This window comes from Lepidochelys kempii, chromosome 13, assembly GCF_965140265.1.
Source record: "Lepidochelys kempii isolate rLepKem1 chromosome 13, rLepKem1.hap2, whole genome shotgun sequence".
Taxonomy (NCBI): domain Eukaryota; kingdom Metazoa; phylum Chordata; order Testudines; family Cheloniidae; genus Lepidochelys; species Lepidochelys kempii.
The window spans coordinates 4,437,788-4,580,502 of record NC_133268.1 but is presented as its reverse complement, the minus strand read 5'-3'; the positions used below and the strand labels follow the sequence as shown (position 1 = coordinate 4,580,502).

Sequence of the window (142,715 nt, the reverse complement as noted above, 5' to 3'; positions counted from 1 at the left end):
AGACACGCGGGCATTTCTGTAAACGCTCTGATTGGTGTCTCATAAGGATTTGGAAGAGGAAATGGGCAGGATCTGCTGGGCTTCATTATAATCTCAAGAAATCTCCTTTACCCCTGAATTGTCTGGGGATAGGAGGGCGTGGATGGAATTTTATCAAAGATCTCCAGGGGATGGATTGACCACTCCATAACACCAGTCTCACTCTATGGAGGCAATTGGCCAGATACTCAGCTCTCATAAACTGGCAAACTGTAGCATTGTTGAAGTCAGTGGAACGACCCCAATTTACAGCATTTGAGGACGCGGCCCAGTGGATTCACACTGGCATAAAACTGGTGTAGCAAATTGGTGAATCAGATCCTGTGTGTCTCGCTGGCTGGAATATTGGTGTCAAAGCGAGATTCGCAGGTGCTAGCACTGTGTGGGCAAATGTCTCGGGCAGCTCTGTTCATTTCATCAGAGCAAGCTGGCCTAAGAAATTGTCGTTGCGGGCTGTTCACGTCTCTTTGAAAAGAAAACAGGAGAATGGTGAGGGCAGGAAGACATTTAAACAGCATTCAGGGTATGACCCAGCCTGGGAATGGGTCATTGCTATCCCCAGAGTCTCCTGGTGTTGTTAACAAGAGCACGGGTTAGGGGCTGAGCCAAGAAGAAGAGTAATGTTTGTCACTTCTCTAGCGCCATCGGCCAAGAATTTCAAAGTGCCTCAGTTGAGGAATCACCTCACTGACTGCTGAAATGCAGCCACCTCAGAGGTCGCATGGACGCTGAAATGTTGCACAACAGCTTAGGGCAGGGAGCACAAAAGGATCCTGTAGTCACTTGAAATTGCAGTCGGGGGAGGTGTTTCAGGGAAGTAGAATATAAAAATCCGTGTTGGCATTTGGCCAAAGGATCGTGCTTTATGTCCCTACTCCTAACAACCAGTGCCAAGGGATCACGAGAGGCCATGCGGCGTCACTCAGGCCCATGGCTTTAACCTCATCCTGAAGGCTGTGCCTTTGCAGTTTGTATCGCGACCTTCGGCTATGATAATCTCTATGCTTCAGGCAAATCCACCATGCACCCAGAGTCGGGGTACGTACAGCCCCATGCATGAGCACCCTCAGACGATACATCCCTAAAGCCTGTGCCCAGGTACCCAGAGCCAGCGCACTCTCAGACCGCACCTGCCATTCCTTCAGGTCAAGGGGCTTCAGCCTGCTGCTCACAGCCTTTCGCTGGCTCACCAGTGATGAGAAGCTTGAGGCCTCCCATCATAGCCAAAATCTCTGCACAGGTTCCTCCATCAGGTGTTTTCCTTTGAAGGGAAGGGAGGGGCTGTGGGGACTGGCATCAAGTGGTTGGGGTCCGGGGGGGGACGGGGGGTTCGCAGCAGGACTGGGGTAGTGCCGGGAATGCCCACAGCGCAGACCCACTGTTACTCAGGTCGCAGAATCTGTTGCCATGGTAACAGCAGCCATCTGAGCAGACAGGATGGTTTCACAGGCACGAGGTGGCAAGAGGCAGCTCCCCCGTCACTCGCGAGCCTCCATCGAGCCAGACAACACAGGCTCGTCCTGCTCTACCCACCAGGCCCCCAGCCCTCCTCAAGTCCGGCTCTGGGAACGGTCATAGCACTGAGCATTGGATCCTGGGTTACACAGACCCTGTCTGGCAGTTTCGGGAGCAGAGGTGTACGGCTGTTGGACACCCCCCCCCGACACCTCCCTCTTTCCGTCCTCCTATTTTTACTTTCTGCCCCTCTGAACTGGAGTGTGGTTTCCACGGCTCACGAGCCCAGCACGCAGCCCCTGGGATGTTGCCTCCTCAGCATTTTTGGTGCTGAAATGCCCCTGGAAAAGGCGCCAGGATTGCCCAGCAACGGTCCGAGACACTGAGCCTGCCCCGCTCCGAGCCCTGGCATGTGGGCTTCTCACTGCAGAGCTCTCGGGCATTTCTTCATGGTAGGGTACGTCTTTGCTGGCAGTGCCCAGACTGGAGAAGTGTTCGGGGAGCCATACGGCAAAAAGGCACTCGGTCCCCTCCCCCCACACAGGAGAGGGGCAGGCCTGGCCAGCCTAAAGCTCAAGCCACAGCCAGAGGGTCCTGTGCACACTCAGAGCTCCCCACTGCACCTCCCCCAGGACTGGCAAGGGAAGCAGCTCTTTGTTCAACCTCCTCTTTGCACCTCCCATCACAGTATGGAGCCCCACGGACCAGAAGGCCAGTGCCAGGAGTTTAAGGCCCTGTTGCCTCTAAAGGGTTAACGGGTCCTAGCGGGTCACATGGCTGCTTGAGGCAAACTCCCCTCCAATAAGCCTTCATTTGCTGGGACACTAAATGTAATTGTATTGCCTGTGTGTGGCGGTTTCAGGCCCAGGGGACCCAGTTAGCCAGCCCTAGGCTGCGGGGGGGGGGGGGGGGGGCTCTATGTCAAAGCCTCCAGAATCAGCGCCAATGCAGCACCTGTGTCCACACCAAGCGCAGCTGAGTGAGGGGCTTAGCATCCCACATGCCAGTGGGAGACGGGCTCCAGAGCCAGCCCATTTCCGAACAGAACTGGGATTTGCGGTCGGAGCTCCTGCAGCCCGGGTGCGTGGGTCCTCGTCAGCGGCTGTGGCCCCATAGGGTGTCATTGTGCATTTAAGTGCCTGCGACCAGCCAAAGCTGGTCACTGAGAACTGGGGCTGATTTCCTGCTCCTTCAGAAGACATGGGATTGCTGACATGCTGCAGCTGCTCCCTGGGCAGCCCACAGACAAGCTTCCTTCCTTTATAATGGCCTCACCTGCTTCTTATTGGAAAATACCCCCTGTCCTCCCAGCAAGCCCTTCTCCTGGCCGCAAGCGCTGCCATAGCAACAGCCCTCTACTGCATGGTAGCTCAATGGAGTTTTGCCTCTGTGATGTGTAGAACAGACTTCTGCCACGTCAGCTAAGAGCAGGTAGCAGTAGTAGGCTGTTGTCCTCTAGTGGACCAGCCACCAGAGGGGAAAGCAACACAGGCTTTGCCAATGTGGTGCACTTCCCCATCCTTCCCAGATCCTTCGGCCTCAGGGGCAAAGAAGAAGACTGGAGGACGTGGACTCAGTCCTGTCTCTTGAGCAGCAGCGCATAGTGCAATCTGGGCAGCTGTGGGAGGACTCTGGCGCATGGGGTATGTTTGTTGTCTTTCTGATATAATCGTTCTCCTCCCCAGCCGCAGCCGCGCACTTCAGTTTCTGCCGGAACCTCCTGGAGCACACGGTGTCAGCCGAAAACCTCAACTACCGTCTGCAGCGGAACACGGGCAGCAGCCTCACCTGGCACGACGGGCGGAGTCAGAGGTCAGCAGGAGGCAGGACCGTCAAGCTCCTACAGCAGCCGGGAACCGAAGGCTCACAGGTACCCGCCTGTCAGGAGTGTACGTTCCTCGCCTCTTATGGGACGCTAGCCATGTCTATGTGCACTGCTGAATGGCCCTTTGTGTTAGAGGGAGCCATTCCAGCATATTTCCAGCATGCTGTCCCCCTAACCCCCACCCTCTGGCAGTGCATGAGGTGTCAGAGTCATAGGCTCTGACTTGCTCTGATCTCCGACCTCACGCTCCTTTTGCCTGCCTAGCAGGGAAAGAGAAGGCCTGTTCTCCCAGACTGGTCCTGTAATGTGGTGAGCACCCTCCAAACTGACTGATTTTAAGGGGAGTGTCTCTCCCGCAGAGCTCAGAACCTCGCAAGAGCAGGCTCTTGGTTTTGCTTTACGTTCTCATGATGACTTCATAACCTGCAGAATTTAAGAGATGATTATTGAAAGGAGATTTAAAAAAAACCCACCTTGTGGAAGGAGTAGGAGTGGGGAGTGGAACTTGTCTCCCCTTTCCCCCGCAAGCATTGTTAATTCTCTTTTTTTGCAGGGCTTTGAAGCTGAAAAGAGAAGAGGTACTTTGATTAGTCAGGCTGCACCTGCCACTGGAGTTCAGTGGCACGTGGGTGCATCAGCAGAGTGCATGCTGGTGTCCTGCACTGAGCAGACGTGGTGACCTGGAGTGAGCATGGGCTCTCTGTTGTACAGACCGTGCCGCAGCGTCCCCTTTGGGTATGTCGATAGTGCAATTGGAGGTGTGATTGCCGCTCAGGTAGACATACCCGCCCTAGCTTCAGTCTAAGTGGGATGGATACAATAGCCGTGAAGACACAGCCACCCAAGCTAGGAATGCAAGTATGTCCCCAGGGTTCCAGGCCGGCTTGGACGGCCTGAGCTGCCATGTCTTCGCTGCTATTAGTACCCGTGCTAACTAGATTAAAAGTAGTGCAGGAGAGAGCTGCAATCACACACCTCCAACTGCAGTCTAGACTGGCCCTAAAGCCTGCTTTGTGCACGGCATTCAGTACCTGCCACTGAAGCCGAGGGGGTGTAATGCTAGATCTCTGCAGCAGAGATGAGCCTGAGCTACAGAGTCTGGACCGAACTCCCCCAAAGTCCGGGGGTTTGGTTCTGGCCCCATCTCTGCAGTGACTGCCCCGGCGTTCTTTCTCCACAAAGCTGCCATGGGACAGCTCACTGCATTTTGCTCCAGCCAGGACTGGGGCACCTGCTGTTCTTTCATCGTCAAAGGTCTCACTACAGTCCTGATTGGCCTGTTGTGGCAGGAAGTCGGCAGGTGAACCCACAGGGACATTGTATTTGTTATTACAAGCTATTAACGATAAGGCACTAGTCAGTGCTGCCTCGTCACTGGAGTATTTCCAGGGAGGGAGGCAAAAGGTGCTGACATCAGCAATTCTGCATCATCGGTTCTTTCATTTCCAGTGCAAACTCCTGTTCATCAGAGGCTGAGTTAAGGGTGCCAGAAGCATTTCGCTTTGTGTCTCCAGCTCAGCGTCTCTCTGTGCAGAGACGAGGACCGTGTCTCTCTCTGGGCTGAATGTCTCGGCCTCTGATTTAATTCTGCAGCATTAGAAACCAACCCCACCAACTACAACCGGGCTTCAGAGTAATAGCCGTGTTAGTCTGTATTCGCAAAAAGAAAAGGAGTACTTGTGGCACCTTAGAGACTAACATTTATTTGAGCATAAGCTTTCGTGAGCTACAGCTCACTTCATCGGATGCATACTGTGGAAAGTACAGAAGATCTTTTTATACACACAAACCATGAAAAAATGGGTGGTTACCACTACAAAAGGTTGGTGCTTGAGGACCATTGAAGAGCTGGGGAGCCTTGCCATTGACTTTGAATCAGACCCTAAGAGAATATGCAGTGCGCGCATCTGGCTTTAAACTTGCAATATCTCATTCCAGCTGCGTGTTCATCCTGCCTTCTCCTGGCCAGGGTGCCGCTGAAGTTTAATTTCCTTTCCCCGGTGTTCAGTACGCACTGTGAGTGCAGGGGGGACAGTTCAGTGGCTCCCTCCCCTTTGTGACATGAGTTTGGTGGGTTTCAGTCAAGTGCCCACAATCCAGTTTGTACTAACAGGGCCCACTTCCACTTGGCAGTGTTGGCAGAGAAGTCAAGGGCTAAAGACTTGTCCATAAGGCGGCTTAGTGCCTGGGAAGCAGGGGTGTGGATCTCCAGCACGCTAACTGGCTGCGCGGACCCTACTGCCATGCACTGAAAGGTCCCTAGGGCACTTTGACCCGCTGCTGCTTGACGTGGGAGTTGGTGAATGTGTGCTAGGGGACTTTTAGTGCCCAAGAGCAGGGACCACCTGGCCGGTCAGTGCGCAGCAAATTCACACAGCCTCAGCTTGCCACGCACTAAGTCTCTGTGTCCATAAACCCTAGGTGACCCATGGAGCTTAAACTCCCGTTTCAGCCTCCCAGGCAGCAGGGCTGAGTCTCCACGGACGGGCAGGCCAGCCTGAGGAAGCTGCCCTGCTGCAGTCTATGCTGAGCCCATTCTGTGGACAAAGAGAATCCACGCAGGTAGCTGACCCATCCTGCCCAACAGTGACCACTCTGCTCAGGACCCACGGCTGCATCCATGGACTGGCAGGCTCCTTTCCCCTGATGGAAATGTAATTTGTTCATAGGGGACAGGCAAAGGTCTCAAGCATTGGGTGAGTTTAACAGGGTCTTGATGAGAAAATCTCCAGCCCATCCAGCTGGAGCTCTGCAGTGACCGAGCTAGAGACGGGTCTGATGGCTGCAGCATGGGTGGTTTTATTTTAGTCCCTGCAGTGAACCCAGGGTGGCCTCCGGAGATGCTCCCTGGAGGGCATTTTTCTCTGGGATTAGAAAAACAAAGTAGATCTCACTCTCTCCCTGTGGTGATCCACCTCTGGGTCCCTGAGTAGTGGTGACCCACAGACTGTCAGCTGGGGCAGTGGGTCAGTGGAGAAATGCAGCTGTGGTCAGCAAGGTCTCTTGCTAGGAGAGAGGAAAATTTAAGTGACTTACCATCAGAAAAGGACCAGGCAGCAGCTAGGGCTGCAGCCCTGCCCTATGAGCCCTGGGTGCATCCCCTGACTTTCCCAACTCTGTCCCAAGCAGCCATTCTTGTACCCCTTTCCTTGAGCACCTGTGCAAAGTGATGGGGAAGTGGAGCTGGGATTGAGTCCTGGTTCACTGGGGACTAGGAAGCAAAGCTGCTGCCCCTGTCACACAGTCCCATCAGAAATGGGTCAGGGCATCCACTTGGTTTTTAATACTAACTGCTTTGAAGCTTGTCTTCTCTCCCTGCTGGCTGACTCCAAGTCCCCAAAGCAGGGATTCAAGGTGAGAGAGGTTTCAACTTTTGCTGTCCCTGCAAGCAAGAGAAGCTAATGAAGAAAAGCCTGGTGAATTAATGCAAAGCGATTTCACTGTATTCAAAACCCTTGCCTCGTAGCCCTTTCACATGTGACCCATAGAAGGAGGACATTAAAAGGCATCATACCTTGCAGATGGTTCCTTGGTCTCTTCCCAGTAGAACAGCCTTTAAGGCAGCCTCTACCTCGGTCCCTGAAACACTAGTGTTTGATATTCATGGCTGTGAGTTTATCAGAGAGACAGTTTAGTTCAGCCAGCTGGAAGAGGAGCCATTGATTCATTCCACTTCCCCATTTACCACCTTCAGGAGCCCAGGGACTCATGCTGAGCTTCCAGCTGAGCAGGAATAACAAGAGAGAGAACCTGCAGATGAGTATGGTTCAGGGTGTGCTGTTCCCACCCTTAGAGCCTGGTTCTCTGGACCCCAACTATAGCTTGAGGAAGTCCCACTGTGACTTTACTGCTCAGAACTGCAGCTGCCCAGGCCAGCAGAGAGAGTCTGAAGATCACTGGGGTGGGGAAAGGAGATTTGAAAGATTCTGATCTGGAGCGAGCAAAGGAAATATTTTATTATATGCTCTGAAAGAGTTTCCAGGTGCAAGGCTGCATCTGTTTGGCTTAGCGGTCACGTTCAAGGCAACGAGGTGTAATCTCAGCCAATTAGGGGGAGAGGTGATTTCAGACAGCTTGCCAATTTGTGAAAACGTGCTCAACCACCAAGAGTTTTGCATGGCTCACTCCTGTCTGGGGAAATTACGGGTTCCTAAGTGCCTATTACCCCGTGGGTGGGTTATTTGGATAAGTGGTGCTGTGGTCTCAGCATTGTTTCTTTGTTTGGTTTTAAAGAGCCATTGTTATGCTCGGGCACTTTGTTTTCCTTTTACCATCATTGCTTGTTACTTTGATATCTGTGGGCAAATAGTGGTGTTCTGCATTAGAACCAGCCCCTGGTGTTCCATGGTGCATGAATGGGAATGAACTGTGGGGACTCAGGCTGATTTTGGCCATAATGAGGAAAGGCTCCATACAGGCACGTAACAATCTCCTTCCTGCCCATGGTGCCGTTGAGCTCACTGGAAGATTTGCCCATGTAAGATCATAATCTTGTGAGTCCTCCACGATGGGGAAGAGACATGCAAAGATGTGCGTGGCACTTAAATGAGCAACTTGCTTAACACATGGAACCGAATCCTGGGTGTTTTGCATCTTTGCTAATTCCTACCCCCAGTGAATTCATTCTCCCAACACCCCTTTGAGGGAGTAAGGGTTGTGACCATTGTTGTCACCAAGACACAGAGAAGTTAAGTGATTTGCTCAACAGCAGGAATCCAAATCAGAGTCAGGATTAGGACTCTGAATTCTCTGGCTCCCACTCCTGTGCTCAAACCACTAGGTCAGGCCTTCATCAGAAAACATATCGGGTGTTGGAGAGAAAATGTTAAAGCCCAAAGTCCTTCCCCTCCTTACTCACCTCCCCGGAATATGAACCTTTTGAATATGTCTTGTTGCATTAGTTTCCGTGAGTCATGGGATATCCAACAGAAACTCTTTGTGACTCCTGGGCCAGATTTCTGAAGGGTCTCAAAGCGTACGTCTATGTTATGCGTGCCGTTAATGTAACCTCATGCAAAGTGGGTAACTGCATGTGCAAATGCCAGTTCTGGTAACTAGTGTGTGCAGTTCCCCAATTTGTGCTCACAAAAATCATGGTAACAGTGCACACAAATGGAGTGTGTATTTAGGCTATTCAGTTGCTATTCAGATTCTTGGAAAATCTTTCCCTCCTGTACACACAGCACCAACACTCATGCATGTGCCCACACACATCTGAGCTATTTTCCCAAAATTCCCCCAAAAGATCTCGGGAGGGATTCTCCCGCGCCTTATAGCCCCTGTATGATGTAGTGGTGTACTGAGGCCTTAAACACTTCTAAGATGGCCAGGGGGAAATTCTCCTGGTACAGGCACTGTTGGCAGCTGATGGCTGCTCTACACAGACCCCCCTGAAGTGCTGATGGGCACGGCTCAGGATAGAAAGGGTCATGTCGGACCCACGGCTGTAATGCTGGGGGGATTCTGGAGCAGCGCTGTGTTGCAGAGCTGTAATTTAGCCCAGCTCTCTCCGGGGTCATTTTTGCCTTTGACTAATCCAAAATCAGGAGGAAGGAAAGGTGGCTTCCCCCACCTGCCCCTGGGCTGTACCAGTGTGCGTTATGCCACCTGGAGGCACAACACATGATCCTGCCCACCAGGGCAAAGCTGCCGTTCAGCCTCATCCATCCTTGGATGCAAAATTTGCTCGAGAAAAAGCTCCACCCATCTGAGCACTCCTTGTGCATCCAATTGCCAATGTGTGAAGGGGGTGGATTTGGGGCATTCCTACCCTTGTTATCTCCAAGACGAAAAGTTGGCCGCACTCCAACACCTGCGGCTGCATAGAGGGGAGTCACAAAGGAGAACATTTAAGGTCATGGCTGATAAAAGGTACCAGATTGTCAGCAGGGACGGGGCAGCAAGTTCGTGTCACAGCTGCCCGTGGCTGGCTGGTGTTTGCCATTGCAGGGACATGGGACTAGTTTTAGTAATCCTGGAATGCCCAACTTCCTGGGCACTAATTGTCTCTCTTTGCCTGCTTAATTAGTCAGTGTTCACACAAGGAAGTTGATACTGCACATTGCAGTACAAACGCAACTGACCTTCTGAATCCTGGCATATTGCTTCTAGCCACTTCCAAACACCACCCCCTACTTCTTGCTTGCCTCGAATATGCCCCAGCCATATTCAGCATGTTTTGGCCCTTTCCTGAGCCGCAGTGGGCATTGGGGAATTCAGCTTCCTTCTGTCTCAGAAAAGCTGAATCTCAACAAAGACTCGGAAAAGAAAGCTCTTCCTTTCAAGGAGATGAGGACACGCAAAGGAGGAGGTTCCCTGTACAGAATCCAAACCAACTGGAAGAAGGGTGTGGGGTGGATAAGATCCTGCTTATCTAGGAGCAGGAGAGCAGTTCTATGGTCCTTCTCCCAGCTGCCCCCCCGACCCGCATGTCATCCAATGTGCTGTGACACATGGAGGGGCCGAGAAGTTAAATAACTCGTCCAAGGGCAGGTGGTAAGTGTGTGGCAGAGTCGAAAGCACAATCCTGATTCCCAATTCCCTGCTCTAACTACTGGCCCACCCTACCTCCCTAACACAGTGGCTAATAAGAAACATGTAAAAAATTCAGCCCTGGGCCATATGGGCAGTGACTGGGACCTGTGATCATTGGTGGAAGCTGTTTCTGAGCACGGTTTGACTCAGTGCTTCTGTGCAGAAAGGGGTCTTCTTATGGCCCCCAGCCCAGGTAGTTCCTGCAATGAGCTCTCCCAGAGCCCCATTGCTGTACTTGTGGGCTGTGCCAGCCTCCAGCCAAGGCTATTATTACCTTCCTTTTCAGAAGCACTAAAAAGTAACTGTGGACTTTGGTCTCCCAGGCCTATTTCCCCACCTAATTCGGCTGACTCCTGACAGGTCGAGAACTCCTGCTGGCCAGAAACATTCTCCGTGAAGGATTGGAATAGTCAGCTCCCTGATACTGCTGCTCATGACATGTTATTTGCTTTGTACTGAGCTTAATCCAGGTTGCAATGGCCTTGCAACGCTGAAGTTTCTGTAAAAATCAAATGGGAAGAAGAAAACTTTACCACAACTCCAGAGCCATCTGCAGGCTTCAGAACTTGGCCAGGGCAACGAAGACACATAATGTACACCCAGGGCCAATGCTCCAGTCCCTGATGGGACATTCTGGTCTGCATGACATAGCGCTGTTCAGAATCAGAGTGCATGGGCCAGCTGCAGGAGGCAGCTTCTTCGGTGGGAGAGGGGAGACCATTTCCCAGGTGGGTGAAGGCGAAGGCAGGAATTTGGTGCCACAGGAACCCCAGTGAGGAACATATTTCTGACACAGGCTGGGAGGCAGGTTTAACCTTATCACATTGCCAACAGGATGAGTTTGAATCTTGGATTTTGTTTGCTGTCGAGAGCCCGCTAGAGTCAATGAAAGCGGGGATGCGCCACATTCCTCTGGCTGCACTGAAGCCATTGACAAGCCAGGTTCTACTGAATGTTGGCTGGAACACCATGAGAGTAAGGCCCAAAACTACTTGGGATTCTGGGTAAGGGAAGGGATGTGCCTTTCTGTCCCCCCATGGGGCTCTACAATCTGACTGCTTTTCAACGAGGCCTCTTCCCATATTGACCACTAAGAGAAAAGCTTCGAGCAAGGTTGACAATGACTAAGGCTGACAGGTAGGCCTTTGCTCTGGCGTGGCACCGAGGGTCACTGAGTGCTGAGCCCCGTGTTTCTCCATAAGGAATCCCATTTAACAGCTGAGGAAAGCAAGGCACACAGCGGATGAGAGACAAACACCTGTCAGGGATTGTCTAGACAATACTTAGTCCTGCTATGAGTGCAGGGGACTGGACTAGATGACCTCTCGAGGTCCTTCCACTCCTATGATTCTGTGACTTGCCCAGGGTGGCATGGTCATGCCAAGATTCCAATCCAGGCTCCTGGCCTGATGCTCTTAACTACTAGACATGCAGCCTCTAAAGAGGGGGGAAAGAAAGTGGATGCTCTACGGTTCTCTGCCTCCTAAGGTAGGGAGTTTATTGATAAAGGGTTTCTGTGGGGATATTTAGGGGATCCACAACTGGGGTGGGGTAGAGGGTGAGTGGTCCCCTGGAGTCCCTGTTTTGGTGGGTTTCCAGTTGTTAGCAGCCTGACTACAGAAAAACTCTTCTTACCAGCAAGCCGGCAGGTCCACCAGGACCAGAAGAGCCTTTGCTGAATCTCAAGCTGTTCTTGTACTCTTTCCATCCTCTTTAGAACAACAGGGTCCAGGTGTAAGTGATGCCATTGCACCAGCCCAGGCCATGTGCTCCTAGCGCCATCAACAGGATTTTTGCATTTTGCTGGCGGTAACTTGCTGGTGCCTGGTTGACTAGCGTGGACCCTAGACAGGTCTATTAGCCCACTCATTTGCAGGAGCTGTGAGCTGCAGATGCAGTTCCGGCCCCTTTCTTTCCGTCACATAATGTGCAATGCATCTGTCCCTTCACCTCCCATTATTGGCGGCTGCTTCTTTCGACACTGAGCAGTTTAAATCAGACCAGTCCCTGCAATCTGTGAGGGTGGCCCCCTTGCTCTGGAGAGACTAGCAAGGAGCTAGTCACATGTTCCCTCACTCTGACTCTTTGTGAGTGTCCGAAGCCTGGGATGACTTCACTCCCAGTGCAAGCGGGATAAAGAATTTGGGGATGAGATGGAGACCGAGAGATTCTTGAAGCCAAAGGGGGACAGCAAGGGCCGGATGGCAAAGGACGGTGGGCTGCAGCTTCCGTACCCATCTCATGAGCATTGCAAAGCACAAGGCGGTTTTATGTGGCGGGAGGGGGTTTCTAGGTAGCTTTAATGTCTCAAATGTTGGGCTTAAATTCTGGGAGGACCATCCATGGAGCGGGCTGTGAAATGTCGCTCAAACTCCCCATTTGAATGCCTTGGCAGTATTTGGACCTCCCAGTCCGGTGCTGGGTATGTGCACTAAAACCATGGGACTGAGCACCGGGGCGGGGGGCAAGTCCCAGCCTGTTGTTATTGTTTCCAGGTCACACGTGGTGCCGCACACTCAGCCCTGCTGCTTTAGGACAGCAACTGGGGAGTCTTGCGCCCTGGCTTCGGGAGCCAGACCCTCTCTCAGAGAAGGGGTGAGTGTGAGGGCTCCTGGAGGTCTTGCTACCTGCTGGGTGGAGCTGCACTCTGCTGAAAAGTTTATGGAAAATACATAAGAGAGACTCTTTCCTGCATCAGGGGATGAGCCAACCTCTAATTGCCAGGGCAGGGAAGTGACTTCCCCATGAGCAAGCAGCCCCCATGGATGGGGTTTGCACCTTCCTCTGATTCATCTGGCACTGGCAGCTCTCAGAGATGGGATGTGAAACTCGGTGCATGACTGCTCTGCTCCGGCAATTCCTACGGGGACAGCAAGGCACCAGGCACTGCTGGGAAATGCCCTGGCTTGCTCAGTGGGGCATGTAAGCATTCAGGTCCCCTTTGGTCAGGGCTAACATCTAGTGATTTGGAGATTAACCCTGTCCCCTAAATGATCCTGCCACTACAGTGACCCTGCACCACTGCTTTTCCTCCCCACTGGACCTAGGGAACACACTGGAGAGGGCGGCTGATTTTGCAGCTGATCCCCTGGGTGGGTGCAGAAGGTCCTGGATGAGCCCTGTAACAGCTAGACCTGGGAGCTCATTGCTACTTGCCTTTGGGTGCAACCCTCCCCGGGAAGGGAGCTGAGGAAGGAGCTATCATCTCCTAGTACTATGTGTGACTGAGGCTTTCAGGGCAGGTGGAGGCAGGGGGAAGGAATAAATAAGTGCTTTCTGGCCTGTGCATTAGTGTGTAACGGCCCTGAGCATTCGTTGTAATTGGATTCCTAACTAGCAAAGTCACGGCTGGCTGGGGCATCTTCACAGAACGGTTCCCGGGAACGTCACATACGCTCTTCTGTGAAAGGGAAGGAAATAGCCCGTGACAGACCCCCCCCTTCCATCCCCCGCACCCCCATCAAGCCCCCGTCACAGAGATGAAATGAGAATTCAAAAAGATGGAGCTCTCCTGTTTATCCAGGGGAAGATGCAGCAGCCATGCCGGCATTAAATCACACACAGCAGGGGAGTGGGTGGTGTGACATCCTGGCACCCCCTTATTCACCATTGTCAGGTAATTAGGATATGTTTTGTACGAAGTATGCCTTGTGAGGTATCATTCTCAAAGTCTTGTCTGCTGGACAGTGATATCTCATTGGATTGTATGTGTTATCATCATATGTGAAGTTATGGAGTTTGGCTATGTGTGTGTTACCAAAATATGTTGGAGGTTGAAAACACCCACAAGCAGCCTTTCACGTACAACAATAAAAAGGCCAAACAATGTTAATGGCTTATTGAGGAAATGCACACAAGGAGTACCCCAGAAACTGGGCACAATAGAAACCTCTCAGAGATAGCACTACCCAATGGGAACTGTCTGACCCAGGTCACAGCAAAAAAGCTTTCCAGCAAGGGGAAGAAGATATAAAAAGGGGGAAATGACATTGTGATGGTATCTCACTCTCCCTACAACAACACACCTGGAAACACCTGAGGAACAAAGACTGAACTGGGGGAAGTGAGGTCCCAGGCTAAAGGGATTTCTAGCCTATGTATGAAAACCTGGGAAACCCAGCCAGCAAAGCCAAGGCAGCTTGTGCCTTAAGAATCTGCCAACCTGTTTATCACTCAGGGTGAAAATTTGCTAATTCATATCCTACCTATCTAGTATGTTAAACCCAGTTTGTGGTTTTGTTTATTTACTAGGTAATCTGCTTTGATCTGTTGGCTATCACTTAAAATCTATCCTTTTGTAGTTAATAAACTTATTTTGTGGTTTAATCCAAACCAGTTTGCATTTGACTAAGGTATCTGGGAAAAATCTCCGTTTGGTTACCAAAAGTGTGCACGGTCTTCTTCACGTTGAGGGCGAGGCGGACCGGGTATTAAACCAGATTTGGCCAGGTTTGACCAAGGCAGGACGGTACTGCTCTGAGTCCTAGGCGGGCAAGCTGGTAGTTAGAGAGCCTGCATGTGACTGCAGCTGGGCATGTCCCTACCTGTGTAAATACTGGTGAAAGTGCAAAGCTTGGAGGGCTTTGCAATTTGTCACAGCAGCACAGTGTGAGAGGAAGCCCAGGCTGGTGGGTCAGAGGGCTCAGTAGTACTCCAGTTCCAGATAGCATCCCAGGGGAAACCCGTCACAGGTGGCTCAAGGACCGGCAATTGGAGAGATCGCCTTTAGGCCCTGGGTTGCTGGTTCTCATCCACCAGAGGGCGATGCTGATAATAAACTGTCTGCACCCTGTGTCAGGAGTTGGGCGGGTCTCAGCCCCATCCTCTCTGGACAGGTGCCTCCCGCAAACAATCCTCACCACTGATAGTGATTGGCAGCCTGCAGGGGAAGGTGCTGGGACTGGTGGATATGGAGGGAAGAGAGATGACAGAGTTATTTGTTTGGGGGAGGTCAGAGTATTGGCTTGATAGGCTTTGTGGGGCTCAGGTTGCAGTTACTCTTGGGAGCCTGCCTGCGCTTTTCTCTCCTCTCGGAGGCTCTTGTTCAAGAAACGCTCTGGCGAAAGAGCCTCCGTGATTATGGGTGCAAATCGGACGAGTGCACCTCCGAGGGCTAACGAGGCTGGGTCACGCCTCACTCGCCACGTGCAGGTGCATTTACCCCGTTTGCCCATGCAGCTCCGAGCACGTTGCTGGAGTGCTCTTGCAAAGACTTTTTTTTAAATATAGGTGCAGCTGGGCCTTGACTGTTTGAAAAGCAGCAGTAAGTTGTGAAGGTGCTTACTGGCGAGCAGCTGAGCACAGGTGCTATCTGCCTGTGCACTGAACGAAGACAAGCGGTGTTTGCATTGCTCCTGGCAGTACCTCTCAGTCAGGGCAGTACCATGAGCGACAATGCTTCTGAGACAAATGTTGCCATATTGTTAGTATTAGTCTGTATGTAGGCAACCTAGGAGCCCTGTTCTGCACCCCGTTGTGCTAGCCACTGTGCATACAAAGAGGGAAAGATGGTCCCTGTCCCACACAGCTTACAGTCTAAACACAGGATGAGGTAATGGGTGGAGAGAGCAGATGTGGGGAGGACAGACTGACAGGGAAATTATCCTGATTAGTACAGTAAGCAGCAGTCATAGCATGCCCATGCAATGCAGCATCCTTCCTGAATGCCTGCTTTCTGGGAAAGACAGGACAATGCAGGAGTAGAATATGCAGCTGGGGTGTGGTCAACAGGCTTGCCATGGATCCAAGTTCTCCTCTCTCCCTTCTGCAGTTGGTTTGTTAGCTTCCGTCCATGCATGGTTTCCTACAACTCGCCTGTGGCTGCTTCTGGACACGCCAATAAGAAAAAGACCATTAGGAGGGTTAGGATGATCTTACAAAGTATCTTGGGCAATGTTATGCAGGCATTCCTGCTACCGACTGTGGGGTTCTCCCTTCCAGACTATCCAAGCACCTCTCTTCTCCAGAGATGTTTCAGCCTGGCCTCTGTTCATCCCATGGCTGAGTTTTTTCTTCCTGGTGGTACTGAAGTCCATTAACACCCTCCCCTTTCTCTGTTTCCTGCTTCCAAACCTCTGTAGAGTCGTCCCTGTGATCACTATGGCATTTACCATACCAGCCCCACGCTAGGCAGCCTTACCAAGCCGGTGGTGTTATGGACCCAACAGGATGTGTGCAGATGGCTAAAGAAACACTGTCCCCATAACTATCTCATCTATGTGGAGGCCTTTTCCCATCACGCTATCACAGGTACAGTAGATGCTCCCTCTCCAGCTGGTACTAATTGAAAAATGCTGATGATGAGTAAAGACTTTCGGTGGTTGTTGCGTACAGGTGGTTTGGTTTATTAACAGAACTAGCCGAATGTGATTCACGTTTCCCCAACACCTCTCCCTCAAGACAGCTCAGTCCTCACCTGTAGCTAACACCACACTCAGAGCTAGAGGGGAGCCTTCAGCCAAACCCCTTGATCCAAATACCATTTCAGGGCCCAGGGGTTTGGAATCAACCCCCAGATCCGAACTCTGCACGAGACCCCTACCTCTATGAATCAAGCCAGAGTCATGCCTCTGTAGGGTAGGGTGCTGGGCCCAGCTCTGATCTGTCTGCACCCAAAGCCCAGGCCATTTAAAACCCTAGCTTACACTGCAGGGGGACTGTCTTTTGACAGGCAAAGTTGGTCTTTGGGTCCCATGAGGGCTTTGACATCCCTGATTTAAAGGGAAATTTCAGCTACTTTTCTTTCTTTAAGTAAGTTTCTCTCCCATTTCCCTGCTCAGGCAGCCATGGGGAGCATGAGAAGAGGCAGCAGCAAAAACTGCTTCACACTCCCACCCCAGAATGCTAAAACCGGCTCTAATCAGCCGACTTTCTTCCTGGCCCTCTGCTAATCAACACCTGGGAGGAGCTCCTTAGCCACAATCTCTTTAAGCTGACGGGTTCTGAGAAGGGCTAGGGGCTTTGTCAGGATGTCACAGCAGTCTTTTAAAATAAACTGTAAGGCAAGATCTTATGTTCAAGTATCTGTCTAGGCACCTGAAGGTGACATCGTGGAAGACGGATCTTCCATTGTTGTTTGCAGTGTAGCTGTGGCCGTGTTGGTCCCAGGATATCAGAGAGACAAGGCGGGTGAGGGAATATCTTTTATTGGACCAACTTCTGTTGGAGAAAGAGACAAGCTTTCAAGCTCCACAGAGCTTTTCTTCAGGTCTGGGAAAGGTGCACACTCCATATCTGATCTCCTTCCTCATCCTCAAAGGAAACCTGCACAACACCTTCAAAAGACAAGCCTGGGAGCTTACATTCATAACTGTGCTAGACATTAAAAATCATGGACTCAGTAACAGACACTGGATTTATGGCTCATTATAACAATCTGTATAACACACTAACCCTCTTTGTCCTGCATCTGCAGAGGTGTTAGCTGCCCACTTCACCTTGAATGGTCTCTTGCAACATGTGTTAACTCCTTAAGTTTAACAATCTGTTCCACTGTGACCCTCTGAGTACCTTTCCCAGACCTGAGGAATTGCTCTGTGTAAGATCAAAAGCTTGCCTTTTCAATCAACAGAAGTCAGTCCAATCAAAGCTATCACCTCCCCCACCTTATTTCTTTAATAAACAAGAGTCAGGGCTTACTATTTTAACAGCACAATTTAACCATTTCCAGTTTCTTTCCCAGTTCAGAATTTAGGCGGCTGTGGGTTTTGTGTGAAAAGAGGAAACGAGTGAACAGAAGGCTGTCCTCTTTAGAATCCTGTCACTCCAGAGTCTGAGTAGCTAGGTTCTCCACTGTTGTATCTGAGCACCTGGTAATGAGTCAGAGACTTTTATCCCCCACACCACCCCTGAGAGGTAGGAAAATATTAATCCCAGTCTATAGAAGTGGGACTGAGGCTAGGTTCAATTAAATGACTGGCCCAAGAGTCAGGCATTGAACCCAGGTCCTCTGAGTCCTTATCTTGTTCCCTAGTTACTAAGCCATTCTTCCTATCTGCCTTGCTGTTTATTGCTCTGCTCAATGCAGCAAGTAGACTCATCATCTCATATAATATTAATAAGGAGCCTGATGTGACCAAAAAAAAATGGAAGTGACTGGAAAAGTCAGTAGAAATGCAGAGATGATTGAGGATTAAATATTAAACAAATTTCCTGTTCCTCATAATATCCATTTCCTACCTCATCATTTGTTGCTGATTGCATTGCATGCCAAAAGCTGCAGGGTTAGACATGGGAACTTGTTCACCTTTTCATTCTGCAGCAGCCAAGGAAGAGGCTGAAAATGCCATCAAAAGCCTTTAACCCAATGATACACCAGAAAGTGGGCCCTCTGCACCTCAAATATGAGCAAAACGTGGAACTAAAGCTAAGGAACATTTTGCAGAATGTACATAATGTGTGAATGGGACAGTTTGCTCTGTTCTATATATTCAAATTCAGTTTACTTAGGTTTAGGTTGAGTTCAGATGCATCTACAAGGCAAATCATGCCTAGGTGGTGTATTAGAAATCAACAGTTGCAAAATCTCATAAGCTGTTCTTGCAAGAACGTTGACCCAAACTATCGACTATGATAATATCAGCTGGATAAAAATCTTAACAAATTGTTTTTTGCAAACAATTTCAAAATGTCTAAGTTGTTTCTGTTTTGCAGCATTCAAAACAGACCTATTTTTTTCATTGTCTGGGATTTTTAAAATGTATTTTGTTTTGTTTTTGCAAAACATTTTAATCTATTTTCATCAAAACCAGTTTTCAATACATAAAAATATTTGGATAATGCTTTTGATAAAGTGTTGTGAAAAAATTTGCAAAAGAAGACAAGCTTAAAAAAGTCACCAGCTTTTTGTGAATTTCTTTGTTTTCTAAAAAGGGCCATTTTTTGTTTTAAGAAAAATAAATGAAGCCAGCTCTGCTGATATCCTGATATTTTGCCCATCTCGGAAGACGTAAATCTAGTGAGATCAGCAGTTGTAGTAACACTTCCACCATCTTCAGCCAAAATCTCATCAGCGACTGTTCTCGCAAGATTTTGCTACATCCAAACAGAAACCAGAAAATACCAGAGACCTCTCCCAGTTCTGGATCCAACCTAGAACCAAAGCCCTAGGCAGTGGGTTAATATGTGAGGATCCACCCACTTCTCCCTCAAACTCTCAAAGGCTTCAGATCTGAGATTCTGCTACTGTCCTATGTCCCACACACACATACTATAGACAAAGTTCTGCCCTGGAATGCGTACACATGAATCCCTTTCATTTCAATGGATGGCTAAATTAGCATTACCAAAGGAGGACTCTAATCAGCTGATGAAGGTTGTAGCCAAGCTGTCACTGGGAATAACCACAAAGGCCAGGGCTCATTAGTTTGTTACAGAAAGGTAGTCAACACCAGCTCTTTCCCTGCTCCAGAAATAACAACAAAGCAAAGCAATAACCTAGTTCAAGAAGTTTCATTATAGTAAATACCTGCCGTTCTCAAGCGGTTAAAGGGTCTTTGATCTTCAGCCTCATATTGCACAATCTACCCACATTATGCAGGTATTGGTAACACTGCACATCTGGCCAGGTGTTATTGCTTACATATGTATTTAATATCGAGGTACCTGATAAGGTCACATAAATTACACTTTTTTCAGGTGTTAGACTGCAGCAGGGTATCCTAAAATAGTAAATCAGGGGCTGTTTGATCTGAAGAACAAAGGGATGTTTGTAGAAGAACATCAAGAAAGACAGTAAGCGAAGCTGCAGAATTAATATTTTAAAGTTTTCAATTAGCCAGCTGGGTGTTGGTAGTCAAAGTAGTGTCCGCTCCACGGGTGTGTCTCTCTGAGAGGACACCCAGAAAATGAATCAAGTCCCCACAAAGCAAACATAATTGACTCAGTCCCGGCCTCTTTTTTCTCCCTCTCTACCTCACACAGAACCACTAGTCTGCAGCCTGCTTTGTGAGGCAGAGATGGATAATACCATGCTTTGCCAGGAGAAGGCAGCGGGGAAGGGAGCGAGTGAGATGGGAAGCTGTATGCCTTTGTCTCATGCCCTAGAGGAATGATACGGCTCTAATGTAACAGCTCACCCAAGTCCTTGCATCGGAAATAAAGGAAGAATTAGCAAATGTACTCTGGGAGGCAGGGACAAAAGCTGGCTGTAAAACCCCTCTTCTGATAGCCCCTGGACTGGAGGAGAATGGCTGTGACTAAAAGCGCTGATGAGAACGTTAATGTGTTCTGATGGGTACTTCTAATTTAACTCCTCACATTGCCAGTATACCAGAGAAGAGCGGAGCCGGGGCATTCCAAACAATATGTCCTAATGCAGGAGATGGAGCTGACAAATAGAAAGCTCCTGCCTTTAGGGATTACGTGATCTGAGGGGCAAGCCCTTGACCCAAACTTTAAGATTAGGGCTCCCACCATGCCACTGTCTGACAACTGAGAGTTGTCCTTTTCAGGAATGCCAGAGGATGGTGAAGGGTGCCCAGTGACTGTTAGGTTCTGTTTGATTTAGCCCAGCCCTTAACAAGCAGGGTGAGTGACTAGATCTTTTGCTGAGACAGAAGATGGTCCTAGCCTTGTGTGAGTACTCGCACAGCCCTTGCAGCTGTGTCGTGGGAGAGCCCCGCGGGTTACCCTCTAGGGCAGGCTCACTGAACCCACAAATGGAATGTTTACACTGAGTGGCAATACACACTGGCAGTTGTGCATTCAACAGTAAACCCCCTGCTGGGAACAAGCGTGCCAGCATGGCTTTATTTGCAGAAAAACACCTCCCCCCGTTCCTGATTTTACTTTCCATGACCACCTGGAATAGGCCCTAGGTACAGCCCAGGCTCCTGTACTCCTTGCACGAGGCTCTGAGCAATAGAGCACTTACTGCCGGCCACAGAAGTCATTTTGACAGAGACATAAATCTTGTCAGTGCCGGACTGAGACTCTCCCCATGAAGGGAGCTGGGGAGAGTCATCAATATACAATTCAATTTCCGAACAGTCTTACTGGAGGTGCATTACGATTCAGCCTAAGAACATGATAAGGCAGCAGCTAACACTACATGTGTGCATCTCTGGTATAATTCTTTTGTATTGTAGGGTTGCTGCTGAGGCTGTTGCGTAGCTGTGTTAGGTGATCACTGCTGGAGGGGGCTGCATTTGTCACCATTTCTTCCCCTCCGCCCTTCTTGCCTTTCTGATTAACGGAATTCAGGTTCTTATTTGTTCTGCATTTGGGGGATGAATTTTCAACATGCCCCTCCCCATTAGCAGATACAAATGCCAAGTTATATGTGTGGATGTTTGATGTTTTCAGCTTGATCATGTGGCCGTTACTCATGGGGCACTTTTGAAGCCTGTTTGGGTACCTGGCCTCACTGTGCTAGGACTCTTCCTGATGGCTGCCTGTTGGAAGCATGCACCTTTTGACCCAAGTGGTTAGCCAAAAATTCAAGGTCTTGTGGGCTGTTCCAGTTAGGAGGAGAAATTGGTGATGGAATCAGGTGATTCTCTGATGCAGTCCTGTTGATTTGCATAGAATGTACAAAGTCCTGTTTCCCTAAACCAGCAGGAATCAAATAACAAGAGATGGCGTCTTTGTTCTGAGCCCCTTTTCCAGCCACCGCTTAGCCCAAAAGCTCTCTCTTAGCTTTTCTCAGGGCCACGTTGCTAGTGCTTTTTCTGACAGCGTCCTTGGCTTTCTGCTGCTTCTCACCCTGCTTCTCTGGTCTACTTCCTGTGTCTCTGAGACACCCAGACACCCACAGCTCCACCAATCAATGCCCCAGCCCCTGTGTTTGCCATGACAGTTCCCAGGGAAACCCCTTGGGCCTCAGACTTCAATTTTTACTCAAGCCTTGCCAAATGCCTGTTTTTGGTGGTGGCTCCTATTGTTTCAGCTATCTGGTTATAGGAAGGAGTTTAGTGGCTTTTTTACATCCATCCTGGCAGCTGCTACACCCACCAACTCCAACAGTGGTTAACCCAGCGCCTGCCTATGGAATCTGGCCGGTGTTCCCAGCGCCTGGCTTTCCTAAGCACTCACCATTTCACCGCTGATGCGAGTCAGAGCTATCTTGCTCCGTCATTCTGAATGAGCGCTGTCTCTTCGCTTGCATTCGGCAGGTCGGGCACTGTTGCGGCTGAACGCAGAGAAGCTGCAGCGTATGGGCATTATTCACGAGTCTCAGCGGCAGGAGGTCCTCCAGCAAGTCCTGCAACTCCAGGTGCGGGAGGAGGTCCGGAACCTACAGCTGCTCAGCCAAGGTACTTGGGAGGGCGAGGAGGGGCTGTGAAGCAGCAGCCATGAATCCTTTGGTGACTGCAGTGGTACGTGCCTTGCTCTGCCGTCATTGGGTAAATGCCAACATTCTTGGGGCCTGAAAGGGGAAAAGGGTCAGATGGCTTGGGCTAGGTAATGGATTGTGGCATGTTTCGTCTGTAGGTCACCAGTTCGAATCCAGCCCGGGTCGGCTCTGACTGACAGTTGTTGTGGCCAATGGCTATGTGGTGGCCTGCATGCAATCGGTTTGATGATGTCAGTTCCCTGGGGATAGGTGACCTCCTCCCAAAAGCAACCCCCATTAAGTACTACCTAGGATCCCAGGCATGAGAACCATTCTTCTGCCCTTGGCATCGTCACTACAGAACAGGGCTCAGCTACACTGTGGAGCTTCTGCTTTCTTGGAGATTAGCAGAAAGCATCAGTCAGCTCCTTCCGCTGACACAGGCAATGCCATTGTTCCTTTTGCAACACTGTCTTAGACCCAAGCCACAGCCGGGGACCCTCCATGGTGCCTTAGCCTGCTCTCCCAGGATTTCTCAAGGCTCAAGCCCAAAATGAGGACTGCAAGGGAATAGAGGAGGAAACTTGGAACAATACAGGACTGAATTCTCTGACGCTGCTTCCTTTAGGGCCATATTCCCGACGTAAGTCATAGCAAAGCTGAGTCTAAGCCAAGGGCCCCTTCCATTAGTAGTGAGGGACAGCTGGCTCTCTGGGGTGCAGCACAGCATTTGTGATAGCTGTAAAGAGGCAGCGAAGTTCTCTGTGCTTTGCAGTGGGCACGGTCTCTAAGGCCTGGTCTGCACTCAAAAATTAGGTCAGCCCAGCAACATCGCTCAGGGGTGTGAAAAATCATAGTTAAGCCGACCTAGCCCATGGTGTAGATGGGGTAGAAGAATTCTTCCGTTGATCTAGCTACTGCCTCTGAGGGGGTGGATTACCTACTCCGATGGGCTCTTGGCATAGGTGGTGTTTACACAGGAGCACGATAGTGGTGCTGCTGTAGCCATTCCGCAGTAGAGTTTCAGGTGTAGACAAGCCCTAAGCTATTGCACTGCAGGCTTGGCGTTCATCCTCTTCTCTCTTTCCTCCTTATTCCAGCTTCTTTTGGAAACGTCTCCTAGCCGAGCCGTCTGTTCGGCAGATTGTTCCAACACTGTGAACCGAGCACCTCTGGGATGGACTGTGGACCACAGATATGAAAACCTGAATCGCATGCTTGGAATATAAAGAGACAGTTTCCAAACTGCTCATGGGTCTTCTCTCCCTCCCTTCTCTCTCTCTCTCTCTCTCTCGGTCTCTCTTTTATTAATATTTTCCTGTGCAGAGTTCAGACATTTTCTCCAGCAGACATGGCTGACAATTAGAGGCAAACTAGGAAAATGGTCACCAGGACATGTGACATGCTCCCCTCTGGGATCCAGTCAATCACAGGGGGAAAGACCTCAAGATGAATGTGGTAGCTGGAGACAGTTCATTTTAAGGTCATTCTTAGGACTAATGACATGGTCATTCTTGGGACTAATCAAAACCATGCACCGTGAAACCACATGTGCCCCAATGACATGCTTTAACCAGGAGGGCCTCTGGGCCCAGCGGAGGCTGCAGATGTCCCCAGACTCTGCTAGTGTCAATGCCTCAGAGCTTACTGGGGAAGCTTTAGTTCTCTCTTCAGACTGGGCTGTCTTCCAGTGTCCTAGGAGATAACGTTAGCAGCAGCAAATAAGATGACTGGACAAGCCAGAAAAACTAACGGCAGAGCCAAACCCCCGGAGATTGGCTTCGCTTTGTGAATTAAAGAGCTGAGTCACTGAAGCCAGAACGCTTACCCATAAAAGAGAACATGCAGGATCCACACACTCGATAAGGTCACTGTGACCTCTGAGAAGCAGCACCAAGAAACATTCATTGGGCTGGCCTTGTCCTCATTTATGGGAATATGGAGGAACCCTGATTAGTTGGTCTGCTTTGGCTCCACCCACCTCTGTGACTGGTTTCTGCACTGCCGATGCAGTCAGAGCCGAGGGAGAACAGGCAGTCCTCTTTGTAAAGCTCAGAAATGTTGGCTGAGGGAAACTATGCCGTGGCCAAAGGCCTTGCCTGACTGTCAGCCTACAAAACGGCAAGCTCCTAACAGTTCATGAAGCTCACACTGGCTGTATTTATAATGCGGTGGAGCCTCCGGGGTAGTTTGGTGCAACAGGATGTGGTGGCAGGACTGGGCAGGAGACTGGCTTAAGGGCTGAGAATCAAGAGTTCTTTGATGCAATATTCCATTGCTTTTGTGTCCTCTCATACCCTTCATCTAGAGAACTCCTTATAAAACCTCCATGTTTGTTTATATTTTTTTCCCCTGGTTCATTTGCATTTCGAGCTTTCACCCAGGGTTCTGTTCTGAATTCTGATTCTCCACCGCACACAATAATCCAGGTCTGAAGCCTGAACTGCTAACCAGGAGCATCCTGGCATTGCTGCTGCTTGCCCTGGCTCATGAAATGCAGGCGCCTTTCTGGCCTCCGTGACATGATTAGTACCAGCAGCACTCCTTTACCATCACATCTGGCCCCCTCCTTGCACACCCCACCCTGGTAAGGCAGGCATTGCTTCTGCAACAGTTGGCTGATATATCACATTTCACAAACTAGCAGGCAGGTAAGAAACTGTGAAACAAACCCTGGAATTTTCATCTGTGGGGTGTCTCTCTGGTATGTCTCAGACTTTCCATTCTTTTGTAACTTTCGGTGAATAGGGCAAACCTATGCACCCAGAAAGCAGTCAGAAGTGTCATCAGTCCTAAGTATCTGGGCCCAGGGCTTCTCCACCCACATTTGCTGTACACCCTCAAATTTCTCAGGCCAGAAACAAAAACCAAACAAGGCTCGTCTTATCTGCCCATTGTCTTATCTAGAGCTGGGCAAACTATTTGCAGTGAAAAATTTATCCTATGAATCTAGCTGTTTTTTCGGTTAACAAAGGAATAGGCTTTGCTTTTTTGTATGGATTTGCCCATTATTTGATATTACTCAGCAGGTGATTTTGTAAACATTTCAGGTTACGCAGAGCAAGAACCAATAGTTGGAAGCAGAAGGTAGATAAAATTAAAACTGGAAACAAAATGAAAAATGTTAATAGCAAGGGTAATTGACTTCTGAAATGGCTTACCAAGGGCTGTGGTAAGTTCTCTGTCTTTTGAAGTATTTAAATCAGAATTGGATGCCTTTCTAAACAAGATGCTCTAGTTTAACCACAAGTTATTAAACTAGATGGGTGAAATATTGTGGTCTGTGTTATGCAAGAGGGCAGACTGGATGACTGTAGTATAATAGCCTCTTCTGGTCTTCAAACATATGAATCAGTCAGAAACAATTACTTTGAGTATTCACATAGCAATATCTGTGTGATTGGTCACTTAAGTCACATGGTATTCTTGCTGCATCCTGATTGGATGACTCATGAGCAGGTATCCTAGTTTTTGGTGATTGAAAAACAAAACAAAATTCTCTGATGAAAAAAACCATAAAAATCCACATTTTTCTGCGATTAAAATGAAAAGTTGAACTTTAGTTTCCCTAGCCACAATATATAGAGCTATCAGTTAAACACAATATTTTATTGATATATTTACAATTTTTAAGCCGACAGGGCCGGGCCCTGCCCATTCTCCTGATTATCTGAATTTTTGATTATCCGGTCTGGCTCCTGTTCCAATTAGATGAGATAATAGGGGTTCCACTGTTTATGTTTTTATTTGTTCACAAAATATAAAAACTAAAGATTCTCTGTAAAAATGCAAATTCCACATTTTTCCATGGCAGATGGTTTTCTAGGATCCCTGCTCATGCGTAGCTTTCAAGCTGGTTGCGTGAACTCTCCTGATCCAAATGCTACGGAAAGTACTCCTTCATAGGCGTATCCACAATTACTCTTTCCATGAACATCCTTGGGAATGAAATAGGCTTGCACACATCATCCCACAAAGGGCTAAAATAAGGTGTGAGTACCTTCAAAGGAAATTTGTGGGATTTATACCTAGATAACGCTTATGCCTCATTCACCCAGCTCTGGCCCTGTCTCTGTGCAAAGCAAACAGACTTGCACTTGAGCCCTGTTGACTCAATGCAATCAGAGTTTGCTAAGAGGCTATTTTTTCTTTTAAACAGCCCAGCACAAAATACTCAGAACGTCTGCAGCTTAAAAATAGACTGGACCAGCCTGTTGACTCTGTAGTGATGCAGAGGGCACCTGTATAGATGACATCCAGAAAAGCAGCACACTTCAGAAGTGTCACGCGGGGGGAGATGCAGACGGGAGGGACTTACAACTGTCTCAGAGTGCCCCACGTGATGGGCAGGGGTGGCTGTGGGCATCTCAAAAGAAAGACTTGTCCTTTTAATTTTTGACTGTTTAAAATCCAAAACAATTCCACAGAAATGCTACAGAAAGGAGAATCAAGGAGCCTGTAATCTTTGCCCCTGTGGGAGTGTGGGGTTTATGTTTGCTCATAGTTTAACAGTTCAGTACAGCTAACAACACATGGGAAATGAAAGGCCGCCAACTTGAGTGGAAGCTGCATTTCCAAAGTTAATGTGTTGTGGTAAGCAGAGTAGGAGAACCCAGTGCTGCACCCACTGATTAACACATCCAACAGTGCGGGCTGCTAGTTGGCAGGGAGCTGGCACGGACATGATCCCCTGAGTGTCACTAAAGAGGAGAATGTGATGCATTGAAAACTGTGTTAAAATTATAAACAATCACTCTAAATTCTGAGGGGGCTTCTTGGTCTTGCTTGCAGGCTAGGGGGCTCTGTAGGGAAGCGTGTGATCTGGATCTTCACTCTTCAGAGTCAGTCTGCAAAGAGCCAGGCTAAAGCAAGATGGGTTGAGTTGTGCCTTGCCATAGGGAGCAGCCTGCTTTGTCTCTTTCTGTTTTTGGTTCTTAGAATATCATAGAATATCAGGGTTGGAAGGGACCTCAGGAGGTCATCTAGTCCAATCCTCTGCTCAAAGCAGAACCAATCCCATAAGAACATAAGAATGGCCTTACTGGGTCAGACCAAAGGTCCATCCAGCCCAGTATCCTGTCTGCTGACAGTGGCCAATGCCAGGTGCCCCAGAGGGAGTGAACCTAACAGGTAATGATCAAGTGATCTCTCTCCTGCCATCCTTCTCCACTCTCTGACAAACAGAGGCTAGGGACACCATTCCTTACCCATCCTGACTAATAGCCATTAATGGACTTAACCTCCATGAATCCCCATCTAAATTATCCCAGCCAGGGCTTTGTCAAGCCTGATCTTAAAAACCTCTAAGGAAGGAGATTCCACCACCTCCCTAGGTAACCCATTCCAGTGCTTCACCACCCTCCTAGTGAAAAAGTTTTTCCTAATATCCACCCTAAACATCCCCCACTGCAACTTGAGACCATTACTCTTGTGTGTTAGGTTCTGAATAAAGTAGTGTTCCAGCAAGAGTATATTATGTTTTTAATCTAATTTCTCTCTGTGTATGTTATGAACATAACAGAGACCATTTAAGTGTCACTGGAAGGGAGCTGGAGATTCTCATGTGTAAGGAATTGGAAAAATTAAACTAGGTTTTGATGTTTTAGCCCAATATGGTGCCTACACCGCAGAGGTGCACCCTGCAAGCCATCACAGCACTGCAGCTGGCAATATCAAGGGTATCACAGAGGTGCAGCTAGCAGCTGAGAATGTGTGCAAATACCCAACACCCATCTGCCACTCCTGCACTCTCCCCAGAGCAGAAAGATCATTGCAGACTATAGCATTGCAACAGCTGGGCAAATACTGCAATTTTAATTTCCGCTTGTTAAAATGTTTAAATGAATTTGCTTTGGCTGCATGTGCCCCTTTTGTGTCTGCTCCCCGTGGATAGTCTAGCAAATGAGTTTACTGGCAGGAATGTTTGGGAATTTCAGCAAATGTTGTTGATTATTCAGAGATCATGAGTTTCAGACTCCTATTTACACCAGAAACTTGACCTTTCATTTATCCAGTCAGGGACCAGAAACATACCATGTGACCTGTGCCCAATCAAAACCACTCGATCACTAGTACTCTCTGTTAACTGCTCAGGGGGCGCTAGAGACAAAGAATTATTAGTGGAAATTCAGTGACTAATTCTGATTAACAAATAAGCTTGGGAAAATCACAATCTGTTTGTGGACAATTTGCAATGAGAAAAAGATGTGGAATTAATTATTTGTTATGAATTATTTGCCCAGTCCTAGTAACGACTGTGATCACTTACAGAGCTAGTGTTTTGCACTCACTGAAGTCAATGATAAAGCTCCCATTGACTCACTCTGGTTTCTCTTCAGATCGTATAAATCTTTAGAGGTGCAGTATCAGGGCCTGTGAACATGGAGGTCTAGCAGTGTGGTGTTAAAATACCATATGAAGTTGTCCCCAGTCAATGATGATGACACTCCGTGAAGCTATATGGCCCATCAAAGTTGGCCAAGAGAGCTGTCTTATTTGCTAAAGTAATAGCAACAGCTCACAGAAATCAAAAGAGTCGAACAGCCTTTGAAGTCCCCATTACTCCATACCTACTAGCCATCGGTCAGAAAGGGGACTAACCCAGTGATGGGTCCGGTAGGAGTGAGGCACATTAATGTCCCCAAAATCCCAGCCAATTTTCAGTTTTACATCTATGTGCCATAGAATCCACCTTTTCCCCCCTGCGTCTGGGGGAAAATCCATTCCTCACAATGCAATGAAGCCATGAAAAGTGGACTGCTTTGTATGCTCATAGTCATTCTATGAATGTTCACCAAACCTCTTGCAATGTGCAGCAAGGAGCAATCCAGTGTTGGCCAACAGATGGATTAGACGATCCGACAGCTCCTTTACAACCTCTAATTTCTGTGACGCTCTGCAGGGCTGTTAAAGAGGAACGCCAGTCAAAGGGCCTGATTCTCTTCTCACACTGGTGTAAATCAGGAATAGCTCCATTGCAGCCCAATGGAAAGTGCTCAGATACTATGGTGATGGGCAGCAATATAAAACCTTCAGATAAGTTCCATGAGAGGAAAATTGGGCCCTGTCCCTACCCTACTGAACAGGTGAGCTCCCTCCAAAAAGACATGTAAGATCTCCAAGCCCTGCATCTTCCCTGAGGCCTTCAGCATATGAACAGTCAGATCTGTCTGTGCTTCTGCGTCTCTTTGCGTCAGTCACGGCACTGCTGCCCTGCGCAAGGCCAAGCGGAGGATGAAGGGTCTCGTGGAGGGAAAGGGCTTGGAAGCTGTAAGCTCTTTGGGGATATTGTCCATGCAATTTTAATCAAAACGTAGTATTTTTATGTTAATTTGTTAATTCTGTTCTACTCTTGGCTAACCCCAGCTCAAGTACATTGGCCGGCCTGCCTGGCAGGAAATGGACTGAGGCTTGGGACTTGGGATTTTGACAGGAACTCATGTGTGTGTGTGGGTGGGGAGAGGGCTGCAGGGGTTGATTAGGATCAAGAAGGGAAGCTGTGTGGGGCCGGGATGTGTGTCTCTAGTCGGAAGTATTGCAGGCCCCAGGCTCTTATTAATAATGCACAGAGCAGGATGGCTGGAGCTTCTTGCAGGTCCCAGGCTGATTTGCTTCAATTGCCTGGTTTACTTAGTCATATTAATATTAGCAGCTTCAACAGAATCTTTGTGGGGGGCTCGGCCCCCTCTCGGCCCCCCACAGCCACCTGCCGCTGTCTCAGGTCATCCTTGGGGGACGGCAGCCCCCCCCCGGAGCAGCCGATGACTGCCATGGCTTAGAGATCCAGTACAGGGCATTTTGGTCTCCGCAGTGGACTCCGTACCCCTGCAGCTCAGGACGGAAAATCTGAGCATGGAAGCTGGGTGCCACTGCTGAGTCACAGCGCCCAAGCATTCAAAGCCCAGAACGGGGAACCGGGCTCCAGCAAGGACTCGAGGTGCTGGGGGTGCTCAGTGACCATAGTAAGGGCTCTTCTGGGTCAGCTGGCTGAGAGCCCACATTCGTGGTGTCAGCTGAGATCTAGCAATGCTCCTCAGCACAGTGCAGGTAAAATGGCCAATGAGCTGTTGGGCCAGAGGGGCTCCCCAGCTGCATGCATGGCCGGTCTCCTCTGCAGGCAGGTCTCTCTCTCCCTGCCTGTATGGAAGAGATGGAGTGACCCTTCTGGAGCACTATAACCCCTCCCTTGCATGCCCCTCTTGAACCCCCGTCTGCCGGAGTTGGGGGATGGGAGCCAGGACTCCTGGGTTCTATTCCTGAGGCTGCCACCAGCTCGCTGTGTGGCTGTGAGCCAGTCCCATTAACTTCTCTGCACCCTTTTGTCCAGATGGGCACTGGAGGGGTGCGTGGTGCTACTTTGGGGGTTTAGGAGAGGTGTGCCCCATGCAGAGCATTGGTGATGGGGTATGATCATGTTCGGTACTAAGCGAAAACCAGAAATTTCAACATACTGTACCAACAACTGCTCCAAATGTTGGGCCCAGTCCTGCCCTCCGTGTGCAGCTCCATTAACTGCACGAGGCGCGTGCATGGCTGGCTGAGAACCCATCTGGCTCAGGGGTCTTACAGTGCTGCCAACCATTGCAGTTTTATCACAAGTATCATGATAGGTTGTGGGCAGGGATGGTGTCCCTAGCCTCAGTTTGCCAGAAGCTGGGAATGGGCAACAGGGGATGGATCACTTGATGATGACCTGTTCTGTTCATTCCCTCTGGGGCACCTGGCATTGGCCACTGTCAGAAGACAAGATCCTGTGCTAAATGGACCTTTGGTCTGACCCACTATGGCCGTTCTTATGCATTTATTTAAGTCCCTGCTCCTAGAGGCAAGTGGCGGTGTGAGAATTCCCCTGAGTTTCTAGCCTTCAGGGTTGCCTTGAAAATGTTGAAAAGATGACCGGAGTGTCCCCTAAAGGTTAAAAAAGCAGAAGGCAAATAGAAAGATCCCAAATTTATGATTTAAACAAAATCTCATGACTTTTAAGTTGATCTCATGATGTTAGAGGGGGACAGGTTCATGGGTGTTAATGTCTGAGTTTGGCAAGGCTGGTATTAGTCGTTCTGTTTCCATCCATCTGAAACCTCTCCTCTCCCCTCCAACTCCGTGGGAGAATCCAAGAGCTCAGCTCCCAAGCCCTGCAGATCACTCCATCTGCATGGGGGCCTGGTGCCATCCCACCTGCTCTGGGGACCCCTACGGGTTTTCCCCCGGCTCCCGGGTGGCCCTTCGTCACTGGAGCTGAGCCCCTGTGTCAGGCAGCCCAGGGAACCCCTTGGGGTTGGGTGCACAGACCAAGCTGTGCCGCTCAGGCCCAACTATTCGACATTGGTGAGGCCTCATCTGGAGTACTGTGTCCAGTTTTGGGCCCCACACTTCAAGAAGGATGTGGATAAATTGGAGAGAGTCCAGCGAAGGGCAACAAAAATGATTAGGGGACTGGAACACATGAGTTATGAGGAGAGGCTGAGGGAGCTGGGATTGTTTAGCCTGCAGAAGAGAAGAATGAGGGGGGATTTGATAGCTGCTTTCAACTACCTGAAAGGGGGTTCCAAAGAGGATGGCTCTAGACTGTTCTCAATGGTAGCAGATGACAGAACGAGGAGTAATGGTCTCAAGTTGCAGTGGGGGAGGTTTAGATTGGATATTAGGAAAAACTTTTTCACTAAGAGGGTGGTGAAACACTGGAATGCGTTACCTAGGGAGGTGGTAGAATCTCCTTCCTTAGAGGTTTTTAAGGTCAGGCTTGAGAAAGCCCTGGCTGGGATGATTTAACTGGGAATTGGTCCTGCTTTGAGCAGGGGGTTGGACTAGATGACCTTCTGGGGTCCCTTCCAACCCTGATATTCTATGATTCTATGATTCTATGATTCTAACTCTAGCATTCTGCTTTAGGGTGGGAGGAGGCAAGACCCTGCCCAAGTCTAATCCCCTAATCGCTAATGGCTGGACCATGGGTGCACGCGGCGGAGAGACTAGGGTGTTCCAGGCTGCAGGGATCTTTTCTCCAGGTGGATCTGGCTCTCCCCAGCTACCACCCTTTTATGCTCTTACCCACATTGTCCTCAAGGCCTGGCACATAACCACACGCTGTCCAAATAAGACAGGGTCCTTCCAGGGTATGTCTGCACCGCAGACATCTCTGGAACCAGCGCTTGTGGACTCAGTGTTTCCAAGCCCGTGCTTGAGCATCCTCACTGCATGGTAAACTTGGGCTTACAATTGCTGGACCTGCGGGTCACAGCCGTGCCTATGCATCCGTACGGCGCTACGCAGACCTCGGACTCAGGTCTTGGGCTTGTGCTGCGTCCACACTGCAAAATGATTGGACCTGGACGTGAGTCACGATGGGATTCAAGCTCTGACCCACCCCCTGAGCAGGGTGGTAGGCTCCGGGTCCTGGGTTCTTGCTGACCCAAGTCGGACCCAGGGGGCCTGGGCCTGGCCCTGGGTCACAGCCCAGGTTTCGTGTGCAGTGTAGACATACGGTTCCTTCATGCTTCCCAGCCCCTCACTCTTCTGCAGAGGCCACTAAGCGCATCCCTCTCAGAAAGGGGTTCGGCAGAGCTCCCAGCCCCAGCACCCAGTGACTGGATGGTACGCTGGGCTTGCTCACCTCCCGGTGACGTGCAGCGCCCTGGGAACACCAGCCTGGCTAGCCAGCCATGAAGAAATGCTTCTAATGAGCTCTCCGGCAATCCTTGTACAGCAGCTTCGTCTTCCACAATAACTATCCATTTCAAGCGTCCACAGTGGTTTCCCTTCTCCCCTAAATCTCCCTAGGATTCCATATCAGCAATAGGGCAGCTTAAGAGAGGACAGCAGAGCCCCCTGGGAGGCTAGCCACCTTCATTAATCGGCCTTGTCGCGCATGCCACCAAGAAGGGGGATTAGATCTGCACAGGGGGCTCTCCCAGGCACCCAGATCCTGTTACGCTCGCCAACAGCTTTGCTACATGCTTTTCTGGCGTGGGCCAGTTTGGTTCTTCCAACGTGGTGTTTTAATGAGGACACCGGTTTTGCAAGAGTCACTGAGTCCTGCAGGACTTTTGAAGGAAAGCTGTGTCCTTTGGTGTGATTGGCCAGCAAAAGGCTTTTACCCAAGTCTAACCGCATTTTCCTCTTCGTCATCAGTGTCTGGTCTATCAGGAGGAAGAGGCAGAAGTCAAGGAGTCAACGGCACTGGCAGCAAAGGGCCAAAACCCCAGTGCTTCTGCAGTAAGTTGTGCCTATTGTGGCACCTCCCAGCCTGCTATGGTATTTCAAACTCGACAAGGGAACTAACTGCCCATCCCTGCGCCCATGGAAGTCACTGGGGAGTTCTGCCATTGACTTCCAAGGGAGATGGGGCATATCCTAAAAGAATAAAAGTTACGGGGAGACCTCTTGGGCTTTCCTATTTGAATGCCATTTCCCACTCTGTAAGTGAATGGAGGAGGCCTCCTGCTGCAGTTTGAGTCCAACATCACAGGGACAAGAGAGGTTCACACTGAGAGAGCCAGATGTAGGGAGTGCATCTCTCATGTGACCTTTGTCCTGCCGCATGGCCCTACTCTTGCTGTCTCCTAAGCAATGCTGCACGTGATGTAATGGCAATCATGGTCTTGGCTGAATGTACTTAAGAGAATGTGATGAGAAGCAAGGTGTCTGCGAGTTTTCTCTCTTGCTTTGTGGTACCCAATCCTTTTCCTGGGCTTTGAATGTTGTGTGTAGGGTTTGTTAATTTGGTTTTGGTTTCAGCAGGGTGTTGGATTAAGAGATGGACAATAGCTGGAATGCTTCTTTTTATACCTGACACAGAGATCAGGAATAAAAACTGGTTCTTACATTGAACAGCTTTGGTTTGGTTAATTGCTTTGCCAGATGGTGCTTCGATCTCAGAGGCCAAATTCTGCTCTCAGTTCCTCCAGGGTGACTCCAGTGATTTCTGTGTTACTCTGCTGTCACCAAGAGGCGTTTATCATCCTTCAGCTTGGAGTCGAAGGTCTGATGCTGCTCTGGAGGCAACTCAAGGCTCAGATCAAACACTGCTCTGCCAATGCGGGGAAATTTGGATGCTGGTCCAAACCAAAACACCACATCCAGGCTCCCCTCTTTCTCAAACGTTGGTTGGGTCCTGATCCCACCCCAGGGGCTCAGTTAATTTCTATTTGTGTTTGATCACCTGCAGCGGGTTGATTGGAAGAAAACCGCCAGCCTCCATTTGTAGAGAGTGGCTTTTCTGCTTAGTTGCTGGCAAAAACAATCTGCAATCTGAATTTCCTTCTCTGCTTACTTTTGACCTTTTCAGAAATGCAGCTGATATTGGCTCCTGCCACCTCTCTAGCACTCCCCAAGGCAACAAGGCTGACTGGGTTGTATTTATTTATTTATTTATTGGTATTCAGCTTCACTCTGTGCAGCCTGAAGATCTCAGCAGGACTTCTCACAGCTGCGGAAACTGAGTTTATTAACAAGCTGCTGGGCAGACACCACCTGAACAGCCCACATGTTGCTCTGAAGTGCGTCAGGACCTAGCAGTCAGCAGCCAGCAACATGCCCTTAGTCATCCCAAGAGACGTCAGTATTTCCTCACCGTGATCCTCATTTTACAGAGATGAAATTGAGGTGCCTTGGTTCATGCAGGGAGTCAGTTCCCTGTTGCCTCTCTTTCTTCCCACACTGTAATTTATAAAAACCCAATGAAGCTTTTAAACTGAAGATCAAAGCTAAATAAAAACCAAAGCACTGAAATTCTGTGGACAAATGCCCCGGCTCCATTCCCTGTCCACTGGCTTTTTCTCATTCTAAATTTAGCCTTCAGCCCCCCAGAAAGCCTCTGGCGGAGGGGGCAGTTCTTTCCTCAAAGCACAGACTCAGAGAGAGTGGGTTTCTAAGCTGCTCCAAAACAGACCGTGGCCAAGCCAGCATCTGAAAGAGAGAAGCATAAAATTGCAGCTTCAGTGTGTGGATAAAGAGCTAACAAAACAAGCTAGAGCTCTGTGAAGTTAGAAAAACACCTCTGTGCTGGGTGCAATAAGCTGCAATGGAAGGTGCGGAGAGGAAGAGTGTGAAAACTTTTCAGCTAAAGAAGTGCAGGGTGGGTGGTGGCAGCCCAGGGAGAGTTCAGAATGCAATTCCTTCTTGAGAACAGAATGGTTTTCCAGACAGAGAGCGTGAGTGATGGAGTTCATGGGGGAGATAAGTGCATAAAAGATTTCAAGTACGTAAAAGGGTGTTACAAGGAGGAGGGAGAAGAATTGTTCTTCTTAACCTCTGAGGACAGGACAAGAAGCAATGGGCTTAAATTGCAGCAAGGGAGGTTTAGGTTGGACATTAGGAAAAACTTCCTAACTGTCAGAGTGGTTAAGCACTGGAATAAATTGCCTAGAGAGATTGTGGAATCTCCATCATTGGAGATTTTTAAGAGCAGGGTAGACAAACACCTGTAAGGGATGGTCTAGATCAGGGGCAGGCAAACTTTTTGGCCTGAGGGCCACATCAGGTTTCAGAAATTGTATGGAGGGCCGGTTAGGGAGGCTGTGCCTCCCCAAACAGCCAGGCGTGGCCTGGCCCCTGCCCCCTATCTCCTCCCCCCACTTCTCGCCCCCTGACGCCCCCCCCCCCAGACTATTGCCCCATCCAACCCCCCCTGTTCCCTGACGGCCCCACCGGGACCCCTACCCCATCCACACACCCTGTCCCCTGACTGCCCCCAATCAACCCCCCTGTTCCCCGCCCTCTGACTGCTGACCCCTATCCACACTTCCACCCCCTGACCACCACCCCAAACTCCCCTGTCCTCTATTCAACGCTCCCTGCCCCCTTACCGCGCTGCCTGGAGCACTGGCGGCTGGCGGCACAGACAGGCCAGGCTGTGCAGCTGCACTGCCCAGGAGCTCGCTGCCCACAGCATTGCGTACGGTGAGCTGCGGCTGCGGGGGAGGGGGAACAGCAGGGGAGGGGCGGGGGGCTAGCCTCCTGGGCCAGGAGCTCAGGGCCGGGCAGGAGGGTCCCGCAAGCCATAGTTTGCCCACCTCTGGTCTAGATAATACTTGGTCCTGCCATGAGTGCAGGGGACTGGACGAGATGACCTCTCGAGGTCCCGTCCAGTCCTATGATTCTGTGATAACTGCCGTTCTTGGGCATGCAAGTAGATTTGCTGGACGATGGCCCGCATTCTGGAAGAGAGGCCGTCGAGGTCAATGTCGGGTGCTGTGTCTGTGCATCTGTGCATGTTTGCATGCACGCGCCTGGGCAGCAATCAGCAAAAGCAAAGCAAGCAGCTTCCTGGGCTCCTAATCTTTGGGAAAACCTGACTCCATGTGAAAGCTCCGCAACACACAGGTAGTCTTATTTCTGTGCCTGGTTGCCACGGTGATGGGCAACTTTATATCAATACCTAAAATAGATGGATTGATCAGATCTCCCTCTCCAGCAGCGGAAGCAGATAAAAGGAAGCAACTTGCCAGCAGAGCACAAACACATACATACACAGAGCAAAGGAGTGGAAGCAGGAAACAATTCATGGGCTGAGTTTTCAATCCTGCTGGTATTTAAGGAACTTTGAACATTGTAAGGCTGACTGTATACACATGGGCACACAGGTATGTATCCTCACAGTCCAGGCACCCTGAACTCCACGCAGATCCATGTTTTCCCCATGGTATTTAGCAGAAAAGTTCCCTGGGAAAACAATCACATTCCCCAACTGCAAAGTGAATTAAATATACACGTTGAATAAAGAAACAGGCCTGCTCTGTCAGGGGTCCGAGTGATTTCTGATCCCTTCCACAGCATCTCACTCATTCATTTTGAACTCTCTTGCACCCCATGTGTGCGCATGTACACCCATACCCAGCCAGCCTACTGTCATCTAGCCCCGCACCCCCCTCTGGGTATTGCAGACAGACACTGGGAGCCTGGATTTGTCTTAGACACAGTAAACTCAGACACTTCTACACAAGCACCATTTTCTAAGTCACATCACTTGAGCAATGTGACCATTATCCTTGTTTGTTTGATGGCTAACGCTACGCTTAGTGCTGTATGAGACAAAAATAAAAAGGATGTCTGCCCAAAGAGGCTACGCCAGGAAATCCAGAGCGTAAGTGACTTCAGGTTCTTTTCTTTTTGTGACCGTTACTGTTATTATGAACATGCAACTGGTGGGCGTGGCAGAAGAAATGAGTTATTAACAGGGACCTGAATAAGAAGAGGGTGGCGTTTTTGTGAACCAGGCCTGGGAGGTCATTCTCTACCTTGGGGACAACATGGAGAGGGGAATGGAAGAGGGAAGTCCAGGCTGGCATCGTTGGAAGAGCGTGGTGGGAAGGCAAATTGAAAAAAACCATACAACAGGAGGATAGCATGAGTGGATAGAATCATAAGACTATAAGGGACCTCGAGAGGTCATCTCATCCGGTCCCCTGCACTCATGGCAGGACTAAGTATCTTCACAGCTGGAGCTGTGAACATCAGTCGTGGCTCAGTATTTCCAGCAGCCTGAGGGACGTAGATCTAGGGGTTTGGGCTCATTACAGAGGTCGCTGGCCTATCAGAACACCGCTCCATTCCTGAAATGGAGTAGGGCTGCTCGGCGGGCTGGGGGCTGGGATCTTGCACTGAGAGAACAACCAAACATTCCGGCAGAGGGAATGGCCAGGGTAGCCTCATGGGGCCTTCCCACACCCACCTGGGGAGTCCCCCGGTTCTGCAGACAGAAACAGCAGTTGCGACCAGGTAGTTGTAGTGCTCGGGTCAGCCTGCACTGTTTCTGTGATCTCTTGTAACTCTGGCTCAGACTCTTACCTACCCTCCTCCCCAGGGTAACTCCGCTGTGTTTTAATGCCCTGGGTCTCCCCGTGACCGCTGCCCTGGGTTTTTGGACAGTGACATTACCGCTGTGTCTGGCCCGTCTCTCGCTGTCGGTGAGCATTGCATCATTAGCGGGAGATGCTGCGCCTTGATTTGAGAGCCCCGCCGACAGAAAGAGGAGTGACTGCATCGTTGCTGGGTTTGGCTTCAGGCCGCGCTACCAGCTAATCTCAGTCGGTTACCCTCCAAACACAACCTGGACAGGTGGCTGCTTGTTTCAAAATGATGCTTTCCCCGTGCGGCCTCTGTGCCTGTGTTGTTTCAGTTTGTGACCCTGGGACAAAGAGCCCGTGGTCAGCACCAGCCAGCCGGAAACTGGTAGGGAGCAGCAGGGAGACCAGCATGCCCTCCGCTTCACGGCACATTGAAAGCTAAGGGCCCAGCCCCACTAGGGGTCATTTGGAGACCAGCGTGTCTGTTCTATCCCGTAGGTGGCAGCAGTGCGCTTCTATTCCAGCCGTCAGCCTCCGCACCCGCTGCCCGGTGCCGCGTATTGCCCCGTGGCAAAGTAGGGTGACTAGATAGCAAGTGTGAAAACCAGGGATTGGGGGGTAATAGGGTCCTATGTAAGACAAAGCCCCTAATGTCGGGACTCACCCTATGGCAAAGGGCTAGGGGCTTTCACTTCCCCAATCAGTGAACACGGGGGGGTGTGAGGGAGTTCGTTTTATCTGCTCTTCTCTTGCCTGTAATTTCTTCCCATCCCACACCTGGCTGGGTGCTTGGTGAGCGCTGTCTGCGTGTGCAGGGGGCGGGCCAGGAGTGCGACACTGGAAGCCACGCTGGGGCGGGTAGACGCTCACCACGCCCTTAACATGTTCAGCCCTGCTGCACCTGGCGGAAAGGTCCCAGCACTGAGGATCCAGGAGGAGCGCGCGGGAGCTAGTGTCTGGGACAGGGCAACTCTTCCCTGGGGCCAGGGGAAGCCAGGCTGCCTCCAAACAAACATTGAATCCACTCTGCTGTCCAGGCAGATCGCAGCTGGATCAGCCTGGCTGGGGATGTGGGGACAGCTGGCTGGGTTGTTGTGGGTCCATGCTGGCGTATAGTGGCCTGGGTCACCCCGGGTCACTGATCCAGCCAAAAACCAGAGAGATGCAAGGTGGACCTAACATGACCCAGTCACTGCTGAGGGGCAGGCATGTGGCCTTGCAGGACACAGCACTTCCTGACAGGCAGAGAGCCTGACACCAGCCATTTCCCTGCCCTTTCTGGCCTTGATCTTCTAGCGCTGGTGCCCTCAGGGCTGGGGTCCCCCCAGTGGAAATAAATCCCAGGGGTTTATGCTGGGTCAGCTTCCAAGCTGGCAAACGGTGGCCCTGAGGGAGTGCGGGCGTAGCAGGCCCTGTAGGCTCTGCCTCCCGCCATGGCCAGCCTGCAAAGGGGCTGATACCCTTCCCCAGCTGGCCAGCTCAGGCCATTGCCCCGGGACCCGCTCTGCTGTCCGGAATTAAAACACGCTGCCCCCAGGCCCTTTGAAGGCCGTGGCCAGGTTATAAAGCTGTGTCCCAACAAGCCAGCCGATTACCGGTCCCAAGCAATGAAATGCCATTGCAGGTAAAGCACGGGCCGAGCCTCTACCTGAGCCCTCGTCGGGCTCTCTCTGCTCCTAAGGAAGAGTCTCAATACCGGCCCGCCCCAAAGGAGTAGCTGGCAGGTCCCCAGTGAGGAAATCCTGCCTCAGTGCTGGGGGCAGGCACCCCCATTAGCAGCCAGGCTCCTTCCTTTTCTGGAGAAGGTGATTGTGGTTGGAACAGCTCTGGCGCCATCTAGAGTCCCCTGGTTTCTATGGCCCCTTGCCGGCTGCTTTCAGGCGTGGATACGGTGAATGGCTCCTCTGGTCCCTCTGGCGGACCATTTTCTAGCAACTGCCGGAGGTCGGGGGCCCATCATGACCCTATAGCACTACCAGCCACCTTTGAAACTGCTGACCACGAGGTGTGGGTCAGTTGACAGCAGATGCTGGCAGGGTGCCACCCAGTGGCTTCATTCTTGGCTCTCTGGGGACCGCAATGGGTGATGCTGGGCGATTGCCTGGCCACCGCATGAGGTCGGCGCGTGGAGCCCTGCAGGGTTCTGATCTGTCCCACTCCCCATGCCCCCCAGGCACCGTGTGTGCGTGGCCATGCAGGGAGACTGCCAGGTATTCTGCCAGGCCCAACGGTATGTCTTCTCTTCGGGCACAGTCTGTGCCACCTTGCTTCTGCCCCAGTGCCTGACTGAGAAGTGGAGATGAGCCTCTGGAGGATTTGCTAGGGGCTGTGTCTGTCTGTCCTCTCTACTGAGGGTATTTGACCATCCTTGTTAAAGAAGGTCTCCAGTTAGGGCGCCTCTGTGTCCACACTTGTGGCTGGATTCCCAGGTGGAATCCGCACCCAGACATCTTTTTCTCTGTCTGTCTGGCCCAGAGCTTGTGACCTTCCCTCTCAGACGTGGATTGAAGCAGTTACTCATGGCTGTCACCTCAACATTGAAGCGCTGCTCTGCCCTGTGCCTGATGCTACTAGAGATCTTGCATCAGGACTGCTCAACCCACACCCTAGATCCTCCCAGAAAACCTCTCCCCCTCTCTTATCTCCTGAGGGGGTAACAAGTCAGCAGAGCCCTCCTAATCCTCTCCCAGTAGGGATCAATGCCTGATAACACAGTGGGCTGTTTCAGGCAAACACTGCCCACCTTGATGCCTGTTTCAAAGCTTCAGAGATACCACCATAGGGTCCTAAGGAGCAATTAGAAATATAACCCCTCACCAGCTATGGCAACTACTGTAACAGCATCATGAACTCACATTTGTAGAGACACATTTTGCCCTGTTGAATGGCAAGTATATCAGCACAGCCCCAGGCATAGACATGTATTCCCAAGGTCATGAATCCCCTTTGTGCAAATACTATGTGAATGGAGAGCATGTGCGCACTCACACACCCTCCTTCCTCCCACCCCCAACTCCTCAAACCCTTCTATATTCTTTTATTTTATATTTTTGGCATGATGCCTCTGCCATTGCTCAGCTTTCCCAGAGCAATAATAATGACTTATATTTATCTAGCGCTTATCTGCCAATAGCATTACAGGCCCTGCACCAAAACCAACACACAAGCCAATGAAAGGCAGATTAATAGGGCTCGAATTCATGCAAGATTAAAAACAGACAACAATTAAAATAAACATAAAGCACCAAAAATCAAATCAAATCAATGCCGTGCGAAGAAAGACTTTGGCAACAGAAAGGCTTTTTTGAAAACAGAACATTTAAAGCTTAGCCTAAAACAAACAGAACTGGAAATGGTAGATATTGGGGGCTGTTTGACTTTGCATTATATCTGATTGACTTTTTCTGCTTTCGGCTATTTTTTGTAATAAGCTGAAAAATGCACCATTGCATCAAATATAACGGCTATCATTTTCTTTTCCCTAAACAATAACAGTCTCGGTGACAACGCTCAGTTATAAATTGTAAAGCTATCATGCTGGGTTTTTGAGCAAGTAAAGCAGTGCAATTACATGTGCAAAATAAATGCCTAATTTGCACACATAGTTACCAAGATTGCCTGGGCAAATTGGGTATCTGCATGCCTTACTTGCCTGCAGATCTGGTTGATTATGTTTCAAATTCAGCAAACACTCACTCGCCAGCAAAACACTTAAGTACCTGCTTAACTTTAGGCACGTGCTTTGGTTCCAGTCACTTCAGTGGAGTTTAAGCATGCTGAACGATTTGCTGAATAGGGATGGACATAAGTGTGTACTTAAGGGCTTTGTTGGATCAAGGTCTGTTGGTACCTGGAAGACATTCCCCAGCAGATTAGACACCAGATCAAATTTAAGGTTTGAATACCTAGACTTAAATTAAACAGGTCTCCACAGGAAATGACAATTCCATACTTTACCTAAACAAAACCACTTTCTTTTCATCTGTATTATCCTTCTTGTAAAGGAATTTGTACACATGCAAAAGCAGTGGGGAATGCAAGGCAGCAGGAAATAATATAACAAACTGACAGGTAAGAAACAATAAAGTCAATATTACAGTATCACATGACAGAACAGGAGAGCCCTCCAATCCCCGCAATGCATAGCATGCATCTGTACCAGACAGGTAATTCTCTTTGGTGGTAAACATTTATATATAAGGAGAATCTCCTCTGGGGAAAAAGCCAATCCCTACTCGCAATCATTTTAAGGTATTTCTTATCAGATGGTGCACACACTGGAAAACCCAAAAGGCAGAAGCACGCATGAAGCATGTGCAAATCCACCGTCACCAACAAAAATACTAAATGCAGATCCTAAATGCAGATATTGATTTTCTTTAGAGTTCTTGAATACAAGGACAGCTGCAGTTGTGTATCTAAATAACCAGAGCGTGGGGCAGGCTTTAATGCTTTTCACCCATAAGCAGATCTCAAAGCCCTTTACAAAGTGAGTGAGCAACATTCTCACCATCTCACAGATGGGGGAACTGACAGGCCAGAGCTAGAGTTTGTGTGGAAAAGCTCCAGCTGCACTTTAATGATCCGATCCAAGTTACACCGTGAAGCACTCATTCCCCTGAAAGACAAAATGTATTCACAGAAGGGCAGCGGAAGGGCTGGCTTCCCCCACATCACTTGCCAACCGATCTGAAACACAGGAGTATCCTCTACACTGATGACTGAAAATGAACATGTGCAGGGTCAACCAAATTCACCAGCCATCGTAGCAGAGCGTAGTCAAGTGGAGAGTCGAACACATTTTGCTACCATACAGCCAAACCTCAGTGGCGCCAGCCATAACAATGACAGAACCATATTAAAACATGAGCTTGGAGACAGTCCCCTGAGAACCCTGGGCTCAGGTCTTCAGAATTGCTCATGCCCCTTTCATGCACACCACATCTGAGACATGTGAGCAACTGTGGGGGTTGTGCTCCAATAACCACCCATGAGCTGTCAGCAAGGTCGGAATGTGGAATTTACTGCTTGAGCTAAAGGAATAATTCTGTTACCCAGTAGCAGTAGTAGGCTGTCATCCTCCAGTACTGTAGCCACTGGAGAGAGAAGTAGCACACATTTTGCTAATGCAATACACACTCACTCTTAAGCATGTGCATGCAGAAACTTTGGCTTTGATGTGCCTGGCATCCAGTGCTCCTGGGCACGTCGGGTGCACACAGAAGTGCCTATTCATGCTTTCATGCACATTATTTTTATTTTATTTATCTATTTGCATCATGGTAGCACTGAGTGGCCTCAGTCCGGGAGTGGGTCTCACTGTGTGAGGTCTCCACATACAGATACCTAGAGGGCTTGCAGTCACTTTCTGATGGCCAACACAGCCATTTCTGTAATGCAGCCACAGCCTGACAGTGAATCCACTGAATGATTCCGATGAAGTGAGCTGTAGTTCACGAAAGCTTATGCTCAAATAAATTTGTTAGTCTCTAAGGTGCCACAAGTCCTCCTGTTCTTTTTAGTGAGTCTCAGTCTCTCTTTTCTCTTCTTTCAGGGCTGTGACTCTGGTGGTTCCATCCTAGTCCTGAGTAGGCTTTTCTCCACATCACAGAACTGCAACCCGATTCTGCATACCCGGGGCCCTTCCCCTAGATCCAGACTGGAGCATTACAACACTGGAGTGAGGGCATTGCTGCTGGAACTGCGGCAGGGCACCTCGCATGGCTGCAGCTCACGCTGTGCTGGGATCCTGTCAGTTGCATCTGTTCATCAGCAACAACCTTCCAAAGGATCAAGCTGCACCATCCTCCACTTCAGCAATGGGAGCAGTCACGCCGGTTCAGTGCTGATAGGATGGCTCCATTCTCCTTTATTCACGGCACAATGGAAAGAGGCTTGATAGACATCCATAATGGAGACTAGCCTCCCCAGGGGATTTTACTGGCCTATCTGTCTTAGGGACATGAAACTCCTTGGAATGGATTTCACCGGAAGCCTTACAAGTTATAATGTCCTTGCTGGTATTTCCAGGCCTAATCAATCTCGATTCCTTGCTAATGAACTCAGAATGGTGCCGGGATGGATCAGATGCCATTCAGGACGAGATTGATAATATCATTAAGACTTCCTCAAAGGTCCTTTCTTTTTTACCTTGTTAATGAAGCTGGTGCAGGGGAGTCCACCACGCAGAATGCATAATGAGGCTTGGCCTGCTGAAGAGGGACCCTGCTGTTAATGGGACACAGAGTGGTTTCAGACTCATCAACCTGTCTGCGTGGCAGGGATAACGGGCAAGCCTTGCCCGGGTGGCTGAACGGAATAGTTTTTTCACAGGGGTGGAGTGGAGCAGGATCTGAAAGGGGAAGTGGCTGAATCTTTTGCTCTGTACACAATACAGCAACATGAAGCAGCCACACGACACAGAACTGCATTTACTAAACAGATACAAACCTGGAAGGCCAGGTTAGGTACGCACTGTTCTCTGGCTGCTTTCTGGAGGCCTCTAAAACCACAGAACCTGGTGAACTCCACTGGATGGCTCACAAACTATTTAAAACAATACTACCCTATTCCTAGTCGCTACAGAGGCACCCATAGGCATCTTACTGTTCTGCTTACAGACCTTAGGCCAGGAGGAATCTTGCTTATCAATGGGGATTTCTCTCAGCCAGGATTAAATTATGCCTCACCCTGTGTGGTGGTGTAAGGATGGAAGTGGGTAAAGGAAGTTTGGCTCTTTGCTTTGCAGCGTTCTGGTTGGACCCTACAGAATCTTGGCTCTTGCACTCCTGATGCACAAAACCACAGGGAATGAGGCCCTGATCCTGCGACGGGATGCAGGCAGCCAGAGCCCTGTGGCAAAGCAGGACCCCCTGAATCATGATGACAGCCAGCGAAGAATGCAGTGTTGACTGCCCCTCACATGGCAGAGAGAGGACTGGCTGTAATAAACAAAAAGAGGATTCTTTATTGAGGTCACTGACCATGGGCAGGGCCCTCTAGTTCCTTCTAGCTAGATTCCCCAAAGAGAAGGGTGGGAGCAGGGACAAAGTGTTCACCCCCCCTCCAACTCCCATGCACACCTTCACCAGCCAGTGTGGAAGGGTGGGCAATGGACTGCTAGCCCCTCAAGTCTTCCTTGGCTGCCATGCCTCTGGGAGCAGCAGCCAGCATACAGAGTAGCCTGATCCCCAACATGAACAAGTCCTAAACCCAGAGGTCTGAATCCTCTGTTGTACTGAGCCAATGCACAGTGCAATTTAGTGGGTGAGAAATGGTGGTTTTGCTTCCTGTGCAGGCTACAAAACAGCCCACGCAAATCAGAGCTGCCTCAGGGCTGCTCCAGCTAAAGCCAGCAGGAACAATCCCTAGGATTGTTTTGCTGGTCCAGGATCACTGGAGCTACACAATGGCTCCACCTCCTCCCATCCCGATGCACTTCCTTCCCACCCTCCCAACATGTGCCTACGGGAGTGCGGAGAGGACGTGACATGAAATATTCCAAATTAGGATTCTCCCCCCCACCAGTAGAATCTCAGCCACCTATTTAAGAATCTCTTTGCACTGCTCAAGTAGCCAAGGAACCAGCCCACAGTCTTGTTTTCGGAAGGGGTGTGGGCAAAATGGAGGAGCTCATAGAAATTAGGGACCAAGTGTTTGGGAGGTTTTAAGCTATCTTGATAGTTTGGGAATAAAAATTCCAGTAGATGTGGATGGTGAATTAATGGGCACTAAGTAAGGGGGAAAGTTTCCTTAATTGGAATGCATCGAAGCAGGGATAATTGTTTCATCGAGGTTGGGAGTTTTTTTTTAAAGGAGTTCCTTCAATTTTAGACTCTCATTTTCAGCTCCTAATTGACCATGCTGAGAGATTTCTCCTTTGAACCATTCTAATGAGACTCCCAGAAAGTTAGCAGGTTTGAAGAATGAAGTCGCATGAATAGGAATGAGAGGGGGTCAGGACCGGGAGAGCTCAGCATTCTAGCTAGAGATTTCCATCCAGGTAAACTATAATCAATACACACAGATCAAAACAGGCATCTTTGGGGAGATCTTGATTTTACTGGGACTGCTCTCAGGGCAACATAGGACTTACAGTGAGTCCGGGGGAAACTGAGGGGAATCTGGCATTTCATCTTTACCACCTGCCCTGAGAAATTTCACAGTCACTTAAAAAATGTAAAATAGGATCTGGAAGTCCAGTGGGAAGTATTTGAAATAAGTAATTCAACTGGGTGGCCATTTATGGGGAGCGTGGTCTCAGCCCCGCCTGTGACATGCCTAATTTGCCTTCCCAGATGGGGAAAATGGGTCATGTAGCTCTATCAGACATCTGGGATAACTGCTCGAGAAAGCTGTCAGAAGCAGAAGGCTCCTGCAGGACACCCCTGAGACCCTGGGGGAGCAAAGACTTCAGCAGGTAGGACTGGCAGTAGCTTGAAAGACTCCAGGCAGGAGGTCATGGGAGGGGCTTGGTGAAGAGTGGGATGGGATGAATATATAAACTTTGAGGACTTTATTATGAATGGTCTGTGATAATAAACCAGGGTATTATTGGCCAAGGGAAAAGCCTGTGTGGAGTTCTTAAGGAGGCCTGGGGAGAGGGAAACTGAGGCAGGGATGCCTCAGGCTACAAGGGAGTACTCTGGCAGCAGGGATCCTGTTACATCAGTCTAGGAAAGACTTTTGTTTGGGGCAAATTCACCCTGTGCAGAGGGCCAACAGAAGGCCTCTTCATCAGTTAAGTTCCAGTTAAGCCCTCATGATAGCATGTATTTTGCCTGTTAAAAGACTTAATCCTAGTTCTCCAGGAAAGAATCAAAGACATCCAGCCTCGTGAGGCTTTACTTATTTGGGGGGGAGGGGGGAGCAGAAATTTAATTCACATAATTCCTCTCATTCTGGAGACAGGAATACTCCTGAATCAGTAATCAGTGAGCCCTGGATCTGGCCCACAGGGCAGGAACAAACAGGGGCCTCTGATGATGAGAGAGAGAAAGCAACTCCATTTTACCTAGACTAATTCTAAACCTGGCTAAGAAGTCAGAGGTTCCATGTGCCCTTATGATGCCTGGCCGAGATAAGGGGACTGTGGTGAATGTGTCATCACAGTGCTGTGCTATTTCAAGAGCTATCTGTGATTTACAGTAAAACCTGAAATTTTCCTGGTGTAACTAGGTCAATGGCTCTCAAGTAAGGGTAAAGAAAAGGTAAAAGAGGGGAACCCTATCTAGCACTTCCAACTAGCACAAGCCACTTGACTAGCACCCATTGATATTTATATTGCTTTTCGGTTTGTGATATATAATCCACTGAATAAATTGTGGGCCCAGGCTTGTATCCTTAACTGCCATAAAGAGGTATGACCACTTCATCCTGCTTCCAGAAGAGGAGCTCTTTGTGGGAGGAGCTGGTTAATCTGGATACACTAGCCCCAAGAGAGGGTAAATATTGTTCTTTAAGATGCTGGATGTAAGTGGTCTATTCTTGGAGTTCAGAGGGAATCTGAGGCCAGGGGCCGGCAGGGCCATCTTAGGCCATAAGGGGCCACACTGGGACAATAGCTGCCTACACCCACATTCTCAGAATTGTGCCCAGCTGTATGTGCAAACATACACATGAATCTGCAGGCCAATGTTTATATTCAGTTACTGATTTGCATACAACTGTAGCAAAGTTTTGCCTGAATAAATAGACACTGAGTTTAAGTCCCACTGAAAATGTGGCCCCTTTACGATTAATCTAAATGTTTTTTTGTGGAGTTCTGTGAAAAAGCAAATCCGTTGGTTGAGATGCAGCACCGTTGCCAGTGGTCCGAGAGGCTGTCGTATGCCGGAGGCATGCACTGCGGTGGTGCGATGGGTGTGTATGTGAATGTGTGTATGTACCCTGATTCATGGTGTATATACCCAGTAAATAACACCCAGAGCTGTTTCAGAAATGCAGAGAGCGGCTTCTCCCATTCAGTCCCAGTCTCTGGGGCTTACAGCCTCCCGTGAGCTCCTGCTGGCATTTTACTCTGTGAAAAAATTAGCTTTGCCTACCGGCCTGGGTGCTCCTGCTCCCTGCCCCCGTGACTAACCAGAGCTCCAGAGGAGCAGCTGCTCCCAGTGTTCGGTTGCTGGCAGGAACTCTTGGTGCATGCCACAGGACCTCCCAACTGTCACCAAAGATAATGGAGCGCTCGCCATGCAATTCCACTACGGACCTGCACCCTGCTGTTACTGCGTGGATTCATGCCAGGGCAGGGCCAAGGCAGGCAGCAGACAGAGTGACGGAACTGCCTCCAACCTGTGAACCCTCCCTTCTCTAACCTGCCTGTAAGTTGTCATTCTAGCTACATAACAGCACACATCTTCTCAGCTGAACCACCATACCTGGAAGTGATCTTTTCAGCCAAGAGTGCCAGCAGCCAGACACCGGAGGGTGAAGTCTCAGTGGGAATCCCTGGGTGTTCTACACAGTTTCCGGGGAAGGGGGGTGGGGGTGCAGCATGGGGCCACTTGCTGAAGTCAAGGGGAGATTTATTATTGGGAGGCAATGTGACCTAGTGCCTAGAGCACTGAGACTTAGAAAACCTGGGTTCTTTCTATGCCTGGGTCTGCCACTGGTCTGCTGGATGATCTTGGGCAAGTCACTTCCCTGCCCTGTGCCTCAGTTTCCCATCTGTAAAATGTGGGGGGAGATAAATAATTTTGTTCAAATGTTTCTATGACGTATTTACCTATTGTACTTGAGACAACATTTCTCGAGGAAATATTTTCAAAATATTTCATTTTATTTCAGTAGAGAAAAATAAACTCTGCTCACTTTCACTTTTTTTTAAAAACTTTCTTCCCCTGGAAAAGGGGGAAGGGAAGTCTAGAAGTGAGGTAAAGGGGGATGTTTGTTTTGTTTCCCTCACCCAAGCCAAACAATTGTTCAGGGCCAGGGAGGGGAATCCAAATTTTTCTTTTTGAAAGATTGTCCAAAATTAAAAATAACTTCAAAGTGATTTTTTGGGTGTGTGAAAATGTTCATTTTGGTCAAAAAGACATTTTCCATTGGAAGACAAAAGTTTTTTGGAGCGCTTTTGACCAGCGGTGGTAAAAACTTTCCCACCACTAAGAGAGAGAACTGCTTCCCCAGGGTAAGGGTGGAACCCTCTTGCTTGGGACCTTCATAATTCAACTGGATGAAGCACCAGGAAACATACGGGACAAACCTGGAGTATCAGGCTGCTGGACAAGGTGTGGCAGAGCAGATCAGTGCATTTCCATCTCCAAGCTCTGTGGCATGCACAGACAGAAGAGAGTTTCTGGATGCCTTTGACACAGGGCTAAGTGTATTATGCGTTTAATGAGCACCGGGCAAAGATCACTGCATCATAAATCTTGATTAAACAACCGCACTTCCACCCACCCCCCTTGGAACAGTCAGCACTTGATTTACCGAGGCTGCCGGGAAGCTGTTGAAGGAAGCTCAACAGCACGAGCTTGGCAAACATAATTTATCCTAACAGCTTTGGCTTGATTCATTTGTAGGAGAGAGACGGGGCCGTTCGTTTCCAAACAATTATCCAAGCAAAGGGCAGGACCAGCTAACCTTCCCACCAGCCCTCCATAAGTCAGCCCTCCCCGACCTGCATATCCACGCACGCTGATGCTCGGGTAGGCCAAAGACTCCTGGCCTGCAAGGTGGGCAGAACCCACTAGGTCACGAGCCCGGAGACACAGACAGACATTATGTGGCTGACCGAGAGGCCGAGTTTTGTGAGCAGAATCACAATCCTGGCTCCCCATGGTCTATGAGGATGGAGCCCCTTGCAGACATGAATTTTCTCAGGGAAGAGGTGTTTGTTGTTTTTTGGGAGGGGCAGGGAGAAGCTGAGGAAAAACGAGTAGCATCTTCAGCATCCCCTGTTGGGATGATGTTTCGTACGTGAGTGTGTAAAAGTAAAGCTTAGAGCATCTGCCCCATTTGATAGAGGTGCCTGTGTGCTAACTATAGGGAATTCCAGATCTCTGCATTCTGGCTCTGCTTCCACTGCCCACTCTCTTTATGCCTTTTGCTGCCAACTGTAGACTTCAGGTGATATTTTAAACAAGTTGTGGCGTGCACTTACCTGGCTTGTGTGGGTAACTGAGTATGCAGTCCCAGCAATTGTGCATGTCAGGTGGGTAACTGTGAGCAGAAACTCAGGAACTGCATATGCAAATCAGATAGCTGTGCATACTATCCCAGCAATGATGTGAGTAAAACTGGTGGGCAATTGCATACTATCTTATTTGGAATTCTGTCCCTTTATCGTCTTTCATGCTCCCCATAAGCATAGAGCAGCCTCTCATTTCATATTCATCAAGCTCCATCACTTCCTAGCTTTGTAAAAATGCCTCTAACCACATCTGTCCCACAAAGCATTCCAACTGTAATGCCATGTCCCCCCTTGGGTTCTGCATTGCACCTTATCATACCAGCTTTTAGACTGTAGTTTCTTCAGGGCAAGGGTCTCTATGGATGGTCTATCTCACCTATCATACAGTGCACTGATAATGCCACATAAAGAATAAATAACACGGTGTTTTGATTTCTGGGGCCTCATTTCTCTCTTCAGGGAGGAACATTCTCCATTAACCTTCCCCTCTTTTCACTTCTCTGTTTGCATCACAGCCATTTTGCCTCCTCGCTCTATCTAAAATTAAATCTGCTCGGGTTTGGGGTTGGGTTTTTTGGTTTTTTTTTTTTTTTGCTTATATTTGCTGAGTGCATGCAAGCACAGGAAAACATCAGCATAATTCATACCACACACAATCGTCTTGGCCTCGGTTTGCAATCAAAGGCACATGCTGAGATATAAGTGCCTTTCATAAGGAGGTCTGAAGATAGCCCAGGTGCTGTTTCACAAACCATTAGTGATTCTCTCTTTGTTCTGATATCGCACTGCCTCAGCCTAAACCATGAGCAACCTCAAAGGTTTCTGAGCTGCAGCTACGACATTGCCAAGCTGCACTATGTTGATTTTTTTTTTCTTAAGGGTGATAGCAAAAAGTGACTGTGGTTGCTCCATTTGATCACTTGCTACCAGTCTCTCTAATCCCTGTGAACTGGGCCGTTGTGGTGAACAAAAACTATCGTGAGGTCTGTTGCGTGCAGGAAACACAAACTCCCTATAGCAAGAAAGTCTGATGTGAGGGACGTGGCTATATGCTTTATGATTGTGACTGCGCTGCATGGGAGTCAATGCGTGGCCAATGAAATACCCCAACGTCCTGGCCTGGGGCAGGCAGCTACCATTAGCACTGGCCTTCTGGCCTGGATGACGGAGAGAGACTTGGAAGCAGCCTGACCCTGCAGCATCACACAAAATCCGTTACGCTGTTAGCGGCGCCATTCCTTGAATGACCCATTTGTGGCTGTACAGCCAGACGTTCACTGCTCTGTTACTATTCCCACAGCAGCCACCAAGTACTGACATTCCAGTGACGTGCTTTAACCTGCAGGCAGGACCTGCCCCGGTTCCCATGAGCCCAACGGGAGTTTTGTCATTGACTAAAACTGGAAGTAGGATCAGGGCCATCCTGGTACATGGGCAGCACTGGAGGAGTTGTTGCCTTGTTACGTAGCACTGAAGCAGCTAAAGGTCCCTTTGCACGGAGGAGAACAGATGGCCACCTGCCCTTATCAATGGTGTGTACGTCTGTGTGCGCTCTTCACGGCCACTTCATTGCCTGTCCAGTCCCTGCGCTCCTAGGAGTTATTGTTACTTTGTAAAGTGCCTTGAGAGTGCTGGGGTATGAAAGATGCTCTATAAATCTAAATTCTATTCGATTCCAACAGATTTAATGGGTCTGAAAGAAGCTGTTACAGCCTATTGGGTATTAACGTGTGTTTTAAAATTATTCACTGTGTAACAACCTACTTACAGGATAGTTTGGGGGAGGTGGGGGGGGGGAAGGGGGAGAGGAACCGTTCCAGTTTAATGAAGAAATAATACACGTTCCAAAACTGGCTTAACACCTACTTGTGCGTGTGAGTAGATTCTGAATTTTCAAAGATTCATCTATGTATGTTATGAAATAATTGTTCTGGGCTATTGGGGCATGTTTCAGACTCCAATATGGAAGATATTTCATTTGTTTTTAACTCTCACCCAAGTGTCTTGCCAAGTCAGTCTTGAACTAACTAGAGAAATCTGGAGTTACGGTAAAGACTTGGGGTGTTACTTTGTCCTTAATTCACCCTGTTGTGGAGGGTTGTGTCTTTCAACTGATATTGAGGGCCCAATGTTGTGAGTCATTAGAAGTGGAGGGTGCTTAGCAGCTGGCAGGAGGGGGCCCTAAGAATGGAATTTAATTTAGGGTGATATAGCTCTTACTCTTTGCACAACAAAACGATATGAATAAACCACAGTGGCACAGCTGAGTCCCAGATAACCATGTTTAGTAAGTGCACACAAACATCGGAGGCCTCGCTACATCTGTGCTGCTGCTCTGACTGATTTCTAGTGGCTTCTTGAACACAGTGAGTATCGCAAGAGGGCTCATAAACTTTTTAAAGAGCTACTACCCTAATCCAGTTGGGGAGAGGGTGGAGTGAGAGAGCTGGACAGGAGAAAACAAAGAACAGTGAAGTTCGGAGGAAGTTAGGAAGTTAGGCCATTAAATATGGAATTCATCCGATCCATGTATTGTCTACAATCTGCTATTGGGCTTGTTTTGTTGTGCGCACTTTGAGTTTAAGTAATACTAAATATTTTTTGCTATGAAAAAATAAAAATATAAATTATTTTCAAGATGCGTAAAGCACCAGCACAGAGTTCGCGACACATTTTCCAAAAGCTCCAGCAGGAATTGAGCGCACCTGTGCAAAACCACCACATTCGTGATGCTGATCTAAAACTGTGCATGCAAATTGGGTGCTTCTGGCTTTCTGCAAATTCAGCTACTTCCCTGTTGGCATGTCCAGTTCTCCAGTTTGCTTGGGCAGACACGGGCACTTATGAATTCTGCTTTCAGAGTTTGTGACCCTTTGTCCAGACCCTCACCTGCTGCACACCGGTTTCGCTCCATTTAAGTCAACACAGCGGCACCAGCTTTCTCCAACTGAGGAGCTAGAGTCTGAACCCCGAAGTTATTTGTTACTTAAACAAGCGAAATCAATCGCTCTTTACAAAATAAATAAAATAGGGCCAGATCCTCAGCTGGTGTAAATCAGCATAGCTTCTTTATTGACTCACTGGAGCTGCAAAAACAGGGTTTCAATGGTGAGTACGCCCTCTAGTGGTGCGCACTATGTTCTGTGTTTTTTTCAGACGCTGCTAGAAATCCCTTGAGGATTTGGCCCGTATTTTTATAAATAGCTTGAATCAACTGCTGGCCAAAGATGCCAGCTTGACAATCCTGGAGACTGGAGTCCTCTCTGTATCCAGAGAATAGCCGGGCAGTAGCGGGGCAAGCTTCCAGAGACTGCCCTGCCAGTGCGTCTCACTCCAGACCCAGCTTGGAGAGGGGAGTTCAGTCTCAGTGCTCCATTCAGTCCTTGGCCTCTCTGCAACTGCCAACAAGGGAGCAAATTAGTGCCAATGGCAGCGGTGTTCTTGTGAAGTGGATCTGAGACCCCCTGAGCCATCCGCACAGGCCACCAGATGGTCAATGGACAGGCCACCAGATGGGGACAGTTTGTGGTCAATGCCATGGCAGGCTGCACTGTGCCAAATCTTGCGGGTGGTTTTGTGATATGAAGCAGAAAAGGCTGGTCTGAGATCACCAAACTTCTTGACACTTGAGAGCTAGAAAGGAATCTCAACTCGTCTCCAGCGCTGGCAGAAGAGTAGGACTTGAATCAGGGAGGTACTGAGCATTTTATGGGGGGTAATGAGCACTCTCCACTCCCACTGAGTGCTCAACACCTTGCAAGACTGAGTCTGTAGGGCACTGTCCTTCTGAGCCATGGAGATCCCTCCACTGGGACAGGAGTGAGAAAAGCATTCAGAGACATGGGTGTGAAGAGGCATTTGTCCCATATGATGCCTTTTCAGGTCACATAGTTTTAGCTCTCAGCAAAATCCTCCCTTGCCAATAGTTAATAAATGATGAGCCGAATGCCCGTGGAACAGCAGGGTTACTAGCTGTCAACAAAGGCTATCTTTAATATCACTTTAATTTTCCTTTGCCTCTTGAGATGATAGTGGCTGTTTGTTTTGCCCCTCTCTGACTAATGCCCTTTTCCCTCTTCAAGATCCTCAGCATCACTTCTCCCTCCCGCCTGGAAATGCAGGAGAGCCACTGCAAGAGGAAGGGAAGGAGCCACAGATGTATTTTAGGATAGAAGAGGATGTGTAAAAATGAAAAGACTTAAACAGAGCATGGTAAGACGGTCTCTGTGCAAATATTTATCTGATCCTGGCCACGTAATTGCTTTCCTCTTTCCTCGTTGCAGGGTCTGCAAATCAATTTAATTTACATCCTTTGACTGCTTCATCCTCCACTGCCTTGCACCTTCTGTAGTCATCTCCTTCTGCCTGAAAAAATGGGTGCAAATTGCCACCATTCTAAATTGGCTGCGTTTCACACCCAATTTTCATGCAGTGTAAATGGTGATAAAGGTGCAAAGCACTGGAGAATCAGACCCTCTATGTTATGGGCCAGATTTCCCCACTCCAGTTTTATGCAAAAGTAAATCAGGCATGAACCTAGAGTAAGAGGGACTGACTTTTTCTTCTTCTTTTTCTGTAGAATAATATAAATAATAAGAAGAGGCCGAACTCTGATCTTAATCACACAGTGTAAATCCAGAGTAGCTGTTGATTTCAGTGGCGTCACCTCAAACTTACACTCATGGAATGGATCAGAATCTGGGTTGCAGCTCTCACAGCTGATCTCTAACAATGAAGCTGCAAAGCGCCTTCTCCTCCCCCTGGCTGTGCAGGGTGATTTGCCTCGATGAAATCCCCCACGCTGTGTGGCTCTGTTTTTATGTGCATAGGTTATATGCCAATACTCTTTTTTACAAATCCAAGGAGAGGGGGAAGCTAAGCAGTTCCTCGTGGCTCATTCCCCCTTGCAGACCTCTCGCGCTCCTCCAGCACCACCTAATTGCTCTATACAGGACCTCCGAGGTTTCCTTCCTTATGGCTCCTGCCGCCCCTCCTGGAAGGCTATTGCACCTGGTTACAATTCTCTGCCTGCACACAGCTTCCCGACATCTGTTCTAAATTTGCTGGGGGGATTTCCAAGTTAATTTCTTGCCCTGCTTCCCCTTGTCCCAGCATGGTCTGAAAATAGTATAATATAAAGTCCATCAGGGTTACTATTTAAGAGTTAGGTGCCTCAGTCAAACCTGCTGTTCGCTGCTATCATGCTGTTCTAGGTGGTTGGGCTACCTTGTGCTTATCGCTCAGACGTAGAAAATGCGGAGAGCAAACTTCACAGCACTGAGCAAGGGCTCCCCTACATCATGTCTGTAAGGCAATGACAAGGAAGGAGAGCCCATTCCAGGTGGGAGGGTACATTCTGTTTCCCTTAGACCTCCAGGCTCCTGCTCTGCAGGCCAGTCGGCGGGTGCGTATTTCTCAGGACGGGTGCGCATGGTAGGCCTAGCCAGCAGTGGAGGAACGGGTGGCATAGGAGCGTTTAAGGAGGCAATCTGCACTCGGTTTGCGACCTTGTCCTGAGGAGGAGTCTTTGAACGTGCTCAAGATGATCCACAGTCCCACTGGGAGCATGAAACTGTCTGACAGTAACAGCTTTCCCGGCTTCCCTGACTGAGGCAGCTTCATGCCTCTCTTCACATCCGGCTGCTTGGCTGGGAAGTAAGCTGCCCAAGATATGCCTCATATTATAGCAAGAAGGTGAGCTGGTCCTTCACTTATCGCCCTCTGCTCTAATTATTAGGTATTATTATTATTATACACTTATATGCTCTGCACAGATGTTAATTAAGCTCTTTCATTGGGATGGAGACAAGAAGGGAACCCACTAGCAAATTCCTGACATGGGATTCCTTAGGTGGGACTCTCCTCTGCACTTTCTCCCTGAAAATGGTGGAAGCCCGCCTACTGTGGCCTTGCCCAAAATGAGAAAGAAAAATTAACAAATTAAAAGTTGTTTTGGTGCCCTTTAAGGGACTATTCACTATGCTGACATCTGTGTTTTACTGTGTTCTTGATGGCCGGCTCCAAGCCAGTTTCAATGCATTATGAGTGGGGCCCTACCAAATTCACGGCCACGAAAAACGCGTCATGGACTGTGAAATCTGGTCTTCCCCTGTGAAATTTGGTCTTTTGTGTGGTTTAACCCTATGCTATACAGATTTCAAAGGGGAGACCAGTGTTTCTCAAACTGGGGGTCCTGCCCCAAAAGGGAGTTGCAGGGAAGTCCCAAGGTTATTTTAGGGGGCGATCGCGGTATTACCACCTTTACTTCTGCGCTGCCTTCAGAGCTGGAGTGCGGCAGCTGCTGGCCAGGCACAGAGCTCGGAAGGCAGAGCCCTGCCAGCAGCAGCACAGAAGTAAGGGTGGCAATGCCACAACCCCCCCCCAAACACCTTGCAACCCCCCCACAGCTCCTTTTTGGGTCAGGACCCCTACCCCACAACACCGTGACAGTTCAGATTTAAATAGCTGAAATCATTACATTTAATGATGTTTAAACTCCTATGACCGTGAAATTGAACAAAATGGACTGTGAATTTGGTAGGGCCCTAATTATGCGAGGTTCTGTTACCTTGCTCAGAAAGTTGCAAGGGCTCGGCTCGTACATCTAATTTCCCCACTAACTGGGTTAGTAAAGCAGCTCTTGTTTTAGCATTCATGTCATTAACACCCCACTGGCCCATTTCATCTCTGCCATAACTCCACTGGCATCCGTGAAGTAGATGCTGGGGATGACTCTGGCTCTAAGTTTTAACACACAGCTGCAGAGTATCTTCTGAGATCTCAGAAGGCTCTTCCTACTCGCGGTTGTTAATTTCCACTGCCACCATCAAAAGGCAGTGTTGGGGGGGGAGTTAGATATTCATCTGCACGCCACATTGTGCCAACTTCCCCCAGCAAACGAAAATCCCTCCCTGTTCTCCCCCCCCCCCGCCCCCGCTGTAAGCTGAGCCTGAGCGATCTTGTCAGGGCCATGAACCATGCAGGAACTTTTCTGAGGCTTTTTTACTTCCAAGGCTTTTTGCAGCAGAAATTGCAAAATTTGGATCCCCTTCCCCATGTGTGCTGTTTGCAGCAAGAGGTGGTGGAAGAGTCTTTATAGAGCCCATGGCTGGGGTAGGTTAGTGTTAGGACATAGGACTCAGACACCTGGGTTCTGTTACTGGCTTTGCTAACCTGGGGTTGGGGCAGTCCTTATGAGCATGCGCACACATATGACTTTACTCACGTGAGTAGTTCCTGTAAGTATTTTCAGGATTGGGCCCTATTTTAATCACACGGCGCTGTGCCTCAGTTTCCCCATCTGTAAAACGGGGGTAATAATACTTCTCTCCCTCAGATGGGTGGCATGTGGCTTAATCCACAAATGTACCTAAATCATGTTGAGAGCCAGGCATGAAGGTTCAGGTATAAATGCAAGGTGTGTGTGGTACTACATGGACTGTGACAAAAGGTACTTAAAGGATGGGGTCTGGGACACTGAATGCCTGGGGAAAATCTACCAACCCTTCTGCCAGTCTGTGAGAGTGCTCTTGTCTTAAATGCCAGCCACGAAAGCCAATGGCATTTGTCCTAAGGAGGAACGAGACTGGAGATTCCCAACATGACAGCTCTCAGTTTCTGGGTACCGCTGTAATTTCTATTATCTTTACAGTAACAATCTTCGGCACTTATACAGCACCTGGTATTATCCTCAGTGTACAGATGGGGAAATCAAGGTACACTATACTGATGGGGAAATCAAGGTAACACATGCTCAAGGTCTGAGGTTTCTTAACTCCCCCTTCCCTGCACCCTAATCACTTGACATCCCGATATGCACAGAGGGTCATGGGCCTCACCTTCCGACCTACCTTCTGACTCCCTTCTAATTAACCCCATCTGAGGGTGACTCTCTCTTTTCAGTACTTGACACTTGGTGAGAAGGAGGACTTTTTTTTCGTCCCCGGAAAATAATCTCAGTTTTGGATGCCAACAGCTGAGCTTGATTTAGCCCTTGCGTGCATTTGCACTAGCAATAATAATCATTGATACCAGCACAGTGCTGGCTTGGTTCCACCTTCTTCTGTTCAGAGTTTCACTGCACTCTTTTCCCACCCCCGCCTCGGGTCAGCTCATGAAGATCTGCTTGCAAGTAATCTGCTCCTGGAGGGCATGATCCTGCAAAACCCTCCCTGCTGTCCTACTCCAACTGAAGTCAATGAGGCCCTTGGACTTTGAACTCTGGAAGAGTGGGCTTGATTCTCCACTGCTGAGCACCTGGCCTATTGACAGCTGGGCAAGGCGGCTGTGAAGCGTTACCCTTCTGATGTGGTGGTATCAGTGGGCACTCCCTTTCCATAGGGTTGTATGAGGCCACAAGCTACCTGATAGAGAACAATCCAGACCATTGTCTTATACGCTTGCAAAGCACTCTGCACACACAGGCCCTCCTCCTGCAAATTCTTATCCATGTGCTTAACTTCCCTCCTTGGGTGCCAGAGAAATACTTGGGACATTATGGCCAGGGGTTGTTTCTCTTTTATTCCTGATATAGAAATTGCCCTTTCATATCTTGCTTATTTAATCCAGATTCCTGGGAGCATATCCCCTGATTGCTAGGCCTACGTAACGGGTGTGTATGTACCAGGGAGTCGACTTCTGCTGAGGTGGGACCATAGGTGCTGGAACTGGGGGTGCTGTTGCACCCCCTGGCTTGAAGTGGTTTTCATTAAATACAGGGTTTACAGTTTGGTTCAGTGGCTCTCAGCACCCCTGCTATAAAAATTATTTCCGCCCCCCTGGGAGGGACATCCTTAGAATTAACCAGGGTCGGGCACAGCCCCTCTGGGTCTAGCCTCACTGAGGGAAAAACTATGGGGAGCCAGGGTCTGTTTGCAGGTTTCAGAGTAACAGCCCTGTTAGTCTGTATTCGCAAAAAGAAAAGAAGGACTTGTGGCACCTTAGAGACTAACCAATTTATTTGAGCATGAGCTTTCCTGAGCTACAGCTCACTTCATCCGATGCATCAAAAGCTTATGCTCAAATAAATTGGTCTGTTTGCACACACACAAGACACACCCCCATTGTAAATTAAACCCCGAGTCTGGGAGGACCAGCGTCCCCTTTGCTCCGGGTGAGGGCTGGACTATCCCCTTGATCCAAGGGGGCCTGGGCAGAGCCACCCTCTGCCAGCCAGCACCAGTCCCCTGCGCCCTCGGGCGCCCAGGCAGCGGGTGCCTTGCACCTCTGCCCCCACGTTTGCAAGAAGAGGGCCCCGAGCGCTGGCCACTTCCCACCTTTGGCCGTTTCCAAGCGCGCTGCTCCGGGGCGCACCTGCCTCCTGCGCCCTGGGCGCGTCGCAGGGTGCCCGCGCTCGCCTCTCCAAGCCCCCCGGTCTCCACCCAGGCGCCCGGGGTGGAGCGGCGGGGGGGGGGGGGGACGAGCCCACTGTCTCCGAGCGGAGGCTCCTTGCAGTATTAAAATAATAACGCGAGAGTTGCAAGTTGCTTCCCTCTTCCCCGACCGTAAAACTGTCAAAGGTAGCCGGGAAGGGGGGCGCGGGGGATCGCGCATGAGCCAGCGCCGCCTCGCCCGCTCCAAGCACGCGTGTGTGTGTGCGTGCGGGGCCCTGGAGAGCTCGCCACAAACACCGAGGTAAGGAGGCCCCCCCCGGCCCCCCTCCTCCGCCCTCCCCCGGCCCTTTTCCACCCTTGGCCCTGCTTTTACTCCGCCCGGTCGCCCCCTCCCCGGGCCCGATCGCCCCCTCCCGAGGATTTTGCTGCTTCCTTTCGCGGCGCGCCTGGGATGCCTCCCCCCCCACTTCTCTCTCCCTCTCCCTCTCTCCTCCTTCTACATAAAAAAGTCGCCATTTTGCTTCACTGCCTTTTCCTCCTCCCCTTAATTATTTTTCCCATGCACAAGAAATAAAAATAGTTTTTCGCCCCCTCCCTTTTGCCAAAAACAAACAAAAAAAAACAACAACCCCACCCCACCCCACCTCCCTTTTTTAATGGAGGGTAGACAATACGCCCAGGGGGCGGAGGAGGCGATCTGGAGGGGCTGGGGGGGGGACTGGGAGTTGCAAGGGGGTATTTATTTCTTTATTTATTTGCAGCGTTGGCACTTTAAGGAAGGGGTTTTGGAAGTTGCTCCTCTGCGTCTGTCTGCAGCCTCCCCCAACGGGGCTGCGCTCTCCTTGCCCCAGGCGGTGACAGGTGACATTCACATGGGGCTGCCCACACCTTTGCCTGGGGGAGGGGCCTGCGGCCAGCTAAGCTTCGAAGAATGGGGGGAGTACAGGCAGGTGAGCTCAGCTCACACCTGGGCAGGTCACGTGGCAGCCAGGTGGGCAATGGGAGGGACAGGGCAAGGACACTAAGGGCAGGTGGGCACAGCCGGGGAAAGGCAGGCAAAGGTCATGTGAGCCATGTGGCCGCTAGATGGCAGAGCCCAGGGGGATGACAGCCAGGTGGGCACTGGGAGGAGTAGGTCATGCAAAGGGCAAAGCATGCAGGCAGGTAATGACATGAACAGACAGGGACATGACAGCTAGCTGGGCTCCCATAAGGATGGAGCAGATCAGAGACCGTACATCCAGGTGGGCACTCCCATGGGCCAGACCAGGGATGTTATATTCACGTGGACATTGACATGGGCTGGGCAAGGCAGGGGCGGAGCACTCCCAGCAGGGACATGGCAGCTGGTTGGATGTTTTCATAGGACGGGCTAGGTCAGAGACATTACAGCTAAATTGTCTCTTCTATAAAGCCAGCCCAAAGACGTTCTCTCCAGGTTGTCGTGGGCAGGCTAGGTCAGATCTGGGATGTTACAGCTGCGTGAGCACTCACAGAGGCTGGGGCATAGACTTCTATGCCAGGTGGGCAGTTGGCTAGGGAGGCCAGACAGGGCTGTGAATCCCATAAATCAGTTTAGGTTAATTCTGTTTAATGTCTTTTAGGTTTCATGCTTTGCCATCAGCTTTGGTGCCAGGGGGCAGGAAGCAAATATGTTTGAAACAGAAACTTTAAACCTTCAGAAGCTTTTTGTGTGCGTGCTTGTGCACACATACTCATTGTGATGAACGATGGGCACATTTATACCCATTTTAACCTGGTTTTAGGTCTGTCCTTTCAAACTGCAGTACCGAATGGTACAAATGTAAAAACTACCAGCCCTTAATTCCAGTGCAGCTTTTGTGTGGCTGTGTTTTTCCTCCACTGCTCGAGAAAGAAGGGAATTAGTCTGTTAAGTGCCGTGTGCCTATAGAAAGCGTAGGGATGTCTGTGTAATACACAGAACGTTTCTGTAAGAAAGTTACCAAATAGCGGATCAGCACGTGATTTGGAGAGAGACTAACAGAAATTGCTGTGGAACTAGGGAACTGCTCAGTTCATTCATCAGAGTGTTGCCCTGGTTCCCGTCTAAAGTCAGAAGAAACGATAATCAATACTGAGTGAAAGTGAATTGTCAGAAACTCACAAGAACAACAAACATCAGTTTCGCCCATTGGTTTCAGCTAGCTATTGTTTCTGACTCTCTCCTCGTGCCTTTAGCTTCTATGTTCTCCAGGGCAGGGATCTGTGACCTTTTCAGCACTGTCCTACCCCTGAGCAACGCCATGAACATTTGCAGCAGTTTATAAATTATTAATAATAAGTAAAGCAAGTGGATATCAGCCTGCTGCACATCAGGCATCTTCTTTGTACCATGGTTAGCACTTTACCTGAGAAGGTTACGCTGGTATGTCAGGGGAGAGGATTTATTAAAGACCTACAGGCCATTAGCATGTGGACTTACTGGGGACTGTTAGATCGTGGCAGTTAGTAGTTAGTGGGGATCAAGCCAGGAAATGCTGGGTTAGATAGTAAGGGCCAAATTCAGGTAGCAGTGGACGTAGCTTGACCCAGCGTATTTAGTGATGAGCAGAAACTGATGGGTTTTTAGGCACGACGCTCTTTTCCCTCTTATAGTTAGTGTCAAATAAATTCAAATAGCCATAGATTTCCAGGGAGCAACATGCCAACTTCCTAATTGCTACCTTAAAATGCCAATATCTATGTGTCAACACTGGTCCCCCTGGACGCAGTGACCTCTACGTCCCCCTACACCAGATCATTTCACAAGACAGAGAAAAAATTGCCTGAAAAAGTTAAGTAACTGTGGGAACAGATTTACCTGTGTAAAACACGACAGACTTTAATAGGGCTTGTGCCAGCTTATGCCAGGGCTGAATATGTCCTGCATTAGAGTGAGAGATGCTCTCCAAGCCCCACTTCATGCTGTTGAGAGGGGCTATGGAAGCAATTCATGCTAGCCAGATACTTTTGCATGAAAGCAAGTTTGAAAAATATATGTAGATTTTGTCACCTTGTACGATTAGATTTTTCAGAGCCCTCTTGTCAATAGTATCTCCCTCATTTGCTTTCTCCTCACTCCCATCCTTGGTCTCTGCATTATCTGAACTCCCCATCCTGCTGAGCTTTTTGAATCTTTGCTCCCCTCTTGTTCCACCTCATCTGGCCATTTATGTTGGTGAGCGATGGTTCGGTTTTGGAGTAAAGTGCGTTGCTTTCTCCAGGGTAGAATATGCTGCTTTAAAAGCCTTGCTGGCAACTCCTGGCCCAAGCTGCTCAGGAGAGAGCTGGAAACTTGAACTCGGATTCCCTGTGTAGCAGTCCCCTGTGATATCTCTAAATCACAAAGCTGGTCCATCTCTTCTACGCTGCAGGGAGTCCGCGGGATCCATTTCTTTGCTCCAACGTCATAAACATAACTCCTAGCGCTGCTATATTTAAGATGTCGATTTTCTCCCCTTCCCCCCTCCCCCATTGTGAATCACAACAGGGTTTCAGCCAAAAGTTAAGGAAAGGATGGAAAGAGGTTGGAAGTAATTGATCACCTGGTTCCAGCATGTGTCATAAAAGAGCGAGAAGTTTGGTTAAAATATGATGGGTTGATTTCTGCTCTGTTACCCTGGTGCGACTCCACTAAATCCATCAAGTTGTACCAGATTTGGCCCCCACGAATATACAATAAATTGATTGTTATTATTGTAGGCTAAATTAAAAGGAGGAGGAAAGGTTTCAGAAAGCCATTAGGTGAAACATAAAATATGCTGGAGAGTTTCTAAGATCCCCCCCAACCCCTAAGCAAGAAAAGTTTGTTTTAAGAGAGCGTGTACATTAAATGGAGGGAACAAAGTTTCCCTGGTTTGGTGTACGGGTTAATTTTTTGTTTAAAACCTGTGATTTAATTATTGGAAGTGAAGTTTTTCGTGGCATCAATACCCAAACTTCCCCAGGCTCTCATAGTTTCCTTGATATTATTATAATTTTCAAAGGTGCCAAGGACCCACAATTCCTATTGAAGTCAATGGGAGTTTTCAGGTGCTCTTCATCTAAGACCCCCCCAATTGCCTGGGGGTTGCCCTTGTGTGTTCGTAGCTGCTTCATGTGTCTGGGGGTGAAGCGCCCACTCTGGCATTCACACCTCACATCTGCAGCCTGACAGGAGACCAGGTGGTTGCAACCTTGGTCCATCGGAGGCTGATGCCTAGAGAATCTTTCATGGGTCCTCCATTCCTTGGGTGAGTTTCACTATATGTGCATGATGGGGCAAAGGGTAGAACCAAGGGAGTTCCTGAGTCCTGGACATAGGCTCAGCCCAAATTTTCTTTACCCCTCTCTTGCGTCTGTGTCCTTACATAGCATGCGTCATTCGAGGCAACAAAGTTCACACAGTGAGAGAACAGAGAAAAGAACCCAGGAGTCCTGACTCCCAGTCTCCCAATCTAACCACCAGATCACGCTGTCTGCTTTGTAATGGTTTCAAAGGAAATGTTGCTGTCTATCAAGTAAATAATAGACTCTTCATTAAAAATTGTCTAAGTATGTACTCGATTTATGCGACAAACACAGGTATTGCATGTCTCATTAAAATACTATAAATATGCAATACTGTGGTATACCTGAGCTATCCTAGTCTGGTAAGGAATGTGCAGTTTTATGGTTTATTGTGTTAGCAGGCTGAGCATAGCCATGTCAGGTTGTCTTCTGCTGGATCTTTGTCGGTACAGTTATTAATAGTAGTATTTAGTCTTGCACCTCTGCCCCCACGTTCGCAAGAAGAGGACTCTGAGCGCTGGCCACTTAGTCGTGATCCGGGACCCCATTGTGTTAGGGGTTGTTCAAATAGAACATACTATTCTGTGTATGTGTAGCCAAATCAATTCAATCACAAAGCAGTTATATATAGACGATGTTCTGGGTTTGATCTGAACCTGCACTGGGTGAATATCTCCACATTCTCTCTTCGTATTTCAAATTTTCTTCCTTTTGGTGTTTGCGTTTCTGCGCATGAATTTACTGGAAGGAATTTTCAAGGGAATAGCAGATATTAGAAAATATTTGTGGAATGGGAACTTTTAAATTATTAACATGAGCATTTGCTCTAGAAATGGGATTCTAGCTGTTATGTTCATCGGGTCAAGGAACGGGAACAATACCATATAACCTATGGGCCCAATCAAAGCTAATCAACATGGCCTGAAAGTAGAATATTGAATGCATTGCGTGCAGGAAGTCACAGGCATACTTTGTGGATCAAATATTTAGTAAATCTCTGTGAATAATTATCTCTAATAACCAATACATTTCAGAATAGCAAGCTGCTCACAGACAAGGATGCTCTTTGGTTAAGGCACTGGACTTGGGATCTCTGGTAAATTCCCAGCTCTGCCACAGTCATTCCCCGTTCCTCAGTTTCTCCTCTGTAACATGAAGATAACAAGGCTTCCTTTCTCCCACCGTTTCAGTCCCGTCTGCTTGGACTGTAAGATCTTTGCTCCAAGGACTGCCTCAGGCTGTGTGTGCAGTGCCTAGCACCATAAGGCCCTGATGTGGGTTGGGGCCTCCGGACACTGCTGGGCTACAAATAATAACAATTAAGAAATACATCTCAAACAGACAAAGAGGCTAAGTGAGCTGAACAAATGATTCCTTCTGTTCAGCTCCAAATGCCAGAGACTTCAGAGTCAAGGCTGTAATTCCTCCTTTTATCTGGAGACTGATTAACCCTGGTGTCTGTGCTCCCGATCAAGCTTTCATCACCAAACACCACACGCTGGAGAGTCTCGGCATGTTACCACATCTCCCAGAACAAACCACATGTGCTGCCCTGACCCACACCGGGAATCCCATGAAAGTCACATCGCAGCCTCTTAAAATTCTGTATGACCCTGCACGACGTCTCTGTGCCTGGGAGTTCTTGCCTCGACTTCAACGGCAATTCCATACGTGGAGAGCTTGCAGGAGCAGGTTGCTTTGCAGTATCTTTTTGCTCCCAGCATCTTTGGAGGCAGAACTCCTGAAATGTCTCCTGCTTTCCAAAATGACACTGCAGTAGAATGTCATGCTGTATCTGGTACATTGGGCAGCGCTGCGGGAATGTTTTCTGGTATAATGCGCATGGCACAATATGATGATAATAATCCCTAGTTCTTCCATAGTGCTTTTTACTGGTAGATCTCAAAGTCCTGGATAAAGAAGGCCATTATCATTGTCATCTTTGGAGAAACAGACACACAATGAGGAAAAGTGACTTGCCCAGAGTCACCCAGCAGGCCAATAGCAGAGTTGGGAATAGACCTCGTGAATCCCAGTCTCATGCTCTTGCCATGGGGCCATGCAGCAGCAAGGTCAGGTGCCTATGCGCCAGCTGAATTCCAAATGATTCTGTTCCCTAGACTTTTGCCGTTACTTGGGATGGGACTTGGGTTGAGTCCCTACCACATGATGAGCAGTCCAATGAAAATTCTTTTTGCGTAACTGTGGGGGAGTTGTGGCACCTCAGATGGGCCAGTTGCTGAGCTGGGTGTCTATTGGTGTCTGTTTAGGGACAGTGCTGTGTAGATTCTTGTTAATTGAGTTAAGGCAAACAGATACAAAAAAAGGAATTTTGTAGGAAGTTCTAAGTGAAACATCTGATCTGTGGTTTTTAAAGTTAAATGGTTTGGGGTTTAACTGGAGAACAAACCAGAACTGATTTTGCAGTTCCTTAGCTGTGCCACTGGCCAGAATGGATGAGCATAATTAGTTGCACCTTCAACACATGCATGGTCATAGATTCATGGATCTTAAGGCCACGGGAGACCATTATGGTCATCTAGTCTGACCTCCTGCAGGCTTCAGGCCAGGCTGTTGCATCCGGGGCTCCAGGAACGACACGCTGGGGTGAAAGAGCTGTCCACGGCTTTTCAGCTCAGCGAAGCTGCAGGGTTGTCTGGGCCGAGGAGGGGAAGCGGTATCTTTTGGGGAGTCTAGTGCTGATAAAGACGTGGGATTCGGTCCTAACTCAAGGCCACGTCCTGCTCGGAGAGGAATCCTGCAGAGGATGGGAAACTGAGCATCGCTGCTACATGGGAACGCTTTGTCAGAGGGAATTATGGGGCACTTGAGTCTACCCAGCAGCCTCCCTCCCTCCCTCCCCCTCCTGCAGGTGTGTGGAGCTCCGAGGCTGTGTGGGGACATGGCTAGGTGGGCTCAGGGAGATGGCTGCTGTCCTCGGCATCTGGCCCCCTTCATAGCCAGGGGGTTTCCCCACATCAGGTAACGCTGAGCCTGTGACCTTCTCCTCCCTGCTCTGAACCTCTCCCTCCCACCAGAAGGGGGCCACTCAGAAAGGGACCCTGGGAGCCAGGCTCTGATGGGAGCCCTGCTGCTACAGAATAAGGGGGAATGTGGCACCTCCCCACAAATGCCCCACTCCTCACAGGTGCCCCAGCTTCTACAGGCTGGTTGGGGGCCAGAGCAGGCAGAAGCTAGGCATGGAGGGGTGTTGAGTATTTAGAGATGGAGGTGGAAGACTGATGTCAGGGGGCAAGACACATGGGTGCTGCGGTGTTTGGGGATCACTGAGCATTCCTTCCTCTCCTGAACATGCGCCCCATCTTTGGCTTGGCCTGTTTGGACTGTAAGCTCTGGGGGGCAGGGAGCATGTGTTCTGTAAAGGACCATGTGCATTTACAGGGCTATACAGATGTTTAATTTAACAGCAACTCAGACTTTCAGAGTATGAATAATAACTGCAAAGAGCATGTCTGAATTTTTAGGTGCTTGTAGTTAAAGGTCTCTCGGCAAGAGTGTGGCCTAGTGGATAGAACACTGGACTGAGACTCAGGAGCGATGTGCGTTCTAGTCCTGCATCTGGCCTGCTGGGTGACCTTAGGCAAATCACGTCACCCCTCTGTGCCTCAGTTTCCCCATCTGTAAAATGGGGCTAATGATGCCTCCTTTGTAAAGATCTTTGAAATCTACTGAAGATAAGAGCTAGGTGTTGTTTACAAAACTGCAGCATGCACAGTGGGTCTGATTCTGGTATCACTCCAGTGACTTCAGTGGACTCCTGATGTAGATGTGTGTAACCAAGGGCAGAGTTGGGCCCAGTAAGTACAAAGGGGCCGCTTGCCCAAATAAACCCAAGAGCAAAACAAACACCTAAGCATAAGTAAATACAAACAAGCAACCCTACAATAAACACCACAAACCAGGAAACATTTGAAGCGTGATGTCCATCCAGAGAACAAAATATTTGCCCACTAGCTGACGGCCCAGAATCACAGTGTCCATTCATTGTGCCTTGCCTCAGTGTCTGTTAATTGTTTGGCAGCATGGCTCTTATGGGCTAGCTGAGAGTGTCTGTATCTAGGTGTGTGTGTGGTGGGATAACGTTATATCTGCCTTAAAAATGGCAAAGCCGTTGTGATCCGTGCGTGTCAGCTCTGTGGGACATCAAAAGAACCCAACACGCACCCCCCGAGGGAGAAAAGTAAAAAGCTGCTGATGTTTATATTCCATTAACTTTTATGTGCACTGAAGGATCTGTGCTCATGTGAAGACCCCTGTTAGAGGCGCAGTAGCTTTTGGTAGAGGTTCCTGGACCTGGGCTATTTCTTCTCCTACTTTCAAACACACACACACACTCAAACACACACACCCCTTCATCAGAGCACTCAACAAACATTCGCTAATCAATCCTCCCCCTGCCCCTGGATAGTGGGTAAATATTATCATCCTTGTCTTGTGACTTGGGAAATTGAAAGGTTAAATTACTTTCCCGTGGCCACACAGTAAGGGTGAGTCGGCCACAGGGCCAGGCAGGTTGGTCTGTGTCCATAGGAATGTTTTGCCCCTATGTATAAATGTTCATCCTGCAGCCAAGAAAAATAACTAGCGGGGACTCTTCAGAGCCCCTCCTGCCGTTTCTGTGCTGTTCCCATTGAAGTCAATGGTGAAAACTTCCCTGTAGGGCTTAAACTGGGACACGAGGCATCCCTCGCACACTGAGTGTGCTCCCTCTGCAGTATTGTGAGCCAGGGAGCGACTGGCCCAGGACAGGGAATTGAACCAGGATCTGAGGACAATATTGGAAGATACTGCTCAAATCAGATATTTTAAACCTGGGGTTTCTGGAGTCTATCTGTATTACCCATAGCCAGCCTTTTAAAAACTCTTTGTAGCTATGAATTGTCCTGCACTGTGTATTCAAAAAGGTGACATGGGGAGGTTTATTGTACTCGGCAAATTTGGCCTTATTTTGGAGTGGAGGCCTGCAAATCTGCATCAGGGCTTCTTGAGGTGCTGGACTGCGTCTGCTTCTGCTGTTCCCTCTTGTTCATTCGCTGCACGTATTGTTAATCTTTTACCCGCAATAAAAAGTGAAAATCTGCAAGACGTTCATGCAGACTACAGAGTTGTCCTAGTAGTCAGAGAAGTGGATTGGGAACTGGATGCTAATCCCAGATCTGACTCTGATTCACTGTGGGATCAGGGCCAAGTCAATCACTTTGTGCCTCAGTTTCTCCCATTTGCAAAATGGATATAGTGACCTCCCTGGTTAATGAGTGTAGGCTCACAACTGTGCAATGTCGGTCGAGTGTGTAGCGATCCTCAAGTGACAGGACTAGGGAAATGCAAAGTGCACAATGTATATAGGTGATTTGGGTAATAGGAAGGGAGAAGGAGACAACCATACACACTGAAGTGCTCTATTGACCCTGCAAGGCATTGTGTCTGGATGCCTGTTCCTCCAGGGGTGTGAGTTACAGCAGTGGTTCTCAGCCAGGGGTACATGTACCCCAGGGGGACGCAGAGGTCTCCTAGGAGGTATATCAATTAATCTAGATATTTGCCTAGTTTTAAAACAGGCTACATAAAAAACACTAGTGAAGTCAGTACAAACTAAAATTTCATACAGACAGTGACTTGTTTATACTGCTTTATATATGATACACTGAAATGTAAGTACAATGTTTGTATTCCAGTCGATTTATTTATAATTATATGGTAAAAAAGAAAAAGTCAGCAATTGTTCACTACTAGTGTGGCTGTGACACTTTTGTATTTTTATGTCTGGTTTTGTAAGCAAGTAGTTTTAAAATGAGGTGAAACTTGGGGGTACGCAAGACAGATCAGACTCCTGGAAAGGGGACCGGAATCTGGAAAGGTTGAGAGCCCCTGAGTTACTGCACTTGGCCATGTCCGGGTGTTATGGAATTGCCGTTTCAACCCTGCACAGCCCATTTATTTGAACTGAGGACCAACCATGCAACCTTTATTCACCTGAGTAAAAGAGGTAGGGTCAAGCCCTCGGGTCCGAGAGATTAATCAGGCCTTCTCTCTTAGATCCCAATTGGAAATTGACTTGTGCCTCAGAGGAACAAACTGCCAATGTAAACAGATGAACCAAATTCATCCCTCATTCAGCCCCATTGATTTCAGCTGAATGACATCAGGGATGGGTTTGGCATAGTCTGTTTAATCATCCTTTACAAGAGAGGCCGGGCTAATGGGAAAGAGCTATGCTTCAATTGACTCCCATCTACTTTGTCTCCACAATGCAGCTAATTATAGAGACATTGCTTGCCTCTCCAGTCCAGCCTTTAGAGACACCTGCCCCATGCTGCCCTAAAATCACCAGTTACTCAACACTAGCAGATTCATTACATACCTTAAGAGGCTTCCAAGCTATAAAAGCAATAAGGACCTCTGCAGCTAATGACTTCTGGAGGACCCCGTCATCTCTGCTGCGTGGGTGGCCTAGTACACCATGCGTTCCTGCCACTTGTTTTAACCCCTCCCTCCCTCCATTTCATTTTATTGTGATGATTTTACAGTGTGTTTGAAAATGCTCCCACTCGGGCTGGAATTGTAAGAGCCAGCAATTCCAAGGACTCATCCTGCTGCCATTGAAGTTGATAGAGTTTCGCTGTCGGCTTCTATGGAAGCGAGATCGGGCTTCTCGTGATCATTTTTGATGTTCATTATTTACAGAGAAGCCAACCTGAATTATTAATCCGGGGGATCTAAATAACATTCACAATTCTCAGTTTAGACGGGTTTGCCATTCATAACAAAAATTGGAAATTTATCGTGGGATCTGTTCATTAAAATTCACCTTTTTTTCCTTTTGTTATCTTCTAATGAAAGCAGAGAAATAAAGAAGAAAAGCCGTTTGTTCGTTGTTTCTTTGTATGAATCCAGCCCGTCACTTCTAATAAAGTCTTTGCTCTTGTATGCTTAGAGGAAACAGGTTTATAATGAAAGCAGCTCCTCAACCATGTCTATAGTATCCCTCAACCATAAAACAAATATTTGCAAATGCACCCCGCTTCTTTTTTTAAATGAGAACATTTAGTCCTGTTTAATATTTTTTCCACTGTAGATGCCATTCTTGCTTGCAGTGTATGCTTTCTCTGTGGCAGAGGATTTTTGTATTTTTAACATGTGTCTTCTGCTCGTTCTAGAGATGGCGGATTCGTATTCCTTCAGAGGTGGAAGGAGAGCTGCAGGGTCCAGCAAAACCAGTGCAAGCAAAGAAGGCAGCAGGACAGAGATGAGGGTAAATCCGACCCCTGAGCCCCCCAAGCTGGGTAAGGAATTGGGTTTTCTTTTCTCAAAACTAAGGGGGTGGCGGAGACGGGGCATGCAGTAGGTCTTGGAACTGCCACTTTCCAAACCAACGGGAAGGGGACTTGCCTCTCAGCATTGCAAAACCTGCATGTGAGGCAAAGATCCAGACTGAGGGACACACATTTTATATGCAGACCTGGGAAAATGCTGGAGGATTCGGTTAGGTAGCGTGATGCTTTCTGCTGCCTCAGTTTCATTTCTATTGCTGATGTAAATGTTTTTCCACAGTAAAAGCGAGGGGTCCCTAGATCTGTATAGAACGTAGGGAAATTGGGGACGGAAGTGAATGACGTTGCTTGAAATGAGGGACAGCTGAGAGGTAGAAAAGGAGACCTCCTGCTTGTTGTCTAACTAGTCTATTGTGCCTGAGGTCTCATTTGTCACACGCACACAGCCCAGAATGCTGGGTTTGGGAATATGTGAGGCCAGTGGGATTTGTTTGCTAAAGGTTGTCATTCCAGTGAAAGCTGGTTTTTTTCTATCCAGGGATCTATAAACCTGCCATAAGTTTGAGTTACTGTCCTGCAGCTTGCCGTCTTGGGGCAAATGCCCTGGCTGTGCAAGAGCCAGTCAGGAAGCTCAGCCTCCCCATTAAGTGACCTTTCATCAGCACTGCGTGACTCACATGGCCTCTGCCATCCATCACCATAAGGGAAGTCTCTGTCATCCCCACAGTGCAGCTCATTCAGACAGCCAGGACGGTGCCCCTAGGCTGTCTGGATACAGCACTCTCGTTTATGTGAATTCTTGGTCCTGATGGCGTGTAATTCTTTTTATGATTATTTATTTATTTGTAATGAGATTTGTCACATGGATAGTTTGTGCCAGTCCACGGAAGAGCCTGAAACTCTCCTCCCGCAGCTGGCAGAATGGAGTGGTGCATTCACTGATGTCCCCGTCTCTTTCCAGGAAAGGCTATTAAAAAGTTCAGCCAACTAGGTGATCTACTGGGCTGAAGTTTGTTGGTGCTTTCACTCCTTGTTTAGAATGCAGGCACTCGAAGATAGCTTTTTTCCAAGCGGAAGTCGTTGTTGGCTAATCCAACTTTGGCCCGTGGGCCACAATTGCAATGCACAGAACGGGGACTTTGCCTATGCTGATGGCTGGTGGAGGCGACATGAATCATGTGGCTGTGATGAACAGTTACTCACTGAGGAAGTTCCCTCTGGGGCACCTGGCATTGGCCACTGTCGGAAGACAGGATGCTAGATAGACCTTTGGTCTGACCCAGGATGGCCATTTTTATATTGTAAAACTAGCTGCTTACATGGAGCTGGGTCTTTCCAGTGATTTTAGGTGCCCAATTTGAGACACTTTAAAGGGCCCTAGGATGGGTACTCAGCACATTATGAAAATCAGGCCCCTTTAAGATGTCTCAAGTTGGGCGCCCAAAATCAATGGTCACTTGGTAAAATCTCGGCCTAAGTGTTACTTTTCCTTGTAGGCAATTGCCATAGTTGCTACAGGGACGTTATTCAATCGCCGGTGGGACGGGAGGTGACTCCCCTGACTGTACACATGCAGGGGAGTGTTCGCGAGACACGCTCTGGATTAAACAGTGGTCCAGGCGCTGAAAAAGTTTGAGAACTCTTCTCAAACTGAGATGAAAGTCACCCTTGGGGTAAAGAATGAGACATTCCATTCCACAGGTCAGCATCCATCCCACCCCAAAACTAGGTGTCAGAGACGCTCCGACGGGCAGCCCAGTTGTCTGAGCACTCACAAGTGCAAGTAGCTGCAGTGAGGGAGAAAATAATTAATTGTGGACATATAATTGCTATCTGAGTGGTGTTACTCAGAGCTAAGTAGAGTGAACTAAATCTGTCTGAAGGCCTTTTTTTGGTTTTTGCTGTATCAGCTCTTGTCAATGTCTTTAAAATAAAATAAAAACACCCTCCATTTTTGATTCCTCCACTTCCTGGTTTAAATGTATGTGATGGAGTGAAAACTTGTAATTATTCCTGCTGTGGGAGAGTTCTGTGGGGTGTTAGCTCCTAACAAGGTTAACTTCACAGGTGTGAAATTAAGCTTTGTGCAGATCCAGGGAGAAGCTGCCTCCGCAGTAGCAGCTTTGCCGGCCCTCTCTGGCTTGCTGTCTTTCCAAAGCCCTGTGCCCAGCTTGTCTGTTCTGTGATCCATTTCAAGGAGAGCATGGTTTTCATGCTGTGGATTTGATCTTGACCATGAGGGGCTTTGGATACCTAGAGAATCTGCACAGAATGCCATGTGCCTTAAAGGTACAGGGTTTGACCCTGCCTTTCAACTTCTTTTAGAAGATATACACGGCATTTCTCTTCACAGCTGCGGGAATGGAAGAGCAAGGCACTTGCCACAACCCAGATCAGGCAGGCTTGTTATAGCAGCCTCCCTTGTACAGGACTATAAACAACCTGGGTTTAACACCCGCAGCGTTGTGCTGCACACTGTGTGCCAATAGAGTACCTCATCCCAGCACACTAACCACAGCTGGCTTCCCTGCAGCTGTGCTGTGGAGCTGGCAGGTGGTGCAGATGGGTAGCTGTGAGCCCAGATGTTGGCGAAATAAGCGATATATTTTCTATTCCTCTGGAATAGGCCTCCGGTTGCTCCCTCTTCTTGACGAAGAAGCAGTTTGCATCTCTGCCCGTGCTGGAAATGGATGAACAAGGATTTAAATAAATAAAATCGTTTTTAATGTCTTTAAAAGTTTTTTAAAAAATAGAGAAGATGAAGTGTCACCAGCCATTCCAAACATGCCAGGCCCCCAACTGGCGTGCTTCTTTTCTTGGGAAACTTCATAGAAAAATGGGGGGGCATGCTGTTCTAACTGCTTTGGAATATTTTGAACTGGCAGAGTGTTTTGGAAAAGTAACAGATATTTTTCAAAAAGCACTATCCCTCCTGACAGGGGAGAACAGTGAAGTTGCAGGGTTGCCAGCTCTTGCTGTTTTACAGTGAGTCTTGCAATATTGGGTGTTAGTCTTAAAGTCCCAGCTCCTGGAGTCATGTGATTATGTGAGAATCTCAGCTTTCACTTACAATAAAGTTTCTAGCCCTCATGGTTGCATAGAAAAGCTTGAAAATATTACCTGTGTGCACCTTACAGTCTCAGAATCCAGGAGGCAAAGAAAAACATGTAACCAACAAACAGAATTTCTAGTAAGTGGAAAACTCTTAACAGAACTTTGGTAAGGGTTTTGAAAGGGGACCTGCAAACCTTACTCCAGAACTAAGAGGATTTCAAAGCAACCATGCAAAATTCTATTAACCCACTTAATCAGGGCTAGTAATTGTTTTTGATGGGCAAGTGCATAACATTCATTTTTTTTTCATCATTCTCAATCATCCTGGCAGGGGAAGGGCAGGCAGAGTTTCCATCTGCATGGGTGTGTTTTCATGACAGTTTTGCGAGGCTGTTTGTAAAGTTTGGGCCTGAATGGGATGAACAGCAGCAAATACATGGTTGTGAAGTAACCTGGTTTAATGGACTCCGGTCCCTACTGTCACAGCAGCTGGCTCCTGATTGCTCTGACCACTAGACTGCATCATTCTGTTATATTGTAGCTATGGGAGCTGTGCTGGAGCAATGAGGTTACCTTATGGGAGGGGCGGGGGGTCAGATCTGTGGCTTTATAAGGCAGAGAGCTCAGCTTTCGGCAGTTATTTTATATTCTGTTATAACTGTGCCAGAGACTAAAAGCCACATATTATACACACACATCGTTAGGGATCAGCGGAACGATGGGTACATGGCTATCAATGCCAAGCAGAACAGCTGGTATGACTTTAAGGAACTAGAACTAAAATACTAAACAGTCTTATTTTCTAGATGCCTCTTTGCCCCGGGGTATTTGGGGCATACAGCATAAAACTTGAGAGTTAGCTTATTCTGGGGAAAAGTTTTGTAAACTTTTGTAAACAGGTAGCTTTTCATTTAACTTGTAACAGTTGTTCAAAAAAAGGGGAAAAAAACCCACAACCCACTGATCTAGCTTCTAAATTAGAGCCAGATTTTGAGTCGGAATCTTTGAATTCTCTGGCAGCGTAGCATGTGAGTTTGCAGAGTTTATTCTTGGGTTGTTTTCTGTAGATTTAAATTGTTCTCCACAAGCTGTTTTTGTTTACCCTTCAGATGGAGCATTTACTAGCAGGGGTTTTTTTCCCCTCCTTTAATTAAACCCTCTGCATCTAAGCCTGAATCCTCATTTTACTGCTTCTGCTGGCCTATTCTGGATATTGCAGAGGGACATCTTTTAGAATAGAAGCCCATAGAATCTCAGGGTTGGAAGGGACCTCAGGAGGTCATCTAGTCCGACCCCCTGCTCAAAGCAGGACCAATCCCCAATTTTTGGCCCAGATCCCTAAATGGCTCCCTCAAGGATTGAACTCACTACCCTGGGTTTAGCAGGCCAGTGCTCAAACCACTGAGCTATCCCTCCCCCTTTTCAACCTGCCTTTGGGTTAAATTCACTCTGTGCACCACTTAAGTTGCAATTAAGCCCTCAAGGAAGTGCTTAAATGGGACAGGCTTTGTCCTGGCCCTCTGGAGCGGGGATGGTTTCACTTCTGGGGCACGTACACTTTTTTGCACACTCCCACTAGCTGATGCAAATGATAAGATTGACATGCTCAAAACCCATTTGCGTTTGGCTTGGAGTTGGTATGCGTCAGTGTTCTTAGGTTAGCAGCAGCGTGCCAAAAATTGTGCATGCAAGTGGTTGTTCCGGCAGAGTTGCGCACGCACACAAAAAAGCCCGGTTTTGACAATTTGGTCCCAAAGTCTTTCGAAGTTTTTATATCATGATTGCAGATATTTGTACCTTTACAGTACAGCTGCAAATAAGGTCTAATTTAGTTATGGAAAGCGTTAAGAATTTGTTTCCACTCTTCATGTTTTTTCTGCTATACACTGGGGCCTGCATTTTCAAAAGTGGCTTCTAATTTTGGATGTTTCCATTGTGGTTGCCAAATTTTTAACAACCTGGTGGCTGGCTTTTCAGAAGTGCTGAGCACCCTCATCTCAGAATGAAATCCGTATATAAGCATGTGCCAAGCAATATGGATCATATCTAGTATCATATTTTTAGCACAACTCTCACAGTATTTTTCTTAGAGCCCCAGCTCCTGGAGTCATGTTATTAAATGAGAATTGCATTTAAAAATCAAAAGTAGGATTTAGACTTCATGGTTATGGACAAACATGACTCTTTAAGGCTCAGACACCAGAAAGCAAATAACCCCCACTCCCAGCCCCCAAATGTATTATTTTTAAAGTCAGTCTCATGACTTTGGGGGCCCTGACTTATGATTTTTGAATGCTTGCCTTAAACTATACCCTGAGTAGATGGAGGAAGCAGCAACAGAGGGAGAATGCTAGCAGTCAAAGAAATGGGCACATGGAAAATGTAATAAAAATCACTAAAATGTCCTTTAATATAACAGAAAAACAGGCATTTGCTATTTTTTGTCACTCTTAGTTGCTTCTGCCATCTTGCACTAGACCAGTGGTTCCCAAACTGGGGTTCGCGAACCCCTGGGGGTTTGCAGAATGTTACAGGGGGGTCGCCAGAAAAATTTCACTCATGGCAACCCGAGGACCCCGGGCATTGGAGGCAGCAGGTAGGACCCGGATGCATGGCAGACAGGCCGAGCCCCAGGGAGAGCGGGGCCGGGCAGTCGGGGCTGGCAGCCCGAGCCCCAGGGAGAGCGGGGCCGGGCAGTCGGGGCTGGCAGCCCGAGCCCCAGGGAGAGCGGGGCCGGGCAGTCGGGGCTGGCAGCCCGAGCCCCAGGGAGAGCGGGGCCGGGCAGTCGGGGCTGGCAACCCGAGGACCCCGGGCATTGGAGGCAGCAGGTAGGACCCGGATGCATGGCAGACAGGCCGAGCCCCAGGGAGAGCGGGGCCGGGCAGTCGGGGCTGGCAGCCCGAGCCCCAGGGAGAGCGGGGCCGGGCAGTCGGGGCTGGCAGCCCGAGCCCCAGGGAGAGCGGGGCCGGGCAGTCGGGGCTGGCAGCCCGAGCCCCAGGGAGAGCGGGGCCGGGCAGTCGGGGCTGGCAGCCCGAGCCCCAGGGAGAGCGGGGCCGGGCAGTCGGGGCTGGCAGCCCGAGCCCCAGGGAGAGCGGGGCCGGGCAGTCGGGGCTGGCAGCCCGAGCCCCAGGGAGAGCGGGGCCGGGCAGTCGGGGCTGGCAGCCCGAGCCCCAGGGAGAGCGGGGCCGGGCAGTCGGGGCTGGCAGCCCGAGCCCCAGGGAGAGCGGGGCCGGGCAGTCGGGGCTGGCAGCCCGAGCCCCAGGGAGAGCGGGGCCGGGCAGTCGGGGCTGGCAGCCCGAGCCCCAGGGAGAGCGGGGCCGGGCAGTCGGGGCTGGCAGCCCGAGCCCCAGGGAGAGCGGGGCCGGGCAGTCGGGGCTGGCAGCCCGAGCCCCAGGGAGAGCGGGGCCGGGCAGTCGGGGTTGGCAGCCCGAGCCCCAGGGAGAGCGGGGCCGGGCAGTCGGGGCTGGCAGCCCGAGCCCCAGGGAGAGCGGGGCCGGGCAGTCGGGGCTGGCAGCCCGAGCCCCGGCAGTCAGCGGGACCTGCAGCCCAAGCTCAGTTGACTGGAGCAGTCAACGGGGTCCAGCAGCAGGAGCCCCACGGAGTGCGGAGAAAATTTAAACTTAAATCCCTGGAAATATTCATTTTTAGGAGGGGGTTCACGAGATTTCACAATTTAGTGAAAGGGGTTCACGGACTGTTAAAGTTTGGGAACCACTGCACTGGACCATTGCTGTACCTGACGCTATATTAAATGAAAGAAAACAATGTTTTTACCTGGAGGTTCCTGAACTGGAAGTTAGAGAGATATATTGCGATACCAGACAGGCACAATCAGGACGTGTTTTGTGGTCCATTTGTACCCACTATCTCTGACACAAGGCCAAAGCCTCTAAGGTACGTATTTAAGGCCCCCTAAAACTCACTCTGCTGTGTCAGCAACTGTATTGATAACAAAACCAGCAGCCAGTGGTTTTGTGGGTGCAGTAGCTCACGGTGATTCACACAGCCTGTTCTGTGATGAAGCGAGGGAAACTCAACTGTGGCTTTCGAGTGTGACTGGAGGCTCTTCTGATTCCTTGCCAGTAAATAAATACTTCAGTCGACTCCAAAAGCTCCTGTTTGCAAAATAAGCAGCACCGTCCACAGATTGGAAGGATGTCAGCAAAACTGTCTCCCTTGCCGTCTTTCGCAGGGCCAGGCCTCTTCATCCTAGAGGAGGTTCCTGGCGTGTCCTGTGTTAGGAACCCAAAATCCTCAGAGGCAGGCAAGGAGGAGAAGGAAACTGCCCCCCTCCTCTTGCAAGGAACTCACATCTGTGCCGTTAACTGATGTGATAGGCCGGGAGAACAGCACGTGGGTAGTCTTGTCTGAGTGTTCATGAGGAATTTAAGTAATTGCCCCATCCGTGGGGTATGGAGTAGACCCCTGAAAAATCTTTGCTGCACAAAAAGAGCCCAACCGGGACACTGACAATCGGCAGTGGAGGAGGAAGGGCAGAGCTTCACCCTGCTGTGGTGATGCTGATTCTCTGCGGCACTATTCCTGTCTTATCCTAGAGTAACTCCATTGATTTCAGTGTAAAACTGGAGTAGTGCTGGGCAGGCCCCCAGGCTGCTAGCTGGAGACCATACGTTATGACCTAAGCAGTTAGATAGTGCTCAGCCCTGTGATACGTAAATACGCATTGCCATTCTCTGACCGTTCAGAAGGGTTCTGAGCTGGTTCTGGCAGGCCCATGACAATAATGAAAACTCTGCTGCTCATTAGGGTTAGGCCAAACCGGAGCTTTGTTTTTGTTTTCAAGGGGGGTTGTATGAAATTAGAAAGGAGACTGCCAGTCCTGCTTGAAATGATAGGAAGTTACATTGGGACACTCGTGCAGCAGTTGGCAGAAGAACCCAGGTCATTGAATACCAAAGGAGCTCGACCTAATGGAATTTTCAGAGGATTAGCTCTGTTGATGAAGGTTATATTTTAAGGGTCCGTTATGCTGGCTGTAATGCAGGATGCTAGTGGATCTTATGAAAATACAGCCCTGTGGGACATCAGCTTGGCAGACGGACTCTGCAAACCAGGGTCATTTGGGTAGGTACCTTGCTGCTGTTGATGCATTCAGCAAGTCTGCTAGCAGAAAAACGGTGATAATCCAATCCTAGTTCACATGGGATGAGTTCTAGAACTGGGTGAAATTTTTCGGACAAATACTTTATTTGGTAAAAAAAAAGGCAGTTTTGGGCTGACCAAAACTATTCATGAATTTGGGTCGAATGCAATGAATAGTTTTGGCTGCAAAAAATGACTTTTTCTTAATGTTGAAACATTTCATGTCGATGTTTTCAAAATGAAAATGTCAACTTTTCCGTTCAGAACGACGTTTCGTTTAGAAATGTAGCTCAACTTGTTTTTAAAAAACGAAAAAGGGGAAAATAACATAGAAAACTATCCTAAAAAAATGCAGGGGGGTGGGATTGTTTTTGGTCAACAGAACCAAACCATCAATTCTTCATTCAGCTCCAGCGCAGTTCATCCCTGGACAATGGAGCCAGAACAAGGGCTAAACATCATGATAGTCCCACTTAGGCCTGTGCTGGAACTTGCCCTGTCTGTCTGCGCATTACTGCATTCGGGCAGTGCCCATTTGGCACACTCACAGAACATGCTCCCAGCTCCCCATGGAGAAGTGGAGCTTACACTGGCCACAGAAAGGGCGGTGTTCCCCAGGGATTGCTAGTGAGCTCCAGTAACAAGGGGAGCTCAGCCTGGGGCAGTTGCTAACCTTTTCCTTCACCCCCCTGTTTGAGGCAGACTGATCCTACAAGCTAGATGTGAGCGAAAGCCCTGGAGGGCTGCTTCCAGCAGTGACCTGGGGTGGGTCTTGGGAAGCACCGCCAGGAGCTAGAGACGAGGTCACTGTAAATAGGGCTCTGAAAAGACCCCAAGAGTGAGCTGAACTCCCGCTGGGACCAGTAGGGATTGCCCGGGAGTGAGGGCTCCTGTAGGGAACCCAGGGGCAAGAGGCTCAAAGCTGCTACGGCTTGAGACCAGGCTGAGTTTGGGCCAAGTACAAAGCCCTCAAGAAAGGATGTAAGCCGTTTACAGGCTACATGCTGGCCCCCCTGCAGAGGGGTGAACTTCGCCCCTAAACAGCCTCACGGAGGTGATATGCAGCGTGTAGTCTCTCCTAGGCCCCATCCTTTTTCTCCATCGTCTGTTCTTTCTTCCTAGCCTTACTGCCTCACCTCCAGTCTCTGCAGCTCCCCATGATCAGCTCCATAGCCACAACTCATCACTCTCCTCTACCTGTCCCATCTCCTCCTACCGCTCACCTCCTCTGCCATAACGCTTCCGTTCTAAGCACCCCTGTAATTGCCACGTTGCTGGGAGCGATTGTTGTGCAGGCAGAGTGGGAGTACACTGGAACTCAAATGCATGAAGATGGGGCTGGGCGATTCCTGTGTTTTCCAGCCTGGCTCGGGCTACTCGGTCCTCTTGTTGGATCTTTGCCCACAGTTCCCTTCACTGGGCATCAGGGTTTGGCCCCTTTTTCCAGCCCAAGTCTGTTTATTGTTGAAGACAAAAAGAAAAGGACCAGTAGGGCAGGGATTTCAGGAGCACTCCGCTTCGGCCCGGCTCTGCTCCCGCTGAAGTCAGTGGGTTAAATGGGAGCAGAGCTTGCCCAGAGCTGAGCGTTTTGAAATTCCCGCCCTGGGAGTTTGGCTGCCGGCGTGCACTGGATTAGATACAGGCTGAATCGTGGCGGTGCGAAGCTTGGACAGTCACGGCACAATCAGGAGGGAGGGTTAGGAAATGGTGGGCTATCTCTGCTGGATAATTGGCCGGAGAAGTCTAGTGCAGCAACAGAAATCAAGGTCTCGATTTGCTGGTTGGGTAGCTGTGGGCCACATGTTCTGTGTTTGTTTGCAGGAAATGCAACCAGCGACAAAACAGAAGGCAAGAAGAAAGGGAGACCTAAGGCAGAAAACCAGGTGCTGAAAGACATTCCTGTAAGAATCCAAATCCATTGGTACCCTGATTTCCCCCCTGCCCTCGTCTCTCTCTCTCGCTGTGATTCTCTCCTTCCCTTTCTCTCTTCCTCATCCTGTCCAGCTCCCTGCAAAGGAGCTAGTAAAAAGCCCAACCCCAACCCCCTACGTGTCTGAGGTGGGGCAGGGCCAGCACCAGGTACCCAGGTGGTGGTCCTGATCAGCCGGTTTTAATTCCACTGACTGTGAAAGAATCTGGGGAGATGCTGTTACAGAGCCTGTGTGTGCATCTGCCAGAAAGAAGGAGAGCGACAACCACCAGCCTAATTGAAAGCAACTCCCCCTTCCAGCATGAGGCTGCTTTGCAGTCTGGGTTAGCAGTGCAGGCAGCAGTCCGAGTCCTTACAGCAGCCCGTCGAGATAGGTGAGACATCACTAAGTGAGATGTCCCTCTTTGATCATGGACGGTGCAATGTGGGACTGACCTGCTGAGTGCCCAGTGGACTCAGGACCTCTCAGGAGCAGGACCTAGGGATGCTGCTTTTAAAAAGCAGACAGTGCAAGTCTTTGTTCATGCAGTTACCACGGTTGCACATGCAAATGGGATATCGGCAGACACAGATGTCAGCCATCTCGCTGCCCCTTGGGAAGCGTTTTTGCTTAGGCTGGCCCTGCTGTTGCATGTGCTAATGAAGCTCTGTTTGCACACACGTCTGTCTGCACGGCCGGGTGTGTCCCCTTTGAACAATTTGACGCCAAGGGTGATGTGCTTATGGGAGCGACGTGGGTGACAGGATGATGTGAGCTATGGTTTATTTATGGGGATTATATATAAAGTACGGCTTAACAACTGGCATGATCCACACTGTGGTTTCTTCAGTAGGGTTGCCAAAGAGAGGGGTGTTTGATGCATGGGTTTGGAATTACTCATTGGCATAACGTGAAAAATAGACGCAGTCCAGATTCCAAGAAGTGACTGGCAGGTTGGATGCCACGCTTGAGACACCCGTGCAGTTACTCGGCACTTTCTGGGCCTCTTCCCGGTGTCTCCAGTTGGACACTCAGCATCGCGAGTCACTTGTATAGGCTTTTGCATGTCAAGACAGTGCTTTCCATTAGGCAGGTTAGAGATCTGGCATATTCATCGTGGGGGTGTCAGAGCTGATTTAATTATTGGGTGGCACTTAGTAAAGTGTGAGTTATTCCCTGGGGAATTGTACAATTTAATTTCAGTCCTGAAGCATGGACAACATATGGAGCAGGTTGTCATTAGACTAGGGTGCAGCGTGATTTGCTGACCAGATGAAATGTGGGGTGGTTAAATCACTGAGGTGACTTTTGATGAGATTTATGGGGCTGGGCTAGAGTGTATTTTAGTCATCTGGGAAACACAGTGAGAGATGGGCTGCTTCCCTTTTGCAGGTGCAATGTGTGAGTGCACGATTGCATCCCCCGTTGAAGCAAAACTGAGTGCGTGCACCTGACTGAGGGTAGAAAGCAGGCGGTGACAGGTACAAGTAGTTCATTTTGCAGGTGCACATTTTGAGGACGCGCTGGGCCTGCACGCTCTGCCCCTGCCCTTCTGAAATGTTCGCCCCAGCCTGTGTTGTGTTCATGGGATGCTGGAAGGTGTTTATTCAGCTGCGGGCCGCCATGTCTCCCTTTCTCAGCTGCCCCTGATGAACCAGTGGAAAGATGCGTTCAAGGCCCATTCCAGGGTGAAGTGCCCCAATTCAGGCTGCTGGCTGGAGTTCCCCAGTATTTACGGCCTGAAGTACCATTATCAGCGCTGCCAAGGGGTAAGGAGGATGGAGGTTTGTGTTTCATTTTGATGATCCATGCTTGTGTGTGTAATTCTCAGCGTTCCCCTTTGCTTCCAGCACAACACTCAAGCCTGGACGATTTCTCAGCAGTAGGGCTAAATTGCCTGGGGGGTCTCAAGTTTTCGCAGGCACCTTCATATTGAGTCAATATTTTATCCCCACCCCTCCTCTAACCATCTGCCCATGTGCAGTGCCACCCTGACGTCTGGCCTTTGGCTGGAAGGGAAGGCTGAGCAGTACCTGTCTGGGCCCACTGCCCCTCTTCCCCTCCTTCATCACATGCTCTGTCAGCTATGGGAATGGGTTTCTCCAGGTTGCTTTCCATGTGGTGGCATGATGTTAGTGAGCGGCAGCCTTCTGCGTGCCAGTGGTTTCATGGCCACCAAAGCTGTGTAACTGGCTGGCTTGGATTATTGGGCAGCTCTCAAGAAGAACACAGAGTTGTCTCCATTAGGCACTTGAAGTTGTGGCTTGGGCTGGAGTGCGGGCTCTGAACGTAGGGACGAGGATGGGCTTCACAGCCTGGACTCTAGCCTGAGCTGCCACTTCAGAGCGCTGTCTGCACAGCTATTGCGAGAGCGCAAATGCAAGCCCCACTAAGCCATGTCTGTCGATCCCCCGCTCGCTGTGCAGACATAGCCTAGTGACACATCTGCCAGCAGGGCTCTAGCTAGCTTGCTCAAAGTATCGGTGAGGTGCAGCGAGGCGGGCTACACCATGAGGTAGCAATGCGAGTACGCACCCGGGGAACCTGGGGGACTTATGCAGTTAAGTTTGATCTGAACGTAACCTTTTTCCTAGTGTATGTGCAAGGTAACACCTTCAGACTGATTTACTGGCTTGAGCTATAGCTTAATCAGGGCTACCACTTGATCTGTTAAATCACACACATAGGTGCTGGGACTAGGGGTGCTGTTGCACCCCCTGGTTTGAAGTGCTTTCCATCATACGCAGGGTTTACAGTTTGGTTCAATGGCACTCAGCACCCCCACTGTACACATTGTTCCAGAGCCCCGACCTTGCATATACACTAGGAAAAAGCTCACAATTCAGGTGAGGCATAGTTAACCTGTGTTAGCTAAGCCTGACCTACACTCCACCACGTTTCCTCGTTAAGACAAAGCTCTCTTGTTCCTCAGAATATTGAGGTCTTGAATATTCCTTGAAAATCTATGGAAAGGTCGCAAAATGCCCTGGGTTGGTTCATTTCAATCATAGACGTGCAGGACGATCTCAACAGGTCGTCTAGGCCAGTCCCCTGCCCTCGAGGTTGGCAATGAATGGCAGGGGCATGACAATCGAAATGAGCTGGACCTTTTAAACCATTAAAAAATCCAAAACCTCCCCAGTGGAGCCACCCTTTGAGCTGTTGGGGGGGAAAATATGGTTGTGGTTAGTTCAAATGACTCCGCTGTTTAAAAAGGAAACGAAAAGTTCATTTAATTAGGCTCTTCCTTATCCAGGAAGATGCAAATTTTGTTTGCGGTTGTCTTTTGTGCAAGTATCTGTGCGTGTGTGTGCAGGCCCACGCCTGTCTGCGGAGCATGGTGCAGAAATCCAAGCTGAATTACCATCCTGCAAAAGGAAATTGCTCGCCTGGATTACGTGACCTCCCCTCTAAAAAGAAAACCACGTTGCCCACAGATGCCCTTTTCAAAGAGAGGGTGGCACAATCCCTGCCCTGTGCAGCTCAAAACAGGAAACAGGCTAGAGGAGGAAATATGTTGTCCTTTTCCTCCCCCCCATTTCTATTCCCTCCCCCCATTTCTATCTGAGCAGTTGGGATTGTGCGGAATTTCTGGGCAGGCTCCAAACAGGTGAATTAGTTGAGATTCGAAGGCAACAGAAACTGAGCCATGATGTGTTTGCAGAAACCTTTCAGTAATCTGCAATCTCCCCTCACTTTTCTGCCCCGCATTTATGGCACTGAGGGTTGCTGTTTATTTCAGTCTCTAATAGTTCTGTAGTTTATTAAGAGGCGGTGTGAGCTGATCACATGGGGGTAGGTTTGCTTTACCTGGCATGGCATGGGTAGCTCAAAGGACGGGCAGAGAACATTTTGAAATATGGACTACACACTCCCCGAAATGGGATTATCAAATATATTAGCCTCTCCAGCTGTCGTGTTCCCTTCAGGTCAGATTGTGCAAGTGGAGGAATTTTGCGTGATCCTGTGCAAAGCTACATTAGTACCGGCTAAGTGCAAATCAACAGGAAACTCCGCTCACTGCGGGCCCAGGCCAGTATCCAGCCCTTAGCCCAGCTGACTCGACTGTGTGCTGGGGACGTGCGAGGGAAGAAAGCCACTCTGTGGCTGGTACTCCAGCCTGAGGGCTACAGAAACCCCTTTGGCTGCTGCACTGCCTGCCTGTGGTGAGGGACGGTGGGTGGATCTGCAGTGATGTGCATTCGCTCCCTCGCCCCAATGCATTGCTGTGCTGGGGCACAGGGAGCCCTGGCATGCATTCCCCACAGGCTGCGCAGCCTTCTCCCACCCCATGCCAAAGAGCTGCGTTGGTTCTGCTGAACCTAAGGCCCCCATGGAGGTGGGCAATAGATTTTCCCCAAATGTAGGGGCCAGGCCAGAGCCTGCTATTGCCCTGTTTGAATGTACAGTGGAGGAGTCAGGGGAGGCAGTGCACAGGGTTCTGATTTCCCAGGAGGGACCTTTGCATATAAAGAGGCAGATCTAACACTGCATTTCTTGACACGTCCCAGTATAGATGTGAGGTGAAATCCTGGCCCTATTGGGGTCAGTGAGAGTTTTGCCCTTACTTTCACCAGGGCCAGGGGTTCACCCATAATCTCTTGAATGGAGACGGTGAGTTCTCGTGCTCAGTTGCTGTTTGCGTCCATTAAACTCCAACTCCTTCTACCCAGGCGGGCTGGACTAATGCTGCATCCCCTGACACTTCCCTTGTCTGCACCCGCCTCTCCGTGCCAAGGGTCAGCTCTTTTTCCTTTAACCCAACAGAGTCCTTCCGTAGGCAACCCCACCCCTGCTCCCATCCCCCTGGATTCCCATTGCCTGGGGAAAGGCTGATAGAGAACTTCAGGTTTTTCCCTAGCAAAATGATCCAAGTCCCACATGGCCTAGTCCCCGTCAGAATTGTAAAGCAAGGGCTTTGCCTAAGAATTAAATTGACGGGGAGCCCAGATTGCATGGATTGAGGGAGTGAAAAGAGAATGGGAAAGGAAATCACACTGCAGGATTCACCCTCCAGTTCAAAGCTGCAACTTGAAATAAACTGGCCCCTGTTCTCAAACAGCAGCCATCTGAATTGTGCACAAAACTCCAACTTTTTTTAGCAACCTTGCAATTGCACGTCTCTGTGCCTGTTTGCATGTGCAAATGCAGGATTTGTGCTTGCAGTTTAGGCGGCTGTTTGCATTAGGATCTCTGTTATGCTTTTATTTTAAAAACGGTATTCTCTTTTCATCCCCACGAAGGATCAGATTCCCCTTTTGATGCACCAGGGTATGTGTATCTCACCAAAGCACTCCCTGGCTCCCATTTAAAATGCTGGCTGGCATTTCCAGTGGAGCCAAAGAGAAATAACCCTCTAGTTCCCATTGAAAGTCAATGGGGGTCAGGTACCTACGGCCCTGGCACCTTTGAAAAGCTCACCGGCTGTGGCATGTTGCCGATGGCGCTCGTGGGAAGGGATTCTTCTACCTCCCAGTCTTGGCAGTGTGAGTGTGCGGGGAGGTTCTTGCACTTGCAGGGGAAGGGCTGGTCCTTTCCCTTTCCCACCTTTCTGCTCTCTTGCAGGGGGCGATCTCGGAGAAGCTGACTTACCCTTGCTCTTACTGCGAAGCTGCCTTCACATCCAAAACCCAGCTGGAAAAGCACAGGCTCTGGAACCACTTGGATAGGCCAGGACCAGCTAGCAAAGCAGAAAACAAAGTGCCGAAAGCCGTGGGCAAGGCCAGTGGCAAGAAAAGGTACTGACGCACGGCTTAGCTGCTTGCCAGTGGTTTGCGGAAGGCCGGGAAGAGAGAAAGGGGAAACTCCCAATTCTCTTCCCACTGGGCACTGTGGTGCAAGCCCGGTTGGCCGTTGGGTTGGAAGAGGTGTCAACAGCGTTGGTTTCTTGACTCCGTTTTAAATGAGCCCTCTATGCTTTGCCCTAGAGCTGCTGAGAGTTCAGATTCCCCCACCATCCGTCCCAAACAGGCAAAGGTGGAGAAGACTGTGGTCCAGGAGCTCCCCGAGAATGGAGAGTGCCTCGTGGAGAGCAGGAAGAACAAAGCATTTCAGATCACGGCAGTGGAGGCAGGAGCAGCAGCTACCCCGACGGCCAAGTCTTCGAGCTGCAAGGATCCCAAACAGCAAGGGGGCACGCAGGCTTCCCTCCAGGAGGAGGACCCAGAGAGGATGAAGCACAGTAAGATTAGAGCCCGGGGCTACACTGGTTCAGGAGGCTGGAGAGGGTGGTGTCCCAGGGCAAAGGCCGGTCTCCTGTACAGCAACGTGATGGAGGGGGACTCCGTTGAAAGCAATTGCATCGCTCTCCATTTACACTCGTGCATCTGGCCCCCAGGCAGCAGGAGGCAGTGAAGCTGCACAGCACCCCTCCCACCCCCCGTGTGGGCCCCAGCCACAGTCAGAAATCAAAGCCACGTGCACAGAGCGGTCGGTCGGAGGGGAGAGTGCATGAGACTGACATGGGTCACGGCTGCATTGGGGATGGAAAATGGTTCTGTGGAGTTCCGCTCCCAAAGCACTTAATGAGCCATGAGCTAAGGAGACCATACATGCAGAAACCGCGTAGGCGGTAGGGGAGCCATTAGTCACGCAACGCCAGGTTGTTCAACAGCCGTCAGCAGTCAGATCTGCCTTATGAAGATAGGGAATAACGTCTCGGATACTAGGGTTAGGTAGTTTTAGTTTAGGGTTAGGTAACAGACCTTTTAGCTGCCACGGGATCTGGATCTAATGCTGTATGAGGGTGTTAGACTGAGGGTCCCATCCATAGCTGCTTCATTTCAGGGCAGTAAAGCCCCTTGAGGGAGGGAGGGTAAAGTGAGGTTGGATCCCTTACTGCTCACCTCCTGATCCAGAGTTAATCCAGGTTCCTTTGCACCGTGTGTATTTAAAGCCACGCTTGCAGTGCAGTTATTTGACCAAATTTTTATCTCTGTTTTCTCTCTCTCGAGTCAGGAAGGAAACAGAAAACTCCTAAGAAATTTACCGGGGAGCAACCGTCCATCTCAGGGACGTTTGGATTGAAAGGTAACAGGCAGCCCTGTTTCAATTCCACAGCCTATAGCTTCCCCCTCTGTGTTCCCAGAATACTGCCTCACCGACCTGCTCCTGTGAAGGCAGGTATCTGTGATCTGTTCATTACCCAGGGCACCCCTAGCAGAGCCTCCAACAGAGGCATTGGTTAGACTCTGTTTCCAAGATGGGCCTAAAACTTCACCTGTGAATGGCTTATGACTGAGGGCTAGGCTACACTTATATTTTATAGCGCTCTCACTGGCTGGCTCAGGGGGGTGAAAAATCACCCCCCTGAGCGCAGCAAGTCAGAGCGCTTCAAAGCGCCCGTGTAGACAGGCTCCGAGCACTGGGAGCCGTGCACCCGGCACTCGGAGCTCATCCCCTCGTGGAGGCGGATTACCAGGAGCGCTGGGAGAGCTCTCTCCTGGCGCTCGCACGCGACCGCACTCGCACTTCAAAGGGCTGCCGCAGGAGCACTCCCGCGACAGCGCTTTGAAGTTTCCAGCGTAGCCATGCCTTGAGGTTATCCCCTCTGACCTGCCACCCGAAAAAGGAGGGATGGGGCAGCCCCAGAAGTATGGCTGCATCATACTGCCTCTGATTTAATTTTCTACCCGCAGCTCCACCCCAAGTATGCTCCAGCAGCCTCATCTCCTTCCCCATCTCAGATGTCAGCAACTGGTTACAGGATCCCTAGTGCCCTTAACAGCCAGTTGGGGCCTGGAGTTCGCCGAACATTTTTGCATCATTTCTGCATGCGCGGTTCCTGCCATTGCCTGAGCAAATCAGACGTCTGTGCTCACAAATACGCATCTGCACTTGCAAATGCTCAGTTTTCCCATGTAACTCCTCCCGTGCGGGCATGTGCAGGAAGAGCATGAAACCGATGCCTAAAAATGCACGTGGCTCTCGGGACTCGCATTCTAAAATCCCAGTCTGCAGGGGGTTGCACCAAGAAGTGATGCTGGGCAAACAGGTCTTGCTGCGACCCACATCTGCCCCTGTTGGCCAGATTTTCAAAAGTGGCCTTTAAAACTGTATCTTCCATTTCTTGCACACACCCAGGTGGGTAACCTTCCTGTTAACTGCCCATACAAGGTGGGGTTGTGCGTGTGCAGAGCGGAGGGGCATCAGACGGAGCTGTTATTATTACTATTTATTTGTTGGTCCGTCGGCTGCTTGTCTGGCACTATACAGTACATAGGGGAAGACACGATCCTGGCCCCTTTCCTCGGTGGATTGTCGCCAAAAAGAATCACCTAAGAAGTGTGTCTTGAGGGACCAGAATGAAAAGCGAGTAATCGCTTGTTCCAAGCGTGGAACAAGCTGCAAAGATGAGGTGGGAGAAAGGACACAAAGGCATGATTAAGCAGGGAAGCTGGACTGAGTGCCGTTCACTCTGTGTGTATAGAACTCTGCCTGCTAATCCCTTTTCCACCAAGAGCAAATTTGTTGGCCTTTGCAGTCAGACTTGGCAATGCAGCAGCTCACTCAGCAGCGCAGATGGCAGCAGCCTGGTGTCCCAAAGGGATTTCTGTTCCCACGTGTGCCTGGCACTCACTCTTACACTAGCCCTCCTCTCTGCTCTCCTCTTCCCCTGCAGTTTCACACAGTCTGACAACACGGCATGTTTAAGGAAGTCCCAGGATTCACGATGGCAAATTTTTAAGGCTGTGGGGAGTAAAGGTCCCATTTGAGATCCCAGAACTGTGTTATTTCATAGTAGGGACCCTGGATTCCTTTTGTGAGCAGTTCCCCAAAGCTGTACCCTGCACGCGTCTCTTAGCGGAAACAGCCCTTTAATATTGCAGTGTCTCAGAAGCGGATCCTCTTTCAAATTCCTCCATCAGGCGTCAGACAGAAATCCCTCCCAGCTTGTTCCCCTCGCCCTCCATCCCTTAGCTGAAGTGATGACCTGTGCTCTGTCTTGGCTTGGAATTTCCCACGCTGTAAACGCTTTGGGAACAGGAAAAGTGTCTCACTTTCTGTTTGCAAAATTCTACGTGCATGCGTGACTTGGCATATCATAGTCATGGGTCAAATCCTGCCATTGCTGCTTAGGCAAAACTGCCATGGACTTCAGTAGTCATTGTGCCTAAAGGACTGCAGGATTTTTGCCTAATGAATCAGTTAGATAACGTTCACCGGAAGAGCATCCATCAAATCTCTTTGTCTTAAGGCCCTGGTTTCATGGTGTATGTCTTTAATAAAGGTTGCTCTCTTTCTACAGGCCTGGCAAAAGCAGAGGACAAGGCAAAGGCCCACCGAGCCAAGAAACTGGAGGGGACCAGCAGCACGGATGAGCTGAAAAAGAAGCCACCAGGAGCCAGTGTGAAAAGGGAGGCCGTCGCGCATTTATCGTCAGGTGAGGCATGAGGATTCCCCCGGCCTGCTGAGAACTGGGTCACTTGGTGGTAACCGCCCAAGAGTGAGGGAGGAGAAACAAAGCAACAGTTTGGTTAATGGAGCTAGGATAATAAGAGACCAAAGTCATTTTGCCGGCGTGAGGAATGACTAGTGGTTAAGAAAACGTTTCGACACTTGTCTCAGTGCTTGGAGCACTCAGCCATAGCTTATTTTTGAACCTTCCCATTCACTATAGACTCGGTTCTCAATGTGGACTTTGGGGTCTGAGTGACATTGAGGCCCAGATCTCAAGCCGAGGCTGAGGAGTGCTGGGCAGAGCTCAGGAGAGGGTGGCTGAGAAGATTATGTCGCTGTTTCACCCCCGTGATCCTGGGCTGGTCTCCATTGTTCCAGTTCCCCACGACAATTTAGAGCAGCCAATAGGCTGCTCTGCGTTACCCCAGCTGTGCCTGGCTCTAAGGGGCCATTTTAGCAGCAGGCCATTCAGCAGCGGGGTGAGGTGTCCTTGCCACCACCCCTCCCAGTGATCCTGCTGCACAGGAGAGATTGCCCAGTGGCCAGGGAAGATGGCATTAGGGCAGCTCTGTGCCGGGAAAGCATCACAAAACTTCGCCAAGGCAGCCTAGAATCTGCCCTGCGGCTTCAAGTAATGACACGATAAGCAATGGGAAATGACATAGACGCAAATCTTGCCCCTCGTGCATGAAGTCGCTAGCCAAACTCCCACTGACGTCAGTGGGACCAGCGTCTGGGCTATCGGCTGGGCTTTGTGCACAGTTCTTCCGCTACTAACTGAATGAACATACCGACCATTTGATGTCTGGAGCCTGCGTTTCGGAGTTCTTCCTCAGGCGCTTGCTTTCGCTGGCAGTCTTGACAGGGAGAGGCATGCAGGAGGCGCAGAATAAACACAGCTGCAGCGCTTTTCACCGATTGCACATGCAAATAAGTGGCTCTCTGAGCTCATCACAATGCGGAGATGTTCAAATAAACAAGCTCAATGGGTCACATGCTGACCATACTTCCCCGGTGTAAAAGCAGAGTCACCCTATCTGAGTCAACGGAGAGAACTCCAGATTTACATCAGTTTGAGATCAGAATCTGGTCTCCTGTGGGGGGTTTTTAAAATCTCATTTCACACATTTAAATAAACGCACGTTGGAAACTTGGCATGCAGACAGTAGCTGCCTATGTTTGTGCAGGTGGCAGAGATACCAGTTACAGAGCTTACATGCACACAGTCGGTTCGGAAGCCTGACGCTTATGTTTCATTCCTTCTCTGAGTTTCTCTTATGGGAGATGAGTTGCTGTGGGGGAGGAAGGATCACTCTCAGCCGCTCTAGGGGCCGTCTGTCTAGTGGCCCCAGCTTTCCCCTAATGGCCCACTAAACTCTATTATACCATTCAGCCACTAGGTGGCATTGTGTGCAAAATACCTTCTTTAAATGAACCTCAGCCATACCTGGCAGAGCATTAAAGGATCTCATACACAGCAGGTGTGATCATCATAAGCAAGCTCTGAAGCCAGGCCGTATCTGGTACAGGGACATGACATGGTACCAGGAGTAAACTAAGATCAGAAACAGAGGAACAAAGCAAAAAGATTGCACAGGTTGCAGAAATAGCTTATTTTTGAACCTTCCCATTCACTATAGACTCAGTTCTCAACATGGACTTTAGGGTCTTAGTGAGCAAGAAAGGTTGCAAGATCTCATCAACATGCCACTCTTCAGTGCTCCCAGAGAACTCCAGCTTTGATAGGCCTTCCCAGTGGACAGACTGGAAGCAGTGTTTTGCAAGATTTCAAACTGCAAACAAACTCCGCAAAGAAACTGGAGATATACAGGTATCTTCTTTAATTTGTTTGCTATGGGGAAGCAGGCAGAGCATATTTTTAAACCCTTTGACTTTACTGAAGACAGTCACAAAGATGTTTATGGAAAGGTTTCTGCCTATATTTGACACAGATGTGTTCACCAGAAAATTCAAGAACCAAGGGGAAATGTTGAATGTTTTATAAGAGCTCTGCATACATTGGCTGAAAACTGTAATTTTGAGCATGCAAAACATGAGAATATCAGAGAGAGACTCGTTATTGAGTTAACAGATAAAAACCTTTCACAGCAGCTACAGTTGAAGAGAGATTTAAACAGAGCTAGAGCTATTCAGATAGTAAAGCAGTCAGAATTAGGGAAACAACAAAACAAAAGGCATGAGCAGTTCAAAAAACCTGAAACTAGCTTAGAAGCTATGAACAGACACTTGAGAGTTAAAAGTCATTATCATACAACTCCTGAAGGAAGGTGAGAGAGCTCCCAGGCTAAGAGGGACAAATTCCAGCCTACATGTACAAGGTGTGGGAAAAGTCATATCCCAGGAGATGATGCATGGCCAACCGGAGACACACGGTGTAATACATGCACAAAATATGGACATTTTGCGGCTGTTTGCTGCACCGAAGCAGTCAGGGAGTTGACTCAAATTACAGACACTCAAGAGGCATTGTTTCTGGGATCTATCACTTGTGATGACACAGAGCCTGCCTGGAAAGTGAAATTGAATATTCATGGCAGAACTATGGACTTTAAAATTGACTCAGGAGCTGATGTCACAGTCATCTCAGAAAGGACTTAGAATCACCTTCAGCTCATCCCAGGCCAGAGCTGAAGTCATCTGACTTGGCTCTGAGTAGCCCTACAGGGATTCTGAACTGCATGGGCCAGTTCATCACAGAAATAATTTACAAAGACAAAAGCTTTGCATTCAGAGCGTGTGTGATCAAAGGATCAAGGACCAACAACTTTCTCAGCTGAAAGGTGGCAGCTAAGATGGGCCTAGTAAGAAAGGTGGAAGTCAGAAGAACTCTATAGGGGATTTGTTGATACTGAACTTTTGAAAGGAGATCCAGTTCAAATCAATGTAAGAGACAATGTACAGACTCCGCTTCCTGAGAGACCTAGGAGGAGATTTGCTGCAGATTTATGCAGATTCAGAGGACATAATTACCTGGTGCTTGTGGACTCTTTCCAGTTATACCGAAATAATGTACTTGAAAGACATAACAGGTTGCAGTGTTATTGAGAAACTGAAGTGCCCTTTAGTTCACTTCAATATTTGAGAACAACTAATAACGGACAGTGGACCACAGTTCACTGCGGCAGAATTTAAGTAAGTCCAAACAACACATGATTTTGATGCTATTACTAGGAGCCCACCTTACCCACAAGCAAATGGAGAGGTGAGAGAGCTGGACAGATAGCCAGGAAAATCCTACAGCAGGGAGATCCATTCTTGCTCTTCTGAGTTACAGATCGACATCAGTAGTGGCTACTGGTTATAGTCCAGCACAACTCCTGACAGAAAGACATCACAGAAGCACTCTTCCAACTTTGGAAAAAACCCTATCTCCAAAGTGGCCAGACATGAAGAGAGGAGCCAAATCTGGTAAAAAAGTTAAGAGCTTATGAACACTTCTACAGCAGATATCACTCAGAGAATGGCCACATCGAGAACCTGGTGACCATCTTCATGTCAAATTGGATGTAGCAAAAGGATGGGCAACTCCAGCTGTCTCAAAGGAAAGCTCGATCATACATGATCAAGACCAACAGTGAAGAGTGCAACAGCAACGGCTGATATCTCCAGTTTGCTCCTCAAAGAACAGCACAGAGCAACACTACAGATGACAGATGCAGAACAAGAAGAAGAATCCAGGATTCCAAACCAACCACAGCCAGTCATTGCAACTAATGGACAGCCAGATGAACAAGTTGTTACACTTTTGGGTCATGTAATTAGAAAACCAGTATGATCCTGCAACACGTAACAGATTGATCTGTACTGAACTACAAAGGTAGCATGATAATGTAACAATGGGAAATGGTAGGCGTGTAGAACTTTAAGGGGGAGAAGGCATGGAATGCTAAACTGTATTGTACTGGTTTCAGAGTAGCAGCCATGTTCGTCTGTATCCACAAAAAGAACAGGAGGACTTGTGGCACCTTAGAGACTAACAAATTGTACCGTTCAGCCACTGGGTAGCGCTGTGTGTAAACTACCTTATTTAACCAAGTCTGAGCCATACCTGGCAGAGCATTAAAAGGATCTGATGATGATCACACCTGGTGTGTATAAGCAAGCTCTGTTGCCAGTCCATATCTATGGAACATGATACTGGTCTCCCCCTGTTCATCTCAACTTAACCTGAAATGAGTCAGTCAGCTCTGAAACTCCAGGGCTTGTAGTCTTCCTTTGTCTCCCTCTCAGTTTCTTAGAGGCAGCCTGGCACAGGGCTGTTACCCTCAGCTATCCCAGTCCTTTCGGCCTCCCCATCTTCCTCTGTTCTGCTTCCTTTATAGCTGGGCTTGTTTTCTTTATTGGTCCCAGGTGAGGGTGCATGCCTCCATGATCGGCAAGTCTGCAGCTGTGCTGAGCTGTGTTCAGTCTGGTCTCCTCTCCTTTCTGCCGGTGCTCTGTATGGGGTTTGTAAACCACATTGCAAACTAATGGCCTAGCAGCCTGACTCTGTGCATGAAACAGGAACACCCTGGTGCATGAATTACCCAAGTGCAGAAACTTCTCCGCAAGACCAGATACTGGAAATATGTATTTTTCCCCATTGCGCACAAAAATGGGCATGCAAATGAAATGACTCTGTGCACATGGCTCCGTTTGCCCAAGCTGTTACAATAATTTGAGGTGCAAATTAGGCACCCAACTGCCTTTTTGCACCCAGAATTTTGGGAATGTGGTCTGCAATGTGGGGTTTTTTTCTACGAATGATTTGTTGCATTTGACCATTTCAATGGCTTCCAACCTTTTGAACCTTGATGTTTCTCTTATTCATGAATCCTGGAAAGGGCTTTATTTTAGCACCAACGGTTTACCTGTTTTGCCGTTCTTCCCCCCTCTAGCAAACCCAGAGGATCAATGGCAGCGGGAGATCAATGAGAAAGGAGAAGTTGCCTGTCCTACGTGTGGCGTTATAACCAGGAAAACCATTGCTGGGCTCAAAAAGCACATGGAAGTCTGTCAGAAAGTAGGTGCTTGCAATCAGTGTTCAAATTTAGCTCATTTATTCTGGTGGGGAAGAAATTTGCACACCCTAGAATGAAATAATTGATAATAATAAATACCTACCTCTTATGCAGCACCCTTCCTTGGGAGACCTCAGAGTGTTTCACAGTTGTTAATGGATTTATCCTCATGACACCCCTGAGAGATAAAATAAGGGGGGAGGGATAGCTCAGTGGTTTGAGCATTGGCCTGCTAAACCCAGGGTTGTGGGTTCAATTCTTGAGGGGGCCATTTAGGGATCTGAGCCAAAAATTGGGTATTGGTCCCTGCTTTGAGCAAGGGGTTGGACTAGATGACCTCCTGAGCTTCCTTCCAACCCTGGTAGTCTATGATTCTATTGTCCCCATTGTACAGATGGGGAACTGAAGCACGGAAAAGCTCAGGGACTTGCCCAGGGTCACACACACAATCTGTGGAAGGGCAGGGAATTGAACCTGGGGCTCTCAGGTCTTCGGTAGGGGCCCTAACCACTGGGCCATCCTTGCTCTTGTTTATTAATTAATAATTAATTAATCGTCTCTAACTGATATTGGTGCTCACTAAACCTCAAGCTGTGGGACACCTACTGGTTGTCTCCAGAGAGCTGACTCTGCGCTTCAGGCTGGCTTCTCCGCCTTCATTTCCAGCTGCTAAATTAATAGATTTTTAAGACCAGACATGCCCACCGTGATCATCTAATCTGACCTCCTGCATAACACAAGGAGTTTCACCACGGGACATTCGCGCACTGAGCCCAATAACTTGTGGTTGTGGTCGTGCACATCTCTCAGAAGAACACCCTGCCTGGATTTAAATTGTATTTAAAATAAGGCAAACACACACTCAGTACCTCTATCCTAGTACTTTTCCACGTGGGCTATTGTGGCCTCCGGAGACCTTTGGCATTGTCAATGGGCGGAGGTGGTCCCTGGATAACGAATGCAAGTGGAGGCATGGATGAGATCATCTCTGTATTAAAATGTGGCCCGTTAAACTTCAGACTCTGAAAAACCAACTTACTCAAAATCCGTTTCAAACAGAAGATGGGTGCCCGATTTTCAAACAACTGTTTAGGTGTGCGACTGCACATGCAGAGTTTGTGTCTAATTTATCTGTGCAGTCACTGCCCTTGAGTGCACATGTTGGATAATGGCGGCAGTTTTTCCAGGCAGATCCCCAGTTTGGACACACAGTTGCAGTAATTGCACACATAAAGGTGCCCCAAAAGCTTTTAGGAAACTGGTCCAGTACATTTTTGCATAAGCTGCTTTTTTTTGATTGGCTGGACACAGCCGTCAGTTACAGCTGTGCGACACCCCCGGTGCATGCGTATGCATTGATACCCATTGTATGCGTGCTGCTGAGGCCAGACTTTGGGGCAACGAGGTGTGTTTAGTAAGCCTGTCAAAGTGCTGTCGGTCAGTCATGGTACCGTGAAAAACTGACTCTCCTCTGCATCGGCATCCATCAGACAAACCGATTCCATCTTCATCAGGCTCATGGTGGGTTAGAAATAAATCCATCCTAATAGAAAGACGACATAGGATCAATTCCTCCCACTTGGAACGCATGCATCGCGGCTTGGCACCTCAGCCTGGCCTCTGCATATATGCAGCAGTGGGATACTATTGTCCTATGAACTCCTGGTTCTGTTGAAGTCAATTGCAAAACTCTCAGTGGCGTCAGGATTTCATCCATTCTCTCTTACTTTTACAGTGTGCTTTGTGACGGTCTCCCTAGACTAGTGGGTAACATAAAGGGCCATGAGACCGGCCAGTCTGCTTGATGCGTGAATCCACGTGAGGGCAGTAAAACTTGCCTTTCCACATGTAAACGGGCGTGTGGGTGTGCAGATGAGGTAGCTGGGCCTCTTGCTGCCTGCTGGGTCACTCAGAGGGGCACCATGCTGTGGTGCTCGCTGCTAGCCCAAAGCTGACGCTCCCATCACTCCTGGCAGAATTTCATCTGGCCAATTTGGCCATGATTTAGCCATGGTTTATGATTTGCAGTGATGTTAGAGCCGTGTTGGTCCCGCGATATTTTAGAGACAAGGTGGAGGGGGTGGGCAATATCTTTTATTGGGCTAACTTCTGTTGCTGAAAGAGACATGCTTTGAGCTTCTTCATGGTTTCCGATGTAGGAAAATCTCCTGTGATGGAATTGTAGACCCAGAGCTCAGCTCAGGATAGGGGTGCAAAAGCAGCTTTCTACTCTCCCGATCCTAGCCAGCTATGGGCCCAGCTGGTCCCCAATGTAGATTGGGCCTGCTCCTGACTTGAACCAAGTTCCAGTCCACAAGGGCCTGCTATGGTAGTCAGAGATCTCCTGGGCACGGGAAACTCATGACCACACTCCTGGCATCCATGGAAGGGAGGTGGTTTAAGGAGCTGGTGTTTTGCTACTGGGTAATCCCCCTACACTTTATACAGTTAGATGGACCATCAGGCTAGCTGTTTGAACGACTGGAACAATGACATGCGTTGACTTCTCGTTTTGGTGGCTATTTAGACTTATTGTCTGTTGGTTCACTGCCGTGCGTATTTGCCTCTGGGGTCAATAAATCTTGATATTCCCCTCAGTGGAAGTCCATATGTGCTTAATCACTTTGTAAACTCTGCTTGTCCATCAGCAGGTTAGAAGTTGCAATGCAGAGTAGTTCATTTTCATTGCATTTTTTAACAGGCCACATGGAATGTAGAGTCAGGGGTCATATGGCAGAGTAATAGAATAGCAGGAAACTATTCTGCTGATGAAATCTCGGTGACGTTTTCAAATAGTTCTTCAGTTTTGGATAGTCCAGTAGCAGAGGGGAGTATATCACCTTCCAGGACTCATCATGATTACAGATGTCTGCAGAGTGCAGTCTCTATGAGACCAGTAGATCTACATTCTGTATCCCTCTAATGAGCTGAACTGAGACCCCAGGTCCAAGTGCACCCAAGCCTGGGGGGGTTGAAAATCCAGGCCTGAAATCAAACTTCTCCAAAGTTTGGGGCATGAGGGTTAGAAATCCATATTTGGTGGTGCATTGGAGAGAGAGGATCAAGCTGCCAGCTCAGACTGGGTCTCAGGGCTGGAGGTTCTGATCTAAAGTTCTGGTTCAGGTCCAGCGCCATTCAGTAGCCTTCAGTATCATCTTATGGGGCCTACATCAAGTGTTCCCTGTTGGGTTGAGGCAGAATGCACGCTTTGGGAAATCAAAAATGAAATGGCCGGTGTGGTGACTCTCCTTTAATCTGTTCAGCTGCAGGATGCCTTGAAATGTCAACACTGCAAAAAGCAGTTTAAGTCCAAAGCTGGGCTCAACTATCACACCATGGCTGAGCATGTCAACAAGGTAAGGGCTCCTGGAGCAGGCACTGATCTCCAGCTTTCATTCTCTCTCTCTCTCTCTCTCTCTCTCCGGGAGATGCAGGCGAAGAAGAATAAACAAACAATTCTTTTTTTTTTTAAATGGTGAATTTGTTGCTTATGCAAACAAAGGACTGGAAGCACCAGCTTTCCACCATCCCACACACAGCTCCCAACATGTACCTCAGTCCAGATCTGCAACATGCCCTGCTTTCCCTGTCCTGAGCACTGTCCGTCCTTAACACACAGCGTATATCCACATATACAGCATGGATACCCACTGGACTCCGCACATCATAGCATGACCAGAAAAGACTAACATCGAGAAGCCAAATTTTCAAAGTGCCTAAACTCTGCCTCCAAAATTGGGCTTGCAAAACCATGGGAAATGGGTAGTTACTTACAGGAATCACATAATTGGGCATTTAACCTCCCAATGGGCATGAAACAAAGTCTACCTAGGATGTGCAAATGTGTGGTTTGCACAAGAATGTATTTGAGCTCACAAAAGCTGGCAGGCACAAACTTTTTGAGGCCGCTCTTAAAAATCTGGTCCTGTATATTTCTGGGAGACCAGGGCAAGGCATACCCGTATTTTCTGTATGTCCTGAATTTACCAATTCCATCTTGCCTTTTTGTTATGAATCAGGCTCCGGTGGTCTATTGTAAAAGCAGATTTTTTCACTTATGAATTGCATATGGATTTTCAAATTAGCCGTTTGCATGTGAACACATGCTAACTGTATGGGCAAATTAAGCAAGCGGTTTCAAGGGCAGTGAAGCTCTGGAAAATCCAGCCCATGATTTTTAACCCGAGACTCTCCTCTAAGAGTTGAGAGAGAGTAATTCCTTGCGAGGGTGAAGTTTGCGACAACACTCAGGGTACAGAGGACACGAGTGAATGGCTGACTCTGTTGCTTCTGTTACTTCCTTGTTTCCAGCCTGGTCCCTTGGAAACCGCTGGAGTTGGTGAACAGGAAGAGCGGGAAAGGCTGAGGAAAGTGCTAAAGCAGATGGGGAAACTGAAATGCCCCAACGAGGTACAAGAACAATTCCTATTTATCGTTCTGCAAAAGGATGAAAGGAATTAAGAGCCCAGATACGGAGGCGGACAGAGACATAGCACAACGACACTTTGTTTGTGGGCGTTTTAAAATGAATTCCCCGCAGCTCAGTTCTCCCTGGGGTGTGTACGCTCTGTGTCAGTTCCTGGCAGGAATGGTCAAGGAAACAGGGAGGTTGAGGAATATTCACGGAAGGGGAATTCCCAAGTGGTAAACCCAAGTATCTGCCCCAGAAAGCTGAGTCTCCTCCAGCCAGGGAACAGAAACATAACACATGTGGGCCAGCATGTCCAATCGGATCTAACCCATCCAGTGGGAATTTTGAATACTTGCAACCAAGGAACTGTTCACAAGCAAGCTCCAGGGCAAGAATTATTCACTGAAGTTCTTCAGTGAATAGCTGCAAGTAACATGTACCGTGAGCTATTTGCAGGCACGTTGGGAACAGATAAAGGGGCAAAATAATTGGCTGTGAATGGTTTGCCAGGTTGATCCCACGAGCAGCAGTTCTTTCCACCCCAAGATGTACATTTACACCCTGTCTGTCATACGCGTTTCTGAGAATCCTCGCACTTGGGTCTGAAGTGCTGCAGGTGGCCAGCCCAAACTGGTCTCCTCTCTCTATTTCTCCTTGTCGGAGGTTAAATGTAATTTTTTGAGGATGTTTTGGAATGAAGGTGGCCACTGGGCAGGCCAGGGGCAGGTGCTATTGGCTGCTTTCCATTTAATTGTGCGTGCTCTAAACAAGTGGAGAGCTCGGGTTGCTCTGAACCCAAGTCTCAGAATTGTTCCTTGGGCAGGTTTGGTGGATGGTACGAAATTGTATGGGAGGTGGAGCACGCCAGCTGGCAGAGTGGCGATCTTAGGGACGTAAACTAGGACAGATTCCCCAGAAAGTGAGGAACGTCTGCTCCATTCCCAGGGCAACAAGCAGAATGGGTTTGGGGCACAACATCCTTGCACAAAATGAAGGACGTGATAAGAAACCTCCCAGACTAGTTAGAGAGAGGTTGCGGGGATGGTGCAGCTGCCCTGTAGTTCGCAGCTCCCACAGGAGTTACATGGGGAAGTCCAGGGTCCATGCCGTGGAGGTGCAGAACAGCGTGGTAGATGGTATTGATGTGTTCCTCCTTGAAATGTTGGAGTGATGGTGCTATGATCCTTTCAACCTGTTCGCATGCATGTGCAGTGAATGCACCATCTAACCCTCTCTTGTTCCCATCTCCATAGGGCTGCACAGCCAACTTCTCCAGTCTGATGGGATACCAGTACCACCAGAAATGGTGTGGGAAGCATCCCTCTGAAGTGGAGAAGCCCATATTCACCTGCCCACATTGCAGGAAGAAGTATAAATCCAAGGCGGGACATGACTACCACGTGCGGTCGGAGCACACTTCTTTGGTGAGTCTCAAGAGCAAGGCTGAATGTTAAAGCTTGTGTCTCTGTTCACTTAAGCAGATAGTGCGGTAGGTGCAGCAAACCCCCACAGCCCCCGTTATGTTCATAGGGCAGCAGGAAACTCTCATTACAATGGGACCAAACTGTCCCTGACTTCTTTAAACACTATCTTGGAGTTTTGAGACAGATGAGAAAAGTTCCTGAGTGGAACAACCAGGGTCAAATGAAGCCTCAGTTCTCTGTTGTTTACACATGTCTCACTGCCCATTTAAATGTTCAGCCGGGCATGTAATTTGAACGTGAAACTATCCTCTGATAGGGCATGAACCAATCCCATCACAAACCCAAAGAGAGTCCCCACTGGAGGCTATTCTTGTGAGTGACTGCTGCTCAGTGTGAGTAAGGCTGGTAGAACTGACTTCTGAGGGATACATCTCTCCTGGAAGTGTAACTTCCATTTTAGCTTACCATACACGTGCTATCAGTGAGCAAGCTAGTGTGCGAAAAGTAGACGTGTGACTGCAGCGGCGTGGGTTAGCTAGGGTCCTGGGCGGGATTGTGCTCACGGTGGCCAGCCCAACCCATAGTCAGCGTTTCATACGTTTTGTTGAAATCTACTGATGGAACAGTCACTCACTGCTGTAACTTGCTCAGACTGAGACATTAATATACGTGGGAACATGGCTAGGGTTAAAAGACCATCTCACAAAAGAAGTTAGCCTTCTAGCTCTGTTAAGAAGGGAGCTTCACTCCAGTTGGAGGGCCAGATTTGCAGCCTCCAGCCTCTAACTTTGCATGTTTGCGGAGAAGGCCTGGGAAAGGGCTCTTAGCGTTTTGCAAGCCCAAAACTTACCTGTGTGTGACAGTTTATTTGCAGCCTGCCGTGCAAGTAATGGTGTGTGCAAAAGCTGGTGTGCAAATACGCAGGCCCTGAAAGCTTCCAAAAGCAAGATCTGAAGTTCCCTCACCAGTGATAAGAAGACTTTCCTTTTCTCATAGGTCTTTCCTCTCACAGCTGTTAGCCTTTCTCTTTCCTAACCCTTTCCATATTTCAGCCTCCCGAAGAGCCAGAGGTGAAGCCAGAGGCCACCCCAGTAGAAGATTTTGAAAGGACTCCTAGTGGTAGAATCCGGCGCACATCAGCCCAAGTAGCGGTCTTCCACCTGCAGGAGATAGCTGAGGATGAACTGGCCAAGGACTGGACCAAACGAAGGATGAAGGACGACCTGGTACCTGAAACTAAGCGAGTAAGAACTCCTGTTTTTTCCTGCCATTACGCTAGGTGTGAATGGAGACACTGGGGTGCCGCACACCTCTACATGCCAGGGAACCAGTTGGCAGCTGGGGTGGATCATTTCTCCCTTCTTAAATGAAATAATAGTGCTCGTGTGTGGGCATCTGGGGAGCCATTGCTCTATGCAGATGCACACTTGCCGAGCCTCGTCTCACCCTCACCAGCTCCAATCCAAGGCAGGATGCATCTCCATGCTTGGCTGAGAGGGAGTGGGCCTGGAGGGAGCTGGCGATTCAGGGTGGGTCTACACAGCATGTTAAGACCGGGCTCTGACTCAGATTTGAGCTCAAGGCCCTTTTCCATCCCCACACACTTCAGTCTGACTTGGATCAGCAAGTACTCAGGACCCAGACCCTAGGACTCTGCCAGGGGGGGTGGGTCAGAGCCCAAGTCCTGCTGTGACTCGGGTCCAAGCCCTGTCATTTTGCAGTGTGGAAGCAGCTCAAGCCGCAGTCAGATGGTCTACGCAGTGCAATACGGACGTGTTGGCACGGCAGCGAGGTCCAGGTCCAGCCATTGTGAGCCCAGGTTTACGATGCAGGGCGGACGCTCAAGCATGGGCTTGGAAGCACCGAGTCCACAAGCCCGGTTCTTACAGGGTGTGTAAACGTACTCTAAGAAGGACATGGTGATTGGGGATCAGGTCTTGCAGTTCCATCCTCCTCCTCGTTGTGCTGCCAAAGGGCATGAAAGTCTCAGATACGATCCACTTCCTTCCAGTTCTCTTCCCTTGGCCACTGGGAGAAGCTTCTTTCCCAGAGTCCTTGAAGACCGAAAGGATTATATATACCCAGCTCTGAGCCAGTGCAACGCCTCTTGCAGTTTGCATGAAAAACCTGGCCACTTTCATCTCTCAGGGCCGAAGCACAGAACCCTCTCGCCGATGACAAGAATTTATCCCAGTGCTGCAGGATCTTGACAGTGCACTGGAGTTCCCGGGCTGCTTTGCAGTACTCCACAAAATTAAAAGTCACATGCAATTAAATCGAACATCCTGTCCCAGATCCCTGGGGATGCAATACCTGCGAAAGCTCCCAGATGACCCTCCCCGGGAGAGACATTTTCCTCATCCTGAGCCGCAGCAGGCAGTTACTCGAATCAAATTGTAAAGCTCATTTAAGAACAAAGAGAAGAAAAGGAGCTCTTCGGTCTTTCGGTTTGATGGCTCAGCAGTCTGAGGGGTAGTCAGCACAGCCAGTCTGCATGCCCTTCTGCCAGCGGTGAACCTGCTTCCTGAGTAAAGAACTAAGCAAGGCAGGTGTCCTTGCAGTTCGACTCTGGCCTTCCTAGCTTGCTTGATGTGCTTGCACGTTTTATCAAACGCTCTTAAATCATCCCTGTGCAGAGGCATATGTGCCATTCCAGCCCTGTTTTGAGGGCTTAGGTGGGAGTTGTTTAGGCCTGTGCTAGCCCTCTGCATCTGTGAATTCCCCGAAAGTGGGCTTCTGCTCTGAAAAGTGACTCTGAAAATGGTTCCCTCTTGTCATCCCGCTAACAATAGTGACTCGTAAGGTTTTCTTCCTGCTCAGCATTGCAGAGCTGATACAGTCACGGCAGAGTGAGTGGGATTCTGGTCATTATGATTTTGATTACAGTAGCCTCGAGGCCCCACCGTGCTCTTCACTGTACATACATATAGTGAGACACTCCCTGTCCCAAAGTCCTTATCATCTAAACAGAAAAGACGGACAAAAGACGGGGAGAAACAGACACAGAGAGCGGTGAAGTGACCGACTGAGGAATATGAGTGACACGGCTCGCAATAACAGCCAAGCTTCCTGAATCCAGTGTCATTTCAGTAGACTCTGCCTGTCTGTTCTAATCCATTCTGGCTGTCATGTTTTCAACAGAATTGTTCAGTAAGTTCTGACTGCAGAATGTATCCTCATTTGCGATGCATAAGCCCCAAAGAACCCAGCCTGACTCTCAGATCCCAGCCTGCATGGGCAGAGTGGGCAGTTAGAAAAAACATCTTCCTTCTCGCTCCCTGAGCAGGTGACATCCGGGCATCACTGAGAGGCAATGAACAATGCACCATGATGCCTTTTGTTTTCACAGTCTGTTTTAGAGCTGAGCTGTGCCGGAAGCCTGATTGCTAGAGCGGGTTGAAATCTTTTGTTATTGAAAAATTCCGTTTTGCCAACATCAAAGTGCTTTGGGAAAGCATTTTTCAACCAAAGAAAAAATTTTTGAAACAAACGTTCTGTTTTGTTTCAAATATTTTCACTGAAAAACTGATTTTTTTTTTTTTTGCTGAAATTAAAAATGGATTTTTTTTTGCCAGCTCCATTTCTGACCATTGCTTGAATTAGCTGGCGAAAGAGCCATTCAGCTCACTGTGAATCACTTGCTCACATATGGGCTTTCACGTTCTGTAAGGATCGTGTTAGCAATCACTTGTCTCTGCTGCCCAGCTGAGTTTCCCTGCTCTCCTCGTATTGCTTTGCTTTGACTCGTGATGATGATTTGTGTTGCCATAGAACCTCGGAGTCCCAGTCATGGACCAAGACTTCAGTGTGCTAGGTTCTGTACAAATAAATATTAAGAATGGGAGGAACTTCCCCTAGAAATAATGTTCCTTTTTTTTTTTTAAGACATTTTCATTTGTTTAGATTTTATTAATATTTTCCCTTGTCTGATTGTAACCAGGGACACGAGCCACAGCCCTTTGTTAAGAAACCAAACTAATTTTTCAACAAGCCTCAAAGGGGAAAGGGCATTTATTGGTACATTTAAAGCGATAGTTAGAACCTCCTCCTGTAAAACGCTGAGTATCCTCAGCTCCCTTAGACGTCAGTGGAAAGTGATGGCTCTTAGTGCCACATAGACGGTGCTCAGCCGCTAGCATGATCAGACCCCTGTTCCACAAGAAATGGGTTTGAATCTGGATTGAGGCTTTCCCAGACTTTGGGGATCAGGAGCCTTGAGGGGGTTCATCATTGCGTCCGGGGACCAGCTGTCAAATTCAGATCTGGGTTTGAATTCTGAAGGTGTTCCATTGGGCCCCGCTCCACCGTATTCCTGCCAGAGTCCCACTCCCTCTTTGGTGTTTTTTTGTTTTGTATTTTGGGGTGGGGGAGTGTGTTTTATTTTATATACAGGGCCCTGGGCCTTTTACCAGGCTGCAGCTCTGTGAAATCCTTTTCTGATTGTTCTGAATTTCAGTCTCTGAGTGCTATGATTTCTAAAAGAGAGGTCATTCCCAGGAATGCGTGAACGCTGAGTATTCCCCATAAAGAGGAGTTACATCTTCCCCCATGTTCTTAGCCCAAAACACTGATGTCAGCCTCTTGTGGGAAAGTCACTTCTAGTTAATACTTTGTCTAAAAAATATGGTTAAAGGGCCTTAATGCAGATTCTGGGCTCCAGAGAAGGGTCCTTGATCTCAAGAAGTCTGACTGCAAGCTGATGTATCCAGGGGATTGTTATGGACTTGACTTTTAGGTAGGGTCGATATCACAAAGATGAATTTTTTCTCAGAAAGCCTTGAGTGTGTTGCAAACAGGGCCTCGTTGCCTTGACAACTCATCTTTTCAAAAAGTAATTCATCATACGCCCTATTCACTGGCAAAATAAACAGCCACGAAAGAGGCAGGAGGGTCTTCGCTGAGCTGCTGATAGGAGTTTTGCTGACTTTAAAATACACTGCTAAGCTCTGCATTGCTTTGCTTGCTTTTCTTTTCTTTTCTTTTTTTTTTCCTTCTTTCTTTCAGAATTGCCTTTTCCCCCACCAAACTGGCTCACTTCTCTCAGCCCTGGTCTAAACTTAAAAGTTTTGCTGGCATTGCTAAGTCAGTCAGGAGGGTGAAAAAAGCCCTAGGGTAGGCACATTCATACCAGCAAAAAAAAGTCCTTTTGCTCATGTAGCTTATTTTGTTTGGGAAAGTGGTCTGAGCTGTCCTGGGGGATAAACTGCATCTCCACTGGGGAAGGGTTGCTGTAGCTACAACAGTAAATCCTCTGTAGTGTAGACAAGGCTGCCATTTTCAAGGGTTATAAGGGAATTAGGTGCCCCCCAATTTTCGATGCCTAAGGCCTTATGCTCTTTCCTAAAGGCCAGCACCAGATACTTGCCATCTACTTTAGAAAGTGACCCCTCAGTCCTCGGCCTCTCAGAATTCCCAGTCTATTAGCCACCACTTTCACAGCATTTGGAGGAAAAATGCCCATGAAAAAGGGAACACCTCCCATCTCTACCCCTTTCAGGGCAGCGTTGATAGTCCTGGGAACAAAGTTTAAATCCTGGGAGTAGTTTGGTACGTCACAATTGCAAAATAACTCACTGCAGCCTCTTTATCCCTTAGAGGAACAATTCAGTTCTGTCAATTCCCCCAGCTGACAATTTGTTAGCTGCAAGCCCCAGTGGAAAGTTTCTTAAATGGATGTACCTCTCTTTACATTCATAACCCAGGTCTACTGCTTGCTCAGTGTGTGCCACATTCCCTTCTAGTGACTGGACTCCCCCACAGAAGATAACAAACTTCTACAACTACCAGCTGATTGAAGTTCTCCTGTAGCTCAAGTAGTGGTGGGCTGCTATAGAGCTGAGACCCTAAATTCAGATCCTGTAGATGGGGGTTGTTATAATGGCTCTGAGACAATTTAACAAGCTCCTCATAACCCAGGCTCTACGGCATTAGAGAAAAACGATTCCTCCAAAATTAATGCACTTTAACAACATGTTCCTCTCTGTGCTAAGCAAACCCATGTTTCTAAATATCGACTGGAGCCTTGTTTTCTTGACCACAATCTTTATATGACTCTGGTTAAACTGAAACGGATGACGTGTTCCATGCTAGGTGGCTGCTGGATATGTCACGCTTTGAGGGCACGTTCTGGGAAAAGCCAAGGAAGACACTGTACAGATTTCTCCTTGAACCTCCTCTGACATTACTGGGACTTAATGAATCTAACATTTCCAGGATGGGGCATCACTCAGATCTCAGACTTCATTCACTCCAGCTCCAGGCTCTGGAGTGATGTGTGCACGTACCTCAACGCTTTGGAGGAAAGAAATCGCACAGTGCTACCCCTCTGGAGCACAAGGACACACTTCTAAAGAGGCAAGGTGACAGAAGATCTGTTTCATGGTTTGGTGCCCTCCCTCTGTGGACCGATTTTATTTGGAGAAGCAATTCTCTGTGCAGGAAGCCCAGAGCGACTCCCCTGTCCTAGATTTAATGTGCCTTATCTCAGGCAGGGACTCTGCCATCCTAGCCCTGTTTTTCTCAGGTCTCTGTTGTGGCCTTTTGGGAGCTAAACTGTGATTTGCTTTTGTGGTTTTGCTAGTTCTTTGCGCCTGCAAAGAAATGGCTGAGTGCTATGGCCTGTTCTGGTGAGCGCTCTCTGGCTGCATCAATGTCTTGATTGATTAGTTATTATAAAGATTGTGGCTTTCAGGCAGGGGTGGGTGGCCTACCAAGGGGTGCTAATTTTGGTTGGACGTATTCCTGGAGGTTTCATCCCATGACATAATTGTTAATTAACGATTCATCTTTAATTCCTGGAGACTCCCAGGCAATGCTGGAGGGTTGGCAACCCTAGGCCTAGCGTTCGGTGAACAAGCCCTGTTCACTCCTGGAACTGGAGGCTCAAATCCTAGCTGAGATCACATGTGTAATGAGTTGGTTGGTCTTGCCCTAACCTCTTGTGAGCATGTATCCGCACCATTGTCCCACTGGCATCTCTTTGGAGGACGGTGAGTGACGTTCTCACACCGATTGAGGCTGAAATTCGCTAGCAAAGCTGCTGGTGTAAAGGAGGAAACACGCCTCAAGACCCCTCCACGCATCCACTAATAGGCAGCAGCCAAGTTCCAGTTCTGGCTTTTGGCTGAACGAAGAACTATGATGAGTTTAGACCTGGGCTCAAGCTGTGAAATCCAGACCGGGATCTAGATTTCCAACACCTCCAAAATCAGGCCGGATTAGATATGGACATTTGTCTTGGCCTATTATAAAGCAAGAGAGCAAAATTAAATCTGGGTTTGGATTTTCCAACAAACCGAAGGTGGAGGCAGGAATGAGTTTAGGACACAGGATGCTGGTTCCAGCCCATCTCAAAAAACAGGGTTCTGTGCTCTGCACAAAAGCCTATTAATTGAAGATCTAGGCTGAGACTCACAAACTCATTACGCTTGTAACCCAAACTAGCTTTGAACCTACATCTCCAAAGGTGAATTGCCAAGTAACTGTCTCCTCTTCCTCCCAGAGTTTTTGCTCTAGAGAGACAGCATGTGATCAGAGAACAGTGTCTTATGCTAAGAACCTCTCTGACTCATAAAGCCAGCTTGATTTGCAATTTGCTGGCTCTAGCTTGGGCAGTAAGTGTGGTTTTGATTTGCTATGGGGTATTTTAGGGAAGGAGAGCTGTCTAGAGGGAGAGGATTGAAATATGAAAGCTAATTAAATACAACTGTCAGTCAAAACGCCTTCTCACCCCACTCCATCCTCCCACCCCCTGTTATTCTCCTGAAATGATGATGGGCCTTAGCCAAATACAGTTGTAGCTGTTTAATGATTTGGCCATGAAGATTTTTATTTACAGGCCGTTTGAGAAAATAAATGGAAAAAATAAAAATATTCCATGCCTGAGGCTCCTTCTTAATACAGACATGAAGATGATGCTGACGTCTCTAGAACCACAGTGCTCTGGGGAGACATGGGCTTAGCTAGTTATTGTGACACTGATTTCTCTCTGGAGCTGGGAAGCTGGAGTGACGAGAGATGCTGGAATCTCGGCGCCCCTTGTGAGGCTGTGGGGATGGGCAGTTGCTGGCTCCATATCCAGTTGCTATTAGCGTTCGTTTGTGTTATTTATTGATTTTTTTTTTAAGTTTTAATTAAGGGGGTGGGACCCTTTGCTGCCCAGCTGTAGGCACCAATGACTGAAAGGATTTCAAGGGCAGTGGGCATTGCTTTGTGTGCTCCTCCCCACTCAGGTCTGGCATCCCCACACAGCTCCAAGCAAAGATTCCTGTCAGGAATCTTTGTTGGCTCCATCTGGCTGCCAGTTATGGCCTTTTCAAAAGCACCATGTTTCTCCTGGACAGAGCTGAGCACGTGGAGGTTGCTCAGTGGTCTGTTCTGAGATGTGGCTCTTTCATTTTTCAGTTACATTTGATTGGCAATGAAAGCCCCGTGTTTGAGGACAGACCTCTTGGGTCATTAAAGTCATCTGACCTTGGTGGGACACTGGCATCCCCTTTCTCAGCGAGTGCCATGTTTCAGAGCAGATTGCCAGAAGGGGAGCATGTCGCCCCATCCCAGGTAGAAGAAGGCAAGAAGGCAAATTCAGCATGTTCAGAAAAGTCACAGATGGGAAAGAAATGTAGACTGTCAACTCCCAATTCTATTGGAAAATGTGATCTTGAATTCCTTTGGGGAACACTTTCAAAACAAGTCCTGTTCTTTTGCAAGCACAGTTAATTTATGCATTATCACTTGTGAGCACAGATGGTAGAATTTACACATACAAAATCCATCAGTCTAAATTTTCAGAAAACTGTCTGCAGTTCCACACACAAAAATGCATGCATAAATGCAACAGCAGTAGCTCCATATGCAGCTAGCCAGTTAGACTATGTCAGTCCCCATTTATGCGTGCAGTTACCACAACACAGCATGCAAAGTAAGCATGCAGTTGTGTGTACATTTTCCTGAAAACGTAAGCCACCAGATGCACGTGCAAGAGTACAGCACAGAAATTGCCCATGGACGTGATTGTGTGTGCAGTGCTGTGCATACAGAAATGGAGTCCACAGTGAGGTCCATTTGAAGGTTTGGTCCCTTACACGAAGCCCCAAAGTTACTAACAAAGCTGTAATTAAAAGCACTTGGAATGAGAGCCCAAGCCAAAAAAGAGAGCGGACAGAGACAGAGTCTTTCATTGTTTAATGGAATAGTCCTGTTAATCCGTGGATGGAAGCCATATAGGCTGTTGAAAGTTAGACATCACACCCTCTGCCAACAATAGAGTGTTGTTTGTTAATTGGTTAGGAAGTGCAGCAATTGCTATAGGGGCATCTTTAGCACAAAGCAGTGGAAATGTTGGGCCCAGTACTACCCCCACTGAAGTCAATGGGAGATCCGACTCCAGGTCAGCTAAGTTTCTGTCTTCAGAAAACAGCTGCTTCAGATAGCACTGGCTGGCACCAGTTGTAGTGGTGACAATTTCTCCCACGCGACTCTGTCATGTACCTTAACCAGCCTCACTTTCATTCCCAATCCCTGGCCACTCCAGACCGGAGACCGACTCTCACGCTGGATTGCGTTCTGTATGTTCCGTGCTGAGGGTGACGTAGCTATGAAGGCCTTAGCTGAAACCTCCAAACTCATTGTTCAGCCCTGATTCACCTCTTCACGGCGGGGGGGAACCCATTCAACGGCCCACAGGGCTGGTACAGCTCTGCTAATAATGTTCCATTGTTTGGCAGCTAAATTACACCCGGCCGGGGCTTCCGAAGTTAAATCCGAGGCTGTTGGAAACCTGGAAAAATGAAGTGAAGGAGAAAGGACACATCAACTGCCCCAATAACGTAAGGAGGTTCTCTGTACGTATCACGGGTGTGATTTTCAAAAGAAAACACACAGCTGGAATCTTCAGTAGAAGGAGGGAATTCTCAGTGGGAAAACCCCTGAACTGAACACGGAGATGCTTGCTCAGGTTTTTATTCAGCCCATACTTAGGTAACACTCCCAGGGAAGTTAATGGAGCTTGGCCTGAATAAAGACTTCAGGATTTGGCCCACTGATATTTCTTTGTTCTCGTTTTCCTGTTAGTTGCCTTGATGACTATTTGAAGCATGTCCAATCACTGTGCACTCCTGGGGTACTCATTATAATACTGATGGACATAATTACCAGCAAGAGGCTAGAAAGCAGAACTGGGAATCTGGGGCTCATTGTTCTAAGGGGAGAGCTCTGCTTGTTGAGCTAAACCAGCGGCTCGGAGGGACCTTCCTAAGGATTGCAGGATCTGGGTTATGGGAGCTGCTTTTTGAAGTCATGGGGAGTTTTGCCTAAATAAAGACTGCAGGTTTTGATCCAGGGAGTTTCTTTTTGTACAGGACCCACATTTCCCTAGACTGTCCCTTATTAAAGCAAGTCAAGGTCTGATTTTTACTCTGTTAGATGTGACTATAGTAACTGATTGTGCAACTCAAGTAACTGAGTGTGCAAAGAGCGAAGATTAGCTGTTTGCACGCAAAAATACCCTATTGTGCATGCATGGCCACCGTAATTTCCCCTGTAGATTAGGGGCGTGCATTTTGTGGGTGCACTTCTGCATCTAACCTCTTTTGAAACTCAGGCCTTGCCTGACCTTCCTCTGGATGTGAACTGCCCCCATTTCACTGGGCCATTGATTTATAATCTGGAACAAAGCCCTGCTAATGGGAATTTTAAAACCAGGATGTTAGCAGGGTGAGACGCGTTAGCTAATTAATGTCATATACACGCACTTTGAAAAGACGTTGCTCAGAACGTCAGCTGATTATGCTACTGCCTGGGTAATTAGCCTTTCTGCCTGGATCTTCTGCTGCTGCTGTAAGAACTCCGGGAGCTCTGCAGGGCCTTCTAACGGCTAGAAAAGGTACATTTTTCACAGAGACATTTAGGGATAAATTTTTCAGCCTTGGTGCAGAGGAACATAGCCACATGACTCCCATTAGCACTAATAGGAAATGTGTGGCTTGATCCCTGTGCATCCCACAGAAAATTAACCTCATGCTGATTATCCAGGGCTGGCAATCGAAGACAGCCTCCTGGGTACGGTGGGCGGCCGTCCATGAAATATAGAAAGACAGGAAGCAAGTTGCTAGCCCTCTCTGCCTCTTCGTTTCTTTCTGCAGAGCTGTGAAGCCATCTACTCCAGCGTTTCTGGCCTGAAAGCCCACCTGACTAACTGCAACAAGGTAAGTCCATCTGAAAATGGGTCTAGGCTTTCTGCCGCTATTTCTGTTTAGGGCAGGCGGTCTTCTCTCTCCTTCTCCTCCCGCTCGTTAGGGGGAAATGGGCCAGATGCCCCCGATAGAAAGTAATTCAGAGCGTGTTTTAAAAACTATTTATCGCATTGGGTCCTTGGGAAAGGTTGATGCCACTGGGAGGCCAAACCCTCTGCTCAGCTCCCACGCAGGCTGTGCTAATGCAAATATTTCAACGCTGCCCCACGCACTCGCTTTAACACAGCCCTCAAGGAGCCACCTCTAGGGGTGAGGAGAGGCGTGCCCGTCTCATGCTGACTGAAATCAGGGGCCTTGGTTGCCAGGTAGAGCCGGCTGGGTGAAGGTCATCCTCTGCAGTGGTCCAGCAGGAGGCCAGGCACTCCCTGTACCCTGGACGGGCCCACAGTCCTTGTACAGGGCCAGTGCAGGGGGAATTGCACCCATTCTTGGGTGCAAGGTCCTGTATTGTCACCTGCCATCTGTGAGCTGGATGGAGAGCACCAGCGCCTTTCACACAGTCCGCCTTGTGATGCTGGCCGCTTTCAGTGTCTCCCAGCCTCTGCCGGATTGGAACAGGAAGTAAAAAGCTCCACGTCTCACCAAGTCCCCTGGACCGTACCCACTGCCCAGAGATGGCAGCAGTCGATTCGTTAACCCTTTCATCCAAGTGTGCTGGGGATGGGGAGCCAAAATTCACCAGCTGAGTTGGGACAGAGTGTGGGACCGGCATAGCCTACTCCCGCCTCGGGGATGTACTCACAGCCGCAGCGCAGGGTCTGGTCTGCCGCTTTCCCCCGGCATTCCTGCCTGGCCACTGAATTCATGCCGTCACGATCCCTCCCCTAGCCTGCTACTACGTCATCGTCATCATGGCAAGTCCCAAAGGGGCGTGGCCTCCTTGGAGATTGAGCCCCACCCCGCTTGATCTCTGGCAAGGGGCTTAAGGCGGTCGGGTTGTATATTCAGTTTGTGTGCATCACTAGCCATCTTGTCACGCCACCAAAGCCTTGGACGCCCATATGATCACCGGCCACATAGCAGCATCCCTTGGTGTGCACGCTTTGGAATTGGTTGGTCTTCCATTTTAATAATACGTCCATACCAGGCGAGCTGCCGAAACCAAGCCAGTGCTGATGGAGGCAGTTGCTGGGTTCACCTTTCTGATCTTGTCCTGCCACTTAATATGAAGCAGCTGACAAAGCGGACGAAAATTGAAAACATCAGTCTGGTGTTCATCAGCTTCCCTCCGCACCCACGTTTCACTTCACTGCAACGGAGTTGGTGTCACTGTGTTCTGTAGAGCAGCGGCTGTGTAGCAAACATGATGTCATGACGCCCCCACAGAGGCTGCCGAAGGACCTGAAAGCCGGCAGCAGCGGCTGCTGGAAACATATCCGCATCTTTTGAGCATCTTCCAGCACGGCCTACAAGGCTGCCCAAGTATTTGACAGCTGCCACCAGTTCAATACACCGGCCGCACAGGTTAATACTGAGCTGGTTGCAATCTGGAGTTGGACGCTGCTTGATGGTAGTGGCCTGGAACTTATCTGGCTTAATAACCAGACCAGCACGTGTTGCTTCTTGCCCAGTTAGACCAGCCCTCAGCTGCAGCGACTCACCAACCTGAGCCAATAAGACAATGTCCTTGGCCTACTGAAGATCTCAAAGCAGAACAGGGTTCAGCTCCACAACAGCTGCCTTCACAAGCTTATCCATCAACCAGTCAGTGCAGTGCTGATGCCGAACAGCCGTGGTGACAGCCCTGCCACACACCCATGGAGATGGGGAACCCTGCTGTGTATCTGCCATGTATCGAGCCTGATACAGCACATCCTCAATGCCATCCGCCATGCCACCTTATTCAGGCAGGTACAGACCCCACCCTCATGGTCAGCAGGGCGTAGAGAGAAACGCCTTAACGTGCCAGCTAGTTTGTCAAGCACTGGGCTTAAATGCCTCTGGTGTCCTCACTTCGGCCCCTCCTTAGACAGCGTGATTCTCATCCTAACCGTCTAGCAGGATTCTGACACTTAACACACAGTACAGTAAATACAAAATAACCCGTCGTTCAGTGCTAAAGAGGAAGGTGCTAAAGGAATTAGACACCTAACTCCTATTGACTTGGGCGCCTAACTCCACTCATCCACTTTGGAAATCCCAGCCTATAGAAATACGGTGTGTCATATAAAGAACAGAACCAAGGGCAGGAAAATGGCCACATAGTCACATTATCTATCTAGGTAAGTATCTGACCTCCACTGGAGTGAAACATGAGAGCTATTACACCCGATAGATATAGCAATAGTGCTTCCAGTTTAAATTAACTCCAGGAACATTGGCCCACAGCAAGAAAGGGCGACTCAGTGCAGAACCATGGAATTGGAACCGAGAAAGAACTTGTAAAACTTTTTATCTCCTGAAATCCTTCCAGCTCTAAATCACAGTGTATGTAGTAGATTCCAGAAGGCAACTCTTCAGTTCCTGTGGGCCAAATTCATACCTGCTGATTATTGAAAACATACACAGCCCTCTCCCCTCTAGCCTTAACTAGAACACTAATGAGAGAATTTAGAAAATCATATGCAGAAATCCTGCACAAAAAGCAGAGTTTTCACAAAATAAAATAGCATATGCATGAGATTTTAACTGTTGTTTGGATCAATTACAAAATCACCCTGCTTGCCAGAAAAAGAGGCCCCTTCACAGCAAAGCCAACAGACTGCTCCAAACCATGCAGGCGTGCATTTGCAAAAAATATGTCTGCAGTTGCACCCTTAATTGTAGGTTGAATTACCATGGCAGTGCACAGGCAACAAATGCACAAATGATCTCTCACATCCTTAGCTGGTCATTTCAGTGCACAGCTGTGGTAACCACCCTCACAAATCAACCGAGCAACTGCCCATGTATTTTTCTAAATGCACAAATTCTTGTGCCTTATTCTGCAATCTACAGGCTTGCCTCTAGCATCCTGGGTACACATCAAATCATGTAGTCCTGAGTCAGGAGCCACCCCTGGTCTCCAACTTGTGCAGGGAAGGACACAGACTCAGTGCAGTTCCCTGGCATGGGGAAAGCATGGGGAATTCCTGTGCAATCAGCCTGCAGGTGTCCTCTACCACTGTGTGGAGATGTAGTTTGGTAGCTGAATGTGGGACAGGCAGGGCAGGGGACGTGTGGCTCCCACACACAGACTGGAGGCCATAGGACAGCTCTGGAGGATAGTTGGAGGATACTATGCCCCATGGCTGCTATAGAACTCAAAACACACAAGGCAGCACTAGTGTGAGGAACTGGGTCTCAGCTCTTACTGTAGCATTGACTTCAGAGGGAGTTTTGCTGGAAAAAAGACTGCAGGATTTAAACCTCCAATAATCCTCTCTACTAATCAGTGGGGCGGGTGAGGGGGGGTGTCTGGCAGACACCAACAGTAATTCTTATGAAACCCAAGGAGCTGGACTGAATTACATCTTTCATGCAATCCCAGTGGAGTGTTTAGAATATATTTATGGCTCATTCAGAAGGGTCAAATTGACGCAGAATCATTGCACTAGGGTCAATATGGATCAATGATCTGTGATTTTTGCATGCTCACTTCTGGGTTAAGTGCTAAGTGGGAGTCTGGGCTGACCAGGCCTGCCTGTCTGCAGACACAGCTAGGAAATGAAAGACCTGTCTGCCATAACATTTACAACATGAACCCAATTATGAAGAAATTCCCACAGAGCCCATACATTGCCCAGAGGGCCTAATATATAATTCCCTGGCCAATGGAGAACGTATTATCTCCTCTGTGCCAGTGGACTGAGGCAGAGTCAAAAAATCATTAATTTTCACAAGGACTCTTAATAATGAAAATCCAGCAAATTAATGGCCTGTTCAAGAGTATGAAGGCAAAATTAGGAAAGACCCGATGATCATAAATTAGAAGTTTCTCTCCCAGTAGGTGTTCTTAATGATCCCTGAATTTGCTGACAGTAAAGAAATGGTGTAGCTAGCGATATTAAATGAAAAAATAAAGGTCTGTTAATGTAATATTACAGTCGAGATTTTAAATGCGCGAACACCCGGAAATTCACATTTTCGCTTCCACAGAAACCATCATTCATTCCCCGTGGGGTGCATATGTGGTATTTTGTATTATTGTAGAAGGAGTTACTTTTATGCCTTGATACACAGGTACAATTACAGTTGCCGTGGGAACCATAGCTTTGAATTTCCTGGCTTTCAGGCAATTAAAATCCACACCGTTATGGAGGAAAATGTGCCTCTGTTTCTGTGTGAAAGCTCCCCTCTCTCCTTTGCTTCCCCAGGGAACGAGTCTTATGCATCATGTTCCCTGATGTTTTTCATGGGTGTTCCAGGGCGTAGGCCCAGGTTTTCAGGTACATGTGCAAAGCAGGTGCACAGATGCACACGTGTGGTGTGGGTAATTGCATGCACAAATGTCTCATTGAGCAGGATAATGTTTGCAGCTTTACCATGGTTGCATGCACTCTTGCAGTAATTGCCCACACAAGTGAGATACGCGAATATGCATGCATCTGCACCCATGCCCAAAATTTGTCCTCCATTTGTATCAAAGGAAACTTCTCTTCCTTTTGGATCCTTCTGAGGAGAAGGAGCCCCCTCACTGTAACAGATAAAGGGCCGGATTACATGGTAAGCTCCTGGCCTACAGCTCCAGGAGCAATGGCGTGTCCACATAACCGTGGATGCAGTATTTTAGGAATACATCTACTCCTTTACCTTGAAGACAAAGTCTTTGAGCTCTGGATGCTGAGGGGGCATTTGTGGCCTTCGAGTGGCCCTGGACCCATCATCATGGGCCCAAACATCAGGACATTTTCTGCAGACAATGCCTAGAGATTTCCAAGGGGCTTCTGGGTTGTGAGGAGAGAGGGAGGCTGTAGTCTCACCTGAAGTTTGAACGTGCTTTGGCATACAGGAGGCTGCTCTTTGCCTTTCAGGGAGACCACTCTGTTGGGAAGTACCGGTGCCTTCTCTGCCAGAAGGAGTTTAGCTCAGAAAGTGGAGTCAAGTACCATATCATCAAGACTCACTCAGAGGTAAGGAAGTGGGCGGGGTGCAGTGGGGCTCTGGGGCATGGTTGAGGCTGTTTCCTGCTAAGGTTCACCTGTATCCACTAGAAGCTCCCGTTGGAGCTCGCAAAGTTTAGGCAGAGATGGGGGATGAGCTTATGTCTCTTTGCTTTTCTGGCCGTCCCTCCCTGTCCCACCTGTTTCACCTTCATCTGAGGCCCCAGGGCACCCAGTCTAGTATCTGGCACGTCCAGAAACACGGCACTCCTATGGCCTTGTTTTGCACACTTGGTATTCAGGGTGGGCATTGGCAACCTCATTCAGTCTCACTTCCAACCCCACCCCCAGGCTGAAAAGCTTGACTCTGATTTGAAGGTTGTTGGATTCCCGTTCTGCTTAGGGGAGACTGAGAGAAAGGGAAGAGAGAGAACTGAAAACAGAGGCGGGGGGAAAGTGGAGTGGAGCCTGGGAGGTGAGGAAAAGTAGAGAGAAACTGGGGGGATGCTGGGGGAGAAGAGGAGAGAAATGTTAAAGTGAAGAGAGATCCAATCCACACCTGTATAGCACACACAGAGGGCACCATTCCTTCTGTCCTTAATACCCTGGACAGATTTTTTTTCCCCTTTCGACGGAAAAATGGTTTGAGCTATAGGAGGAAAAGCTTTGCCTCTCAGGGCCCTGTTATGAGAGGCAGTGTGGTCTAGTGGGTAGGCACCGGGCTGAGTCAGGACACACAAAACTAATTTGTGGCAGTTGCAAAACTTAAGCTTCCACAAAGATTTCCCCCCTTCCCTGTTTCCCCTTCCCGCGCGTCCATCATTACACGTCAATGCCTCTGTGGACAGAAGCTAAGAGAAGCATTCAGGCTATGGCAGGAGATGTACTTTGCACAGCACCCCATTGGCAAGTTGAAACTGGAGGAACAGGGGCAGGAGGGTGGAATAAGGGGGATTTCCCAGTGAGAGGTAAGAGAGGGAAATCTGGGGGGGTTTCCCGGGTGTGTAGGGAATACAGGCGTTTTCCCCGGTGAGAGTGAGGCCAGGAGGGAAAACAGGAGTTCTCTATAACAAGGAAAGGGGGAAGGTGTAAATGCGGTGGCTGGGACAGTGCTCGCCGGCCTGGGAGGGTCGCTAACCACCAGTCCTGTTCTTTTCCCTTTGGACACAGAACTGGTTCCGAACCTCTTCAGAGGCTGCCCGGAAAAAAAAGAACAGGGACCAGATTTCCTCCAGCCAGGAGGAGAAAACGAAAAGCACAAGTGGGAAGAAAAGGGGGAGAAAACCCAAGGAAAGGCCCCCGGAAACGTCTCTGAAAGGCAAAGAGAGCACGGCAGCAAAGACTAATCTTAAGAAAGCCACAGAGAACTGGGAAAGGTCCAACTGCAGCCCCGAAGGGAGAGAGAGAGGCACCAAGCTGCCCGCCAACAGGAAAGGGGGAGCCAGTAAGATGCCCGAGAAATAAGAGGTTCAGAGACTCTCTGAGGATTAGTTTACAGCCCAGGGTAATGGGGTGAGGCCCCCCCAGTTTTCTCTCCCCCACCCCCTGCTCATCCGTTTTGTTTTAAAAACAAAAACCACTTTAAGCAAAATCACGGACCGTGTTTCACACTGGAAAAAAGGAAAAGACTGCAGTTGTCCATCCATCACCCGCGTGCACACGCCCATACCCCTGGACTCCCCTACACACACACACACACACGTGCACACTTGTGCGTTCACTCGGGCTGCACAGCTCTTCCGCTGACATGTCACATAATGCAGCCAAACCTCTGCGAAGCAGGAACCCCTCCCCGCCCCCGCTGACCGTTTCCTTCAGATTCTGTGCGCTGAACCGGTGATGCTTGAGCAAGAGGAAAGTGCAATAGAGGCAGGGTGTAAAGGCTTTTTATTTGGGATTGCTTGTCGGATTGCAATGCCAGCATAGGAACCGGATTGGTTTCTTTTTGGGTGGGGCCGGGGAGGGAAGAAAATGATCTTTTAGACGCTGTCCGTACCACGCCCACAAACGGTGCTTCAGCCTGTGGCTTGTTAGTTGTGATGAACTAGGGGTGGGGTTGAAGAGGTGTCTCCAGTGAATAGGCTTTGGCTACCTGTTGCAGTAGCTGGTGAGGCTTAGAAAATGGCAATCCCGAAGCCAGATGCAGAACATGGTTATAGCCAGGATCCAAAGCATCGTGCCCTTAGGAAAGATTTGGGGTTTGTAAGGCAAGCTGGTGCCCCGTGGCACCCACCCGGAAGAGCTGCAGTTAAGTCCACTTTGTTTCTATGAATGATGCTACTGCTGGATTCCCAAAGGGAGAGCTGTAGCTCGGAAGCCCACCTGTTGCTTTCAAAAGATGTCATGGATCCGAGCATTTAACTCATGTTCTGTTGGTTTCATGGCCTGGCCAGTGTATTGGGCGTGGTTTCTTCTCCACCATTAGGATAGGCAGGTGTGGTGACCATAGGTAGTGGGGCGTTTGCCGTAGCACAAGGCGTTTGTCTGGTTTGGCCGTTGTCGTTCACAAGTAGCAAAGAACGCGCAGCGAGGCAAGAAACATGCCTGTGGGGCATGAGGAAAAGATCATGACTGTCAGAGGTGCAGCGCACTTGTGATTCCAGCAAGCGTCCGCTGGAGCGCAGGTGCCCAGCACCTCTGGAAATCAGGCTCAGTGAAACCAGTCCCAGGGAAGAGTTTTTATATGGGGGGAGGAGGGGCATTTGTTTTATTTTTTTTAATTGAAGGCCGGGCAGTTGCAAAATTATCTGAGCTCCATTGCCAGATTGAAGGGGAGAAAAACCCTCTGGATTTTGAGAACTTTTCCAGACTTTTTTTTTAAAATGTACATCAATATAAAATACTGTATCAAATTGATACTGAGCTATTGGTTCAAATAGCCCGTTAGCAACAGAGCTGGGTGACTGCTGCAGAAAATATGCATGGACATTTCTTTGAATTCCCCCTTTCTGTGCTCGCTTTCTGCTGGCAGGAATATTCACTACAAGAGCAAACGCTGTGGAGGATTGGTGGAAAGAGACTTTCAAATTCGCCATCATGAGCCTTCACCCCGGACAGCTGATTCTAAGAGTGAGGCTGATTCAGTCATGGGTCAGAAACAAACCGCATGACCTATCTGTCCGATCAAACCAGCTCCACTTTTGAATATTGAAGACTTGCAAAGACACAAGAGGGTGAAGAACTTCCAATAACTAATCCATTTGAGAACATTGCAAGATGTTCACGAACAGAGAAAGAGGCAAAATTCATCCAAGTGCTCTATGAATTAGTCACCCAGTTCTGTTCACTAGGCCAATGAGATCTCTCCAGCCTGAATTTGGTGCACTGGATTGGCACCAAGTGACAATCACAGGTCATGCTTTATAGTCACACCTCCGTGGCTTGATGGATGCACTCCTCTCTTGGCTTGTTCTCAGCTCCCTCCCTTTGGGAGGAACATGCCGCAGCCCAGGGGAGCAGCCTCTGATCCCCTGAAACTCATACTGACCTCAGTTCATCTTCCCAATTTGTCATTACTGGGAGTCCCTTTTAAACAAACGCACTTGTTTTGCGTTCATATTTCCCTGAGCTGAAATTCTCATAACACCTCGCTCTGGGCTGGAGGAGAAACTTCCCCAGACCAAAGTCCATCGGCTTCGAGACAAAAACCAGGCTACCTCGCTCCTTGATAAATACATGGGGCTCGCTGCAGTTCATATCACAAGGAGGCTTACCAGAGCATTTTTGTAACACGTTTTTCACTTACCAGTGGAACAAAGCCCAAGTAGCTTTTCCCTCATTTGTTCCCAATTGCGGATTTTGGAAGGTTACGTTCAGGGGGAAAAAATTCTGCTTATTTAGTCAATTAAAACCTTGACCTTCACTTTGCTTCACTGCATTTCACAGCCTGTCCTCCATCCCCTCGATTCTTAGTATTTTTTCATGCTCTGAGGAGCCATTCAGTAATAATTAACGTCCTTCTCCGGTGACACATTATTACTGCCGCAGAGATAGAGCCGTCTACTCCTGATGTCATGTCAACTCCGCTGCGGAATCCTTGCTTAAGTGCCCACCATATATCTTGGCAGCTGAATTAAAATGTGTGCATTTCCCCTGGTAGCACTACTAAGGAAGTGTGGCTAAAGCCTCCGCTACTTGCCCCTGAAAACTGTGGCCTAAAGATAAAATCCCTCCCTTGCATTTGGCCATTGTTTACGGAACACTGTTAGGCCACATTTTAAAGCAATTAGTGAACAAATTTAATTAACCGGCACATCTGGTCCTGTTTGCCTTTTGGGTGTCATCTGTTCTGTTGTTTATCTTGTTGTCAGTAGCGCAAAGTACAGACCTTATCCCCCAGAGGAAGAGAATGCTTCTTAGTAGCCAGAAGGCCTGCGACTCCCTAGCCTTTGCTACAGGACAAACTGGAGTAACTTTCCTCACAACTTTTCAGTGCATTACAAAGAAAGTAGGAAAAAGATGAGCAGTTGAAATTTTGCAGTCATTTTGGTGATATTCTAGCCAGACAGAGCTCAACGGTAGGGCTGCCTGTTTCAAACGGAGTCATCAAAGCAGTAATTACCAGAAAGCCATTTGCACTGACGGTTATTATTCCCAGGGTGGCGAAACGCTGTTAAACTGTATCCCACAGGGAGGCGCTGTCCTGTCATTGTTCCGTGCTCCTATTGCCACTTGCTAAAAGGTCCTGGAGCAACAGTCGCATTCTGCCGTGCCCTTGCAGGAATGGAACGCAGCGCAAGAAGGGCTGTGAGAAATAACAGGGCCTCGGATTTTCAAAAAGAGCACATCCAGTTATGCTTCTAAATCAGTACATAGGCTCCTAAATAAAGTGACCTGATTTCTCAACCGTGCTGAGCACCCAGCTCCCATTGACATCAGTGGACGCTGCTGGATACTCAGCACGTTTGAGAAATCGGGTCACTTTATTTCGGAGCCTAAATCTGGACTTTAGCAACTTGATTTCAGGCACCTGCTTTTCATAATCTCAGTGAGAATTGTTTGAATAGTTACAGATTAAACACCAGCTGGAAGATGTTCAGATAAGGATGCTGACACAGCAGAAAGCATGGCTGAAAGGAACAGAGGAAAGGCTGGGGAAAGAGACGAGGAGAACGCCTACCGCATCATGGCACATACAGTACAAATAGCAAGATTACACTTAAATGCAGTTGATATTGTGTAGGCCCAGGCCTTGAAAAACATGGATCCCAATGCACACTTGCTGCACCCTCAAACCCCGCAGGTCTGATTGTGCACATTGGCTGTCACACAGCATGATTGCGTGTCTTGTGCATGCTTCTGTACACATGCTTTTGCAGGGGCACCCACAGCCACCTCCTTTAAAGAACTGAGCCCGTAGGCCCAAAATCTTCCCCTCAGCCCAAGTAAACGGGCCAGGCTCCGAGGACTCTCCAAGGAGGAGTCCTCTTCTCATGGCACCTGAGCAGCTACTCAAGGCTAATGGCTCCTGGCTCCAAATCTACAGTGTCGTGCTCTCCTAGGAGACCTCACCGATCTGGGCTGTGCAGCATGTCTGGGGTTCCAGCGGTTGGGCTTCCGTTTGCACGGGGTTCTGTGCACCCCGCAGAAGAGGAGGCAGGACTGGCTCCTTAGTACTGGAAACACCTTGACCTTAATTTTCAATGACAGCCACACGTTTTTCATTAATAGAATTGCAGGAGGACACTTCGGTTTTGTGACGTCCCAGATGTACAGACTAAAGCAGCTTTTGTCAGATACTCTCAGCACTTTGGGGGTCTCGCCCAGCTCTGTGCAATTCAAAATGGGATCTTCTGTATAGCCACTAACTAGGGAGCTCCTCTCATATGGTCCGGTACAGTCTCACCTGAGGTCTTTCTCGAGTGTGGAATGGGTTGTGATTAGACAGGGGGCATTGCAGTTGTTTATATCTATTACATGGGCATGTCTGAAATAGGCCTGAGCCACAGAATCTGGATCTGAAGCCAGGTCTCCAAGGCTCCTGTATCTGGGGGTTCCATTTGCATCTGGGGGGTTCCATTTGGTCTGTTAGAGAGAGGGAGTGGAAATTTAGAGCCGGGTTCCAACTGGGAACTTTCCTAAAGTTTGGGGGCTGTTTGGATCTAAGTTTTGGCTTGTGGCCCGTTTCTGATTGCACGGTATATGTAAGTGACATACATCCGCCGCAGCTGTGTGAGCCTCACCCAGCTAAGGCCTGAAAACGTAGGTCAGCGCTGTTCTCCGTGACAGCTGATGGGGGAGGGGAGGTTTCTCCTTAAGCTCAAATGGTAGAGCAGCTGCTACTGCTGCTTTTAGATCTCCTGTTCCTCGGTTCAAGTCCCAGAAGGGATGGATTCCACTCAGTGGCAACCCGTTCGTGGTTCAGTCCTGCTGGTGGCGCATTGTCTGATGCTGGTTCGTGTGTGAACAGCAGTGGGCCAGGTTCATGCTGCTGAGGGAAGAGCTGGGTGCTAGATCTCGGGCATTTGAGGGTCTTGTCCTCTGTGGCTGGGGGCTTGAAAAGTGACACGAGTCTGTGTTGATAGTGGGGCTTCTCCCTTAACAGAAGTGGTTGTGCTGCTTCCCTGGGCTCTCTGCTTCTCCGGTTCAGCTCCCCGTGGAGCACCGGTGGCCTCCCCCAGTGGTTAGCACATGGGCTGGGATTTGAGCGTTCAAACGTGCACAGCAGTGGCTTGAATCAGACAGGAGTTGATAGCACCTCAGTACGGGCAGAGGAGGGGAACATCCGGAGGCAGAATGGGCCTGTAGGAGGTGATGTTTATCAGTACTACACAGCTCTCTCTCCCCCATGCAGCTGGCCGGTTCGGGGTGGAGTCCTGGGCCGGCCCTGTGGGGCACCCTGAGGCGTAAAAGGTGAGAACAGGCCTCCTGCTTCGAGTGCTTGCTCATGTCAATTCCATTCTAGGCATGTGCGCACCCAGGTGCACAGTTATAAGAATTTTTTGCCTTAGCGGTATCCATAGGGCCAGCCTCCAGAGTGCCGCGCTCATGCGCTGGTATCCAGGGCCACCGGGGGGGGGCAAGTGGGGCAATTTGCCCCTGGCCCCGCAGGGGCCCCCACAAGAGTTTTCAGGGGCGGGTCCTTCAGTGCCGCCGAACACACCTGGAGGGAAGGACCAGCCGCCAAAGACCTGTCTCCACTTCTTCAGCTCCGGGTCTTCAGCGGCAATTTGGCGGCGGGGGGTCCTTCCACTCCATATCTTCGGCGAAGCGCCCAGAAGAACCGGAGCGGAAGGACCCCCGCCGCCGAAGACCCCAGGCCCCCTGAATCCTCTGGGCGGCCCTGCCTGCCCTATGCTCTCTCCGTTTCTTCTTGCTGCCGTGACAGTTTGTCAGAGCGCCTTCCTCTTGCCTCGCAAGTGGACAATCATTTTTCCTACTATCTACTTGGTCTATAGTTGCTTACAGTAGCTTCATACCAGCCAGGACATGTACTTACCGGTCTTCTTCCCGAAACCTCCTAAATCAGATGAGGAGCGAGATTACACTCTCTGGACATCAGGAGGGTGCCAGCTTTCTCCATAGAACGGCTCTTCGTTGCGGTGGCAGACAGGATGAAAGGCCTTCCTGTGCCCACTCAGAGAATCTCCTCTTGGATCACCGCCTGCATCAGGTTTTGCTATGAACAGGGGAAAATGCCACCGTCAGCGATTGTACCCGCCCATTCAACCAGGGTGCAAGCCTCATCGGCAGCCTTCCCGGCCCAGGTGCCGATTCAAGATGCCTGCAGGGCTGCGACCTGGTCGTCCATCCACCCATTCACATCCCATTGCGCACTGACCCAGCAAGCCTGGGATGATGCTGGCTTCGGCAGAGCCGTATTGCAAGCCGCACGACCGTGAACGCCGAGCCTCCATGAATGCCGCCTGTGAGTCACCTGGAATGGAATCGACATGAGCAAGCACGCGCAGAAGAAAAAATGGCCACCTGCCTTTCGTAACTGTTGTTCTCAGAGACGTGTTGCTCACGTCCTTTCCATTACCCGCTTCCCTGCCCCTCCTTGCCAGTGAGAAGGAACTGAGAGGTCGTGAGGCCAGCAGCGCCTCATCTACCAGCATGCGAGCGCGGCACTCCAGGGGGCACCACGGCCGGCCCTACGGATCCCGCGTAGGCAAAAAATTCCGACAACAGTACGCACCTTGAATGGAATGGACACGAGCAACACATCTCAAAGAACAACAGTCACGAAAGGCAGGCAACTGTGTCTATGCCCCTCCCCTGAGCTCAAGGCCTGCAGTTCTGTCTGCAGCTCCTGCAGAAAATCTCCCCACCCCCATCCTCCTGCCACGCACCTGTGTGCGGGCTAGGCAGTAACAGCCCCCTCGTAAGGGAATACAGTGCACTCAGGATCCCGGGTGGGGGGGCGTCTTTACTATTCACCTTTTCCACAAATCTGCCCCACCAGTGGCCTGCTTTTCAGGGGCTCTGATCGCATGGCAGTTACTGGGACCTGCAGCTGCCCACCCTTCTGAAAAGCAATCGGTTATGCAGCACAGCGGAGTGCATGGGTCAGTTTGTACCCACACACTGGGGCTGGGACTTAGTCCCACAGACATAGTTTCCATGCTGCTGTTAAATAGTATTTGTTTTACAGTAGCCGCCAGATGCCTCCATCTGGATCAGGAGCCCAATCAGGATCAGGGCCCCTCTGCACCAGGCACCGTAGGAGACGTATAAGAAGGCACAGCCCTTGCCCTGATCAGAGGCCCATTGCACTTGTCATGTACAAAGCACATAGGACCCTGCCCTGAAGAGCTTACATTAGAGCTGCTCAAAGAGGGTTTCATCTGAAGCACAAATCCATAGTGCACGTCTGAGCATTGCCTTCCTCTTGAGCCTTACAGGCTAGATGCATGCAAGTGGGGCGGGTGCAAAAGTGCGCTCCCAAAGATTGGGGTCTGAAGGACTTGGTGCTCCTACTCTGTGGGGTTCTGTGGTATGAACCCAGTTCCGAGCACTCAGCAATGTTAAACTTCCTGCCAATGTTGATGATGCTGGTGGGTGTGTATGTGTGTGTTCATATCTAGGACCAACTAGAGGGGAATTCTGGGGTTACCCTGTGCATGGAGGATTAGCAAAACAGCCTCATTTCATTTTGGCTACTTCATTTCATTCCTGGTCACAGCTGCGTAGATTACAGTTGGTGGCCTTTGACCTCCATCATCTCTATCCAAAATCTCATGTGTTACATTTGGGCTGCCTGATCAGACCACTTGAAGCATCATCTGCCCACCCTTAAAAAAAAAAAATCTTATTAATCTCCCTTCCCAAACCAGGACACTTCCATTTGCCCTTCTCTTTATTATGCCGCAGTTTCACCTCCAGTCCTGAGAAAGGAAAGGAAAGTCCCAAATATTTCCTGTCCCAGGTGTGGGAAGGCTGTGGCTGTAGAGAATGGAAAGGCTACAAATCAGTGGAGTGTCCTTAGCCCACCAGTGGGGAAGGTGTGTGGTAAACAGAGATTGCTGAAGTACTTGATTCCCTTCCTTTATAAATCCCGCTTCCCAAGAGGAATGCGGCTTAGGAATAATTTCCCAGGCCTCGCTCCAACTTGCAGAATGCCTAAGCAGCTGCAGCTCTATTCTTCTCAGCAGTGCAAACAGTGTTGAGACTTGCCTTAAGAATAGCTTTTCATTGCCCTTCACCCTTTCTGGTTTCACAGCACAAACAGCTGCAGAGCAAAGGAAGCAGCCCGAGACAAAGCCTAGGAAAATGCACATCAGCAAAATGAATGTGAGCACAAGATTCAGTGCAGAGTTTCAAATGTGTTAGGTGTGTGCACCTGCATGTCTAATTTGCATGCACTGGTCCCGCAGTTGTGTGCGCACACTGAGTAACTGCACGTGCAAATTCACCTGATTGGCGACTTGTGCACACAGGTTCCACGATTGCACATGCAGCAGCAGTCACTGTGCATGCAAGTTAGGCCCTCATTTGCACACTGGGCCATGTAACCTCCAGAGTCATCAATACATTGGGGAGAAGAACATCAGAAATTTCTGGAAGAGAAAAAGACCCTCTGGCCCAATGTGGCAGCCATGTTAACAGTTCTCGTTCTGCCCCAGTCTCAAGTTTCCATTCCTTTTCTCTCTCCGGAAGCAAAGCTTGGCGTCTCTTGAGCTCATTTCTGCTGTCATTGCTGTTCCCTACAGTTTGCTCTATGTGTTCGTCACACCCACGTCTGATAGTCCTGCCAGGGTTCCACATATACTCCCAGTTTCCCACTTTCTAGATTCTTGGTAATGAACTGAAGCCCGATGGCCAAGAATTCCCAGGACTGCCCTTCCCCCGGACACAATGATAGCCAAGCGCTAGGCCTCTGATCTGATTGATAGTTTAATGGTCAGTGACGTATTTTTCATAGTAGTTCGTTCCCTTCTTTCACTTTCCATTTCTGTTCCGTGCTGACTCTTTCTCTCTCTCTCTCTTCTGATTTTCAGCTCTCGATCTCTGGCCAAGGAGGGCTGGAGAGAATTTCCTCCAGAGCCCGTCAGTGTCATTCAGTCCATGGGAGCTTTCTGTATAGCAACGTGAGGCTTATGTTCCCTGCCCCTTCTGCCCTACTCAGTTCTCAGGGATCTAAGTGCGGTCCAAGTGCCTGGCCACCGTGCTCGTTACTGAAATATCCATCTGTCCATCTGAGACGTTTTGAATGCCTTAGTATCCAGGTACCAATGTCTCTGGTAGCTGGAGACCGAGGGCCATGTGCTGGCCACCGCTACAGCCCTTTTGCATTGCTCTGACTTGGCAAAGGGGCCATAAAACTGCCCTGACTGGGCAGCTTCAGATTGCTCGGATATGGGGGAATCTTTGGGTGGTAGAGATCCAACATAGTCCCCCTAACAGATCTCCTGCCTCGGTTCCTACACTGAGAGCTTGGCTGGACCCAATTGATTGGGACCCAAACACTGCAAATGCAATTAGCTCCTTGCTGGTAGCCAAAAGCCATGAAATATATTCCTAAGTCATTTTATATTTGCAATTGGTAGCTTCAGTGACTGTTAGAAAACATTTGACCCTTCTGCATGCATGTGGGGCTGTGTGAGTATTACACACCAGACTCTTATCAGGGCCTGATCTGTTCCTGCTAGGCAAGCACTATGCCAGTCGACTGCAATGGGAGTTTTTCCTAACTAAAAACGTGCCAGACTGGAATCTCCAGTGGGAGCGCAGGTCAGTGTGGGGGTGGTGGTTAAGAAACAAACAGAAGAAAGACATTTTCCGTAGCACTGCATCAAATCCATTAAATACAAAGGTAGAGATCCTCAGCTGGTGGAAATCGGTGTAGTTCCATAGTTGTGAACAGCTGCACTGATCTACATCAGGAAGATCACAGTAGCACTTATTCTCTGTACGGTTAGATACCAGGGTTACTGCAAGATCCCTCATATGGGGAATGTGCGTGTAATGGCATCCACTGTGTGCAGAGTGGGTTTGATTGGGTGTTGCTCGTTTTAGATTGTTTTGTATGTGTTTTTCTGTTTTATGGCACTTTGATACACATATTCTATTCGACATTGGTGAGGCCTCATCTGGAGTACTGTGTCCAGTTTTGGGCCCCACACTACAAGAAGGATGTGGATAAATTGGAGAGAGTCCAGCAAAGGGCAACAAAAATGATTAGGGGTCTGGAACACATGACTTATGAGGAGAGGCTGAGGGAACTGGGATTGTTTAGTCTGCAGAAGAGAAGAATGAGGGGGGATTTGATAGCTGCTTTCAACTACCTGAGAGGTGGTTCCAGAGAGGATGGTTCTAGACTATTCTCAGTGGTGGAAGAGGACAGGACAAGGAGTAATGGTCTCAAGTTGCAGTGGGGGAGGTTTAGGTTGGATATTAGGAAAAACTTTTTCACTAGGAGGGTGGTGAAACACTGGAATGCGTTACCTAGGGAGGTGTTAGAATCTCCTTCCTTAGAAGTTTTTAAGGTCAGGCTTGACAAAGCCCTGGCTGGGATGATTTAATTGGGGATTGGCCCTGCTTTGAGCAGGGGGTTGGACTAGATGACCTTCTGGGGTCCCTTCCAACCCTGAGATTCTATGATATGGAGCAGGTAATCTGTGCATTTGCCTATCCAAACTGGGTAACTGTGCCCACAAATGACTGCTGGTGCATGCAATTACCTGTGCATGTGTATGAACTCGTGTGTTCCCAGTGGTTGATTTTGTGTGCACGCACCAGAGTATACATGACCTAAGCCACGTGGAAAGTTTGCCTCCAAGTCCACTGTCTCCCTGTGGGAGTAAAACATTTTGGCCCTGATGCTCATTATCACAAAGGCCCCTTTACCCCACTCTGGCAGTGTAAAAAGGGGCCTTTAGTGCAAATGACATCAGGCCCTTTGAGATCAGCAACCCCCTATGATCCGAAGTGCTGTCTGCAGCTCCAGGTTGGTAGCTATGCCAGCAGGGTGTTGGCCACTTCTCCAGGTACAGCAGCTTTGCAGCACATCTATTTAATTCCAGGAAGCTTTTGAAATTGACATTTTGGCCCAGATTCAGTGAGTAGGAGATGCAGACAACTCCTACTCACTGAATCTTGCCTTTGTGACACGCCTTTTGATTGGATATCTGGTTTTGCTCCTTGGCTGCTTCCGTTAAAACCCGAAGTGTTAACTGCAAAAGCCGTTTTAAAAATATTACCTTTACCTCACGACTCGGTAATAATCAAAGGCTGAAACACTTACCGCAGAGTTCTGGGGCGGGGGGACAAGGGATGTGTCCTTTCTATTTATCAGTCATTTCTATATTTCATGTGCAGTTTCCATGCAGAAGACAAGGCAGCAGGGTGTCGTTGTGACCTTTATCTTCATGAGCAAGGGGAGTGACAGCTTGTATCTGTTCGGTAGCTATGATTAGTTCATGGAAAGAGTTATAGAAAGAGAGGTCAGGAGCAGAAACTGGAAATAACCCAAACAAAGGTCCAGATCCTCAGCTGATGTCAATCCCTGGAGCTCCATTGAAGTCAATGCCAGTATACGCTGACTGAAGATCTGAATGAGTTGTGTTCGGAGTTCTTTAGGGGTCATCTCTCCTCTCCCCTCCTTCCCATGCCCAGGGCCTTCATTAAAGAGTTCCCATCTCTCCTCTGAGTGGGAGTCAGCTGATACCTGCAAACTGTATTGGGGATACATATTCCCAGTTAGATGTTGCCGCCCTTTGTGTCTTGCACATCTGATGGGAGAAGGCCTCAGAAACTTGCATGAGCTGCCACAGAATAGTCAGCCCAGGAGCAGCCAGAAAACAGGAAAAATCGGTTATAAAATTGTGGGCCAGAACCTCAGCTGGTGTACATGAACCTACCTCCATTAGCTTCAAAGGAGCTGCACTGATTTACCCCTGCTGAGGATCTAGTCCTGTATCACTGGCAGCTGTTTCAACACCTGCGTTGCAGGGATGAGAGTGGAGATGCTGTAAGGCTAGTTATAAAACTTGGCCAGGAGAGGAGGATATTCTTATTCAGAGAGTTAATGTGGCCAAATGGGTAATGCACTGAACTGGGACTTGGGAGACCTGGAGTTCTAGGCCTGGCTTTACTGCTGGGTGGCACTTGGGCCAGTCGTGTCCCTGCTCTGTGCCTCAGTTTTCCCATCTGTAAAAGGGGGGTGATGGTACTAACTCCTTTTGTAAAGTGCTTTGAGATCTACAGATGAAAAGAGCTAGTTATAATAGGAGTTCTCACTGTAGCTTTTATCACTGCTGTTTTTTTCAGAGCTTCACTGACTGCAATAGATGATATGAATTTTGATATTTACCATCCTGGTGTATGTGTCTTTGCTATCTGTGAAATTTCCAGTTGCTAGTTGTGACTAGTGGTGGCATATTTTATACCCTGATTATCCTCTTTATTGTCATAAATACTGACGCTCTGGCGGTAAGATTTTCCATCAGGGTTAGAGTTTTGGATTTAAATCTCTTTGAGCCTTTAATTGAGCAGAAAGGTTTTCAAGTTGGTTGCAAGAGGGTTGGTTTATTGTTCTTGCTGGGGGGTTTTTCCCTGGGGCTGAAGTCTGCGTTGGTCCCTCCACCATCTTGGTTTCATTCTCAGCAAGGAAGTGTTTTATTGTTGGAAGAAGTTCAGAAAGTAGATGGAAGAACATACTGTAAACATTGAGCGAGTATATAAATCTGGATCCCATCCTGCTTCTGTTGAAGCCGATGGCAGCACTGCCATTGGCTTTACTGGGATGAGGAAAATCATATCCAGGTTCCACTCGTTAAAAGTCAATTCTCATGAAAAAGGAAACAAAAGGGAGCTTGTTCTGCAGCTAGGGGGGCCCCATTGATTTCAAAGGGAGGGTCATTCATGGAGTGACTTTGGGTTAGCAATGACACTGGGTTATATTATTCCTCTTGCAGCCAGCCGTGGTTATCCATGTATCAACAGAAACAGTGTCATCACTTGGGTTTTAACTGCTTTTCTGCTTAGTTCTTGCTAGATCGTCGGCTGGACCTAGCTTCCAGGATTGCTGTATCTGTACTGGATGCACAGGGCAATGTGGGGCAATGCACAGGGCATATGTACTGCTTTCACGACCCGGATATATTAGAGTCCGATCCAGTTCCATTAAAGTTAATAGATGTTAGATCATGTCCTCAGCCAGCATGGAAGCTGGGGAAAAAAACCCACTTCTTAGGAGATGGTTACACTGGAAACTTCAAAGCACTGTCGTGGGAACACTCCCACGGCAGCGCTTTGAAGTGTGAGTGTGGGGTTGCGCACGAGCGCCGGGAGAGAGCTCTCCCAGCACTCCTGGTACTCCACCTCCACGAGGGGATGAGCTCCGAGCGCTCGGAGCCTGTCTACACGAGCGCTTTAAAGCACTCAGACTTGCTGCGCTCAGGGGGGTGATTTTTTACACCCCTGAGCCAGCAAGTTAGAGCGCTATAAAATGTAAGCATAGCCAAGCACTTAGAAACTTTGGTTTCAATGGGAGCTAGGTGCCTAAATATCTTTGAGGATCTGAGCCATCAGGCCGCCCCCCATAGTCTGTCCTCTGTAATCATGCCTATTTATAACGGCACAGGTGTTATAACAGCACAGTGAGGGTGGCATGGTACTTCAGAGTGGGAACAGCTAGGGCCTTTTGAGACGTCCCATCAGATTCACATACTAAAATCCTAATACCTGAATCCCTACTCTGTGGAGACGTTCATGAGTAGGGCCCCACCAAATTCACGGCCATGAAAAACGTGTCACGGACCATGAAAGCTGGTCTCCCACATTGAAATCTGGCGATTGTAGGGGAGGGCAGATTTCACAGAGCGGAGTGGCCTGCGGGCGGCGGCGGCTGGCCGGGAGCCCAGCTCTGAAGGCAGCGCCGCCATCAGCAGCGGCGCAGAAGTGAGGGCGGCCTGGTCTGGTATTGACACCCTGACTTCTTCTGCGCTGCTGCTGGCGGCGGCGCTGCCTTCAGAGCTGGGTGCCCGGCCCGCCGCCGCCCTCAGGCCACCCAGCTCTGAAGGCAGCAGCGCAGAAGGAATGGTGGGGAGACTGCGACCCGGTCACCACACTGTGAAATGTGTGATTTAAATACCTGGCACCATGAAATTTACAACTTTTAAAATAAGAGGATCGTGAAATTGACCAAAATGGACCGTGAATTTGGTTGGGTCCTATACATGAGCCTGCAGCTATGTACGATGTGAGCATGTAGGTATAGGCATAGAACAACAGATGGCTGCAGAGGATAGCAGGGAAATAATTTAATTAGGAGGGCCCTGGGGAGGTTGTAACCGGGTCAGAACTCTAATACTTCGGGCCCCAGAATCCCCCAGATTTGGGGGCCCCATTTGAAGTTCTTCGTCTAGCCTGGAGCTGATTCCAAATTTGTAATCAAAACTTTTTTTAAAAGGGAAAATTTTAATGAAAGGAAAAATGTTGTGAGAAAATGTCTGGTTTCATCAGCATTTTTTGTATCTTCACAAAAAAACAAACAGGGGAGGGGAAGTTGATCTTCAGCTGTCATAAATCGGTGGGGGGGGTGCTTTGGGGAGGTTGCTTTGTTTTTTTTTTTAACAAAAACTCAAAATTCCATGAAAAACAATGGAAGAAAAAAAATTAACTTTTTTCAAAACACTTTAGTGGAAAATCGATGGCATTTTCCAGCCCGGTCTGCTCTGTGGGTACAGATCACATTCTCATTGAAGCCAAAGGGGACTTGGCGTCACTCAGGACAGGACCCCTGTTAGCTGCACATCTCCCAGAGCCAGAGAGACAGGAGAGGAGAAGCCCCCGTCTGGCTACGGCTGGAGGTGCTGAACCTGACGTGACTTTCGAGGGACTGGCTTGTCCCATCCTGCCCCTGTAAGACAGAAGGAGGCAGAATGACTATGGGAAGCTGGTTGAAGTGGGCTCCGAGCAGCAAGTACTGTGCCCATCACCCCCTTCAGCACTGGCCTCCCCTCAGGTACATGGAAGCAAGCCCTCCTCCCCTCCTCGCATGCGCCCGTAGGATGTTCCTTGCCGGCAGTGCCTCTAGACCTGTGCTCAGCTGCAGCATTGTAGCTGCCTCATTCTTCGGTGGCATGCTGTGGAGGGGCTCCCCTGCTACTTCCCCTGCTGACGACGCTGGGCCTAGCAGCTTCTCTCAAGGGCGAGTCCTCCATCCCCTGCATCCTCCCAAGTCTCTTTGAAGGCCCTCCTTTCCCCAAGGCTGTGTCAGGGACCTGCCCTAAAGGCGGCTCTCTTTCAGGCTCTGAAATCCACAGGCCGTCACAGCTCAGGGGCCATGCCTTCAGCCAGGTTTGCAACTGCGTGGGTCAGGCTAAGCATTGTGGCTCTTGCTCAGAATGAGACTGAGCTGAAGTGGGGGATGGGGACGGGGTGATAGTGGGGAACCTCTAGCCAGAATGCAAGGAAGGGGTAGGGGTGGGTCATTCTCTGTTGTTTATTTCCCAGAGCCGTCCCTCCCATGCCCCACCAATCTTCACCAGGGAGCTGACCAAATAACCCAGCCTGGCATCAGACAGGTGTTGCTGATGTGCAGGACACGTGCTTCCTTCCATATTCTCTCTAGGCTTGATGATAAGATGCTGAAAGGCTGTTTGAGGCATTTGCTTTCAGTCACTCATGGATGTGAGGATGTGCAATGGCTCCCCTTCCTGGAAAGGCCAGTCCTATAGCCAGCCTCGAGAACAATCAGGAATTCTTGTTAAACAGCAGCTGGACCACCTGACAATTCCTCCCCCCAACACAGGCTAAGCCAATACAAGCCCCTACCCCACAAAGAAGTGTTTCTGATCATAGTGGAGAATAGTGCCTTTAGGGGCAGCCTGCAAACCTGTTCTTTCTTGCTAGGTCATTTCTACTTTGGGCTTCTCAGATGAGAAACCCCAACCCTGGATACTCAAAAATGGGCTTAAGTGAGTCTCTGCCTTTTTGAGAAATGCTGATGGAGGTAAAAAGCTAGATACAAGTCCCAAATGGAAGGTTCAAAGCCAGACTTCCCCAAAGCTGGGGCGTGTTTGGATCCAGGGGTTTGGTTTGGGGAGTTCTCTTTGTTGTGCTTCTTGCTATCTTAAGCAGCAGAAAAATAGTAGCAAGGCAGAGTAAATGCCATCTTTACTCAATATGAGAAACCAGCAGAACTCGGTTAAGGATTAAAACCAGTATGCAGACCTCTCTGAACCTAGCAGTCAGTTACACCTTGCAGCCTGGAGCAATTACAGCAGCAGAATGGGAAGCAGAGAGAGAGAGGGAGTTATTTTCTTAGCACATCATGGAAAAGAATAAAGGTCAGTACCTGAGACCCAAGAGGCGTCGAGTCAAGTTCACTTCTTCCCTGGACATGGCAGGGAGTAGGGCAGTCATCATCTGCATAGCTTGTTATCATAGCACCTTGATTGCAGTAACTTGCATTGTCTTCAGCTGTGACGCTTCTTTGAAAGTAATGAAATTCACCGTTTTTCTGGGATAGTCAGAATAGCCACCAAGACCCGGCTCCTTTCGAGCCCTTTTAATTCTTTGCTGGAATTGCATAACCAGCTCAGGGGTTTAAAGGAAAATGGCTAATTTATTTGCAGTGCAAAGGAGTCAGATACTGGTCAGTTTCACTTGTGTAAGTCCTGAGTGGCTGTGAGCAGGAATTCAGCCCAAGGGTTTGCTGAGCTGCCAGATTTTAAGTGGGGAGAAAGTTCAGAAGACTCTTTTTTAATCACCTGAAAAATAATAACTGCATAATAAATCTTTATGTAAGAAAGTATTATCTACCATGGCTCACGTTTTCAACAGGCACCTGAGCAGACCTCTTACTACCCGATTTGTGCATGCAAATCTCCATTTGCGTGCACAATTGCAGCTAGTTAAATAGACAACTAGAGTTTGTGGAGGCCAGCTGAAAATTTGAGCCAATTTCTTTCCATCCAGCACAGCCCTCCCCATATGTAGGTAGCCCTAGAAAACAATTGACAGGGTATGAAATAAGTAAGGACCACATTTTCAGAATTTGGCCCCCACAACATAGGTGGATTGGTGGGAGCATCCATTTGTGCATTCAAATGAGATAAATGCACTGCACGGATGACTAATTAGATGCACAGGTACTCAGCCTGCATACATCTATAAGTGCATCGTTTTGTAGGCCGCTTTTGAAATCGTGCCCCTCAATGTCAGTGCTGGATACACCGGTCCTAGTGTCTGGTGTTGTCGTTAGCTTCCTGTGGTTGTTACTTTAGCACTTTACTCTGCTTCAGGAAGGGGATCTGCTTGGATCAAATAGCACCTCCAGGCTGGGGGATTAAGTTTAACATGGGGGGGGATTAAAATAACCTAAAATGCATCCCAAATGAAGATCAGGGCTTAGATGTAGAATGAGAGTTTCAATATAAAACAACCTGAAATTATTTCAGAGGCATGGTCTTTTGGCCAAAGTAAAATACAGTATCAGTTTACTCTCTAATACCTCTTCTATCGGGAAACTGTGGGCCAAATGCTGATCTCATTTACATTGGCACAAATCTGAAGTAACTCCAGTTCCTTTTCAGTGTATGAGATTTACTCCAGATTTAGGCTGGTGCAGATCTGGTTTACCTCTCACCATGGCAATGGGACAAATTCACTAGGACAGGTCCTAACCCCTACTCTGGCTTCTTTGTGCTGTACTAGTGTTGCAAAGAGTCTGTAACGCTTCCATAACATGGCAGCTGAGGATTCCCCCAGCATGGGGGGAATTCCTGGCTGGCAGAGAGTCGGTTTTACCCATCTCTGTGCCAGCCCTAACTTGCCCCCTCTCATCTTCAGCTAAGGGAGGGAGCAAGACTGCATTCCAACAATGTCTGCCAGTATAGCAGTCTTTGGACAGCTCTTACAAGCTGGTGCAAGTTAGAACAACCTTGTGGCAGCTCTAAATTGTGCTGGGAAGTAAATCAGCCCCAAGGATCAGGGGAGCACAAAGGTGGTATACAGGCCCTATACCTCCCCGCCTCCTTTGGGTTCTGCTCCAAGCACTGGACCCAAGAATGAGTTAATGGGTCTTTTCCAACTCCGATACCTGTGATCTGTTAGATCCTGTGATCTGTTTGAACTCCTGGCTACCCAGGTACGCAAGAGGTGCAAAAAAGAACATCAAAAAATTGCCAATTGCAGTGGTTTTATGTTGGAATTCCAGTTTTGCCAAAGAAAGCCTGCTTCCTCCACCCGGGCACTGGACAAAAGGTTCTGCTCATTCACCTTGCCCTCCCATAGGGACCTTTATATCATCAACTTCAGAGTAGATCAAAAGGAAAAGTCAGCACATAACTAGAGAGCTGGAATGATTGTCATGGGACTCTGAGCTCTTAAACAAACATAACGCCCCCAAAAGTTAAAGGGAGTATTACGCATATAGAGGTTGTGGGAGTGGGACCTTAGATGCCAAAATGTGTGAGTTGAGTCCCAGACAAGATGCTGAATGGCTGGCAGGCTGAGTTCTGGTGAGACATACACAGGAAACCACGACCGACCTCGCAAAGGGCACCACAGTCAATGGCCTCTCTGGAGTTGATCCCAAATACATTGAGGGAGAGACGTGCCAAAGCATTCTGTGGGTTTTTTGCATTCTTTTTTTTTTTTAACCATTAACTTCACCAGGAGCAAGGTTCGATGATTGCTGGCTGCTTTTCAAAATCCAGCCCTGACGTTTCACAGGCTGTAGGCGAGATCCGTCCATGTCCTATCACCTTAGGGAAATTCCTTCCAGAAACTCAACTGAGCACGTTTTAATCTGATCTGTGTTTAATCCCCAATAAAACTGACACTCATCAGGTTTTGTAGGTATTAATAGGTTTTCCTTCACAATAAGGCATGACACACACAACACACTTGCAAGGCTCCCTCTTGCATTTTGATTTCCTTTTCAGGCCTCTGTGCTCAGCAATTTTGACACATTTTGTTATATTTTCTAACACAGAAGAGCTCTGTACATGGAGAGGCAAGAAATCCAGGATCTGGGTTAGAGCAGTGGATGGCAAGCAAGGGCCCAATTCAGTAGGATTTGTGGAGACCTTACAAAAAATCCAATAGATGGGAACGTTGAAGATGAACAGGGCTCTTTCACCCAAACTGAGGGAATTAAGATGATCTGGGGTGCAAGTCAAGCTCTTGACATCTTTATTTGGCTTATTTTCCAAAGGAAGCTGAGGCAGGGAAGCTGTGGCCATCCAAGAGGTCCATCTCAAAAGCCATGCTAGAAATATCTGTCTATCACCTCTGGTCCAGTCCACAGAATAGCATGCTGTAATAGCTACATTGTTCTGAAAACAGAGTTGGGAGCAGGGTTTCGGAGGGAGACTGCCCCCATGCCTTTAGACATTGCTGGAAATATCCTGGCTTGCTCATGTTGTGGTTCGTCCATCGTAAAGGGATGCTTGGCGGAGATTTTTGGATGGGCTGGGGTAGCTGGACTTTATAGGAAACCTGCCGTTCAAAGGAAAATATTTGCCATCATTCAGGCTGGCAAGGGAATCCATGCATTGATCCCTGTGGATAGGGTGGGATCCCACCCACGAAGCGCCAGCCCCCTGTATTAATACTAGGTGATGGCTAATCAGATGTCCTTTTCCTCCTCCTCTTCCATTTCATTCCACCCATGTACCTGTGTATATGAGGCATGAGCATAAAACAATTTCAGTTTGGTTTAAAAGGAGGATGAGATCCGGGAACTCGTTTCTCTGACTTTATCAGCTTCAGATCTAGTTGAGCTGGGTTAAGGGTCGATCAGTGGTTCTGAAGGTGGTTTTAAGGTCAGGCTTGACAAAGCCCTGGCTGGGATGATTTAGTTGGGGTTGGTCCTGCTTTGAGCAGGGGGTTGGACTAGATGACCTCCTGAGGTCCCTTCCAACCCTGATATTCTATGATTCTAAGGTCCTGGAGCATGCTGTGTTCGGGGTCCATACATACCTCGGACTTTGGTTTTATTGTATATCCCATAGGCAGAGGAATTTAATTGTAGCCCAATTCTTCACTCCCGACATGTGTAAATCCCACTGAAGCCAATGGGAGTTCTACAGGGAGAAGAAATTCATGACTGGGGCCACTGTTTCGTCAGGCTGTAGCTCTGGTGGTATTTGGTCTCATTTCTCATGCAGTCACAGAAGCTGATGACATGTCTATCACTTACTCACATGCTGATCCTGTCGAGCTCTCTGTGAGCCCTTTGCCCATAGTACCTCTCTCCTAAGGATTTGGCCTAGCTTGGGCTGCCTAAGGAAATTAATCCAGGTGCAGACCACGGCTACTTCCTGCAGCTACCACCTGCCTCTTCTGTATTTTTGAATTAAGGAATTTCTCCCCTCTCCCCACCATGGATTGATTGCTGGGAGCTCCCTTGTCCCTGTGGGAAATGCTGATTCCTAATCAGCGCAGGGAATGCAGCGTGTGACTTTTGCGTCCGTGCTGTTCATTTGCAAATGGGGTATCCTCCATGGCTGTAGTGCCTCTTAGTCTAGCCTGTGCAATAACTACACCCTAAACACCTAAGCCATAGGGTCACCCCAAAGGAGACGCCGCAAAGCCTTTGGGTCCATTATCGAAGCCAACCCTCCTTGAATGAAACTGACGAATCTGGAGTTCAGACTCTCGTCAGGGACCCGTCTTCTAAAATGGCTTGACATAAGCAGAGCGATTCAAACGACGTTTGTTCAGCCGTGCGGGTTGGCCCGTTTGTGCTGCACGGTTCAATAGACCCACTCCATTCAGCTGAAGTTGACAAAGGCCTGTTGCAAGCAAAGAAAGGGATAATAAGAAGGGTCTGAAAAACCAAACTGATTGTGAATATCTAGCTAGTTTATAAATGCAGGAAGGTATTGCAACTGGGCAGTCATGCTGAGCACCCATGTTTCAGGAGGGGCTGAAGGCATCTGTACATGCTCTTTGCGTTATTGTTTTCTGTGCATAACACCATAATGGTTTAAATGAAGGCTTCCAAATACCCATTTAACTTAGATTTAATAAGGCAGCTATTGCATGGTAAGTAAATCCCAGAAACTTCTCGGAGTTTAATAACTGTGTTGTAGGGGAGAGTCTGTTCCAGACTTTATTGTCTTCTTTAATCTAAATGAAGGGCCAGGGTTTCAGAACTGCAATGACCCTGACTGCGCACACAAATCAGGTAATGTCACCGATTCTTTTGCACACCATCACGGTTACTGCACACACAAATTTCACACACATTTTTGCACATGCAATAGTGCATCTCCAGTGGGTGAAAATCTGGCCCTAAATGTGCGTCTGCAAATCATAAATTGAAGGGCTAACATTTCAAAAACGACACAATTCAATCATACATACAAAGTGTGGCTTTGCACTCGAGTTCCATAACCACACACTTCACAGCATGCGGTGAAAATCTAGCCCAAACTGTTACCTGAAACACCAACTCCAGCCTTGATCTCAAATTTTCTCTTCCTTTTGGGAAACTTTGAAGTGAAAATGAGAGTGCAATATATCAGGAAAACCTTTGTACCCAATGACAGCAAATATCATGGTTCAATACGGGGAGAAAATCAATCTCTGGTCAGATTCTTGTTACTGTAGTTCTACATGGTGACTGATTCCTGACTGGAGTCACCTCTGAGGATGATCCAGCCAAAATGGGCACAGGAATTGCTTTCATCCCAGTAGACTCGCGCACATCAGCGCAAATCGTTTGGGATTTTTTTTTCTTTCCGTTCTCTTTGCGGCACCCATTCCATGACATGTCCGAATGTTTCTTGTCAATGCCAGTTATAAGTGCATAAGTGCATTTTGGAAAAAAAGATTTTCAATTTATCACTTGTAACCATATATATAAATATAAATATATATATATATAAAAGTGTTTATTTGCAAAAAATAAAAAAAAATGTTTTAACAGTAAACTATCTTATAATAAACTCCCAATTTGTGACGATCTGTTCTTTTGTTAATCATAGACAAAGCCTCTGCTTGAGAGTACTGTAATAAATAAATATTAACAACAGCGCCACTGAACACCTAGAAGGGATACATCTATGTACTGTATATATTTAAAAAAAAAAAAAAAACTGTATCAAATAAATGTTTATTGATTTTTTTTGTAGTTTGGTGTAAGTGAGTTTGTTCACTGAAAGACAAGGGTTATCCTCCAATCAGCATCTTGTGTCCTCTCTCATTTGGCTTGAGTCTCTTGCAGGAACATTGACTGGGTGCTGAAAAGGAACTCTTCCCCCCAGCAGAGAAAATTCTTGTTATTGGGATGAGGTGGTCTGGTTGGGCGTGAGACTGAGCCCATTTGGCTTAAGAGGTGATGTGGCCGAAGGCAAAGTACCCTGGACGGGGACTCACAAGACCCACTTCTGTTCCCACTCTGCCACTGGCTGGTAAGGTGACCTCAGGCAAGTCACTTCACCGTGCAGTGCCTCAGTTTCCCCATCCATAAAATGTGGACAATGCTACTGACTGCCTTTGTAACATGCCTGGAGCTCTGCTGAGGCCAAGTGCTGGTATTATTAAGCAGTTGATTCTGCAAAGTGTTGAGCAGCCTCGGCTCCCCCTATCATCCCCGGGTAGGCACTCAGGTTAAATCTTAATGCTTAAACAGTGGCTAGCTTTTCCTTTGGAATCTTCACCTGCTGGCCTCATGGCTTCTCCTCCCAGCCTGGTGCATGAGTCACGAGTGACTCCCCCCCACGCTAGGAGCTAGATTCCAAACAAGCCGAGAAGGTAGGGCCTGGAGATGATGCATTCACTCTTCTACAGGACAGGCGCTATCTCCAACCCACCCTGCCTCTGCAAGCCCACCAGAGGTAGGACAGCTTCCCCTTAGCAGATCAGCTGGAGATGCCACCAGACCAGGCCACCTCCTCAGCTTGTTGGGGAATGCAGAAGGTCCTGCGTTTCCCCCATCAGAAGCTTCATACGGGTTCTGTGTCTCTACTAGCTGGAGGGTTATTCATCTGTCGTGCAACATAGGCTCAGCGTGCCTACAATACCACGGGGGCAAAACAAGTTTTCACATGGAGCCTCTCAATATTCCTTGAACTCAAGTCTCCACATGGATGGAACCCACATGCTAAAGCGCCAGTCCAGCTCCCCATAGGGCCCACGCCTTCCTAGCATGAATGGAGCTCTATTAATAGAATATGAAAGTCCAAGTACGGGGGCTATAGACTTTGGAGGTGCTACTATGCTCCTCCATGCATCAAGATCTCGTAGAGAAATTCACAAGGCAGCCTGAGAAGATTTCCTATCTGAGTACTTGAGGGGAGTCCTTTAGAGTTCACAGGTTGCATTACAAAGAGGTAAGCAGATGCGTCCTTCTCTGCACTTATACAAATGGGCCAGGACCCGGTAAGCCTAGATAACTAAACCAGCTTGGGGCAAGCTGCATGCTGGGTAGTTTCCCAGCCAGGGATGCAGGCAGTAAGAGGCATTGCGGCTGGCAGCGGGCACCACACGCTGTCTACATCCTCGGTTTTGTTCTTTTTTAAACACCCTCTCTGTGTTCACAGTACGGGTAGAATAATGAATGGCTCTAGAGAGACCAAGTGACAAGCATTTTCCAGCTGTTCCAAGCCTGCCTGCAAAGCCCACAGCTTGACAGCTGCCCCAGCCTCTCGAGTGTTCAAACAAAAAGCTGTTCTTGGTGAATGAACCTCATTCATCAGCAACTGGGTCATCTGGGCTGAGCCGACGGTTCAAGTTGGTGGCCCTGCATCAGGTGAACAGAACCTGAATGCTGCCCCTCAG

General features: G+C 48.8%; 2 protein-coding genes across 5 annotated transcripts in view; both read left to right on the top strand.

Moving 5' to 3' along the window:
• SAMD10 (sterile alpha motif domain containing 10) overlaps nucleotides 1–31,677 on the top strand; it is a 46,862-nt gene extending 15,185 nt beyond the window's left edge. The window contains exons 2-6 of one of the 2 annotated variants that reach the window (XR_012154632.1): nucleotides 3,180–3,364; nucleotides 15,934–16,102; nucleotides 21,967–22,107; nucleotides 22,606–22,770; nucleotides 23,228–31,677. Coding sequence is in view for 1 of the 2 variants with exons in the window: in XM_073308983.1 (XP_073165084.1) it covers nucleotides 3,180–3,364; nucleotides 15,934–16,102; nucleotides 21,967–22,107; nucleotides 23,228–23,250 (518 nt within the window). In the remaining variant the exon portion in view is untranslated. The remainder of the gene's footprint in view (nucleotides 1–3,179; nucleotides 3,365–15,933; nucleotides 16,103–21,966; nucleotides 22,108–22,605; nucleotides 22,771–23,227) is intronic. The other variant, XM_073308983.1, reaches the window with a different exon arrangement.
• Nucleotides 31,678–59,479: 27,802 nt separating this feature from the next.
• On the top strand, nucleotides 59,480–124,720 carry ZNF512B (zinc finger protein 512B). Of its 3 annotated transcripts, XM_073308967.1 has the most exons (17): nucleotides 59,480–59,678; nucleotides 70,825–70,950; nucleotides 80,917–80,996; nucleotides 82,646–82,774; nucleotides 86,571–86,743; nucleotides 86,933–87,186; nucleotides 87,963–88,034; nucleotides 90,253–90,387; nucleotides 95,303–95,427; nucleotides 98,689–98,781; nucleotides 99,737–99,835; nucleotides 101,090–101,260; nucleotides 102,313–102,504; nucleotides 110,986–111,087; nucleotides 112,402–112,464; nucleotides 117,465–117,563; nucleotides 118,704–124,720. In XM_073308967.1, the coding sequence occupies exons 2-17, from the start codon at nucleotides 70,827–70,829 to the stop codon at nucleotides 118,995–118,997; spliced, it is 2,205 nt and encodes a 734-aa protein (XP_073165068.1). In that variant the 5' UTR covers nucleotides 59,480–59,678; nucleotides 70,825–70,826; the 3' UTR covers nucleotides 118,998–124,720. The 3 variants fall into 3 exon arrangements, with proteins under 3 accessions (XP_073165068.1, XP_073165069.1, XP_073165070.1); XM_073308968.1 differs by lacking the exon at nucleotides 99,737–99,835; XM_073308969.1 differs by lacking the exons at nucleotides 110,986–111,087; nucleotides 112,402–112,464; nucleotides 117,465–117,563; nucleotides 118,704–124,720 and adding an exon at nucleotides 107,351–107,735.
• Nucleotides 124,721–142,715: the final 17,995 nt, after the last annotated feature.

Bases quoted from the DNA above. Each gene is read 5' to 3' on its own strand.
- ZNF512B (XM_073308967.1), top strand. From the start codon at position 70,827: ATGGCGGATTCGTATTCCTTCAGAGGTGGAAGGAGAGCTGCAGGGTCC. The intron at 86,744-86,932 runs GTACTGACGCAC...GCTTTGCCCTAG, and splicing joins AAGGCCAGTGGCAAGAAAAG to AGCTGCTGAGAGTTCAGATT. The intron at 99,836-101,089 runs GTACAAGAACAA...CCATCTCCATAG, and splicing joins AACTGAAATGCCCCAACGAG to GGCTGCACAGCCAACTTCTC.